Genomic DNA, 144,179 nt, shown 5'->3' with positions numbered 1-144,179 from the left:
GCGGCATTTGATTTTCATGTTAGAGTATAAGCATGGCCAAAACAGACATTCTGTTTGGAGATGGAAACCGTCACTTTCTTTCCTCAATTCCTTCTTCCCTGGACACACTGGAAATCTTGTACCTTCTCTTGCTTGTACCCTTGGTATCTTATTTACTTTTCTTAACCCTATTTATTTAAGTTGTTCTTTGTTGCTTAATTTCCTTAAAGAAAATTATAAAACATGTCCTAGTAGAAAGAAGAGGTTTTACCCCTGTATAAACCTCTACGGACAGTGCACATACAGCTATAGTCATCAATAGCATTAAATAATAAAAAATCTTTTTCCCATTTGAACCCAAAAGCCCATTGGCACTCCAGATCTGTCTATCTGATAGCAAAGAATAACCTAGGCTCAGAACTGGTTTTATATCTTAGCTGTCATACATAATAATTACATTTAAAGCAATCAAGCCTTTTAATAATTAGCTTTGAGGGAACTTCACTCTTGACAAAATTAACTCTGGAGGTTGTTAATGACAACCCACCTGTGCCATATATATATCTACAGAGAATTAGATGCCTAAAAAGGCTGTCGTGAAAGTCTGAACATTCATCTGTTGAACTAAGTAGTGGAATAGGCATAAGACATATCTTAGTCCAGCAGAGCAGACAAACCTTAATGCATTGATATAAATTTTGGAACCTCTTTCTTCTCCCCTCAGTTTAATGGGAAAGAACTCCCCCTTCTAGGCTTATGGTTTCCCAGCATGAAAAATGCGAAGCAGCCGTGGGGCCTCCCAGCACTGAAAAGCTCAGAGGTGACCTCCCTGCCATCATGACAAAACCAAATCTACACCTCCTGCCTCACAGGGATGAGCACGATGACCTCCAGGCACAGCGAGCACTTTCCGTCACCTGTAGAAGCCTCTTAGATGACCAGTTTAGCAGTGGTGCCACCCTCTTACAGAGGGAGATTATATATATCCATACTTGAGATCAGGTGTTTCCGACACTAAGAAGCTAAATTAGCAGGGATTTGGAAATTTATTTTTTTAATTTAGGTGTGTCTTTGCACTTCAGTAATTCTGTGGATCTAGAGCTCACTCCCTTGAGCAAATAGACAAACTTATACTGCTGTTGTATTTTGTTTCAAGTGATGTCTAGATGCAAATATGTTATTTCATAATAAATATATTAGATTAAGTGTCAGTTACTACAAAATCTTATAGAATAAACATCTTCTAAAAATTCTTTATGCTATACCTATATATTCTTGTCCAGCAGGGATACCTGCATAGATTTTCTTTTCCCCCACAGTAAAGTTTAGAATTTCTATAGGTACCTTGGGTTTTTTTTTCCTCCTTCCGTCTTACACCAGTGAAGTTTGTCTGTATACTAATTAATACTATCTGGGAACTTTAATATTATAGAATTGCATTTCATAATAAAGGAAGAGGCTGATTATCTGTTCAACAGCAGTTATCCTTATTAATTAAACACCACTAACACCTTCAGGTAGTAATAAAAAAAATCTGGCACAAGAGAAAGAATCTATGACTAATTGAGGCATTGCATGCCTCTAATGCTTTTTTCTTTGTTTATATAAACTTTTCTTTGTTTTAATGCTTTCTGTAATATATGGAATGTACGAAATAAGAATATGTAATTAAAATAAAAAAAAACTTTAAGGAGAGAGAAAGAGAAAAAAGACTTCATGACCTTTAAAAGATATTTCTGCTTCAGATGCTGAACAACAAAATGTTCTTGCATTCTTATATATTCATAGGGCCTCAGTCAGTTCCAATACAGATCTTTCTGTACTGTGTTCTTTCCTACAAATCAGTAATTGAGGGCTGCTGCAGTGTACAAAGCCTCAGTAATTTAACATTTTCTGTAAATGTCAGCAGAGGTTTATTCTGTTTCTGCAGGTCGTAAAGTCTTCTATATACCATCTAGCCCAAAATGGTGATGATTTAAGAAACCAAGAGAAAAATCAATAGAAAACCTCCTGCTTGTTCTAAAATTGAGGAAAGCTGCTTTGACATGTATTTACATAGCAGTGCTGACAAACATAAATAGCATGAAATTAGCTACTGTTCACTTCATGACACTGGTTAGTGGGTATGACACGAGGAGGATGCATTTGAGGTTGTAGTCACTTACATAACTGCATCACTTGACCATGATTTAAGCTTTATGACTGGTCAGAAGAATAATTAGATGACCCAGAAAATTGTCTTCACCACTTGAATAGAAAATTATCCAAGTTTTCAGAAAAAAAAAAAAAAGGTAAAACATGAAAAGTGAATTGTATGAATTGAGAACGTAAAAGCATTAAAAAAATTAAAAAGTACTATCAACAGCATTAAAACAGAAACAAAGTGGGAAAACAGTATTTACAAGTACAGTTTTTGCAAGAGTGAGTTTTGATAGCCGCTTGTGTGGGAAACAGATGCAGCTAGATGTATGTCATTAAATATTCCACAGGATTTTCTTCAAGATGGAGTTGGGAATAGGTGATGTACAGACCTTTTCACTGCCAGGTGCTGTGGTACATCTTCAGACATTGCCTCATTGCCTGCTATGAGATTCCACTTTTCAAGGCAGTTTTAACTGCAGGAATTTTTAACAATTTAGCTACAGTGAAGCCTGCTCCCAAGCATGATAGACATCTGGTTTCTGAACTGACAAGGGTGATGCTTTCTGGAGTCACACATGGCACGGGAAATTTGTGACTGTAGCTCAGTTCCCAGTCAGCCACTTGTCCCATGTCCTGACTCCATCCTGGGATGCCATACAGGTATGTAACAGCTCCATAGCCCCTGACCCTATAGCCTGGTTTCCATGCCAGGGAAACCTACATATATATTCCAGATGGGACTGCAGCAGCTTTCAGTAGTTTTCTCCTTTCTAGAGTGATGGGGTCAGGACCTGGGAGTTTTCACACATGTTTTCCAAGCAGCAGAATTTAGTAGAGCCTTCAATATCTTAATATTGCTCAGAATAAGGCTGAAGCCCAAAGGTGTGTTCCAGAAGAGGTAACTGTAGCTCCTGGACTGGAATAACCGAGAGTGCACCAGAGGTTTTGCTCCTTTGTCTTTTAATGAAATAGTGATTGCTTAAATATATTCCCAAATAGATTTCAGCCTCAGTTTTAGTGTGTTGAATGTCTGCACGTTAAACATATTAATATCAGTATTGAGGCTCAGCCTCCCTGAAATGTTACATTTCATTTAAAGTCTGATTTCAGTAAGCATATACGTAGCAAGTCTGAAAAAGCTGGCCTTCATTAAACAGGCTGAATTCAGGCTGTCTTTTGTTTAAACATAGATGAAAGCTTAAAAATAGACTCTGAGACAGAGGAACAAGAAGAGGATAGGTATATGCCAATTGACTTTTTCAGATCAGAGACCTGAAAGGATCTGTCAAAGGACAGTGTCGTGAACATGTTTCTCTTTGGGCTTGCACTGCATAATACCTGTTGTCTCAGTCTTCGCTTTCCCTCCAGAAATAGTAACACTTAGATTTAGAAGTTAAATGAAAGAGGGTGCTTATCTTCACACAAGCAGAATGGGGACAGCTTGCGTGGTGCATTTGTCACTTCTTCCCTTGATGTGTTGCATCATTTTCTAATTACCTCTTCAGCCTGCGTTTTTTAATTTCAAAATAGTTAAGAAGTTTAACTGTTTTTGGTAACTGACATGTGCAGACTTGTGCATTTGTCACAGATTCCTGACAAATATTTTCCGTAAGTAGCACTTTCTGTGTTAGGCCCTCTGTATCTCATCAAATTTGAAAAACATCTACTTTTGTGTTTCTCTGTTGATGGATATTTCATCTTGCCAGACATTTTTGATAGCTCAGATGAGCCATAAACGGCTAAAATTGTTGAAGGCTTGATGACATGCAAACCTCAGCAAGCACATTTGTACTTGTTGTCAAAGATCTTGGTCCGTTACCCAGTAGCAGTCTGTAGAGTCTAGGGGAGTCCAATTAGCAGTTTTGGGGATGTGGTAAGACCACCCAATGTTTCATTTCTGGAAAACAAATAATAATTTAAAAAAAAAAAATTGAACCGTCCTGCACATGTCGGTAACACAGTGATTTTCAGTTTGCTCTTCTTTCACTGCCTATATGTATCCAATGGCACTAAAGCTAATGTTTATGCCATTAAATTACATTACTTAAATATTTAAACAGTGATACACGCATTTGTTCTAATAACAAACCTATTCAAATAGTCAGGAGAATACTACAATCTGAGCCAAGCATTATTTGGTTTCTGGCTTTCTTGAGGGAGATTGTGAAAGTAAATGGAAGGAAAATCCATTTCCACTCTGCTGTTTGAACTGAGTGGTATCCTCTACAGGCTAAATCAGTATTTAATGGTATATTTAATTTATTACTATTAACTTTATATAGTTTGTGTGTGTAGCTTACGTATTTCTATCCTCTGCAAAGCTGTTGTTTTCTGTAGTGACAGATCTGGTCTTCAGGCTTACATTTGCTTTTAATACAATGGCAACACACTATTAAAGTGAAAATTACAATTTTAAAAGATGTACACGTAAGAAAAAAATGATATTTTTATCCTAATACTGTTACACAGAAAAAAGATATTGGTGTTCATTGGGATCTCCTGCAACTCTGATTGCTATACATATCTGAACTGTTTACATTTCCATATGCAATATAGTAACTAGGGAAGCATTTTCTTGTAAAATTAAAGGGTAAAACTACTTATAAATGTGCTATACTAGCATACAAACAGACTGCCTCTTTCATGGCTCCTTAAAACTTTAGGTGCCAGAGAGAATGTTCCCTCTTAAAAAGCAGAGGTTGCTTTTAATGCCCTAATATTTCTTTAAATTGCTATTACAGACACTTACAGAGTCAAGATTTGACATTCATGGCAACAACAAAAAATTGGTAGAAAACAAAGTAAAATACAATTTCAGTAAGTGAAAGTACAATCATTTCATAATTCATTCAACTACAGGTCAGCGGTTTAGACAGAGCTCGAATATTCATCAAAAGCCCAAGTTAGATGTTTGGCTGTGTTGTAGTGAGATCACGTAGTTGGCCTGGCACAGTGTTGTACGGGGTTACATGCAACAAAAATAAAGCTGGTGCTCAGCTTGTAAGTGATCTAGCATTTTCCTGCATTTAAACCTCTTTCTCTCTCATTTTGTCTCCCCTGACCCTTGATATGAGAATACATTAAGGCAGAACTGAAATGACATACTGGTCCCACAGTAGAAAGTTACATCCTTGTTCTTGCAACTCTCCCTCATGGGACTATTTCCATTGAAGCTGCGGTATTCCTAAGTGGCAATTTAATCCACAGTTTTGAAGGACATAAAAGTCTATTATCCTTTAGTTTGACCTGTTATACTGCTGCAGAATTATAATCAGTAATTATTTTTTAAATGTTCCCAGTCTCCATTTTGGTATTTGTCCTCTTGTCTGTGTCTATGCAGCCAGTTGCAGGCAGGCTCTGCAAGCTCTCCATACCAGCACAGTTCTATAGCCTCGTTAACCTAGCACATTGCCTGTGCTAATAAACTCAGCGAAGTAGTGGAATATATTATCTGAGGCTTGTTACCACACTGATGTAGTGAAAAGGCTGCTAATTGCATTTTGTGAGCTGAGAACTTGGGTGGTGTGATGAATAATGGCATGCAGTTGAGCTTATAAATATTGCTTCAGTCCTTAATTCATAAATGAGCACAATATTTTCAGAATTTAGATCTTAAGTTACCCCTCTGTGAAATAAATCTAGGCAGCTTAGTATGCAAAATCTGACAGACTCTCAGCTCTAAACTTTCTTTCCTTTAGACATGATGGAGTTATGCAGGACATGCTCAAGAGTGCAATTAGACAATTTCTATAAATGATCATGAATCTTTATGAATAACATTTATTTCCATAGATAGACATGGATATAGAAACTTTCTACAGTCTTACCAATTCCTTTTCTCAGACCCAGGCAGATTAGGAACCTCTGAAATAATCTAAAACTGTTCTCAAAAATGATAAGCCAAGATGATTCTAACTTCTGGAAAGGGAAGCCTGTGTGTTTGGGGGGGGGGGGGGGGGGGGGGGGGGGTTGATAGGTGGGGGGTGGTTGGTTGTTTTTTTGTTTGGTTGGTTTTGGTCTTGGGTTTGGGTTTGGGTTTGGGTTTGGGTTTGGGTTTGGGTTTGGGTTTGTTTCTGGAGGGGGGAAGTTGTGTTTTCTCCTGAAAAAAATTGAACAGGAATTGAACATGAAACATAAACCATGCATTATAAAAATATGCAGATAGGCTCAAAATTAAAGATTTTCACTAAATACAGTCAGTGAAATTTTGGGTTTATTGAAGGCAGTGGCAGAACTTCAATACTTGTTTTGTCCTGGAAGTTGAACTACTGGAGGAGCTGAGACCAGCTAAAGTAATTTTTTTTGCAGATACATTTCAACAAAGATTTTAATGCTCCCACTCTGCGAATAAACCAGCGGTACTAATCTCAGGCATTTCCATAAAACCAAGAGTGTGTGGTACTAGCTTACTGTATTTAATTTATGAGAAAATATGATCCTTTACTTAATAATCTGCTGATTTAATTTACCCTGTAAAGTAGGCAGCGTTTTGCAGAGGACATTTTCCAAACATATTTTCCATGTTAGAAAATATTTACAGGTCTGTGCAGTCTCTAATAGAAAAACAGAAGTATTTCTGAGATAACCTGAGGTTCACTGTACCTGAAAGTACATTGTCTACAAAGCCTGTGTTGGTGTACAGTCCGGAATAAGTATTGCAGCTGTCAGGGTTGTTGCACAAAACACCATTTACACTGCATTTCCTCACGATGTTTTGGGGGATTTCACTGCTTTCTCTAGAGACAGAATCTTTCAGCTGATGATGAAACAGTCAGGTCTTCGCTGTGGTGTTGGCTTTTGCAGCTGAGGTTTTTGTGTTGCTAGCGAGGACTTAATATTTTTTTTCTAGGTTCACCTGCAATGCATTTTTTCTCTCTCATAGCACTAATGCTGAGTGAAAAGTTAAGCACCTCCCTGCTGGGATGTTGGGAGGTGTTAGTAACCTTTTGGCATTCGCAGACCTCAGAGGATCGCGACACAGCATGCACTGTGTGTTAACGGGCTGCTGAATTCCAACCCTGGCATTAAAGAAGGTGTCATCCAGAGGGAACCTCCCTGCGCGGGTTCTCCACCCTCTGATGTGCCATGAAGCTGTGGAAGCAGTGGAGGAGGGCTAGGAAAATCACACGTCAGCTTTGGGGAGCATTTCTCTGTGATTCAAATCCCGCTCTGTGGGGACTGAGTAGGGAAATCCCACTCAGCACCCTGCTTGAGGTTTTCAGACAAGCACCTGAAGGAGCATTTATGCCTGAGGACCTTTCAAAATTAATTCAAAATGTTTCTCAGAGAGGAACAGGGAACATGCAAGTAATTCCTTGTAAGCTTGGCTGTGTAATAGCTCTTGCATTGGGCATGAAGGAAGATAACATCCCCTGAGGTCTATGTACTATTTTGACAGACCCTGTTCAACGTATTTAGTGTCTACTACTGAAAAAGAACATCCTTTGTGTCTGTGTCATGTTTTCTGGAAGAGAGAAAGTCTGCGAACCTATTCAGAGTAATTCAAGTAATTAGTATAAGATAATGTATTTTTGTATAGTAGTTAGTATGTATTATGTGATGCCACCATCAGATTCATATCTAATAATAGCTGTTCTTTCCAAGCCTATAAGTACAGGGTACTACAATTATCATACTAATAGGTAGTTTATGAACTGTGAGCGTTTTAATGTGTACCATTCAAATCAAACCCTTGTTATTTTTGACAGGATAACTACAAAGACCTAATTGTCTAGGAGTTGAAAAATACTGATCAAAAATCTAGAAAAATGTTATTACAAATGCAGGGATACATACAAAGGGTACATTTCTAACACAGCAATAAGCAAGGGAGGAATGAAAGGCAATATTATCCGTTCGTGTGTTTGCTTCATTAGATAGCTTTCCTCAGCATGACCTTGCAAGGCGCTTCAGTTGACTTAAATATATATTTATTAAAGCTCAATTCTGAGGCGCATCTTCATCAAATTAGTCTTTACTAATGACTACTAAAATGTATGGACTATTACTGCAGAGTGAACAAAATCTGCTGTAAGGATCTAAGTTTTAGAACTTTTGCTTTATTCTGAAATCAACTTATCTACTCGACAACTTTTTCAGTTAAGGCAAAATTAGCTACATTCACTTGCCTCTTGGGCACTCACTCTACCTGGCAATCAAGAAGCTTTGTTTGATGAAAATAACATTAACCAAAATAAAATTGTAAGAGTTACTTCTTGTAATAAAGTGTTCTGCTACTCTCCTTATTAACTGTGTTTCATTTTGATGAAATCCCTTCCTTTCCATGTCCTCATCAATAATATATGCAACACAACAAAGTTATGTCAGTCATAAATAAAAAATTGGAGTAATCACCATGTCCTTCACTGACTGAAAAATCTAGGTATGCTGAATTCTTGGATTCAATTGGCACAAAGTTCTATATGAAGATAAATACACTTTGCCTGACACTGTTACCTTTTATAACATCTTCTGTATTACGTGCCTTTTTCCAAGCTGTCCTTAAATATGCCACAAATTTTACTAAAAAAATATTTTTTAATGTAGGCTCAGATATTTTGTTTTGATTAGCCAGAAAGAATTCATTTCTGCTTTTCTTCAGCAGCATGAAAATCACTAAATTATTTCCAATGTACGAATAATATCTGCATTCTTTGTAAGGACAGCAGCTCTGCCTCATGTATATGTACTTAGACATATTTGGAAACAAAGAACCTTTAAGTAAGATGGCTTATTACCTTCATACTTTACTAATAGTTTCCATCTATGAGAAACAATGGTAAAATACTGTCTTTCTGAATAAAAAGTATTGATAGCTTGCTTTGTGGGAAAAACCAGATAGTAGACAATGTACAGTGAAGTTGAAAAACAGTTCCAATATGTGTCTGAAATATTGTATTTTTCTTGGTAGTAAATCTTCCTTTTCTTCTATGACTTGTAGTAAATAAAATATGTAAATGTCCTGAATAAATTTCAGGATAGTTTGAAAGGGAATTCTACATTTTTTTTCTTACAGTATCATACTTGGCATAAATAATATCATAAACCCATGATAGCCTTTATATGAGTTTTAAAAATTTTCCCAGAAATTTATAAACAGTCATTCTCAACCTCTGAGTAACTACGTTAAGACTTTTAAAAGCAGTGGCTATGAGCAAGATCATTTAAGAAACCAAATTAGGAAAAACAATGGTAGTGGAGGGAAGAATGAGAAGTAGTGTCATAAATGAAATGTCTTAATACACTCTTCAGCTATATCCATGTTTTCTAGGTACTTGCCTTACATTTGAGAATAAGCAAGAAAAGATATGTGTGTTTCAACATCTATTTTTAAAATTTTAAAATCAGAACCGGATCACAATCGTGACAATTCTAGAAATCTGTTGGAAACACTATTAAAAAACCCAAACAAACAAGACCTGAAAATTTCAGGAAGAGAAACATGAATGTCTATGTTTAATGTTTTAAGCTACTAAATAGATATATAGAGAGAGACGGATAGGAATGGTTCTGTAATTAACATCTACATGTAAAAGAACAAATGCCAATAAAAGGCACTTGCCAGATTAATTACTTTGCCAGTCTGTTCTGTAATAGGGATGAAAGATGAAATGAAACTGTAAACTGAAAATGTTAGCATTGGATATGACTTGTTTCCTAGTATCACAGCTAATTCTAGTACAGTTGTATTCAACGGGATTGATGTCTGTAACCCACTGCATTTGATTGTGTAAAGTCATGACACTGTTGAATAACTAGCCTAATACTCAAAACTTGTGGTTTATGTTTAGCACAAATCAGTTCTTTTTTTCTTTTTTTCTTTTTTTTTTCTCTTTTTTTTTTTCCAGTAAGACTTCTGTCAGCATACACTATTATTCTTGACTAGCAAAGGCATCTCTGGAAGTGAGGAGGAGGTATTTATTCAAATTGTCATCAGCAAGTAATAAACAATATCAGAGAGATGTGTGTTCATCATCCATTGTAATAAAACTGTTAATTTTGTTATGAGATGGGGAAAAAGCCAGTGGCATTCTGAAGCCCAGAGTCTTATTAAACTGATCATTTTGCATTTGGTGTCTGATGCTTTCTGACTGATTCCCTTTGCAGTTTCTAGAGAGACTTTGTTCAGCTGAGTGTAACTGTAATAATGGTTTGAAGAGTGGAAGGTGTAAAAATACATTTGGCAGCACGAAAGGGACAATACTTAGAAATCTATCGGTTTGTTAATTTTTCATCTCTTAATTGTGTAAAATTATGACTCCATAAGCTTTCAGATAAAGGACCTGAGAAGCAGTTTACTAACCTGTAAAACATTTTTGCTTTTTCCTCCCACTGAGCTCCTTCTTCCAAACTGGTTTTGCTTTCCTAGAAAATAAATGGAAGCACCAAGTACTTTCTATGCTCCTGCTAAAACTGATGGGATGACATTTTACATTATTTAATTTCTAAAAAAGCAATACAGTTTAGGTGGTGCATGTAAGAGTATGTAAACTTCTCCACCCAGTGTTTTTTCAAACATATTGTGCAGATTTCAAATGCATTTGGCATGAAGAAATAATCTCTGAGGTATCAAGTGCTGCATTTCATCCCTGGTTTCAGCAGGGATAGGGTTAATTTTTTTCTTAACAGCTGATGTAGTGCTGTGTTTCAGATTTGGTGTGAGACCAATGCTGATGGTTTTAGTTGTTGTTGGGTAACGTTTACAGTAAGTCAAGGACTTTTTGGTTTCTCAGATCCTGCCAGCGAGGAGGCTGGCGGGGCAGAAGGAGCTGGGAGGGGACACAGCCAAGACAGGTGACCCCAGCTGACCCAAGGGGTATTCCATACTATGGGGCATCATGCTTGGTAAAGAAACTGGAGGGGGCTGGCCAGGGGCTGCCAGTCACTGCTGGGGGACTGGCTAGGCATCAGCGGGTGGTGAGCAGCCGTATCGTGCATCACTTGTTTTCTTTTCTCCCCTCCCTTTGGATTTCATTCCCCTCCCTCCTTTTCATTATAACTGTTATTGTCATTATTATTATTGCTCTTGCATTTTTATTTTATCTCAATTATTAGGTTTTTCTTATCTCAGTCCTTCAGTTTTACATTCCTTTCCGATTCCCCTCCCCATCCCTGTGGGTGATGCGGGTGTGAGAAAGCAGCTACATGGCACTGAATTACTGGCTGGGGTTAAACCACCACAAGTGCCTAAAATGTTGATGTTTATAAGTAGGTGGAATCAGGAAAGAAATACTATGGGTATGTCTTTCCAAGTCAATTAACATTTCCTGGAACTGTTTTACAGCATACAGATCAATTAGCATGAAATAGCCTGTGTTTGCACTCTTAAACATTAGTCAAATGGAGAGTCAGCTCTTGCTTGTGCTAAATTCTGGGCTTTGGTGTTATTTTTGAGATGTTAATTGGTCCAGGACAAAAACAAACCTAAGGAACAGGCTGAGAAATTTCAGTCCTTGGGGATGTCTTTAGTATGGTTGTTTGGTTTGGTTTTTTTCCTTACTGATGCATCTTCTGGTGTCTACAAGGTACCGGAAAATTCAGCCATGAGTCATATAGCCATGAAAAGTCACATTCCTTTTACTTGACCACTAAGGGAACTGTTCTCTTTATTTTTAATTTGAAATTAACTATGTTTCAAATGAGATAATAATAATAATAATAATAATAATTAAGAAAAATCCATTACTTATCTAATTTATGTGTCTAAGACATTACTATGAGGTAACTATGGATACCATGAGGTAACTACAGAGCTTTCTTTAATCATAAGAAAGATGTAAACAGACGAAGCTTGCCTAATTCTTGCACTACATTGTATTCCTTAAATTTAATCTTGAGCTGTGTCTCTCCTTTTATTCCTTATTGCAGTTACTGGGCCAGGCAGACACACAGTCCTTTTGTTTGACGGAGCTACGGCTATAGCATGGGAAAAAAGCAGAGAGGAAAAAGAGGAAGGAAAAGATGAAGGCAACCTAAGAATAATTTTTAGAAAGAATTTAATGTTTTTGGGTCCAAATCTAGAAGGTATATAACAGTACAATAGAGGGAAGCAGTTCGACTATGGTCTACAGAATTCTACAGAATGCCAATGACAGTGTTCAAAAAGAAGACTAGATGAAAAAAAGATGAGCATAAACTGGTGTGACTGATCAGACAATGTGTGCGGTGGAAGAAAGCTCAGAGAAGACAGGCAAGGGCGATGTGCCCATGAAACTCAGGAGAGCTGTCATAAAGGAAGCTGAACTTAACAGGAGGGGGACCTGAGGGTCGCTTTTTTATATAAACGGCTGTGTCTGTTGAATGGGCCAACTGGCTGTGTAAATGTCCTTCCTCACAATAATCAGTAGATAGCATTATCGTCCTAAGCCAGCCAGACCTAGCATGGAGACAGTGTGTATGATAAAAATCAAACAGCCAACAAAATTAACTTTGAAGACAGCATCGAGCATGAGCTAACTTCAACCTATGCATTATGGCAAGTGTAAAGAGACTGGTAAAGGGAATCGCATTTGTGTTGTGGTCCAGGTGTATATTGCAATTGCTACATTGTGCTTGTCTTGTGATTTCAGTGCATTGCTGTATCACTCTGCTAAAGCAAAATCCCACTTAATATCAAATATCGCCAGATGCATACATTTGACATTAAAACTTTCTCATGTAGAATATCTAAAGGAAACTGCTCAGAGAGCATTGGACTCACAACTGGAAGGGAAGATACAGAAGGTGCTTATAAGCAAACAGAAAAAATAACATCTGAGTACTCTGAACAGCAAAAACAGATCAACAGATAAAAATAAATATACGAAAACATAACTTGTCAATCTGAATTTTCATATTATATTTACTTTTTTGTAATTCTATTTTTCTTGTTCTCATATTTCTTTTATAACTATGAACAAATGAAGAGTGAAATTTCACAATAGAAAAGCTCTCATTATTAATTACAAAAGTGGTATAAAGGCAGGTATTCTCCCCCTCCCAAATACCTTATTAGCCTATGCACTATCCTATTAACCTAAACTCAGAAAGGCTCACAAGGTAGTGATCAAACAACAGTATTTTGTCTTTGGGCAATAAACAACATAAACAGATGCATGTTAATATTTTATTATATCTTTTTCAGATAGATATCCTGCATTACCATAAATATTGAGGAAAAGGAAGGGTGGGATATTAGTTCAGTGAAAACATAGTGTTTACAAGATCATAATTTCAGCTAAGTTATTTTTACCCTGTTCTTCTTGTATACTCAGAGAACTCTTTCACTGACTAGGAGCAACTTTACATACATAAATATCAGCTGAATTCTCTCAGTACACCAGCCCTCTCCACTCAGAATCAGAATATGCAGCCAGTAATCTCCCCGGGTCAAAATGTAGATGTATCATTTGTACACATACAAACAGAGGCCTCAGGGTGAAAAATCAGACCATTATTGGCAGCTTCTTTGTCTCTGCAATAGCCAATTATACTGGAACTGTACATGACATTCTGTTTGTAGATCTATTTAGTACAAATTCATGATACAGATTTTAATGACTATAATAACAACTGCAAAGAGAGAGACTATATAACAAGCACCCACAATATAAACAACCTTATTGTTGAGAAAATCAGCAACCTAAATTTCAGCAAGATTCAAATGGGAAGGAAGTGCAGCCCATAAAAAATGAATTAAGTGCTTTATTTTCTTACATGACTGAACAAACATGCCAGCCATTTAGCAAATTCAATACTGCCAATATATAAAGACAATTATAATGCCAGTTCCCTGTTAACAGGAGCTTCTGAATGACCTTAAAAAGCATAAAAATTATATTAATAATACGTATTCCATGTCACATTGTGAATGTTCAAGTTATAGTGATTTTTTTTTTAATTATGGAGTTACATTTTAGGTTAGGATGCGCACACAGGCTTTTAGAATTTGTTCCCATTTCCATTCCTCCTGATGGGACAGACTAATTTAGATGGTCAAGCCAACAGCTGGATCAGAGAAGGAAAGACTCCTCTGTCACCTGGTGAAAAAATAGCCACTTGGATCATCTAGGAAGAAGAGTGGAAACTGAAAGGACAACATAAAATGTGATTCACAAAGAAGTTTAACTCTTTTCATTCAATAGCTGTAGAAGGGAGAGAGACAAAACATTTCATAAGCACACAGACTTCCATCCTGTGCTTCACCACACACCACCTTTAAAACTGGACGAAAATGGTACTCTAGGTGCAGTGACATCAACGTATCATAGAAGATCTGTTTTTTAAAACTTATTAAAAATACTCAGAAACCAACAATAGCTACTTACAGGTTTGGAATAGCAACTACATTTTTCTTTAACAAAGACTCAGTAATTTCCATTTCAGAGAAAGAACTTTCTCACCAATAATGCACTGGAATAGAGTAAAATATATAACATTTGTTTTATTTGTAAAATTCTTTATTGCAATCCTTTAAACCTTGAATTGTTTAAAAATGGGTGATTTTAAGCAAAGTGCCCTTTACTGTGTTTCTATAAAACCTAGCATTCAGGATTCCTAGCCAATTGTTCAGTGAATTCTTAGTATTGCTGATCTTTCTAGTTTAATCTGTTCAGTAAGAAAAAATATTCAGAGGAAACAATTACACAAATGAAAATAACCTAGCTAAATTAAATTATATCTACTTAAGAGTGGTTACAGGAAGACAGTAATGTTCTGCTTTTTTTTTTGTTTTTTGTTTTCATTTTGGTCACTTGTTAATTTTTTGAATAATTGGCTATTTATAAATAATTGACTGAGATGGTTTTTTACCAGGTAAAATTAAATACAGAAATGTTTTATTGTGTGATTACATAAGATATTTAAAAAAAATATGTAGAATATAAAAAACTGGAGTATGGCTATATTGAAATACAGAAGCATAGGTTGTATTTTTTTCACACATATCTTCTCCACCTTCAAGAATGTGTGATGAGGTACTTCTAGAGCCAGGTGTAGATGCAAATTGTTGTGTTTTGTGTCTTCTAATTGATAATTTCCCTATTAATTTGCCGAATAGTTTTCTGAAGACATTAATATATTGGCATCCAAAACCTCCTGTAGCAATGAACTCCTCAATTTAATTATGCATTTTTTAAACTTCTTTTTTGTTTTAAACCATCTGCCTGCTCATTTCATTTCATGCCCCAGCTCCTATGGTATAAGAAAGAATAGCTGTAACTCATTGACCTACCGTGTACCATTCTTCATTTTACTTACCTGTTCCACATTCCATGTCAGTCTTCTTTTTGAGACTGAAAAGACTTCATGTCTTTTATCTTTTTGTATAAGCTCTTCCCAAATTCTGGTATTTTTCCTATCTGCATCCTTTTTGTAGTTTATTGTTTTCTTGTTCAAAAAGGGAAGGAAGAAATAAACTGTGTCCTGTTGTGATACCAGCTATATGAGGCTAATGCAGATTTTCTTGCTGCAGCTCATTTTTCTAGATAGGTGCACTGAAAGTTGTAACTTCCAACATATAAAGTGTTTTACTTGAGAAACATCCTAAGAATGCTGAGTTCAGTTAAGCAAGGGCTTGTCCTTCCTTTGACTTCAGCTAGATCATTCATGTTCTTCAAGTTAAACACATATTCAAAGTTTTTTGTAGGTCATGAAGTACTTGGCATTTGTCAAACGATACAGAGGAAGCATGACATCACTTATAGTTAGATCTTAGAAGAGCTCTCAAAGGTTTTTCAAGGATGTGAGAAGAAAGAAACGAAAACAAAAACAGCTAATTAAAAAAAAAAAAAAAAAGATGGGGGGTGGGTGGGTGGTGTAAGTGTATGACCAAGATAGTGACAGTTGTAACGTCTAGTTGTAATGTCTAGTTAATGAGCCGTGTGAAGCTTGGGACTGCAACTATAGCTAATGTACATCTCAAACTCCCCCCAAAATAAAAATTAAAAAAAAATAATGACCACATTGCAGCCCTCAAATGTATGGGCCTCTTTTATGTGGGTATCTTCTATTAGGGTCAGAGACCTGAAAGGGTGATCTTGAGCAGAAAACAATTACTTATCCTTAGTAAATATAGTGATGACCTGCAACTAACTCGTTAGGTAAAGCAGCAGCATGGTCTCCACCTTCCATGCAGTTTCTCACTAAATCTGTCAAAGTTGTCATCCAGATAGAGACTGATTGATTTCTACTGCACCCTGATATGGGCCAAATCTCCAGCTTGTGGAGTTGTTATCTTCCTCTCTCTGCTTTCTTTCCTAGGGCTTTTTAATCTTATTGTATCAATGCTTCTTTTTATTTGGCTTTCTCAAGTTTTACTTTCTTTTTAACTATTAGAAATTAGTGTCAGCCCAACAGCCTGGCTTTTCTTTGTTCCTGCTTTCTGAACTAGGAAGGCTTCAGGTCCCAAGTGCTTCCTTGGGGACAGACCAAAATTATAGCAACAATATGGCTCCTCATTCAGTTTTTTCCATAAAAATGGGACACGGATCCTGGCTGGGCAGGATTTATCTGGACTCCGGAATTGGGCGCAGGCATCCCCATATGCCCCAGCATGCCGGTTCATTGGGGCAGGATGCAGAGCATCCCCTGCGTGCTGCGGCATGGGGGATGAGGACCCTGCAAGGCACGTCAGAGGGGTACGTACCAGTATGCTGGTAATGTCAGGGTACTGTGTATAAGTGGTTCTGTATCAAGGGCTGGGGAAAGGCTGAAAGATAATCGGACGCATTCCTTTAATCCTACTGAAAGGCTTGAATTCTTTTACAAGATAGGAGTCTAAATCGGGTTATTTTTCTTCACAAAAAACCACCTGGACTTATTAGGTCTATCCCAGAGTGAACACATTGAACCAGCTTTGGGATTAGAGCTGTTTCACTGTCTCAGGAATGATGCAGCTTGGGAGTGCTGTGAGTACCTGGTTTTGAAGCCATGTTCTGAGTCTGTCCTTAGATGTGCGTATGCAAATAAGTTATTCAAACAACACAGACACTGTTTTATGCAAACTGGGAACACTGTGTGTCTTCAAAACTATTTTGCATGAATGCAGTTAGTGCTGCTATTATTTATTTAAATATATGCACATATATTTCTCAGTGTATTTCTGATGCCTAGGTTTGCAGTTTTGCCTAGTGTCTGGTTTAACATCAAAATGAAATAAAATATATCAGAGACAAAATGAAAATGCAAGCAGATTTTTTTGTCTTGCACAAATGGTCTTTTCGTATTCTTTCGTACCCTTCATTCTCAGTTCTAACTTTGAACATCTTTGATTATTGAGGTTAAAGGAGAGCATTTTATGATTTAAATGCAGTTAGTTGAATAATACAATATTAAGTACTTCAAGAGCTTTACAATACAAAAGCTTATCACAGAATAATTGAAAGATTAAGGTGCGGTCACTAATGACAATTCTCTGGTCATATATGAGGTTGTTCGAAGGACGATTCTGAGTTGCTGAGTACTGGGAAGAGGAAACGTCATATATATGTGAGCGTAAAGAAATAATGCTTTTTTGTATTCAACATCTTTAACTTGTTAGATAAATAATACAAATTATTGGCCAATTCTTGGGTTTCTTGTAAAGTTAGTTACATGTTAAGTTTGAAAAAAAAAAATCTTGTAAACATTTCTGCAATTTGTGTTTATTCTGTCATGAGATTTTAGAGCTTCAGAGCAAAACCAGTAGGATTAAAAAATATCTGAAAAAGGCAGAAAATCACTTAGGCTGGTGTATATTGATGAGTGTGCACCCAGCCTCAGAGTGTGGCCATGTTGTTGGAGCAACCTGAGACACAAGAGAGCATGCTGTGCTGCTTGGCATGGTGCAGGCAGGATATTTTGACCACCCAGTGGTGGCACAACCAATTGTCATGACAAGGCATCATTGTGCCTCCAGCTCTTTGAGAGGTAGTGCCTGCAGCCAGCAGCAAGGCAGGGGCAGCCTGGCACTGGGGTAAGGTTAGGGCAGGTGGCCTTACTCACAAGAGAAATAAGTTGTGTAGACACCTTAGAACTGTAGGACAACAAGGCTAGGAGAAAACTCAAAATGTCACCCAGGCCATCTGCAAGTCTGAAGGCAAGAATAACAATTCTTACTTTAAATACAAAGTTAGTTTTTCAAAACTCCAGTGGTGGAAGTTCCCCAGCCTCTCATTCATCCTATTACCATACTTCTCCTATCCCACCTTTTAGGAAATCTGGTTACTCAGAAAATTTAATCATCTGTTTTGGTTTTAACTAACCATTATTACATGGCTAATTTGGTTCAGGTAATAGAAAAAAGTTCACTTGAATTTCTTTTGGGTGTCTATATGAAGACCAAAGGTTAAAACTGTCTACTGAAAGGAAAAAGAAAAACAAACAACATTTAGCAAGTTTCCACATACAGCATTGTCTTCGCTTTTTTGCTACCAAATATTGAATAAAAATATTTTGTGCAAAACAGAAGCACATGGTGTCTGGGTAAAATGGTGATGGTATTATCCTGTGGCTTAACAATGAAAGACACAACAAAGTCAAATCCTGATCAGGCCAAAAGTCTCTTTGTTTCTACTAATCTATGAAAATCCATGAAAAATTTCAGTAATAGTTCCAGTAGGGATTACAGAGCACAGTTACAGTTTTAGTTTTCAGACTTCAAGGGCAATATTTAAATGTCTTTCACAGTTAGTCTTCTAGAATACTGAAGAGACATTTGATATTCACACATATTCTGATACCAGCTCACTAATTTTCTACTTAACCATTTTGAGAGCAGGTTCAAATATACACTTTGACCTTCAAATACACTCATACAGACTATTAACAATACTGCCTTTAAACAAGCTCCATGCAGAAGAAAATATAGCTTCCATTAACTACAATTTGCAGTTTCAGAACTACACTTGTCACATCTAAGCTTAGAAATATATTCTAGCATACAGACCATAGTGAGAACAGTCAAATTATTCTACCTAATTTGTGCACAAAAGACAGAAATGTTCTTATTCGTAGAGTAATAGAGTAGACAGCAGTAACTGGAGACATAATATAGCAGTGCTGTATGCCATGTTCTGCCACTGTTTCTCTGGGTGACCTGAACATTTTTTTTCTTCCTCTGCTTCAGTTTATTTGGCTGCAAAGTCAAGGTTAAGATGTAAAATGCTTTGATTAATCAGATGAAAACCTACATGTCAAAAACTAAAGCAAGCTCCAGTATAAGACATAGGCGCCTACAAGTTAGGACTACAGAGAATGTAATGATCGCCTTCTTCTGACTTTACTGGAGCTTAGGTAGAGCTTAAACAGGGTCAGAAACCTAGCCCTACAATGACATTTTCTGATCAAAGTGTTGAAAAGTTAGGGAGTGGCTGGGAAGGTTTGAGATCACAATTTTAAACAGACATGCCTTATATCCCAGACTTGTGCATTAGGCTTTAATCTGCTCTTTTGGAAATAGTCCTAACTACTATTTATTTATATTTTGGTTCAATGTATTCTGTAAAAGCAGTGTCTTCATTTTCTTAAACTACTTTCTGAATGATGTGATATGATAGCACATGATTATGAATGGCGCTTCATTGGCAATTGTACATTTGTGTCTAGGTTAGAATGTTTAAAAGTTAACTTCTATTCTTGGTCAAATTTTATTATCTCCCGTGAAGAAAGGTAAACATACAGCTGAATCTAAAAACATAATGTAGCTTTGTGAAATAGAAGCCATAAGATACTGAAAAAAAATGTCCCTTTAAATTAGCATTTCACCTAATAAATTCAGCTGCAGGTATTCTTCCTTTCATATTACAGATACTAAATAACAGTTGTGTCACATTAAAGAGCTCTGTATATAAGTAACGAAGCATGATTTTTTTTCAGAAAGAAATCTCCTTCTTCAACGCTTCAATTTATGCAGCAGAATGAGCTAGCAAGATACAGAGCCCATAAAACCAGGAAGAACTTAATATTGTTTTCTCACTGCAACATCAAGCCGTATTTTCATATTCACTGCTGGTATTGAAAACTTATCACTGGTATGAGAAGTCAGACTGCCTTTTTGGGAGGCAGAAATTTCAGGTGTTACAGGTAGAGTACTAAATAAACTAGTTGATAGTCTTTAAAAAATCTGAGGGTGATCCCATATCGATCACATGCTAGTTTAAAGGTCACCTACAATAACAAGAGTTTTCCCAACATACAGCATTTGATTTTTCCCTAGACATACTGCAAGGCATTCAGTATATAATGTATTTCCAGGTCAACCTTATTAAATTTCAGATAACTAACTGTGTAGAACAACAGCAGGTAGAATTAGGGTCAGCATTTGAATTGCTGCATATCTTTAATTACCATCTTACAAAATATTGATCCTTACATCAAAGAAAACTTGCAAGGTTATTCTACTTCACAAAGGTTACCATATATGTGAAAAATTGCTTCCCTCCCAAGCCAGCAGAAACTGGAAAAGTTTCAAGACTGACAAAATTAAAGAAGAGAAACCTGGTGGCCAGAGAGGCAGCTAAGGTGCTGAGCTGGTGCTGCAGCAGAATCCACAGCTTTTGGTGAGTTGCACAGGCCCCTCTATCACATCTGGGGAGAAAGGAGCAAAAAAAAAAAAAATCAGTGTAACAACTAAAGAGACACCCATATTGATAATCTAAAATTACTGAACACAATGGAAGGATTTTGTTCATCTAGGTATCAAAACCAAGCTGCCAAAGCAAAGTCCATGCAAGCATATCCATCCTTTTGAACCCTGTGTTAATTCCTCATCCCTTTGTAATATGGCAGGTTAAGAGGGCAAGTGCTGACAAGGTCACACAATAAGTTTCATCCACATCAAGAAAAACACTCAGCTGGAAAAACCTAAGCAGTATATGAATGCTGCCTAAAAAAATGATCTGAGACAAACGTAAAGTGTTTTCAAGATGGCTTAAATGTTGTTCACGAGAGATTACAATTATCAAAGTATTATACTTAGCACAGTAGAAAATAGGCTTTTAGGAAGGACCTAGCAAGTTGTCACCTTGAGGAAGTTCAGCTCAAGCTTTCTGATTAATAAAGCTGTAATGCAGCCAACACACAGGCCTTTGATAAATCTGATTATTGCTGTATCAAATAAATGGTTCATTTATCAACCTTTGTGTAGCTTGGCTGTGTTCACATGCATGCCCGTGGTAGATAATCACACAGAGCTTGCAACAAAACAAATCGGTTTGTTCTAGCTGTTGTCATAATAAGGAGAAACTAGGGGGAGGGAGATCAAAGGTTCACAGTGTAGGAAGTAGTGAGTGCTCCACAAAGGAAAAACAAAAGTAAAGTTGTCCTGGCTGAAGAGTATTGTTCAAGTTAAATGCTTTCAATAAAGCAAAAATTCAATTCTTGACAAACACTTAGAAAAAGCTTCAATACATATAAGAGTATGACTAATCTTCTGGGTAATTACCAAAAGTAGAAGTAAACATTTGAATTTGTAAGGCAGGCTTTTATAGGCATTTTGTACTGGAGTCCATCATGTAACAATTCTCCCTGTGCAAGACTGTTATATTAGCTGGCATTTTAGTATTTCTGTAAAAAGAAATGCCGTAATATGGCTTTCTCATACATTCTGCATTGTGTTTCCACACTAGATTCTGGTCTTCTTTATCCACGCACTGTAAATAGCTAAGCATTGTAAAAGCTAAATGAAGCATGAAACTTCAGCAAAAGCAAAGTGAGAGAAGAGGAAACAGGACCTCCAGGACACAGCAGCAAAATCAAACATGATGGCAAATGACTGCGGACTGGGCGCTAGTGGCCATCCACCCCAATTTCCAGTTTAAACCTCTTCCTGTGCCTTGATCGAGGCTGGAACCACATTTCCACTACCTACAATAATCTTTTAAAGTTTAAATTTTATTAAACCATCTTTTCTACCAAGAGATTTCTCAGAGTCCATAAGCCACTCCTCCAGTACAATCTTGGTTTTGTAGTACCCAGTCCTCATTCTTGCTTACCTTTCCCTCTAGTGAAGCATTCTGCCAAACTGTGTTCGTTCATCCGGATGGCTCAAATCTCTCTGCCAGTAATCAATTCACTTTGTTATTTATTACTGCACATCTGCAACAGTTACCAGAAAAAAAAAAAAAAAAGAAAAAAAAAAAAAAAAAAAAAAAGATGGAGCTGTATTCGACCATGTGCTTACTTTTGTGTGCTCTCACAATGCAGAGAAACTAATGCTTGTCCAGAAAAGCACCAAGTGGCAAAATGACAGGTTTTACTTCTCCTGTACAGACAGTATTCTCTCCCTCCCCATCACTGAATGCAGATCATCATACTATTGGTGTTCTTCTGAACATTAAAAAAATAATAATTATCCTCTTCATACTCATCATTGATATTTCATTGATTTGTTCTACTGATTTTTGTGACTGATAAACATTGCAATCTACTAACTACTTTTATACACTTATTTTTAAAAAATGATCCATAGAAGGTTTCACAGCTTCTCAACAGGATAACTTCCTGACCAGTGTGACATTTTCCTTCATGGAATCCTCTTCTTGAGTATCTGATTGATATCTTGAACTTCTTCCACCTTCTGTTAATGATTTTCACTGCCTTGCCAGTATTGTGATAAAATATTTCATTATATATAAAGTTTTTATTTTAAAATAAAGTAAGTGGTTTAGGTCTTCTTACTTGTGCACAACATACCTAACTTGTGAATAATCATTAAAATCATGAACACATTTTGGAAATTCAGCAGTTACCAGTAGAGAGCTGGTCTATTTGTCTCTCTTTCTTCAAGTCAAAAAAGGTGGAGATGAACAGAGCCTTGACTGATGCAATTTAAATATCCAGAATGAAAAACCAGAATTTATTCAGCATGGACTGGATGGCCAAACAACTCCTAGTGAAACTGTCAGTAAAATTCCCACCCTAGAGTACCCACTTTTCTCCTTCAGAAAACCACTGGTGGTCCCCAAATCCATATCTTAGAAAGATTCACCTCCCTGCTGGGGCATGACATCACCCAGCCCAGAAGCTGTTATTACAAATATAATTATGAAGTAAAGGAATCCACTACTGAAGTGCCCTGTTCCTTCCTGTTAATGTCAACACTAACAAAAGTGACTTGGCAGTGAAATCCTCTTTGATGTTGATCCAGCAGAAGGGTAGGGCTGAGTGGATCCTTGACTTCTTTTGAGGTTCCTCTGTAAATATTCTCCTTCTCCAGCTTTGGTCAGGTCCCTATTTACTGCTGCCTCATAGTGTCACCTGGACAAGAGAACCATCTACATCGACACACTTGCTCTCCTTGGATCATTCCTTTGTACAATGAGAGGATTAATTAATGTGGTTAATTAACACATTATTTCTCCCCATAGAGACTCAAATCCCATGGTTTTTGTACTTAACAAATGACCAGCACCTTCACAGTAAACCCTGTCCAGCCCTGGGGTGGTGGCTACTTGTGCAGAAAACCCGTAATGCAGAGAGATGAGTGGGATGCTGTAGTCCCTGCCTGTGGCAGCTGGCTTTTTCTTAGACAGAAAGACCCCTCACCACCTTTCAAAGACAGTTTTTATCTGTAGGTTCTCAAGTCTGAGAGGCTACAGGTAAAGCAGGTCTGCTTTGGCTGCAATCTAAGAAGGCAGGTCTTTGTTTTGGGACACTTCTAGTGGGTGAAGAAGAGATACAGCACCCCAAGGTGAGTCAGCACTGTCCTACAACAAAAAGCTCTATGCTGCTCCTCTGATGACTTCTCTTTCCTTCTGTTTCAGTTTCTCCTGCCATCTATTGACTGTAAATTTCTGAAATGTATCCCTCTCTTGCAGAACTGAAAATGAAAGGACTAAAGTCATGAGAGATCCCAGAAATTATCCCCAAATGGAAAAGAAAACCATCCATCAGATTGACAGAAGCTTGCAAAATAAACAGAAAGTCTTACTGTTCCTTAAAGGAAAGTGAACAATGTAGAAAAAAACACGTTTCTTTAGATGCTATGCTAGTACCTTTCTCTATGACAGAAAGGGATTTGGAACAGCCGTCGCCTGTCACTACAGCAAGCGGTAGGCATACACGGAGTTCCATTCAGAAACACCTGTGCACGTCAGTGCTGCATCTCCTGACAGGTGTCTGTTATGCATAAATCAAAAGAAGTGAGATACGATGGCATCAACACAGGCAAGCAGAGCACCAAGTTTATATGATAATGTGATTTTGAAACTTGTGAAACCTAATAGCCAATAAGCAATGTGGCAGAGCTGACAAGTACAAGATTAAAACCAGCTTGTTGTTTTGAATGGAACTGTGTAGAAATAATCTTCTACTGTTTGCCTGAATTTTCTTCTCACTGGCCTACACATTTCTGGAGATCATAGTGTGGTTAAATATTCGACTTTACAGGCACTTTAGCAGTGTTGGAAAATGAAGACAATTTACAAACATTGGCAGCTATTTTGTCCATTCATAGGGCCTGAATGGAGACTGTTTTGGCACTAATTGTATATGCATGAATACTAAACAGCAGCCAGCCCCACTGCACACTAGATGTTCTCTATGCATATTGCCAACATTAAATAAATAACGTATCTGTGGGAGAAGATCTCTTTTAAGCCATATGAATTACCAACGGTGTGTTTGCAGTTACCCAAAACCTCCTGTGCTAATAGGCGTACACAGCATGTTGTCAGGTATGGAATAATAGAGATATAAAACCTACTTTGTTCAGCCTTGATTTGGTGTTTTGTTATTTCTTTTTTGAAACTGCTCTTAAAGGAATCAAGGTATTGTGCTCTGTAATCTGGAAGGCCATATAAGCCAGCATTTTCATTTTTTTTTCTGCAATGTACTGTCTCTTTCTTCCCTGCCTCCTCCAAAAAGCCACAAAGTCCAACTTGTGGACTACCTGGTGCCACAGACTGTCCTGCCTTGCTCCTCCAGGTTAGGATAAGTATAGATCTTTTTTTTTGCTGTTTCTTTTGGAGTTTCTTGTTGGTTGAGTTTTTTTCTGGACAGCATTAAAGGACAAGACAAGAAATACTAATCCTTAAAGTGAGTTCAGTAAGTGTTTGAGCAATCAAAAGTTTATATTTTCCTTCACTTGTCCACAACATACGTGCTGTTTGGGGTTTATTGCCTCTGTGCAAGCTCAAACTGATCAGAAGGTTTATAGACTTTACCAATAACTACCTGTTCTGTTGTGCAACACTGTGACTTTGTTTCATTGCCTCCATATTCCTGCTATGCTGCTAGAATTAAGTGGCAAAATAATGACCTTGTACTTCTGGTGTAGATTTCAGCTGCCAGTTAGCAGGTTTAATTTTTAGGTGTCTATCTATCTATCTATCTATCTATCTATCTATCTATCTATCTATTATTTACTTAATTTGACTCCAGTTTTACAGATTTTCACTGAGGTCTGTAGCTGTTCCCTTCTCAAAAGTATGAACAACTTGGGGAAATTGGGAAGCTCTCTAATGGGACCAGAACGATACAATAGCTCTCCTAACTTACAGTCTGGAGAAACTTGTAGCAATCTATGATGTCTGGAGTGGAGTGTAGGTTTCAGAAGGACAGTTTAGTTGAGTCAGTCAGAATGGAAATGTAGTGGGTTTAAACCCAGCACTAGTTAACATCTGTGCATTCTGCTATCGTAACAAAATACCCATTTCTTTTAAAAACATAGATCACTTTCAGGTTAATACCTGTCAAAATGAACATGAAATATGGTGTTTCACACAATGCTGTACTAGTGACTGTCTCTATTGTATTGTCCATCTTAAATGCTAAAGATAAACATACTTCAGCAATATATTGTAATGAACTAAGTAGATCTGACACAGCAGTCAGCAATGATTTCACAGATTAAATTTCATTTAGATACCAGCTGACGGTTTCTTTTTTGTTTGCTCTTTTTTTTTCCCCCCGGAAGAAAATAATTTTTTAATTATAAAGTTTTTTCTAAGGGAAAATAAACAGTTTCTGCACTATGCACTATAATTCAAAAATAAATGTTTGGAAATGCATTTTTTTCTTCTTCTTTTTCTATTAAAAGCTATGAAGGGATAGCTTTTTGATCTTCAAAGCATCTCACTTCAAAATAACTCTACAAATTATATCTCTTGTTCTTCTAAAATTCAGTTCCATGTAATTATTTTTTTATAGGAACTGTTTGTAGGTCCCTGACACCGAACCGCATGTGATGCATTGCAAAACCGATTTTACATATTCTGATATTTCATAGTTTTCTATCCAGTGGTAATGAATGGGTTCCAAAAGAGTCTAAATAATTACAGAGTGTAAGTGCATGTTCAAAGGTGACAAAGGTTTAGAGCTGTTCATTAAGGGATAAATCCACAAAAGAACTAAGGCAGGCACAGAATGAGGTGTCTAAATATAAGCACCAAAGGTCATTGATCTCTTAATTTTTTTTTTTTTTTTTTTTTTTTCAGCTGCAACTTTACTGTAGTCTCCTTCTGGTAGTGGGCTAGTATGGGACTACCTTTAGTCTTGATGACATAGACCAGATGGCAGACTGGCAGGATTTTAAAGGGCATTTTTGATAAATTATTCACACAAGAACTTTGGGATAGGCAGCATTCACTGGCTGGCAAAATGCCATTCCCATTCTTTTTAAAAGCTTAAATAAAATTGGTTCGGTAGTTAGGATGACAGAGGTTCAGATTTCAGCCTCTGCTCTGCTGGAGCCTGGGGCAGCAGCACAAGTCCAACCTGTTAGAGCTGGTCCAAACTGTGGCATGATTAAATGGTGACAGGAGTTGGGCTGTACATATGCCTTTCTCCGTACTTAGTTTGTAATATCAGCAAGCTACATTTTACTTCTCTCTCACTTCTTTTGCCTTTGGGCTCAATAAAGAGTTGTTGACCCTCAGCTCTCATTTTCTGAGTTTTTTTATAGGTAACTTAAAAACTGGTTGCAAGCTAAAACCCCACTAAGATCAGGATTCTCACCAGCAGGTCTGTCAACAAGTTACATTATGATTTGCCAGCCCAGACCCACCTGCTTTCCCCCAGAGCTGAGATCCTTGATGCTGTTGTAATGCAGACACACCATGAATAAGCATGAAAGAAAGAGCAGAAAATGTACTGTACAATACTTACTGAAGTTACGATTACTTGCTTAACTTGCTTTTTGAAAAGTAAACTGAATTCTGTTTTCATCCCTGAGGCTGACAACAATGTTATTTAAGCATCTATATAACAGTTTGCTATCTATATTCTTTCTGTAGCAGAAGGTATTGATTTTATAACAGTATTGTCCTTATATCTAGATCTTTCTGAGACAACTTTTTAGTTTCTTAATCAGACAGAATCAATATTAGTTCCAGCATGTTCAAAAAGAGTTAATCTTTGACATTTTCTGGAAAAGGCTGTCATTATAATAGCATATATTAGTCAAAGGGTGATAATAAGATTCTGGACAACTGTTTATATAAATAATTTATCTACTTAGACTACAATTGTGAAAATATCTGTATGTCTTAGCAAAGTTTTTGTTATGTGGACATGAATAGGAGTATCTGTTTGAAGAAATAACTCTGAAAGATTTGTGCCAACCAAAATCCATCCATAGACCGAACAGGAAGGGCAAAGCACTGAGTGACAGAGACTTTTAATGAGCATTTAATAATGATTAAAATGAGCATTTTAACCCATTTTTATTCTTTGTCTATTCTCCAAATTAAAAATGACAGAGCTCTGTTTCTCTTTTGCACCCTGTTCATAGCTTACCCAGGTAGTCCCACTGCAGTTCTTAAAGAAAATGACGCTGACTTTCCAAGGAGGAAAGGCCAAATGTCCACTAAACTGTTTTCAGATACTTACACATCACAGGAAGTGGTAGAAAATCAAATTAGCCTTAAACAAAATTGTTCTCCACCTTCAAATAAAATAATGTTGAGTGGTATCACTATGGAGCACAAACTGTGCAAGAAGTCTGTGCAAGGGCAAAAGCAAAGACACTTTGCAGACACCTTCTTGCAATGGTTTATTCCCATCAATTCAGTAAATTAGTCCTGATTTGTGGAATGAGAGGTGTCTTAATCCTAATAGCCTCTTCCCTTGCAAGTAAAGAAGAAGCTGATTCCCATTTCTTAGGGAAAATCACAACTTCTTCCATTAGGTAGATGTTTTTGTCATACCTGATTACATCCAAACAGGACTTCTATATAGATACTTTGCAGGTTACCCGTTAGGTACCAATCTATTTCTTGAGAGCAGCAAAAGTGACTCTTTTCCCATTGAATCACCCCATTATTAAAAGGTATGTCTTTTTTAAGAAGAATGGGGAGTTTGTATAAATTGGTTAGATGATTGTATGTAAAACTCACCCAAAACTACTAATAACTCCCAGGTCTGGGAAGGTATGAATTACAGGACCAAACCTTTTATACTTCTTTAATTTGTATTAGGACAACATAAATTTGTTATTCTACATTTGCAAAGGACTTTGAAATTGAAAACAAGTTTGTCTCCCATTTGGAGGAAAAAAACAAGCGCACACTTTGGATCATCTTGTGCATACTTGAGGTTTCCTTGTACTAGTATCTAAATGTTTGCGTGGCATCTTGAAAGCGGAATACATTCTAGAAATACATTAAATATCATCAGTTGCATTGAGGATTCACTTTGTTCCTCATTTTTTCCAAGCAGTCAGTTGTTACTTGTAAACTTTTAGCACCCAGCTGTATGCAGGAAATTTTTAGACAGACATGATTTTGTCAAAATGTTCTCTTTGTAGCTGTTGTTAAATGTACTGCAGACCATAACAGTAACTGCTGCTGAAGGATGAGCCTTTTCTTTTGAGAAACATTGCACCTGAAACAGTATTAGGCTTAATGTTAGTAGTTAACAATCCTGACCTTAAATAATACATGTTTGAATACCTGCAGGTACTTGTACCTCTTGATATTTTTGCCCCTACCTTAAAATTTCACTGACTGTAGTTGCCAAACTGTGAGGGCCACTTAAGAAGCCACTTTTAAACATCAAACCTTGAATATTTACTGCAACTTCAGAAAAATATTAATTATAGTCTAAAATTACTAAAATCAGGGAAAGACCTAGGGAATACTCTCAGGAATATCTTGAACTTTTTCTATGTAGCTCCAAATACAAATGTAATTATTGGAAGGTCTTAGCTTCATTCTTTTCCCACATGAAAATTATTCTATGTATTCTTCATTATTTTTCTACATAATCAGTGAATTATCACTGTAATGAAAGCCTGGCTAGAAATAAATAAGGGTGTTAAGCAAATAATTACTGTGAGCAAACCTCCAGCCAGGCAGGTTCACAGTTAGGATACGACACAGAAAGCTTTGAACTTGCATTACCAAGTGTGCCTTCTTGTACCACTGTCTGTGTTACCTTTGGCAGGCATTACAAAGAATTCGCTTACTACCTTCTCCCACTGGTTAGGAAGGACTGCTCAGAGGAAACGTTCATATTTAAGGGACTTTGCAGGTGGAAAAACATCTTTTCATGAGATTCCCTCCAAACTACCAGAGGCTGTTGCTAATCTAATCATTCATTCCCATGGGTTGTACTGTACTACTTCTCTGCCTCCACAATCATATCTTCTCTATTTAATTGTGGGTTGCTTGAGGGTTTTTTTTTTAACCGTATTTTGCCATGAACTGGCTGCTGAATGTCATTGTCAGCTTGCCCCCACACCCTTCAAAAGAAGATAGGGATGCCTGACTTAACCTTGCAACACTTTGAATCACCTCCTTCACTTGTATCTTTCATTTCTTTCAATTATCTTAGCATACAAGTAGGCCTAAGAATAAAAGGGAAGAGAAAAAGCACTACAAAAAGGCATAAGCAGAAACAATCCTTGCACTTATCCTGCTTATGCAGCTCCCCAGTGTATTCTGACTTCTTGGTCACTGAAGCAACTACTCACCCCTATGGCCTTGTAGCCCAGAAAATAGGGCATTGCTATTGCTTGCACAACACTCTGCTTTGAAGTGACCAGGGAACTTTTCTAGGCTGGTTTTGTTTGGCTTTACAAGCAATTGTGTAACCCTTACTACTAGGCTTAGTCTCAACATGTGGAAGACTGTTGAAGGGTAAACACATGGAGTACAGGCATGGAAAAACAGGAGAGGACTTGAAGGTGCAGGCACATAATACTGAATGTCCCAAGGGTATAAAAAGCTAATCAGTCGTCAACCGGTGGTCAGCAGAGGAATGCAGCCTTGAGAGTTGGGAAAACAGAAAAAGCAAAGAGGATGCAGAACACTTACTCAATGTATAGAAATACTCAACTCACTTTATATAGAAAACCAGTATGTAACATGGGACTGCAGACCTGTGATGAAAAAGAAATGTGTAAAGCATGCTGGAAAACACACCAAAATGCATCTGGAAAGGGTGACGATGACTCTTCATAACCTCCCAGCAGGTAAAGACCATCTGCCAGAGGTCCCAGAGGTAAGTAGAGCACCAGAAGAGAAGTGGTAGACACCAGAACATTTTGATGTGTATCATTTCATCAGGCTCTAATCAGAATTATGGAAGTGTTACTGTCATTTTGACTAGACTAATAATGGATCAGACTGTAAGGCTCCGGTAAGACTAACAATGAATTCTTGGCTCTGAATGCACCATGCGTTGCTTTTGCCCATAAAAAAAAAGACTGTGAATGCGACAGACTGGTGGGAATTCAAGCAGTCCATTTTGTTACTTGTGTGCTACAAACTGGTAAGATCTCTTGATGGTAGCTTTGGCAATCAGGCTGTAAATGGGTTTATTGGTATGACAAGGGCAATATTTTACCTGTAACTCACTGCAGGCACAGGTGACAGTAGCCAGTCCTCAAAGTGGGAAAGAGTTTTAGACAATTGATCATCCAGACATTATCTCTTTGCCCTACCAAGTAGCTATGTCTTTCTTTTTGTGTTGACAGTCACATTTTTTTTTCTCTCCTGGAAGGGTGGATTCAGTAAGAAAGACTAAAAGACAAACTGTATAACTACATGCTCTTTCAAAAATGTTATACAGCTGACAGAGAAAAAGGATTGTATCCTTAATTGCAAGTTTAGTTAAGTATTATTAGAGAAATCAAGAGGACATAACCATATAACTGTTCTTTTACTGGCAGTGTAATTAATATTCTAGCCCTTGAAAATTATGTCTGATTACAGATTGCTTGCATATCAATGTCATTACTTTTGCCTTTCTAGCTAGCACAGGGAAACTTCAGATTAAGAACAACCATTTGTTTTGCCACAGGTTTAATCTTTGATGAAGAATCTCATGCACCTCAGCTAATTATTCATTTCCTTTATCAGTTTATGGGTTAAACTCCTCCAAGCAGGGCCTTATCTGTAAGGCAACTTTGCCTTCTAAAGCATGTGATGCTACTGGAGGGGTCTAATCACCTGCACATTGGGGCTGTGAATGCTCACTGGCAGTGGGATTTCGGTATTAAAGAGCAGCAGCTGACAGTGACTGAGAGAAAAAGCAACACCAACCTTCATCAGTCTTTTCTTAGTAATGGCAGAGCACCGTAATTGTTATTTCAAATGAAAGTGCTGCAGTAAGTGGTCATATTGGGGGAAGAAAAGCAATATAATCCAATCATAGTATTACCAAATTGTCTTTCCACTCTTTTGCAAGGAACTTATTGGAACATTTGACTTCTGTACTTTAGAAAAATGTTAAGGACATCCTAATTACTTTTTCTGTGTTAAATCCCTTGAACTCAAGAAGAGTTCTTTACAATGAAAGGTTTTTTTGAAGTGTTTTCTTATTTACATTTGTCCTTGTAAATTAAAAACTAAGAAAAAGAGTCAGTCTTTCATGGAGTAGGACACAGATTACACTACTGTTTTTCTTAAAAAAAAAAAAATAAATAAATAAAACAAAAATCCTTTTTGAGAAAGAAGGCCTAGAGAGAAAACCAGAAAGCCATAGATGTGTGATTTGCTCAAGATTTTGCTATCAGATTTTGCTATGCTTAAAACATAATTGCAACAAATGAATGCCTCCCACATACCCGTATTTACCAATTCCTTAAAGTGCAGAAAATCCTTCAGATCTTTTAGAATAACGTTCCTTTCAGCTTCAGAATACTCATATGAGCTATCATTTATTTGGAGAATATTAACTTAATAATCCAAGAGTTATGATTTTACAAGACAAAGCCCCAATACACTATTTTCATTAGAAGAACAAAATATAAGGATCACCAAAAATAATAATAAAAAAGTTTTAATATTAAGTGTATATAAATGTGATGGCATATAATGAACTAAGATCCCCACATTAACGTTTTGAGAACATTAATGCATACTTATGAATGCCTACATATGTACATGGTAAAAATGTTTAGTAGGTAACTACTTTTATCTTTTTCTGGTGGTGGTGTGCTAACATTGAAATTTTTGCTTCTAAGAAGACATTTTCTTTTCCAGCATAAATAACATTTGAGTTAACAGAAAACATTTCTATTTTAATTAAATTATAGCTTAATTAAATAATGATTAGAAATAATTTTAAAATGTAAAATGGGTCTAGATTATTCTCTTTTCATTTTTTAAAATTTTTGGAAATTTTTAAATGAAAATAAAAATTTCCATAAAACCTTTCATTTTTGACAGATCAGTAGGCTTAGTGAGGAACTTTTTATCAAGAAAATTTTTTAATTCGGTGTCCCCTGTGTATGTACGCATTGTGCAGATATATCTCCCTAAACATCAAGCAGATCCATAGAAGGACTTTGGTTCTCTTTTAAAAGCTTCGTTCTGCAGTGTTGAAGTTGATAGCAGCTTTGTCATCTACCGCTGTCAGCAAAGACTGAACTTTTTAAATGCCGCTACTCCCTTTCCAGTTCCATGTGGTTGGCTTTTGCTGTCATTTTTACAAACTGTACAGCTTTTTGCTTTAGCATTTCTACGTTAAGGAAATGACTAATGTGAACCTGACTGGAGCTGTTCCTTAGCACTTTCACATTTGACCCCTATTGATTTCCGTGGATTTGGGCACAACTGTTGGGACCGTGTGCTGAACGCAGGATTGCTACTGTTGTGCTCACCCAGACTAACTATTAAATGCTTCCTCTAACTCCCTGCCCAGTTTCAACATGACATCTGAACAATGTAATTTAGAGTTACTGGTCTCTGGCCATGTACAAGTAACTCAGACTGTAAAGCTCTAAAACAATGTTAGCAAACAAAACCAAAAGCAAAACAAACAAACAAACAAAAAAAAAACCCAGAGGAAAAATATTCTACAAAACAGAATTATGTTCCATATAACCATGTTTTAACAACTTTTTCCTCTTCCGGCTGAAGTGATACTTATGTGTCTTCTGATAATTGTAGACTCTCATGATTCCAAATCCCAGATTTTCTCTGAATTTGACTTGCTTATTTTGAATGAATCCAGGACATTATAAATACTTCTTTTTAATATACTGACAAGGCTTATCTTCCTACTATATTAATCACAAGACAAATACAAAGTGTCAGTCATCAGAACAGTAATATATTTCAATTGTCAATGTAGTAAACAAAAGCTTATTTTATGACAGTGGACAGCATCAGTTCTATGGTGACAGTATTCAAATTTTAGCTAGACTCGATTAGATAGAACACAAATATGTAATTAAATTTAACCTGTGGTTCTTTTACACAGGGCTTGCATAACTAACAAAAGCTGAATCTGAAACTCTTTCTTACTGTAATTGACTTCAACTGATTATAAAACTTCAACTCTGAACAGCATTTTTGTTTTTTATTCATATGTACATTCCACATTGTCTGCTCCATATATTTCCATACTTCGAAATATGAATATTCTCCCTGTACCCATCCTAATTAGGAAGTATGCTGGAGCTAATGTCTCCACGGGTTTGAGTTCATTGTATATTTCAAAACTGATTTCAAATGTGACATAAATATCTATCCATACACCTTGAAAAGAATAACGTGCTTATAATGTGTAGGAAAAACAGGGAGATGTCTTCTTGTATGTCTCACTTGTAGCATGGCTTGGTAGTTCTTCAGGTCCATATTTCACTTATGCTCTATATTAATGTGTCCCATCGAGATAGAGCAGTGAAGAAATGGAACAAAGTGCTTCTTACAAAGATCCAGTAGTCATACCTCCAGTGAAAAGGCATGAAAGAACCTGAAGGGCTCTTTAATAAAAACGCGTAGAAGGTGATGAACCTGAAGTAACAGTACATGCAGGCATTGTCTCGGCACCAGCCTCTACTCACTAACTTGCCTTTTAAAAGAGATAGTTCCTGTTCAGTTCCTGGCTCAGAAATAAGTGTATTTAAAAACGGGGTCCAGCAGGGGGTAGAAAGATATAATTTGTATAACTAACAGTACACTTAATTTTAACAATTGAAGCAGAAGTGACATGGAAGAAATAAGAATCTCCAAGGCAAATCCACAGTAAGCAGCTCAGCAAGGAAATGGTATTTTACCATTACCATATTCAAGTACTGTCAAGTCCTTGAAAGATGTCACAAATGCAGGACCCTCTGCAAACTTTAACTACTTAATCCTTACCAACCAATTATTGTAATAGCTTTCTCTTATAAGTAAAATGTAGCAGTTTCTGAGTCAAATTTTTGAAAGGATTTGCTGAAATATACAGAAAAAGGTAATATTTTACTGCTAGTTCAGTGTTATTAATATAATTTCCATTTTGCTTTCACACCACTGTAATAATTTTTATATAACTGGAAAAGGCAACCTGAGGTTAGAAAATTTGGAATAAAGTTACAGAGTTGCTGTTATGATAAGAAGTGGTAAATCCATCTCGGCCTCAACAAGTAATGCTGGAAATAAATTTCCAAGGCTAATTTTTGACATACTGATATTTTTGCATAGCTGTGTCTTTTCTACTCATGTTTCTGATGTTGATTAATATGAAATTGTACAGGCCTATAATATCATTTGATAGTCCTTTTATGTGGGGTCTTTGTTTTGATAAGGTGTTGCCAAATAAGATAGAATAAGTACATAAAATAGATAATTTTACTCATCTGTATATTCCTTATCAGAACCGAGTTGTATACCCCGATTCATAGTAATCTTCAATTTTCTTTTGGTCTGATAAACATTAATTCTCCGAAGTGTCATATATTGAATAGTAAAACAAACAAACAAACAAACAAAACAAAACCAACAACAACAAAAAACCCACACCAAAACTCCAGAGCTGATTTTGAGAATTAAATAAAGTGGAAATACAGATGCCTTTGCTCAGAATTGATGTGTTTATTTCAGTGAGAATCTCCAGCTCCTTACTGAAATGTGGGCGGATATGACCCTCACGCATTAAGTCTACCTTCCCTTATTGCCATGAAAATACGTTCAGATTTGGCTAAATGAGTTTTCAGAAATCATATGATCAATAAAGACTTTTTACTTTTGACAAATGCATGTATCTGCTACATGTTTTTTAAGGTACTCCAGAGGAATGGCGTTCATCTTTTTCCAGCCATCCTTTTAATCTATTCAGTGGCAATTCTCTACTTGCAATTTATAAATAGAGTGTTTCTTCTAATCGTATGACCCTCTCTCCTTGTTTTAAAGGATGTCACATGCTATAATACCTGCAGTATACTCTACCAGTCTAGTTTTCATTAAATATCAATACAGCGACATGTGGTTTGCCAAGACAATGTTTTCTTTTTATTGACAATAAGCAGTTCTAGTGAAACACAGATTAATCTTTCTCCTGTTTAGTTTTCATGTCACTCTGAAGGAGGTAAATACATAACATAACGAAAACAAAAAATAATTTTTGAAAGAGGAAAACTGTATTTTGAGTAACTTTTAAAGTGATGGAAGATACAGTTTCCAAGTTTTATAAGAATATACGACTTGGTGCATGCAGTATGCAGTAGTGTAAAAAAAAAAAAAAAAAAAAAAAAAATGTCCCTAATTTGTTTCCCATTGAGATACTGGTACAAGAATCTGACATTGTGTTAATGTTGACCCAAAACTAAATTATACTAAACAAAATATCTCATTTTTAGTGTCTGTTTTCCAACTATATCATATTTATTTTGGGGCCTTCAGAATCCCGGAGGATAGTTTTAATTGCTCCCACAGAAGTGATACCAAATCCTTTTCTTCGGATACCAGCTGAATCAGAACAGCACTGTTAAGCTTTTCTGCTGAATCATGGCAAACTAAATCTTGACCAACTTCAGGGGTTATGGTAGCAAAGAATTACCCGTTGACTTGGATGGACTTGTGTGTTTTCATCTGAATTTAGCCTTCTAGGGCTACTTTATGCCTTGTAGAACAAAAAAATTGCTAGTAGACTGTACCTGCTCCCGAGTTCATAACTCTCTGAAAGTATGTGGTACATTTTGGGGTTTTACAACTGTGTATAATATGAACAATAATTTAGATAGCTTTCTGTGTGTTCAAAAAATTGCTATAATTAGAAATACTTACATGCTAGATTTTTATTTGGAATTTTTCTTGAACTTTTATGTGTGGGAAAAATTGCTGAAGAAGAACTGTTTCTCCTTGGAAGTAATTGCTTACCAAAGGAGGAATTACTAGCTATAGAATTAAGTTTAAAAGGGACAGCCTGCAATCAAGAGACCACTGGCATTAGCAGGTTTGCATTTATAATTAAGTTGAAATGATTTACTATTTTAAGCTAATTATATACATTATAAGTCAACATTATTACTTAGAAAATGTGAGTTTTCTCATAAACATTTGAATCATTGTAAACCAATCAAAGCACTGAAAAGATAGTATGTATGCCCAGCAGGGTAGAAAAAAATTAAATCCAGCATACAGACTACGTTTGAGACCCAGGATGTAAACCAGTCTTACTTAGGGAAAGGTCTGTGTCATGTATAACAGAAGAAAGCCTTGGCTTTTCTTAGATTTAATAATTGCTGGTAAAGAAGTGGTTATACAATGTAAGAATCATAATCTGGTGTTTAACAGATGAAGATTTCAACAGAAACAGCTAAACTTGTTTCTTACAGATAACAGATCTTCAGAAGATGAATTAATTTAAAAGAAATGGATGCAGAAATTTTCCTCATTTTAAGAATCGACGGATACAGCTTTAAAATGAGTGATGATGCTCACCATGGATAAAGAAGGCCTTGCTCAATCAAAATCATATCACAACCATAATTTGGTGTTGTTTGTCTCCTTGACTGTGGCTCTGAGAATGCAAACTGCCAAGTGACACCTGAAGCAGTCACTGCTGGTGTTAGTTAAGACATCTTGAACTTCTGTACTGTAGCTGTCCACAGCCTAGCTTGCCAGCCTAAGCGAAGAACGATTGACGGGTTTGATTTATCCAGCACATTTTAGAAAGCAACATGAGGATGAAATCTAACATGCCTTAAAAGTGGCTTTTTCACCCTAAGGGTCATGAAAAGAATGTAGATAGATATCTACAGTGGAGATGCCTACATTTAACCATATGAATCCCATCAGGTTTGTTAAAAGACCATACTCAAAAGCTATTGAAGAGAGTTTTTGCAGTTCAAAGGACAAATATTGAATGATGGCAACACTTACTTAGGTATATTATTTCAGTGTGACAGTTTGGGTTTTTTGGCTTGTGGTTTTTTGGTTTTTTTGGTTTTTTTTGGTTTTTTTTTTTTTTTTTTTTTATAGGCATTCTTTTGTAAACAAGTTATAAGAATACATTTCACTGTTATGAAATACTATTGCCCAATTCTGTAGCTCAAAATAACTTCTGAGATAATTTCAGGTCAGTTCCAGAACCTGAAATGGAAGGGTAAGTTTCTATCAGAAAATGAGGACTAAACTGTATATTTAATCGGGCTATCTACCAGACAAGCAAGAAACATTGTCTGATGTGAGATAAACTGTGATCACTTGCATGAATAAAAATAATCGGTATGCATGCTTATTGTCCCTGAATCCAAAGAATGATCCTTTACAGATAAGGTCTGTTGAATAGCCATGCATTTATTAAAGCTCTTGTGCTTTTGTGAGGATTTGTGCAGCAAAATACTTATCTGGACATTTTTTTAGCAATTCTCAGAGGAGTGAGTGTGTTTATGTGCTGTCAGAATTATTGGCTCTCAGTCATTATTTTCCTACGGGCTACCTTTTCACTCTGTTCGCCATGCTCGATGATCAGGGAGATTTCTCACTTACTGACAGTTTAGCCTCTGACTTTCCTAGGCTACTCAAGTTTCTATAAAGTTTCTGTCAAGTAAAAATCCTTCTAAATTGCCTGTACGATGGCTTAATATTATTATCATCTTACACAGAACATTGGTTAAGAGCTTCACAACATTGGTGATGGTATTCTTTCATTATCATGGTCTCTATAATTTTATTTTTCCTCTATTGACTTACCTCGTACTGGACTCTAAATGAAAGCTATTATTAATTCTATCTTCCCTCCCCCATCCCCTCACCCCTCGAAAAAAAAAAAAAATTATCTATAATAGGATGTTTAAAAAAAAATCCAAGAAATAGTCAGACTTTTACTTTTTACTAGTTTAAGAAATGTCAAATGTAGCACTACTTCCTACAATATAAATCTCATAGAGCTCTTTCTCTAATAACTATTTAAATGCAAAGACAAAATGTTGAATTATGAAGTCTGTTTTGATCAGCTGCAATTCTTCTGGCCTGTGCTGCAAAAGCCTAACAAAAAAACCCAGGAAGATAGATCACATCTGGACAAATATGCAATTTTTGGTTGTTAACGTCTTTTAATTCAAAAGAATAAGGAGAATTGTTTATCTTCAGTACAATGTTGCAATAGAGAACAGCTTACCTTTAATATTAGGTAAGAATTGTGCATCCTTTAATTGGTTAAGGAAAGAATTTACCAAGAAATAGTAGTCAAATTACTGTAATATTTTTAATTCAGAGCACCATTTTTTCCAATTTCTAACCTCTGACTTGACTTCATAGTTCTGAACATATTCTCAAGTTGCTGTATTAATAACATGGGAATCAGAAAAAAAACCCAAAAAACAAACCCACACAAAAACCAAAACAGCTGTCTCATATTTGGCCTTAGGAAACAATCAAAACACAAACCAACAAAGAAGATTTATACCTACTGGTTTTCATAGATGTTAAACTCACTGAAAACTATGAAAAATCACAGCTCTGAAAATTATACCATTTATTCTGGAGTCCAAGGTGGATTTAGGAGTCATATCAAAGGGCTTAGGATTCAAATTAATTTTAATTCTTTTAAATTCTTTTTATATCAGACATTAGACACAGAATCACATGATGATTCAGGTTGGAAGGGACCTCTGGAGATCACCCAGTCCAACCCCTGCTGAAGCAGGTCACCTACAGCAGGTTGCACAGGATCGCATCCAGGCAGGTTGGAATGTCCCCAGAGAAGGAGCCTGCACGGCCTCTCTGGGCAGCCTGTGCCAGCGCTCTGCCACCGCCAAGGCAAAGAAGTTCTTCCTCGTATTCAGGTGGAACTGCCTGGGCTGCAGTTTGTGTCCGTTGACCCTTGTCCTGTCACTGGGCACCACTGAAAAGAACCTGGCCCTGTCCTTTTGTGATATTTGTAGGCATTGCTCCGATCCTCTCTCACTCTTCTCCAGGCTATAAAGGCCCAACTTTCTCAGCCTGTCCTCATCGTGGAGATGCTCCAGTCCCCTCATCTTCTCCATAGCCTTTGCGGGAGCCTCTCCAGCAGTTTCCTCTCTCTCTGGAACTGGGCAGCCCAGCACCAGACACAGCACTCCAGATGCGGCCTCACCAGGGTAGAGCAGAGGGGGAGCATCACCTCCCTCAGCCTGCTGGCCCTCATGCCCCCCAGGATCCCACTGGCCACCTTGGCCACACGGGCACACTGCTGGCTCATGGGCAACTTGCTGCCCACCAGCACTCCCGGGTCCTGCTCTGCAGAGCTGCCCCCCAGCAGGTCACCCCCAGCCTGTGCTGGTGCACGGGGCTGTCCCTCCCCAGGAGCAGGACCCTACACTTGCCCCTGTTGAACATCATGAGGTTCCTCCCCACCCAACTCTCCAGCCCACCCAGGTCTCACTGAACGGCAGCGCAGGCTCCTGGTGTGTCAGCTGCTCCTCCAGTTCTGTGTCATCACTGCTCAAGGCTTGGCTTCTGCAAACATTAAGCATACGTGTTGCTTTACTTTTAGAATTCAAAATAAGATTATTTCTATGAATAAAACTCAATGTGTAAGTGCTTTCAGGATCATGAAATAAACCCCAAAGACCTGTACACATGTTAACATTTGGAATTTTAATCATTGTCTCTTAAACTTCAATACATATATAATCATAAATGTCTTTGTATAACTCAGACCTTTATTTACCGGCATTTCTTAGGACAAATACAATCTTGAAAACCAAATTACATACTGAAGTACTTCATAGTACCTTAGTAAGCTGTCCAGATTTGAGGGGCAGAGTTCCTGTTGTTGTTTTATGATGACACTGAAAATGATTGATTTGTCTGATTTATGAAATCTAATTCCATCAGTCCGTTAACAGCATTCAATCCCACTAATTTGTTCTGTTGCCTTCCCTGTATAGATTCAGGTATACATTATACTGAGACACATTAATATATCTTAAATATAATGTTTAGCACATGTTCTCCTTGCATGCTACACCTGTTTTTAGAAACCACCATTAATAAAATCTGATTTTTTGGTAAAGGCAGAGTTATAGTTTATTTTCCTATTTTTAGAGATTTCAAAATTCCCTGTCATTTCACAACAGGAAAAACATGGACTGTTTTTTCTTTAATATATGTAATTTTCCATTTCAATATTTGTGTGGGAGAAGAAACATGCAGCTATACATTTCTCCTCTCAGAACCCCACTAATTTTTATCTACCAAGTTGTCAGGTTCTTATACTGACACATATACACAAGTATTTGAAACTTGTTAAACCCCAATCTAAAATTTCTTTTTCAAAGAAATAGATCCCCATGATTCTAATAAGCTTAAAATTAGGTTTTAATTGTAAAAGAGGAATAGAATAACTTTGAGCAGACCAGAGATTTTGAAGCTAATAGGAATATGCTAAGAAGAAGCATAAAATAAAAGAAAGAAAATTTTAGGCTGTTCATGAGAAAACGTCTCATCAAAGAACTCTTCTCAGATGTTTCCCAAAGGGATATTTGAAAACTGTAGTACTTGATTAATTTACATTAGAGTGAGCAAAGGATCTTGAATATATAGACAGAATAATTTTGTTGTGATGGAAATTTGGACAATCCTGTCTAGTAGAATTAATTTTGCATTCATAAGGCTTTTTTAATAATTTCTAAAAATTACAAGTGTTTTGTTTTCTTTGTTTTTTTTTTTCTGCATGGCTTTGATGTGAGTACACAGTAAGTTATGTAAGGACCTTCTTTACATGCACTCAGTAGCTTTCAAGATTAATGTAAAAAGCATGGAATAATATACCTATTGCGTGGAAAGGTCTTTAAATAAATAAAAAAAAAAAACAACAAACCACCAGATTCAGTTGGAAGATAAGTTAATAGACTAATTCTGGTGTTTAAGTAAATGCAGTTCAATTTAACATACAAAGAAGACCTATACAATACAAGTCTCTAAAGGATTTAGTTACTTGAGTTTTACGTTTATAGATTGATAGTGAAAACTACTTCTGCATTATATGTATTTTTCTTTTCTTCTGCTAAATAAAAGATGTTTGGAATCTTTTGTGGGTTTTTTTGGCCAAAAGTTTTAAACTGATATTGTACATATGTAAGGTTGGCAAGTTGAAATTAAGGAGGAAAATAATTCACAAAAAAGAAAACAAAAATGAAAATGTCTTTCCTTATCACTAATAATGAAGAGTGCATAATCCATTTCTGCAGTATCTCATGACATTTTAAACTTCTTTTAATGGTTGGGAGAAAATTTTTTTTTAGGTGAAAGAGGAGCTGGGAGAACCATATCTAACAGCTTCTAATTTATCTTTCCTGTAAGCTCAGATGTTCTTTGTCAACACGGATTTCAAAATTACCTGAGTACCTCCTTGAATTAGGACCCCGGGTTACTAGATACAATACAGATTTTAATAACAAAGACTGCTTCTGTTGACCTTTGTTTTCTAAGTGTCCTGTGTTTTTCCCCTTTTTTGATTCATGATGGTTTTGAATAAATCACATTTTTGGCATTTCTCCGCTTCACTTTCTATTCTGTTTTCCAACCTTTACTCTGTCCACCATTAATTTTACTATATAAGTTAAAATAAAAGAAACATATAAGTAAAAAATATAGCAATTAAACTGATAAATTAGATGTGCAAGGGCATTAAGGTATCAAATTGTTCTTCACAGGTCCTGTGTTTACAGTAACCTTGCAATATGATTGCATTTTTTAGAGTAAGCCCTTCAGCCTGATGCCTTCTGGTAAAATTCATGTCCTGATTTGGGCATTTGGTTTTGCAGGAAATGTGTGGGATAGCTGGCAATGAAGAATGTGGTCCACAAAAGTAAACTGATTAAGCAGTTACCTACTCATTTAGTTGCCAGTTCTAATTCTGCTTTGATTTCCCTAGGTGTTTTCTTGGAACATTTGGTTGAAAAACAGTTTTATTCACTCAGGCTAAGATAGGCTGAGCCTAGCAAATCAGGCAAAGCTGCTCACCAGCAGTAAAGGCAACCTGATGAGAGTCGCTTACCCAAACAACATGGCTAGGTTGTATCTCCAGTTCTATCCCACCCCCTCTAGTTTGTTATCCCCTAGCAATCAAAAAGATCCTGGAATACAGCAGAAAATGTGCAGCAGTTAGAATTGGGTTCCCATTAATATTAAAATTTTAAAAAAGGTTAAAATAATATCTTATATTTCAGGTCCTCCATCCCAACAGTACAGCAGAGCCTCGTCAGAAATAGCATAGAAGAAAGTTACTGTGGAAAGGACTAAGGTAGAAGAGACAATAGTCCATGCCTTCTTTATTAGAAAAAAAACAATTTGCCATTGTACCTACATATATGAAAACTTATGTATAAGTGTATATAATTGCGTAACTCAAAGACTTTACCTTGGAAATGAAGCTGCTCATAATATTAATATATTTAGAAAATTCACTGTATTGCCCATCTATATCTTCTATGTAGGAAATAAAAGAAAAGGTGAACAGGGAATGATTAGTATAAATTAGTTTATTTTTCAGATGGAATTATTTGGGGGGAACAGATGTTATAGAAACAAATAATGTATTATGTGTGAATAAATACTATGCATATACTCTAGGATTACAAAATAATATATTCATTATAACATGACTAGTATACATCTCCTTTCAGCTCTGCAAATTAGCCTGCCATCTATCTATTAGAAAAATTTTCCTTCTTAAATTACTTAGATAGTGGTAATGGGAAATAGTTACTTAAATTTAGCAATGATTGCTAAAATAAAAGTGATTGTGCATCAATGGAAATCTGTATAAGAGCTGATTACTTTGAAGCAATAGGCAATCTGACAGTTTAAAAAAAGGTTTTCTCTCAAACTGGAAGGTAAACTGGAAATGTTCCATTCTCTTTTCTTGAATATTTGTATTGAGAAATGCATAACATACATAAATATATATATTTTTTTTTTCCACTAATGAAGAAAAGATTCATATGATTCCTCATATACATGACATGGCTTTGCTGGAAATAGCAGTTAAAGGGACTCTTGAAATGGCCAAGTTCCATACCTTTATTTGAAAACTGATGAAGTGTTACTACCCATGTGGGAAAAAGATATTATGCAAATAAGAATCTGTCAGCAAAATTTGTAAGTTCTATCTTGTAGAACACTGGTTTGAATAGGCTTCCATTACCTATTCAAAACCTGCAGAATGCAGTAATCAGTCCACATGCAGCTGCACTGTTACCTACCTGATTATGAAAGGGGTCATGATTGCAAACAATGCACGTCAGCACTTAGATGGTTAACCTGCAGGAACATTGCTATGAAGGTGTGACCAAGGCAAGGCCTTTTTAGATCCTTTGCTTAGACCAGTCATAAAACCCCAGACATCAACACCAACCAGCCAACCAACCAACCAAAAACAATTGGGGTGGAGGGGAGGAGGGAAGACAAAAGCCAAGACTCTTTTTTTGTGTAGCTTTATATTGGTATTTATTATTTACATTACTGGTACCTAGGAACACTAACCGTAGAGTAGAATCTAGCACTGTGCTAGGTACTATACAGATATAGATCAATAGGGTTGCACTTGACCCAGAGAAATGAAATCTAGCAAAGCTTGACATCTTGCAATATGAAGATGGAAAAGCATAAAATTTCTGAAGGTGCTGGAAAGATTATTGAAGAAAGAAATCAGTAACTAGATGCTTAAAATAATACCCTTAAGACTGTTTCCTCCTTTCTGAATTTTCTAAAGTAACGGTGAAACTAATTAAGTGTAAACTTCAAGTCTCATTCAGATGTGTTGCGTTTCTTCTAAATTTTCATTTTTATCTTGCCTACAAACAAATATTTGGTCAGGGAAGTCACACCAGTATAGACATACCCTTTTTTCTTTTTGCCCTAAGTCTGCCTTTCATCACAGGATTTCACGTTCTACTTGTTTAATATAATGATATCAGCAAAATGTTTGAGTTACAGCAGGTGGGAGTAAAGGAAGGTGATCTGGGCTAGTGTTTCTTAAAACATTTCTTTGAAGACAATTTAAGACCATACTGAGGTAGATGAAAGACAAAGTTTTCTAGGACACATAAATGACAATTTTTTTCTATGTCTTATCTGAGCTCCTCACTGTGTTTAGACTGTTATTCTTTTGAGACTTCTAGCTGTTTTCATGTTCTCTGTCTCCTTACAAAGAAACTTTGGGACATATAAGCCTCAAGTCCATTTCTCGCACAAAAATAATGTTTCATGTTGCAATTGAGTTGAACATCCATGGTGTAACCAACTATTCAACATGGAGAAAGTAGCCTAACTTCATATGTTGAAGTCAGACACCTGAACTCCTTCACTTTTTGACTAAAAAAGCAAGAAGAGGACAAGTGATACTGTTCACATATCTATATTTATAGTATAAGCTTATATTTACATAAATAAGTATGTAGTTTTAAAAGTAAGAAACAGTGAGAAACAGACAGAAATCTATCTTTTTCTAGCAAATGAGTCCATAAACAGATATTTCAGAGGCTCTGTTCTTATTAAGAGGCGTAATATTCTAGATTTAGTCCTGACAGTCTTAAAAAAAAAGAAAAAAGTGTCTCATTCATTCTCTTCACATTCCTGGTGTGAAGCTCAGGGATTGACCCCTCAATTCAAGATAGGTTTCCCCCTTCAGAAACTACCACTCTGTTTGAAACGGGCCACTTTCATGGAGCAACTGCAGAGCAGCCTGATTAGTCACCTGTACGTACCAACTGGGTATTATACATCTTCACTTCCAAAACCTTATTCTGCTGAAGCACTGATAATTTGAATATCAGTAATACGATAAGATGATCTCCAGTTAGAGGTCAGCTGTGATGTTAGGTTTGCTCTGGCTGTATTTCTGGCCATATTTTCAACTTCCTCAGATCTCATCAACCCAAGTTAGTAAAGGAAATGAATTAGCTGCTCACTTCTGCTGAAGTCAGGATTTAATGCAATGACAGAAATGTAAAGTCTGTGTCACTGTTCATTTAGACCAACAGGTCCCAGTTTTATCATGTCACTGCAAATGCACAAATACAGAGGTTGTGGTTTAACTGCAGCCAGCAACTAAGAACCAAGCAGCTGCTGGCTCCGTCCCTCCCTCCCTCCCTCCCTCTGCACCAGGGGGATAGGGAGGAGAACTAGAAAAAGGTAAAACCCTTGGGCTGAGATAAGAACAGTTTAATAATTCAAATAAAGTAATAACAATAATAGCAACAATAATAATTGTAATGAAGAGGAAAGGGAGAGAGAGGAATAAAATCCAAGGGGGGAAAACCCCCCAACAAAACTGAGTGATGCACACTACAGTTGCTCACCATCCACTGACCAATGCCCAGCCAGTCCCCCAGCAGCGATCAGCAGGCCTTGGCCAAGTCCCCCCGTTTCTATACTGAGCATGGCGTTCTACGATGTGGAATGTCCCTTTGGCCATTTGGGGTCACCTGTCCTGGCTGTGTTCCCTCCCAGCTCGCAGAGCACGGGAAACTGAGAAAGTCCCTGGCTCAGAGTGAGCACAGCTCAGCAACAGCTAAACCATCGGTGTGTTATCAGCACTGTTCTCATGCTGAATCCAAAGCGCATCACTGCACCAGCTACTAGGAAGAAAACTAACTCTATCCCAGCTGAAACCCGCACAGTAGAATGTATTATCATATGGATTCATATCTACATCTCTTCGTTACAAGGACACGAAAGTTTGACATTTTTTTACTTCAATTCAGCAAGTTCGTGCCTCAATACAGGTATAGAATTAATCTTTCACAACAAAACTTCTTTTTTCTTCAGCATAGTCAGTTGTCATGGTAAACACTGCCTCCATAAAACCTCAGTGAAAGCATACTGAGGCAGGCAGGGATAGCACTGACCAGGAGATAAAAAAAATGAACATTTTCTGTTCCTGAGAAAAATTCTAGAAACAGCCAGATTAATAAAGAAAATTTGAGTTCAGATATGCATATGGCTATCATTACAGTTAGCAGTTTGAAGAATTAGATGCAGACCACATACAGCTTAATTATTCAGTAACAGGTAGGGTTTATAACTCATTCCAATTAATAACGTTTGTAAAGATTATATAGACGGTATAAAACATAAATTTTGGAAATTAAAGTTCAACTTCCGAAGGAACTCCTTCAGAAGCTTCCAAAAGCTGCCAGTTAAAAGTCCAGAGATTCTAAATTACACTTGAAATAAACTTAGTAGACATTTTGATCTGAAATACTACTTCAGAGTATGCACAATCGTTGCCTGAGACTCTCAACCATTGTCTGATTATTTTATGCAAATATATGCAGATTATGCTATAATGTCAAGACAAAACAATGTCATTGCAAGTCTATAGAGATGGAATTATGAATAATAAGCTGAAATAAAATGAAATCAATTCCAGAGTGTGCCTATTGAAGTGATGCTACAGTGTCAAAATTATATTGGTAGATTTCCCTGCTGACCAAATTGTGATGTCCGGCCTTAAATAACAAATTGTAAGGCAATTAGAAATTCTCTTTTAGTGGTATTTTATGAAAAAAAAAAAAAAAAAAAAAAAAGGCAACACTGAGCAAGCTTATGGCATCCATCAGCTTTTCATGCTGTAAATTCTAAATCATACCTTCTCCTTCCTTAGTAAATAGAAACCAAAATTGGGAAATTTAGATGTGAACTGAAGGCAAAATCCACTTTACTACTTCAGTTGTAATCAGAAAAGAAAAGGATGTATAGTCAGCTATAGGTTTTGCATAAAATGTCCTTGCATTGCACTCAAGAAGCAGATCATTGCCCTGTTTCTAAAGTGTGTGGCTGGGATCTGGTCGGTGACTCTCAGAGCAGGATTTGACAGCTAGCTGCAGGAGCCTGGAGTAAAGGAAGGTGGAGTGTAATGTCTTAGGAAATGAGCCAAGATAGCAACTGTTCATTTTATATAGCCTGTCTTGCAGTATCTAACCTCTGCCAGCAGCCACATTTGCCCAGCTTTTCTAAGAAATGGGGTGCAATGGTGGGAAGCAGGTAGCAATGTACCAAAGTCTAACCAAGGTTCACATGTTAATCTGTTCTAGGAAATAAGATGGACAATGATACCCTCCATCTGGACTAGGAGGCGCTTAGGTTCCTCTTAAACCCATAATTCACTGTGGTGCAGAGAGGTTTCTAAACTGACCACAAAACTTTTCACCTTGGAGCATTTTCATTTGGACATAATGGAGAGGAGGAGGCACCAATGCAGGATACAGTTGTAATTAACTACCTATTGAAGTATAAACCAGTGCATAGGCTTACTAAATTCCAGTTATGCCATGGTAATTCTCCAAATTTCTGCTCTAGACAAGAGAAATAAAAATTATGTCAATCTCTTGTAAAAAGTGAGATCATTCTGCATTTAGAAAGGAGTTAAGACTGGCATGCAGTTACCACGGGGCAGCTGCTGCACTATGAATTCATATGCCCAAAACAACATAAGACCACACCACAGATGCAGACTCAGACTACTTCAGCTATTACTTGTCTAGTCTTCCTTATAGAAGTCTGAAGTGTTCAGGAAGAGGTAGTAACTCTTTTAAAAGAATGAAGCAGGATTTGGATAAAGGGAAAATTCTGCAGAATGGCCTCCCACTTCTTTGTTTTTTGCAAGTGGTGTGCACAAACTTCTTGAAGATTAAATTTCTTCAGGCATCTGCAGAGTTCAGCTTCTGCCAGTTCCTGTAACAGCCCCAGGATCTACCTTCGGCATAGTGTGAAGGATCACCTAGGAAGGACCTTGATCCAGTAGAGCTGCAGACAACTCTGGCAGTACAGTCAAACATAGTATGATGGAAATACATATCGTACTGAAGCAGTAGAGGATATTTAGTTTTAATACTAGTCATGAAAATAATTGTTTTCACACTCCAGTACAAAGATAAGAAAATACCATGAAGATGTATGGGGGGGTTTGTGGTTTTTTTGTGGTTATTTTTTTTTCATCACTGCTAATGTTGAAAGCTTCATTTTCTATTCTGACTCAGTATGCAACCCACAGATTTGGCAAGTTCTAGATGATTTCCAAGCACTTTGGTCTAGATCCAGTGATGAAGAGTCAGAATTGTGAAATAAAAAAACCAAGGAAAGCTGGTGACATGCTGCCCCTGCACTGTCATTGCCTGGGCAGGCAGAAACAGGGAGGTAGCATAGCCAGGCTGAAGCAGATGACAATCTCATTACTGGCTTCTCAATGGTTTTGATTAACTAGTAAAGTAGTCCCTAAATTGTCATGAAATACATGAACACTGAAAATAAAGTCGTAACAGTTTAGAATACCCAAATAGCATAATTAAAGGTGTGAAACACGTATTTTACTTAGTGAGTTTCCATCCTAAAGTATTTTGAGCCTGATTAAGCCATTTTTGTGTTTTTACATTTCTGGTTATGCATGCTTAAATATTGAAAAATGACACCTAAATTATGCAGATAATATTAAAGTCTAATTATGACTTACTCTTCGTGCTAAGGAAAAAGTTACATGTACACCTCTTTGGTGGCAAGTGAATTAATAAGAAGGAAGTAATTGCTTTAGCTTACTAGAGTAAGAACATTAGAAGCAGTCATTCAGTAAGCATAATGATTAATTTTAATTGAAATCCATAGGATGTAAAGGGTTAATAGATTTCACAAAGTCCATCATGATTTTACGTTAGGCATTTCCTTGAATTGTAGACGTACTCTTAAATTCTTCGTAGCTTAGACAACATTCAGATTTTGCAGCATATATCTTTCACATGTTCACATACACCCTTTTCTGTGTATTAATATGATGACTTCCAAGCTCCATGTAGGCCTCCCAGACACTTTTCTAAATTTTCACTATTTTGTGAAAGTTTTACCTGCTAATTTAATGTCCCTAATTTACAAGCCAATTTACATGCTAATTTGAGAGATAGTAATTAGCAATGAAAAATCTGTGTTTTCATCATATAGTTGCATTCTTTGAAATACTGTCCTACCTAAAAAAAAAACAACACCAAATCTACAATGATATGGACTTCCTATAATACCATGATGACACTGCAGTTGAGATACCAAAGCCAGACCTGGAATTAGTTAACCATTATCCTACTTCATTTCCTTGTCCTCCTGAACCCTTTCTCTTTTGTGTTTGACAAATCATCAGTAGAACAGTGTAGCTGTGTGGCTGCCAAATACATTCTTCTGTTGAAAGGAAATGAAGCAAAGAAGATATATTTCCAACCACATAAAAACAGTATCTCTTAAAATTGCAGACATGAATTTCAGATTGTTTGCTGCTCTTTGCTGATCTTTTTTCCTCAGAATAGAAAAAAGCATATGTGGAAAAAGAGCGTGTCTAGCCTGCAGGTTTGTCAGATGATGAAAATAAGTGATTGTATAGTATCTTCTGTTATATCAAAGGATTCTAAACTTCTGTTAAGTTAATACAAGTTCATATTAGAACACTGTGGGACAAAATTGTCTGGAGCCTTATTTCACCAGTTTTAATGGAGAAACTTCACAGATGAGTTTGTTGTGTGTAAAGCTTTTCTGTATAAGGTAATCATGTTGTCTGGATTGACTAGTAGGAATGCTACAATAACAGTACAGAACTATAAAATCAACATGACATCTAGGAATAGCAACACCAACACTATAGATCTTGGTCTTCTTATTAGTCCTGTCTCCTTCAGGTTCCTCAAAATGCATGTCCTTAGACAGCTGATGAATCTGGTGTATGCAAAAAAAATCAGAAAGTTCCACGGACTTGCTGATATAGTAGAAAAATTTAAAGCACTCAAAAAATTATCTCTGCTCTCAAAAAACAAACAAACAAACAAAGATCAAGGTCTTTGTGGTTTGTTGTAGAGTTAGGTACAGAGAAAAAAGAATTTCATTCCACAGTCACACAACTATTAGGCAAACTTTATTCAAAAATCTGCACATATTCACATTTATTGTGTTTCAGACCTACAAATTTTATGTTGGGAAAAGAAGAAAACTATGGCTCCTTGAAGAAAACCCAACAAAAGAAAACCAAAAAATTCCACAACACCAACAAGAATAAAAAATCCTAGCCAGAAGTCTTTAGGCAGAAATTATTGCCAGCATTCAAGGCTGACGTTTATGTTATATACTGATTTCAGATGTATGCCAAGTAGTATTCCAGGAACTTTAACTTCATTATCATAATTAGTATGCAATTGCCCACTGAAACTAGAAATAGGTATTTTTCCAAGTAAACATTAGGAAATTATTACATGTCATTATAAGTTCTAACCCAGGCTGTATAAAAAAAAAACAAATCAAACATATATAGAACTGAAGATAGTATTGTTCTGTAGCACCATTTACGATGCTCTGATAATCTTCATGAAAAATAAATATCTCAGGGAAAATGTTCTGCACTAACCATGCATCTTTGAAGATAGTATGTTTCTTCCTGATATATGATTTTGGACAATCCATTGATTTCAGAGTTTTGTTTAAGATTATTTCAGAATGACTATTAATTCAGAATAATATCCTGGTCTACTTATGCATAATTAGCGGGTTATGTTTTCCACATATGTACACATAGTTTTGATGGAAGTGGTTTGAAAACTGCTTGAATTACATTAAAAAAACCAACCTGGTCATAATTTCTTCAGTAAAATAAATATAGAAAACTGCCAAATTATTTTCCTATTTATGAATATTTTTAAGCTTTTACTTGTGTAAAAAGTTCTAAGCATTAAAGTTTTTTTCAAGTAATTTTTACAGGGATATTTTTTACTGATCACATATAGTCTTGCTATTATAGACCTGCTTTTTATTCTTTTTTACAGGGATATTTTTTACTGATCACATATAGTCTTGCTATTATAGACCTGCTTTTTATTCTTTAAATTGTTTAAAGTTGTTTAAAAATCTTGACAAATCTAAAAGGTTTTACAGTGTACCTGTACCAAATTTCTGGCCAGATAAGTATTCACCACCTGCACCTGCACCTGGTTAAAGGAAAATATCTTCACTATTTTTGTGAAAATCTTTTAATTAAAATTAATGCACAGTAAACCAGGAATATGGTGAGTACTATCCTCGAAATATTTATTTTTGCAAATGTACCTCATTTGTCAATTTGCATTATTTGTCTTCACTTTTGTATGATCTACAAAGAACATGTGTTTCAGCTTTGAAACCCAGTCTGCTAGTGGAACCTGTAGATACTTCTTGGACTTCCAAAATATTTCTTACATCAGTCCGCAGCAGCAGGCAAGATGGTGACCATCATTCAAACATCCCCCAAGACTAGTTTTTAAAGCATAGGGTCTATGTGATGGAGTTTGGTAACAGAATCACAGCACAATCCAATTAGAATATCAATTTCTGAAAGGGAAATGGCGGAGGGGGTAGGGGGGGTGGGGGGGCGGAGCAGGACAGAGAAGAGTGTGGAGACATAAATAAAATCCTACACTTTTTTTGACTGGCCTTCCTAGTACTATTTATTTTTATATACGTCTAGTGCCAGTTCACAGTTACAGAAATATTACTCATGGCATACTTGCACTATTCCCTGCTCCAACCATTCAATACTCTCTCCTCGCTTTCTGTCACCTCCAGATTTTTTTTTACTGTGTTTTTCTCCATTCTTCTCAGCCACTTGATACCACAATAACTGCTGTGTCTTTCCTGCTATTTTTATTTAACCTATGCATACCACTCAGGTAACCCATCAATTAACAAACAAACAAACAAACAAACAAAAATACCCTGGGGGAATAGTGGTGTTTGTAATCTTATTGACTGAAATTCTGCCACCGTTAAAATCTATGGGAGTTCTGCAATTGATTTCAACTGAGCCAAGATTTCATTCCCAGTGTATTGGTAACATCAGCAGCACACAGAGCGAGCTAAATTTGAAAACACAAGGTTTTCTAATTAAAAGCTCCCTTTCAGGTAATTGACTTAAGCACAAACAATCTGCAAAATTAATTCAAGTGACACGGAGACTGTTTTTCAATTGTCTGTCTATCACTTGATGGCAGAGGATGGCACCCAATTCACAGCATGATTCAAGATGTCATAGCTTTCTTTAGTAGGAAGTGCACAACCACTAACCTGTGTTTATACCTAATGCACCATAAATAAAAAGAACATTCCTGATATTAAAGACACCCTACCTGATGGACAAAATATCATGTGATTCCACAAACAAAGAAACATTCATTTACAACTTGCATTTGGTGACAGTCAAAACCCCCTGTCAATCACGGTCTTTTCTTGCTTTATATTAAAATCACCTTTTTTCCAAACGCAAGAATTTTCTTGCAGTAAGCAAGGACAGGGTGACTTATTAACTGCTGTAAGGGTGCTAAGCATTTTTCACATTGCTGTTCTGAGACAAGAGCGAAAACCATAAAAAGCCAAGAGAATCATCTCATAGAGGTTGTCAGTGGTGTAGCATACATCATTTTATAGAAGGAAATCACTTCCTTTAATCTGGATGTATATTTACCATAAATTCTCTGGCACAATTTTGCAATATCACAGACAGGTGTGGGTGTTACTGTGAGCAACCCGAGTTACATTCCAGTTTGGTGCATATAGTATGTAATAAAATAGAATCAACTCCCTTTCTTAATATCCCATGTCATGTTTCATGTTGCTGTGTCTTTTAAGACTGTCTCTTTCTGGGAGATTCAGAATAACAGTAAAATGAAAATCCCAGCTCAGACAAAGGTCATTTATTTGGGTGATGTCTGGAAACAATATAACATCATTGGTTTTATTAGTACTGTTCTTGTCTACTGATTTTTCTTTTTTGTTTTTTATGTTTACATTTTCCTCAAACATATTATCATGCTGGGTTACACACTGACTCTTTTTTTCTCTCTAGGAAAAGTCCTTTTTTCTTTATTTTTTCTCCCCATCTGAGTCCCCCTACACCAACCCCATTGCCCCAAGAAATTTCATTTTAATAGTCTTCCTCAAATCTTGTTATTTCCTTGTTGATTTTTAGTTTTAAGCCTAGGACACCGGAGCTGTTCTTGGAACTGTTACTTAGCTTTAAGGCAAGATCAGGAGCAGATGCATTTTTGAAAGGACTGATCAGACCATGGAAGAAAAAAAAATAATAATGAAGAAGTGTAAACCATGGAATGAAATGCTCAATAAAATAAAGAAAGCTGAAGCATAGCTGTCAACCTGGTCTTACACAAACACAGAGCACTGAAGCTGGCAGGCTCAGACTGCCGCTTCACAAGATCCCATCTCCTTTGTGCTGAGCACAACTACAAGGGGGACACACTCTAAGGTCACGATGAGGGCAACTTGGGTTTGACTTCTCCATTCCACAAAGCTGGAAAAAAAAAAAAAAAGAATCGTGTGGTCAGCATATTCCTCTGAACAACTCATGTTTGTTAATTAAAATTTGTTTTCTCATCTTTTTTCTTTCAGCCTAATATCTTTCTGTCGAGTCAAAACTGCTGATCTGATCATTCCCTTCAAAGTGACTGGCCTCATTGAAGTCACAGGAAAAACTCCTTTTAGCTCCAATGAGAGAAGGATGTCTCCCTGAGTCCTCAGAGTGCACATCCCACCTAGGCAGTGAAGCAAACAAACAAAAAACCTGCGTATAAATCTGCACAGCTATGTTTGACCTCTGTTTTGAACTAATGAGTTATTTCATGCTATAGTTATCCTATATTATCTTGTTGTTGTTACAATTCATGTCACTTTTTAAAAAATTACATTAAGCCTAAGGGTGTTTTAGAGGTATGAGATAAATTGTTTACCTGTAACTAAGTAGATGTGTAGCAATCCCTCTTTTGGGGCACTTTTTCTATTTTTCTCACAGTGGCACACTAGTACTTGCTAGCTCCATGAGCCTGTCTGAGCCCTCCTGCCTCCCCTCTCGCTTCAGATTTGCAGTACTTATCTTTTCATATATTCCTGATTACTCACCGCCCTGCTTAATTTTTAAGGTCTTTATTGTTACTGTCTTCCAAACTTAACATCCTTTTGAACAGCTCATCTAACAAAAATCTGTAAATGGTTACAAATACATAAAAGTAGCTACAGGTAAAACTCAAGCTGTTGGTGCATGAACAGAACAGATTACACCTCTGATGAAGGACTTCTCAGAATAAGAATGGGATTTTTCAAGAGATTTCATGTCAGTGTGAGCAGCTGGGCTATATGATCAGTGATACTGAGTTTCTAAAGCTTTTTAAAAGAAAAGAAGATGTTGCAGAAATAGCTATGGCATTACAAATACTTCAATACTTCTGAGCACCATGGAGAAATAAACTGTTTTTCTCAGAAAGCTGGTCTGACAAGGAGCTAAATGTTGTTTGAAATGATCTAATACTTTCAGTGGATTTTCAGCTTTCCACAGATTTAAGTCTGTTCAATCTGTTAAGTCAGATTTTTTGTGTTCACACCACTCAGCTTGATATAGTTATTGCTGTTCATTAGGACATCATTGCAAATACCTTCGCCTTTAGGATGCTGAGACTTATCCAGATGATCAAAATGTCTTCTCTATCATATATAAAACTTCGGAGGACTTGTAAAGAAATCACTGGCTGAATGCCATTTTTGTACATCATGCAATATATACTTTAAGTCAGGGTTCCATTTAAGATTTGTCTTGCATTAACACCCTCCCAGACACACCAAAAATCAAACCCAAAAACCCAACAAAAACCCAAAGTAAGGATTTGATGCACCCCGACCCTGTGCCCGTGAACAATTATGCTATTTCAAAATATTCAGTCAATTTCCTTATTTCCTTCCCAATTACCTAACAGATTTACTGCTTTTATCCTCTGAGTTTATGTAAAGAACAGATAACATTGATCATAAGAGTAAAAAATTTTGCAGTACTTCAAAGACTGAAGGGTTTAAAAATGTGGTTGTTATCTGAATAGCTTTTTCATCTCCCACGCGCACATGTATAGAATTTCCATTTTAAAGATATTGAGGTTGCATAATTAAATAAATATATTCTTTTTTTTTAAGCTATGAATGACAGGACTTGGAATACTTCCAATGGTGGTAGGGAATAACAAGGCAAGAATTTAGCTTCTCTAAAAATTTGTATTTCTTTTTTCCCCCATGAAAACGAAATTACTGAATTAGAAAGAACCTCTACAAATTCTGCAGTCCATTCTTTTGTATCATGTTAACACCAGTGGTACACAAGTGACTTCTAAGAAATGTTTGTTTGACCTGTCATTAAAAACATCCTATTGTGGAGATCTGCTGTCCTCCTTAACCACTTTTCACCCATTGTCTTTATGATTATTTTAAATTTTCCTGATGTTTAACCTAAACCTTCTTACATCTGTTGCATATCCTTTTGCTTTGCAGGTGTATTTTCAATATTTGTGGGCCTGCACCGTGTTGCCCCTTCATTTTCATTTGCCCAGACTAAACAGGGCTTTTTTATTTTTAGTGTTGTTTTTTTCTGTTTTCTTTAGTCTTCCCTTATGTATTCTTATCTTTTTTTTTTTTTTACCTGAAAAAAAAAGGTCTTGCAAACATTCCAGTAGTTAATTCTCGTCCTTTCTGTGGACATCTTATTTCTGATAAGAATACAACTCTTCATTTGTCTTTTGAGTTTTGTTCTTTCATTAGATTATTTTCCAATTAATGAAGATCACTTTAAACCTTAACCTTATCTTCCAAACTGTTGCTGATTTGGTACCATTTGCAAGTACAACATAAAAGCTCCCTTCTGCTAGAATGCTTAACTCAATAATCAAGAAAATACCAGGTAATACCTTGGTCAGACTAGATCTCATCTGAAAAGTCTTTCTGGTATGACAGCAAAGCAGTCAAAATTACTATGAAAATAGAATTCTACAAAAAGATTTATACCCCAAATATGGGTGTTTCAATAGATTATATTTTCCTAATTTGCTTGTAAAATGTCACATGAGAAAGTCAAAAGTGTTAATGATGTCAAAAAAAGAGGCAGTCACTGTTCCACCTTTATTTGTAAGGTCATTAGGTCTGTCATAGATATAAAGATGAGAATAAGAACCAGTGTGACATGATTGGTTCCTGACAAGTCCATGGTGACTGGCATATATTTTGCTACCTCCTAAGTGCAAATAACTCGCAGTTTGTGCTGCATTTCTAAGTCTGGTATTTCTGTATTTACTAGGTTGTAACATTTCCTAGAATTGAAGACCAAGAACCCCTCTTAAAAGTGGAGAAGTAGAAGAAAATAACTTGTTTCTTTGAACATTTTTCCCTGTTAATGGAATAATATCTCTTGTTATGAAGTTATGGTAGGACTTAGAAGTTGCTGTGGCAACATCTTGCTTTATCAGAGTGAATATCACACCATTTGCCGGTGTCCTTCCTCCATCATCTTACCACACTTTGAAAGCTGTCCTCATATGAAAACAAAGAAAAATTAAGAGATTTGTAAAGACTCATGGGAGTTTAACTGGACAGTATCCCAAATTCTGCTGCTTTCTGACAGAAACATCATGTCTTGTGTAATACAGGAATTACAGCAATGCTTTTGGGGGGGTGTGGCATTAGTAATCATTTTTCACCCCATGCTTCTCTACCACTTCTGAAGACATTCAAGGAAACAGTAAAGGCAACAAAAAGTAGACATGGTGAATGTTGTTGCTGATCATTTTGTTAATAAGCAAAATCTGCCACAGTTTTCAAGCACTGACACAGCTAGATTTTCCCGTTGGAGATCTCAGGGGCTTCCAGGATGTGAAAAGTTAAGGGCAGACACTTGTGTAATTCCTTGGTGTCAAAGCAAGGTGATGTTAAATTTCCAGGGAAAGAAGAGCTGAGCTTCTGTTGCCTTGGATCTCACACTGTTTCCAGGATTTCTGAACAGATATAATCACCCACAAATATCAACATGTTCTGATTTACGTGGAGTAAGTGACTACATCAGCGGACAGTGACTACAATGGTGGACAAGGGAAGAGCTACAGATGTCATCTATCTGGATATCTCTAAGGTCTTTGACACAGTCCCCCACAACATTTGAACAGATACGGATTTGATGGATGGACTGCTCAGTGAATGAGGAATTTGTTGGATGGTTGTGTCCAGAGCGTAGCGGTCAACAACTCAATGTCCAGATGGAGATAAATGACAAGTGGTGTCTGTCATGGTCTACACTGGGACCAGTAATGTTCAATATCTTTACCAGTGACACAGACAGCGGCATTGAGTGCAGCCTCAGCAAGTGTGCAGATGACTCCAAGCTGTGTGGTCTGGTTGCTGGAGGGACAGGATGCCATTCAGAGGGACCTGGACAAGCTTGAGAAGTGGGCCCATGTGAACCTCATGAGGTTCAACAGGGCCATGTGCAAGGCCCTCTGCCTGGATTGGGGAAACTCCCAGTATCAAGACAGGTTGTGGGCTGAGGGGATGGAGAGCTGCTCTGCAGAGAAGGACTTGTGGGTACTGGTGGATGAACAATTGGACACGAGCCAGCAGTGCACACTTGCAGCCCTGAAAGCCAGCTGTGTCCTGGGCTGCATCTAAAGAAGCTTGGCCAGCAGGGCTTGAGGGAGGTGGTTCTGCCCCTTTACTCTGCTCTGGTGAGACCCCGCCTGGAGTATTGCATCCAGCTCTGGAGACCTCAGTACATGAAAGACATGGACCTGTTGGAGCAAGTCCAGAGGAGGGCCACAAAAATGACCAGAATACCTCTCCTATGCAGAAAGACTGAGACAGTTGGGTTTGTTCAGCCTGGAGAAGAGAAGGTTCCAGGGAGACTCTATGGCTGCCTTTCAATACCTGAACTGGGTTTATCAGAAATATGGGGACAGACGTTTTAGTAGGGCCTGTACTGACAGGACAAGTGGTAGTGGCTTTAAACTAAAAAGGGGTAGATTTAGACCAAATATAAGGAAGATATTTTTTTATGATGAGGGTGTCGAAACACTGGAGATTGTCCAGCAAGGTGGTAGATGTCCCATCCCTGGAAACACTCAAGGTCAGGCTGGACAGTGCTCTGAGCAACCTGCTCTGGTTAAAAGATGTCCATGCTCATTGCAGGAGGGTTGGACTAGATGACCTTCAAAGGTCTCTTCAAACCCAAACCATTCTATGATTCTACAATTCTATGATAACAAAGAAAGGGTTTTCTGACAGAAAATAGCTGACAAAGTATTCAAATTAGACAATATGTAGAAAAATTGGCATAGAACATGCAGATGGACAAATGATCAAGCAGTACTTTCAGTGTGCCGAAAGATATCAAAATTTCAATTTTAAAGTGAGTAGTCGTTTATAAACATGAAGATACTTATCTGAAGAGCTATGTAGTACATTAAGGTATGCACAGAGAGCAAGAATATGTCTCTTCTGCCAGACAAATTGAGTCCTGCAACTCCAAGTATCATAGACTTCACCACTGGACCTCATCCTCATCTGGTGCAGATTGTCTTCATCTTCACTACACTTTTGGAATTTTTCTCTTTTTTTTTTTTTTTATTTTCTGTGGTTTCTCTGTGATTAAAGACAAACTTATAATTTGTTTGGGATGTCCCCCCTTTAGGACCTGAGTTACAGTCAAATGGTCAGAAGTAGGATGACGTTATGGGAACTGCAGCAAGACACTGAGTGTGCAGCTTCCTAAGATGGAGGGAACCAGAACTGGTGGGAGCTTGTCCATCCCACCTTTAAGTAAGTAAATAACTATAAATACTTGTAGTGGATTGACCTTGGCTAGCTACCAAGTACCCACCCAGCTGCTCTATCAGTCCCACCTTCTCAACAGATGGGAGGAGAGAAAAAATTATTAAAAGCACAGGGGTTGAAATAAGGACAAAGAGTTCCTTACCAATTACCATCTTCCCGGATTCAGCTTCAATCCTAATTTCTCTGCCTCTTCCCCCTGAAGTGGCACAGAGGGACAGGGAGTGGGGGTTGCAGTCAGTTCATCACACTCTGTCTCTGCCACCCTTCCTTCCTTCCACACGCTCTTCCCCTGCTCCAGCATGGGGCTCCTCTCAGGGGAGACAGTCCTTCCATGAACTGCTTGAACACGGCTCCTTTCCACAGGGTGCGGTACTTCAGGAATGAACTGTTCCGGCATAGGTCCTACACGGGGCTGCAGGTCCCGCCAGGAGTCTGCTCCAGTGCAGGCTCTCCATGGCCTGCATCTTCCCTTAAGGCACATCCATCTGCTCCAGCATGGGGTCCTCCATGGGCTGCAGGGGGACAGCCAACTTCACTAGAGTCTTCCCTATGGGCAGCAGGAGAATCTGCCTGGAATACCTCCTCCCCACCTTCTGCACTGACCTTGGTGTTAGAAGAGATGTTTCTCTCACGTATCCTCACTCATCTCTTCCAGCTACTGTTAGGCAGTGTTTTTTACCCTTCCTTAAGTATGTTATTATGGAGATGCAAACTGTTGCTGATGAGCCCAGCTTTGGCCAGGGGTGGGTCCATCTTGGATCTGACTGGCATTGGTTCTATCGGACATAGTGGAAGCTTCTGGCATCTTCTCACAGAAGCCACTCCTGCAGCTCCCCTGCTACCAAAGCTTTCCCGTGTAAACCCAACACGATACAATTTCTTGTATTGCATCCCAGGTAGAAGATTCCTGTACCCCTGCTTGTACCAGGTGGTCATATTGTGTTTTATTCCAGACATAAACCTACTGATTACACTATGTTATTTACATTTGCATCTTTTGCTAAGACAGAATAGTCATTAGACCAAAAAACAGTAGAATTACTGAAATCTTAGGTCACTTAGCTTCTTTTAAAGTAGCAATTGCAGTATCATAATTACTCAAATTTAAATGTCCATATTGACTCCAAATTAGTTCAATGACTTAGCAATGTGGCTTCTTTTTCACATCATGACTGCCCTTATCTTTTTAATCTGCATGTTCTGTTACACCCTGCAAGAGTTTACCAACTTCAGTTCATGTGCTTAATGGTAGCTTTCTCTGCCGTAGTTTATGATGAATAATACTTGTTAAAATAAGGACTACTGTGCATACAGCTAACTGTGGTTACTTACTAAGTGGTTACTTAGACTGTTTCCAAACAAGCTTATGCTATGCTTAGTGAATGTCTATGCAGTTTCATTGTTGTGAATGTTTCCACATGTATAAACTGTAAAAAAGTTTAGCAAAAACAAAGCGAAAGCATTACATCTTACTGGAAATAGAATTTGAAAAATATTAAAAGATTTAGAAAGCTCTAGTGACAATTAGGGTGTTAAGCATAATTAGTTTAGACGTGATCATACTTGATAAAATATCTTGTTTGTGAAATGCTGTGGTTTGTATTTATGTTTTGAATTGAATGTCATCAAGAAAGGTACCTATTTTTTGATTAAAGGTTTAATACCTCATGTCCCTAGTTCTGCATTCTATATTGGAATATAAAGTCATATAATGCTTTGAAATCTACTGTGTGAATACTGTAGTACTGCATATGTTGTGCATGCAATTATTATACTAATCATTATCTGTAAAACCAGCTATTGAGTATGCACTGAAATCACTGCAGTTTGTATCAACTGACTTGAGCAAAATAAGAGCTGTTTGAATATCTGCCTCTATGCTTGAATTAACAAGATATGTAGCATATATACTGCATGCACTTATTATCAGATTTCTGCATGACATGGGGTGAGTACTGCCTGAGTGATGACAGCAGAATCAAACTTTCACAGAAAATAATACACTCACAAGGTAACGTATAGGTACCAAATAACTCTGGTGTCAGTAAAAGGTGGTCATGAGACATGAGTCACAGAGAGCAGCATATTCTCTTAATACTTCTTTTCCTAACATGCTTCTTAACACTATCCCTCACACAAATAGTGCCTTGAAGTGAGAAATGGTAAGCATCAGGGTAAAAATTTTCCCTGGTAGGGGGGACACCATAATCAGGCTGATGGTGTTCCGTGGGCAAGGCTCATCCCCTGCACTCCAGATGTGCTAACCCCTGAGATTTCCCCAAATGTGGGAAACTCAACTGTATATTGGGGATACTGTGGTATTGGGGGACCGCGTTCATGCTCTCCCCTCAACTATTTACGTTATATATACATATATACATATATACATATAACCTGGCCGGTTAGCACAGTTGCTTAGAGCATAGTACTTAGTTCTGGTTGGGGTTAAACCATGACAAGCTGTTACAATAAATTCAGCTGATCATGCTTCAGCTGTACTATAAAGCCCATTTGCTAGAGCAAAGGGCTTCAGACAGTCTTGCAAATGCTTAAAGTAAAATTTCATCCCACATGTTTAGTTCTTTGGTATCTTGGCTATTGTTTCAAAGCCAGGACCACAACATTTTAAACTGACTTACAAACTCATTGTTACCCATTTTGCTAAATGGTAAGAGTTCAACCTGTATCAAGCCAATGAGTGGTCTTTAACAGTAGACTGAAAGCAAAAATAACCACAAAAAAAAAAAAATGATCTGCTTCTGAGTTATAAGATTTTAATGTCTTCTTATTGGAAGCATGAATAAAGCATCATTCAAGTCCAGAAGAACTTGGAGTACTTAACGTTGGCAGCTGATGTTGGAGGGAGTCAAATAGGAACAACATTTCTGAACAGGCACATACATGCACATACACATATGTATACACAAATAAATTACTTTCCTTCTTGACTCTTCTTTCCCTTCTTTGTACAATATAAGATATTTTTTATTGTTTTCATTATACTACACTACTGTCAGAAAATGATATTTTAAATATTTTCTTTTTTTTTTGGGGGGGGGGGTGGTAAGTGTGGGTCAACTATGTGTTTGGTTCATCCCTTAGTATTTGCAAGGAGAGATAAAGGAGTTATCTAAACCATTTATCATCCTTCAAATGTCTAGCAGTGAACCCAGTCCAGATAGTCATAATGAAATTAAAGAAAAAACAAGGGAATCTGATGACTGGATTGTAAATGGGTGTGCAGCATAGCAGACAATTAACTCATTGTGTCCTTACCATACTAACTGGTTTCTAATTTGGCCAGTTGCCTTGATGAAAGCTTTGATGGCATAAGAGATGGCCTCAACTCTCTGTGTGCTGTTAAACAGCAGTGAAGCTTGACAGCTATTTTTCTCATACACCTCTTCACCCAAGTTTTTCCTACTTTACTTTCCTCTCCCAGAAACTCAAAGTAGCTAAAAAGCTCTTTCTTTTTCTCATCCCTGAATCTTGCTGCCTGTCTTTCTGAAGCAAACCTCACAGGGAAATTATGTACTCATCAGTCTGTTGACTTGTCCATGTTCTTTTATAGGTGAACTATCTTTACGGAGTGGAGACATGAATTTGGAGACTGCCATTTATAGGCCTGCTGGAAAGATTTGTGTCGTCAGATGTGTAGGATGGCTTAAAAGTTTCAGTCACCCAGGTGTACAAGCCCCAGTACTGACCTCCTAACCAACTTTTTCCTCCTCTTCATCCTTCACTTATAGTGTAACCTCCTCTCTCACATCTTTTTTGTTGTTGTTGTTGCTTCTTTGTTTAGAAAGGTCATAGTTACTATCTGTAAACTGATCTGGCGGAATATATCAGTCCCTAAAATTTGCCTTTAGCTTTAGGAAAATGCTTGCCTCATTCCATACTAATTCTTACAGCTTCTTCTGTAACTGTTTTCAACTGCATTTGAGTTATTTGAAATGGATGAGGACACAATAGCTCTCACTGAGATAAGAGGAAAATGAGAGATTTCCTATTCTTCCTCTATTTTTGCACAGTATGCATAAGAGCAAAAATGATCTGTCCCAAAACGCTGAAAGTTACTTCATACCTGCAGCTCATGGAGGGTTACCCAAAGCAGATGATTACCACAGGGACATTTATATAGGATATGGATGCCAGAGAGTCTCAGTTCTGAAGCAGGTACAGCCAAACTCATATCAGGCAGTAATACAGAACAATTAATTTAATCTTCCATAGTCACCAGCAATGTGAGGTCTTGCATATTCACACCACAGCTATGTTACAGGTCCTTGTGCCAGCTATGCATAAAAAGACATATATAACCAAACCATTGGTTTTTATAGCTCTTTTATTTGGTACCCTCACAACTATGAGCATCCCAGTTATGATATTAAACATAACACAATATGTCCATAGTTGGTCATTTCTGAGGTTCAAAATGCCATGATAAACTTTTGGTTTTGCCACATACTTGTACTGGACCAACACGGACTCTTGCTTTCATGGCCTGAACCTTCAGAGCATCAGCATATACCAAACTTTCTGGTGATCACAATGGGATTTAGTGATGGACCTGTTTTTAAAATAAATCTAAATTAAACTTTAGGGAGTGGGAGACATAAGAGAAGCATGTCAGTTGTGAGTGTGAATTGCAGAATCACAGAATTGCAGAGAAGCACCTCCGGGGATCACCCAGTCCAACCCCTGCTGAAGCAGGTCACCTACAGCAGGTTGCACAGGATCGCATCCAGGCAGGTTGGAATGTCCCCAGAGAAGGAGCCTGCACGGCCTCTCTGGGCAGCCTGTGCCAGCGCTCTGCCACCACCCAGGCAAAGAAGTTCTTCCTCGTATTCAGGTGGAACTTCCTGGGCTGCAGTTTGTGCCCATTGCCCCTTGCCCTGTCACTGGGCACCACTGAAAAGAGCCTGGCCCCGTCCTCTAGGCACTCACACGCCCTTAAGATATTGGTACACGTCGCTAGGATCCCCTCTCAGCCTCCTCTTCCCCAGGATAAACAGGCCCAGCTCCCTCAGCCTGTCCTCATCAGGGAGATGCTCCAGTCCCCTCATCAGCTTCGTAGCACTAAGTGATGTGTGGTATAAAATTGCAAACTAACAAATCTTTGAACACAAAACACTATAAGAGGAACAAGAGGATATACAGTAGTGGATTTCAGTACTTAAGTTCTGCCTTTTAACCAATCATGTTTATTAGATGAATGTTTTCCACTATAACTGTGCAAAAAAGATCTGTCTAAGCCAGTGCTGAGATCTGGATTATGGGGCATCTGATATGGTACGAGTCCTTCTCCAAAGTTCAGCTTCTTGTGTGAACAACCTTTCTAAGTGCAGTCACTGGACTACATGGAGGCACTGCTAAGAGCCTTTACACTCCAGCAACAGCATTGTAATTTCTCATTGTTCTGAAGCAATTTTATTTTATGCATTGCTTGCTGTGGTTAAAAGGCCCCACACTCCACCTGTCTGACAATAAAACCAAGAAACTTTCCTTGCTGATCCAAAGCTGAATCCTAGGTGCTCCGCCAAGACATTCACCCCTCATTGAACAGGATATTCTTTTGAGAGTGATAAATGCTTCTTTTTTCTCCATCAGCATGCCATACTTGGAGGGAAAAAAAAAAAAAAAAAAAAACAACCACAAACCAAAAACCAACAACAAACCAACCCAAACCCAAAAAACAAACCAGGGTTTTTTCCAAGAAATTTAATGTTTCCATCCATCAGCCTTGAAGGTGAGGCTTTTAAGGCTATATTAGTCTCTTCTAAAGCTCCTGCGAAAGGACAAAAGCCAAGCAATAAAATCACCAAAGCCTATGTGTCCTAGTATCTGCTAAGCACCTATAGGTCTAAAGATCTTATATATGTCTTATTCTAACATGCTAAAGTAGGCAAAACATATCAACTGCACCACACATCGTTCATTACTAAAGATATTATTTGAGATTAACCTTTTCTTTTGTAGTTTACCTACAATGCTTGTGGTTTAGCTGGCCCTTGCCTCTGAAGCAATTTAAAATTGTTCAGTGCCATATATTTTTTTCTTGTTTTATTATAAAATAGCACTTAATTGGAATTTGATTCTAAGCTGTAAACAAAAGATTATTTGAAAGTAGATGTTTTATTCACTGAGGACCATGCAGATTTTTTTAATGATCTATTTTGATATGATAACATCTATCTGTTTTGTCTGAGTTTCTGGGAAGGTGGATTATTTATCTGTGTCTCAAGAAAGCAAAACCTAAGAATGGGCCTGCATCATTTCTCTGGTACTTGGAATAACTGAAATGATATATGGGTGCACCCTCCTTTTTTGGATATTTCTGTGATTTATAATACAGAAACAGGTGTTCTGTGAGGAAAGTTTCAGACTTTTAAAATTAAAATGTTTTTATTTCATCCTAAGAATAAATCCAGATTCCTATTTACTGCAAGCCCAAGTCTCTGATGATGGCAAGTCAGCATCCTGCAATATTGTCATCACAGAAAATGATTGCTTTGCCATCAGCCGTCAATATTCATTCCATTTTTAAAATTTCTTTCTGGCTTTGTGTTCCTCTGAACTGATTATTGAAACAAAGTAAAATGCTAGGAGGTCAATTTCAGCAAAAAAATTGCAGTTAGTACAGATCATTGAACAAAATAGTCTTCTGCTGGCTATTCTAATTCCAGCCAGGCAAAAAATCTACATCAAAATATGGACATTGCCATCATGAAAGCTCAATCTCCTCTCTTTCTTACCCCCTCCCCCTAAATATCTATATGACGATAACCAAAACAATTGCATGAACTGGCAATACCTTCTTTCCCCAGGTAAAAAGAAGTATTTGAAATAAAATAATCCTGATTTTCATTTCACTATTTAAACAGCAACAAAAGCCTGGTTTCAGTTATTGATTTTCTTATATTTTGGCATGTTCTGGAGTTTGGGTTACAGTGTTCTTAAGTTACTATGCACAGTTTTAAAAAGATAGGGATGAGCAGGAAGCTACCATCTGTGGGAATAATAGTTCATTTCTGCTTTCATTTGACATAAATACAAAAAAATCCAAACAAAACCAAAAGAATAAAAGAAGAAAACAATAAAGACAATGCTCGTGAAGAAAGCTGTAAAAAAAATACTGAACAGGTCTGTAACTGAGTACCATACTATTTTATGTAGGTTAGTATGTGTCTTTTTACTCCATAATATCAAGCAAAATCATCCTCGATAATAAAAAAAAAAAAAATCCTGCAGTTCTGCTATTGCAAGATTTTTCCTCATCCTATTTTCCACAACTAAATTTTTCTGCAGAGCAGTTTTGGTTGGTGTTTCAGATGGTAACCAAAGAACACATGAGATATCTAACGTGGAATTAGCTAGTTTCCCACCATGGAGAAGGGTCAGTTAGTAAAATCTAATTCTACTCTCAAGACTGATAATAGTCCTATTAACAGAGGTGCCTGCCCACACACATACATACACACACACAGAGTCAGACTGCGCTTAATGTATAAATTAGCCTGCAATATGTGAATCGGGTTTTAGGCAGAGCTTTGGGCTTTTACGGTTGGGCATGGATTTTGTGGTTTGGGTTTCTTTTGGTTTTGGTGTGAGGGTTTTGGTGGTTTTGTTTGTGTGTTTGGTTTTGGGTTTTTTTGTTTTCCTGGGTTTTTTTTTGTTTGTTTGTTTTGGGGTTTTTTTGGTAGTAGTAGTGTGTATTTTTATTCCTCAGTGGAGTTACATTCATCATCTCTTTGGCTTCTTTTTGCCTACTTTTCTTGTAGGACTAGTAGTTAAATCAAACCAAGTCATAAACACCTAAAAATTCAGAGTTGAAAAATTACCGTAGGCCTTGCAACAGATCCAGGAACTAGCCTCTCTCCTCAGGGATGCAGCACATCTCCACTCCTACTCATCCATACATCTGGGGTTGGGTGATGTGCTGACGATCAGTTCATGATGCACTCTGGAGGTGAGGCACAGCTCCTCAACATCTGCCACACACACAGTCCATGAAAACAGGAGGGATTACTTCACTATTATCATCATCATCATCATCATCATTGACATTATTAAACCATTACTTTTTGCTGCTGCTCTGCTGGCAGCACTAGAAATGGACATCCCCAGCTTGCCAGGGTCTCTGGCTCCTCTTTCTACTCCCACACTAATTTTTCTGTACTTTTCCATACGGCAGGAACTTGGCCCTAGCCAGACCAGAGTCCTAGCCTTGGGACAAGAAAATTCAATTTTGCATGCACTGTTGAAAATCTGCAAGTTCACTCTGGATGAGTACATTTGGGAATTAGATGCAGATATTATTTTGGCACAGGGACAAAGCAGAAACCCTGTCAGGAATTCCACTGATGCAAAACTCAGCAAGGCTTTTCCACTGTTGACATCAAATTAACTCGTCACCATCCTTGCAAATGAACACCAAAAGAAAATGAGTCATGTAGCAGTGCTTCATTCAGTTCCAAGACTTTAAAGACTACTTTTCAATGGTTACTAGTACAGAATGAAAGAACAAAGCCAGATTGCTTGAAACTTTTATGTTCAGAAAACCAAACTTCAGTTAATAAGAATGTAAATCAGATACTAGTTTACTTGCTTGATATACACTTTGAGTCATTATGTAACAAGGAATAATATCAATGTCATCAGAACAATACTGTGCTCTAGAAAAACACAAAAGAGAGATGAAAGTATATGATATAAAGTCTAATCTTAATTATAAAATGTAGTCAGGCTTTCATTCAGTGACATCTGCAGTCACAGCAGTACCTTATTTACTGTTATTTGTTATTCATATTAGAGATTTAGCTGTTGAACTATAAGAACTAAGAACTCTCTGAATTAAATAGTTTTCAAAACTGCTGATTGTCTTGAGGGGCTTGTGCAATATTTTTATACATACATACATAGACACCCGTATAGTGATAAAATATATGATCACACGGAATCAGAATAATGGTGCTCTATAAAGCATCTTTCAGAGGCAAGAGACGAGTCAGAGCAGTGAATGGAAAAGCTGGGTGTCAAATCAAATAACAGCTTTGGAGGGGAGCTCTGTGGTGGAATATTCCAAATTTAATGTCACCATTTAAGCTTCTGGTTTTATCTGGTAAATTAACACTGGCTGTTATTTAGTGAGAGAATTTAGTGTGTATCCTTATGTCAGATAGAGATGTAGGCAATAATGGAACTGACATCTCTGTTTCATTGTTTATTTTAAACAATCAAATCTCTTTCACCTTTTATTATAGAAGGGCTGGTGGAATGCGATAGGCGTATTGTTTTTACAAAACTGTTTTGGGGAACCCATGTCGATTTATGAGTCACACTCAATTTACATCAGAGAAGTCTAGCAGCATGAAGACTGAAATTATGTCTTACAAAAGTGTATTTCAGATGCAATCTAATTTATCCTCAATATTATACATCTATTTACTGTTCACAGCATGAATATCTCTAAGGCTTCGGAATCTGAAAACTAAGTGCAAGGTGACAGAAGTATTCAAGATAAAAAAGACAGACTAGAACTTCAGAGAAGCAGCAGGCCACACAGGGTGAAATGACAAAGAGAAACTCATTGACCATCAGATGTGCTCAACAGGCTGGACTGCTGGGCTATCACAGAGAGATGTTCAGCCTCCTGGCTACATTTAGATGGTGAAGTCCATGCAATTGCACTACCTCTGGGACTGGGATTGTGTTCATCAAGGACAGCTTTGACTCTAAGCCCTCTCTGCAGGGCTACGTATATATATGTGTGTACATCTATATTGCATTTATGTAATAGAACATATGAAAGCAAGGCAGAATTTTTGTTTAATCTTTGGCCAGTACTTCTCTACCAAAGGAAATGTCCACAAACCCAATGACTTGGGAGGAATGTGAGATCTCTTTCTAGACAACTCACAGCAAATGACTACTGAGGCCTTAGAGACAAGCCTGGTGACAATTTGACAACCTTGAATTGTAAATAATGCACCAGTAAAGCTGGTTATTCTGCAAGGTCAGTTTGTCTTGCAATACACTCCATATTCATTCATATTATAAGGCATGTGAGCTGCAAAGCCCGATTGTTCGGTGCTTCTTTGTCATTTCAATTAAGAAAAGTGCAATATATCTAATTTAAGACAACACATTTACATCACAGGAAACAAAAGTTCTAATTTTCACCTCATTTAATCTGAGATAAAACATTAATTCCAGTGAAAGAACTGAGGGTACACTTCTGCAACAACAGTGTCCAGGAGAAACATCAGTGGAAGCTTTTATTATTCCTTTAACCACTTTGTTCTCACCATGCAAGAAACAGTTTCTAGGATGTTTTATTATATGTAAATTTCCCTTCAGTTCAAGGCTCTTCACTTCGTAAACAATGCAGTAGCAGGTAGCCTGGTTACAATAAAAGGATATTGCCAAAATTGCATTGCATTATTCTTCTACCTCAATTTTACAGTAGAAAAGACTGGTTAATGATGTAAAATATAAGTGTTGTAATTCAACATTAGTACAGCTATTCTTGCAATCATTGTTAATAAATTCATTGCAAAACAGTTAACATTTTTTTTCTCTGTAAAATTACAGCATGTATGTGCTAAATGACTATAAGAAAGTAATACTGATTTTAACTGGAAATTGTAGGTAATAATATGTTATGTCAATATGTCCATAAACAGTTTAATTACAGGCAGAAGTTTAAATGATAATTTTGTGCTACTGTTACAAAGATCATAAAACATTTTAAGAATTAATAATTTGAATCTAATATTTAAAGTTGCAGATGCAGAAGCATTGGTCCCCTTTCTGGAATACACAGTGATTTCAGTGGGCTCTGTGCACATAGTGCTTTTATCTAGACTTAATTCTGGTTTTGAGTGGAAAGTTTTTTTTTTTTCTAGCATGGCAAGAAACAATTGGTGACTACATAGTGACATATATATTCATGTTGTTCCCAGTCTAAATCAACAGTTGGAGTAATTTTCTTAAATAAACTGATAAAGAGTAATTTTCAAAATTATACTGAATTTTGAGGCAAATGTAGAGATTGACTAAGGTTTAGAAGAACAGCAGAAAGAAGGTGTCAGGCAGAGGTGCAAAAGGTAAACCACAGTGCCAATTAGCAGTATTTTCATATTTTGATATGGTTTACATGAGCATTTGGGATACGATGCCTTGTATAAATTTGTTTTAGCTGATAGCGCATCATGAACAGAAATTACAAAATTACTTCCCCCCCTGCCAAATAGCATGGTGCTTAAGGACTGGAATTGGAGGGCTACTTGCCCATGGATGTGTCCTTTCTCCCCTACAGCTATTTTCCATTCATGCCACAAATAATGTCCCCTCTCTCAATTCTTTTATGAAATCCCCACTCATCACGGACAGTTAGTGTTTCAGTGTGTTGGTAGCTGCAGGTGTGGTGACCACCATGCCTACGCACACAGCTTGGCCAGTTGTGTCTTGCTGTAAAGTCTTCTTACCCCCATACCTCCTCTTCCCTGAGAACTTTTAGCAACATCATCTACGAGACTACACCCATCTGTCATACCACTGGAGGGGAAACAGGGGAATGAAAAGCGCGGTCACACACAGCACAATACTACAGATTCCTATTCCAAAAAAGTCCCCTTCCTCAGAAAAACCCGTCATGATTCTCTACTCTCACCACAAACTTTGCAAGGTTGTTATGACAAAACTAGTTGTGTTAATGAAATCTTTAGGACTGTACCTGACCAGTAAAACCCTCATTCAGAACAAAGTTTGAAGAGTTTAAAACTTAAATAACTACTATAACCCATAGATTTGACTTCAGCTTCTGCACTGCAAATTAAACTACAGACTAGAGTGACAATTATCTCCACTAAATTTTTAGCAGAGGTAGCTATCAGTGTCAGTCCTATTCTCCTTCACTGTGCTTCAGTGATTCCTAATGAAGGTTTAGGAGAAAAAATTAAATGGAAGTTTTCACACATTATGTCAGCTTTGGGCTGAGAGGCTGTAGATGCAGACTCAGTGGCCCACTTGGATTTCAGACAGCTTCATGTGCCCATGATCCCCTGGCTGCTGAGAAAGCAACAGCAGTGACCTTGCAAGAGCAACCAAGTCACCTGTTAGAAATTGGTTCAACGTTCATTTTGTATTTTCATTCCTGAGCATTCACAGGTGACAGATTTATACCTGAATATAAGAATTTCCCTAAACTCTATCAGTTTCTTGATGATTTATTAAAAAAAAAGCACAAAACACCTTTATGACAAGGGTATGAGGATGTGCTTTGTAAAGTTTCTTCCATTTGTTATAAAAGTTCTGGCAATATTACATTTTATAGATTAAAGGGGAAGTAACTCTAAAGGTTATTATTCTGAAGGATATTGACTTAGAATAAGTCATTCTCCTCGACTCATGCAATTCTGATAGTAATAATACATTTCATTCTCCAAACCTCATATTCCGAAGCCAGTGATGATGGCAAAAAAAAGTGGTCGTGTCTCTAGTCTTGTTCTGAATACAGACCTAACACTCTTCTCAAACCAGTATGGATGCCCCAGAGTTTAAAGAAAAGGCCCAAATGTCAGTTTTATGAAAGACAGTGTACTTCCTCCTAGTAGTCATCAGAGTTAGTGTAAGAGAAAATCCGATTTCAAATATAACTTCTGCTTTCCGTTATTTTTTCCTTGACTCCAAGTATCTTAAACGAGACTTTGAGTTAACGCAAAAATAAGATTTATCTCCTGCATTGCCTTTAGCTCTGAGAAAGGAAGTTTTGTCTTATGGCTGCATACCAACAGAATGAAGGACAAACATTAAAAAAACAATAGCAGGACAACACCGGTAAATTGCACATGGTTTATGATTTGAAATCTTGCGAAGCTCTTCACACTTACTTCTATTTTGAACAAGTTCTCCTTAGATTTGGTCACATCAAGTCATAGGAGCATATTGACTTTGATAATTACACGTAACAAGGCTACATAATATAACACAGGTAATGAGATTTTAATTCACCAATCCATCTTGTGAATGAGTACAAGAGGTAGCAGTCAGTCTCCACACTATGTTACACAGTTTTAGTGCTTAGTGCTAGTTATATTCTGCATGTGTGTTAGCCCACCTGCAGTGCCATTATTTATGCAATCCCATTAGGAAAACAGTTTTTGCTCTCATTTCAGAGACCTATTACAAAATTCATTCAGACAAAGATGAGTTATATCTTTTTAATAGTTTGCCTGTCTAAAGAACAGCACTAGGAGATATAGTCATCTTGCCATGCCCTTCCCTAGTGCTGGGAGTGGGGAGAGAGGAAGAGGGGCAATGCACAACAAAGTATGGTTTGCATTACTGATACACACTGTAGAATAAAACAAGAAGCTGCTTTACAAAACCGTGAATCTGACTGTGTAAAAGACGCCAAAGAAATTGCATCGTCTCTTGGCTCCATTAGTGACATAAAGTCACAGGCTGTAGAAAAAGAGTAGGTTTGTAGCTACAAGTAATATGGAAATGTTAAAGGCGTAACAGGATCCAGACCATCTATCTAGGCATCTAACGCCCATTTACTTTTATGTATGGAACGAAGCAGGTTGTGTGAAATAAGTGTTTGTGTTTCTGTGCAGTTAATGGGGAGAGGAGGAGCCGTTCATGATCTTTGCAGAGAGGAAAGCTGTCAGACCTGGATAATATTGCCGTTCAAAAGGTTTCACTGCCACAAACACTTTCATACCTAGCTGGACTCGTCATGCACTTCCCTTGCTAAGTCTGCTTCCTTCAGGCTCAGAAAATTTACATACAGAATATTTGCATAAGTTAAGCAGAACATGTCCCATCCGTAGCATCTTGGATTGTCTACGGCCATGTTGTTTAACAGATCATACACTTGACACACAAACCCAATGATAGGCAACTATTTATTTTTTTACAGCTAACTCCCTGGGCCTGCCAAGCGGCACTGTGCTTATGCAAGAAGTGTGGCTTTGCAGAAAAGTCCAAAATGTCAATATTTTTTTTTTCATTCAAAAATATAAATATTCAATGAGGAAACCATGTGTGTCAGAAACTGGATTTGGATGTGTTTCCCAGATACAGATAAAAATGCTATGCTAAAAACATTAAAAACATCCCAAACCAATATATTTCCAAACAAATAAAAAGGAAAATCAGGTTCCTAGAAGCTGTAACACAACGTTTTGACAGTTGCAGTGTGTGTTATTTTGATTTGATTTTATAAATGAAAATTTCTCAGTTTCCTGATTAAAAAAAATATTTTTTGATGAAAACACACTTTCCAACTGAAAAATTCAACCTGATATACCTTGTGATATTTTTCAATGCAGGTATAAATAAGCTGATGAGAGTAGTCTTTAACATCTCCAAAAAAGGAGTTTATACAATGCACAGAATTTTCCAGGGTTCAAGATTTGAAAGTAGCATGTTTTCTAAACTTCAGAACATTGGTTTTTACTTAAATAAAGCAATAACTGTCATGTTATTAGGTACAAAGCTTATTTTTGAGATTATTCAATAGGTCTTTTAGACCTTTTTTTTCTGGAGGTTTATAAGCTTTTGCATTTTAACTATTTGAGCTGAAAATTTACTTCACTTTATATTTGTCATGGGAATGTCACATGTGCTCTTTCTTCAGCTGCAGAAGATCGGGACGACTCACAATCACTTTGTGCTAGAGTTTAAATCCCTTGGATTCAGAGTGTTACGTCTGATTAGAAAAAATCTTTTGTTTCAAAGATTTGTCTTTTGCTGAGCCTCTCATTATTCAAATGTGTTTCGTCAGCTCAGTAACACCTTGGGAAAATAAAATAAAAAATATATATCTTGTACAAGCTCAGCACAGACTCAGTAGTGTTTAGCAGCTAGATTTTTTTGAAGTCTTTCTTAAGTGAGCTTGCTTTATTACTATTGCTATACATCTGTTTTTGCCATCAAAAGTCTGAGTATATTGAATCCTCTGAAAATGCCTTCCTGCAATGAAAGCAAATGTGGCTAAAAAAGATCATATAAGAAAGTCACAGGATAAATTCCAAGAAACAGAAAGGTTTAACCACAGGCAGGGAAGAGACAGACCTATGATGGGGAAAAAACCCCAATGAGTTAGGGATGGACCAAGCACCAAAAAGAAAATTGGGGTTGATGACGGGAAAAATCAGAGAAATAAAAAAATGCGCCAGACCTTGTATATATTGGTTATTGTCTTTTTTTTTTTTTTTTTTTCCCTCAGATTGCTTTTTTTTCCTACCTTTCCTTTCTCCTGTTCTCCAGGCTGAAAGGTGCTTGCCAAGTGGTTGTCAAATAAACACCTACCAAGTTGTCTCAGCTGGGAACTAGTGCTATCCATTTCGCACTTGCCTTGAAGAAAACCTTCTGCACAACCATTTAATTGTGATTCCAGAATGTGGAAGTCATTCTGCATAATTAAATATCACAGTTTAAAAGATGGTAATGGAACACCTTGCTGTGTTGGCTGGAAAGCCCTCCAAGCACTGCAGGGAGCCTGTATGATTTCAAACCATGGGCAGGAGAACAAGGATCGATGCCCAGAGAAGTCACCTGCAAGGCTGGTGGAGGCACACGGTGCACCCTGCAGATTCCCAGCCTGCAGGTGAAGGTTATTCACAGGCTTTCCTGAAACTCTCACCTGGAACCACCTGAAAAACCACTGTCAACCTCCAGGAAATGGGACTTCTTTTGTCTTACTTTTTAAATGTTTTGGGTAAGAAAACTACTTTATGTCTGTTTAGTGTCATCTTCTTAAATATTTTGATGTTAATAGGTATGTCCTTTATAAGTATGAATTTAAAGCTATACATTAGCCAGAAGCATAGTGAATTAAGAGCCTAATCCAGTTATCAAACTGTTACATTACTGCAAGCCCATGTTCTCATTTTCAGCATTCTTCCTAAAAAGATATATATTATTTAAAAATAAAATCTTGCTATTTTTGTAATTCATTACAGGAACAGTAAAAATGCAGAAACTACTCAAAGAATAAGTATGCAATCCTGTAAACTATATTTTAGCAAAAAATGTCTTATTTACAGTTGGTGTTTGTTATCCATGATTCTGCTTATTTTCAACCTATGACTTTTCTGGTGGACAGCACTGCCTAATGAACTTGAAACAGCGGACAACATTTACTTGTATTGTGAATTGAGATGCACCTTTTTCAAAGGTTTGACAAGGTGAATACCATTTAGAGCATCAGGGGACAAATAAATTGTGACATATCACACTATATTGAATGTATATTAATTTCCAGTAAAGTATGTAAAGAAGTGAGGCAAAGAACATAATATAATCATTCTGGAAATCTAAGTGGCAGTCACCCTTTTTCAGAGCTGTAGAGTAACAAATATTGGAGATTACCTAGTTCATTCTAAGTTGTTCCAAAGGCTTCAAATCAGAAAACATGGAACCTTCAAAGTTACAAGTACGACAAACACATTTCACAACATGTAAATAGTATTGTCTTCATTTCCAACTTGATCTTTTATGTTTCATTCTCCTGTTTTTTTCTAATATTACCTTTAAAATATGAATAGAAAAAGATTCACTAAACCTTTCAATATAGAAATATTTTGTTTATTGACAAACATCCCAAGAACAGATACCTAGTAAAATATTAGTGACACCCCTGAGTTAATCTATCCTTGAATTCCTCTGTAAATAAGTTAAACCACTCTGTGAGCTCCAAATTCCCTTCCTTAACAGGCATGAGCCTGAGGAAAAAGCTAAAAGAAGTAGTCCAATACAGAAAAATCAGGAAAACAAATATTTTTGGAGGAATGAAGAACCATCAGAGAGATAAGAAAAGAACAGCTCAGAGATTCATGAAGAAGTTGAGACTTCAATAATACGGGTCTGTGGGTCAATGGTATTTGGAAGCACATGCATTAGATGGAGTAAAATATTACAAGCGTGGAAAAACATGAGTTGTTTCAGTGGTCTATGATTTCAATTTCTTTCTCATGTTTTTTATGGAGACTACGGGAAAGCCTGCATATAACTCTAAGGAAGAATGCCAGAATAAAGAGCCCGGATATTTAGAAGGTTAGCAGCCACTGCTTTACTAAATATTGTTTATCTGCTAATACTGGAACAATAGACTACAACACTAAGACCAAAAGCACTAAATTTAGGGGGCAGAATAAAAATAAAAAAACTAAAACAAAATAAAAAGCTTTGCTGTTTTCCCCTAATATACAGTATATGCTTTCTTCCTAATTTTATCCCATTAATTCTCTTATTTAAGCAATTGATGAACTCCCTTAATGAACTACTCTTCACAAAAACACAAATTCTTTCCTGATATTCTTAGTTGCTTTCTGCCAAGTGTACATATTTTGAATTGTTAGTTCTAGCTTGAGTCTCAGCCTTCCTTACTGAAGCAGGGAAGAAGGGTCAGGAACTTAAACCAGGCAGAAAGAAGCAAAGAGGAAGAAGAAAAAAAGGATTTCTGATTCACATTGTAATAGCTAGATGAACAGTATACAATGTTCCTGTGCTTTCTTCCCCCCAAGAAAAGGGTTGCAGAATTTATAAACCTTAAAAGAGAGTCCTCAGTCTTTACTGGCTCCTGATTGCTGATCCTTCCCTCTATTTCTGAAAATTCTGTGTGAAGTTTATTATTGAGACATGAGCACAACCGAAAGGGGAAAAAAAGAATCTTTTTCCCAATTTCATGGCTTGATGCCATTGCCAATGTGGATCACGCATACACTCCAATGTCTTTTCCTCGGTCATAACTGGTGTCACAGACTGAATGTGCACAGGTATTTTTAAAGGCTCAGTCACTTCTTGACCAGCAAAGAGAGAATTTAGTGTTTCCAGAGTTCAATGCTCAGATGGGGAACTAAAAATGAACTTTCAGTTCCCTTCTATTCTCCCTTTTCCGGCCTCAATACAACGTCAGAAGAATAAGAACCAAAATTTCAGAGTGGTGTTGGAAGGGGTAGAGAACAGGAGTTTCTTTTCTTGAAGTCTGCTGCTGGACTGCTTCCTGAAGCCTGAAAACTTTCCTTGGCAACTTGGAGGAAATTAAATAATAGCTGGATGTGCAGTATTTCTTCTCTGCAGCAGTTAAGGATAATAGTAATTCATGACTTTTTGTTAAGGTCAGACACCTGAAGCGCTGGGTGGTCACAGCCGGTATGGCTCTGAGGTTTCAGGAGAAGCGGCAAACAGTTGAGATGAGTTACCACTCGTAAATAAGAAATGCAGTCTGATTCTGCAGAGTGGCTGGTAAACATCTTCATGTAAGGACCTATTTGCATCTTGATTTTCTGTCAAATCATAAACCATTGCTCTAAATTTGCTTCAGTTGTGTAATGATAAAAAAGTAATAGAAAACCATATTGATTTAGTTAAATTCTGTGCAATGATGGAGGAGCAAGAAATCTGCTGAAATTACAATGAAAGCTCTAGCAAGCATTCACTTGGTTACTTATGCAGAATTACTTCTGAACTACTTGCATCCCAAACTACAGCAATTTTTTACAGTCTTTTGCAAAAGGGTAAACCTTTTAAACTGAGATTTCATCTTCAAAAAAGACCCCATAGCTAATCTTCCTAATCGTCCAATATTTTATTCACTCATAGGCAATTTGGAAAGAAACAGATTTTTCCTGGGCCAAATATGTTCTGAAATAACTGAATACTTAAATACTTTTCTAAATAAATGGGTATTCCACTTCTGAGTAATGAACCTTCATTACAAACTTTACAGAAGGTTGATAAACAGGTCTCTGCAATGTTTGGAAACTTGGATCCTCAGGGACTTGTGCTCTTACTGGTGTGGAAGATTTGAGGCTGCAGATTGAGGGCTGAGCATTAGTGAGGTTCACTCAGGATTATGCTCCTCATCTTGAGTCTGCCAGTGACACAAAGTCAAACTTAACTCCATAAAAAGTTTCAAGGAGATGAAGGGAATTGCTCCAAGAGTTCAGGGTTGCTCGGAATGTATAAATGGCAGGGTATATACTTGTAAGAGGTGATAATTTATAGAGGCAATGAAAGTTTCCCCTTCATACTTAGAATGTGCATGAGTAATCAAAAAGGATAGACAGACTATATAAATCTCCCAATATATACTACCATCTTATCTTCTCTTCATGTCTCATTAAAGGTGTTACCTACAAACGACTGTCTGGATTTCTTTCTCTCAGTTACTAATGAAGGCAGAATGCAGTGGCATCTTAGAAGCTTTCCAGTATGGCTTCTTGCACTCTACCAAGATGTCCCACATCAAAATTCAGTTTGTTTTTATCCTCCCCAAGTTGTGATCTGATCTAGAGAGTGTTACTTGCACTCTGCTTGATTTATTATCCCTTTCACTTCTGCTCGTTATCACTGGGAACCTAATTTACCACTGAGTTCAGCTATCCTCTTCATGCTGATTAAAAAATATCTCTCTACTTGATGCAGACCTCTTTCCTTGTGGCTGAAACAAAGTGGTGATCCTCTCTTTGTCACTTCTTTTTGTTTGGATGAATAACTGTCTCTTGCTGCAGAATTTCCATATTTTCCCTTACCTTTGTCTTTTTTTATTATTCACTGGGAAGCATGTATCAAAGTTGACCAGTTCTGTGGTTTAATTTGGCAGGAAGATAAACACCATGCAGCTGTTTGCTCACTCCCCCACAGTGGAACGGGGGAGGGATTTGGAAAAAAGGTAAAAATCACAGTTTGAGGTAAAGAAATAATGATAACAAAATATACAAAGCAAGTCATGCACTGGATTTATTTTTCAGCATGACAACCCATGGCATGGAATATCCCTTTGCCCAGCTGTGTCCCTTCCCAGCTTCTTGTGCCCCCAGCCTCCTCGCTGGCAGGGCAGCATGAGAAGCTGAAAAGTCTTTGACTTACTGTAACCACTACACAACAACTAAGACATCCCTGAGGTATCAACATTATCCTTATCCTGAATCCAAAACAAAGCATTGTACCAGCCACTAGAAATGAAATTAACAAATATGACTCTATCCCAGATGAAACCGGGACATAGTACATGCCAGTTCAAAATATTGCTCTATAATTCATTGTTTACTATAAAGAGCAGGATAAAGGGATGAGTTCTGCAGCAATATTTTACTGACACTTGCTACCTTTTCCTATTTTCAAACAGCCCATCTCATAAACTGCCAGATCTGAGTCACTACAAGTACACCGAGAAGTTCCTTCAAATAGCTAATTCCAGTCAAATATCCTTACAATATTTTCGTGCATGACACTTGGAATTACTCCCAAGAAACACGGGAGAAGGGGAAGAAAAATGGTCTTTGCCATAATTCCCACAGAACTGTTGTGGAATCCTGCTATTGCAATTACTGCCTATCATCAAAGCAGCCAGTGTTGCCTTGTTGCGTCTAAGCTCCTCTTCTGTTACCATTCACAAAATGTTTTCTACAGTGCCTCACGTCCTCCTATTTTGGGACTAGGATCTAGCCTTTTATTTGGGGACTGAAAATTTGAACTACAATGCAAATTACGATGATCTTGAGGTGAAATTATAACCAGTCCCATGCAAAACAACTCTGTTGCCCCCCATTTCCTAACTGATTTTTTTCCTTTATGCCTGTCTGAAAATAGAAGAGGCTTCTGCTTTCTTTCCAGTGTTCCTGCACTGTGAACTCCTATTTATTTTGCTATATATCACCCACTGGTCTCTCCCACATTTTTAATACATCTATCTAGTCAGGATGACATTGTATCATGCAATTCTCTCTATTGTAATCCATCATTTTATGTATGTCACTGTCTTTAAAAAGTAAAAGCAGGCACCTTATTATTCTCTTAAATTCTCTAGTGTCAAGTAACACATGCATCAGTGTCTATAAGTACAAAGTTTCCTATGATACTTTTTTTGCTCCTTGTGCACCTGTTGTGTACCTTTCCATGGCTCAAGGTCATGATCATACCAGTTTATCCTCTGCAAATAGGAAAAAAAAGAATGAGTACTTGTTATTCCAAGGGCTTAAGGAAAGCTTGTGATCGGAATAGCTGCCCTTCAGACAAAACTTCCTTAATAATCAGTAACTAGAAAATAAAGTAGATGTCATAGTAATATAAAAAGATATGCATAAGTGAGCTGATTGTTGTTGCTTAATGTTAACAAGTTGTCAGCTCACCTTATTTTTGATATATCAACACTTTTTAAAAATTGAATCTGAAGGAACAGCCAATTTCTTAGTCATATGACATATGTAGCGAACCATTTCTGATACTTGCTAAAGAATGCATGTAGAAAGCAGAAGTCTTTTACCTGTTATCACCTAATAAAGAAATGTACAGAATTTATCCTAATTTTACTTTTTTATTATCAACTCATTAATGAATAGGTCCAAAATTCTTCCAGTCTGTTACAGCCCCACTGATACAAGAAGCTGTTCTTACACAACATTCCATTAAAATAATACACCAAAATGCCCACCTCAGCTGTAAGCTGTTACTCTGTAAATAAACCAGTAACACAGCAGTATACCTGTGCTTAAGTGCTTCTTTGTTTTAGGGTCATCATCATAAGTATAAATACAATCAGCTGCAAAGCTTAGAATACTCTTCCACAAGGATGGTGAACCACAGTGTTATTGTCTTCAGGAAACCTTATTTCTGATAATCTACTTGTAGTATTTTTTTTTTTTTTAAAATGAGCAAATATGTGCAAGCAAACACATAAGGAAACATAGACATTAATAAGATAACAAAAAGAAAAATAAAAGGTTTCTTAAGAGTTTCAACATTTTGTTAAAGCTGGGACCAATTGCTGTTATGACCCTACCAACAACTGTAGTGACCACAGAAAATTTGCAAAATATTTAGTGGACACTTAAAAGAAATTGATGAACAATGGAAAATGCTTAGGCATAATAAGTTTCACATGATAGCCTGCAATATCTGTACCGTTTCAGAGCTAATTCAAGTTACAGGCTGTTAGTAAGTCTTGATGGGATTCTGTTTTCACTTGGAAGTTGCTGTCATTGTGTTGCTGTTCCTCATGACTACAGGCTAGGCACGAGCCAGAAGGGTAGGAACAAGCCTGTTTCATCCTTCACTCATCTGACTTGGCTGTAGACGATTTACTGTAGTATTTCCAGCAGGCTGTTGTGCACATATGATGCAGAAGGGCTGAGTTTATTTGCTATACATCTACACCTTTAAATAATAAATAGTTGTTTGTAAAGTATTTTGTCTTCAGGGGAAGCTATATTTTACATGTTGTTTTAGAGTCACTGCTTCATTGACAATATTGTTTATAGTAGAAGTAACTGCAGGTGATTATCTCATCAAGTGGTGGGAAACTGAAAAAGGCTCTGGAAATGCTGTTTGTGATTCCCACTTCAGAATGCTGTGTATAACCACCTGCACCAGTATAGCCACAATGATTTAAAACAATAGAACAAGACAAGGTAATATCTTTTGTTAGATCAACTGGTAACACTGGGAAGAGGCAGACAAATTTCTCAGGAATGTAAGCTCTTCCATAGGTTGGAAACACTAGAAGCAGACTGTTCTCAGAGTATACTTGCTAAAACTTTGAGGCTGAGATCTCTCAACCGCCATTTCACTCTTCTCAATTCATACAAATAAAACAGAAGAATATTTCAATGACAGGAGGTGGCATTATTGTGCAGGTTACATAAGTATATACATACACACACACATATATATAAAAATATAAATATATAAATATAAAAAAGACAAACATTGGCACAATATGCCTGGCTTGGAAGCTTCCATTCTGGCATTGCGAGTCTGATCCAGCAAGTGGCTTTAAGGAAATTCAGCCCACACTGAGAATGACCTATGTGCCTCTACCAACAACAACCGTCAAGCCCATCTACAGCTTTGAAACAGTGCAGAAGTGCAACGGACACATCTTTTTCTAACAAAGTCCCTCATATCAAATGGTACAGATCCTGTCAGCTGAACTGAGCTACTGGGAAATTACTTTGCCTCAGTAGTTAAGCAGAAAGCCAATACAGAAGTGGACTTTGAAATGTCCCCATGAAATAGCATCTGGCTGCACTGTTAAGCAAAACACAAAGCTGTTGGGTTTTTTTGGTTTTTTTTTTGTTGGGTTTTTTGGGTTTTTTTTTCAATGAAAACAACCCAAACCAGGAAATGTAATAGTTAAATAACATGGAATGTAACTTAAGAATGCATAAAATGCAATATTTTGCAATAAGAAAAATTGTCTGCACGGCTACAGAAGTTACACTGATCAAAATTAATGGAGGTTTATACTGACACCATAGACAAGAATTAACTTCAAAGAAAGATGTTTAGAAAGCTGGGAAGCAGTGCTTTGTAATGTTAGACCTCAATCAGCATGACTAGTTTTAAATTATTATATGCATTTAATCATATCACTTCAATGAATATTTAGTCTTTTCAAATTTATTTTTCATTTGCTAAACAGACACAAATTTCCATTACTAGTTATGGTAAAAAAAGAAAGAAAAGAAAAGCCTTTACTGAATTCCAGATTATGACTCACTTGATCTCTCAAGTTGGCTAAGTCTTAGTGATAAAAAACATAAAAGCATTTTTTCATTTTGAAGTAGTTATACAGAATTGTTGAGTTTCCAAAGTAATTACAGAGAAAAAATTAAAACTACATGAACCCAGAGTAAAGGACCTGTATACATTCCTTACTTCAATGAAGTGTAACATTTGGGAGCAAATCTCTTCAATGTTCATAAAACACATGGCAGATGAAGCAATTGCTTATTAGGAGTTTAAGAAGGAAATGGAAAAAAAAAAAACATTCAAGAACATTCAGCAATTATAAAACCACCTCCCAAGGGACGGATGTGAAATTTTGTAAATAACTGCATAAATAAACAGCACCCAGCATCTAATGGAGGTTTGGCCGATACCTTGTGCCTTTTTTCTGTAGCAAAACTGAGCTTCTCTCTTTACAGTTTTTAGATCCTTACCCAGATGCTGCCACTCCTTCCTTCTTTTGCACAACCAGTAAGTGGAGCATGTTGCTACACAATTTTTTCTAGCCCTGGAAAGACCAGGTATAACTTGACAATCAAGATGAGCCTTCATAGTACTGGATTCCTTCAGCAAAGTGATTTTTCAGGTTTGGAAATGAAAGCAGCATACATTCTCAAAGCTGGCTAAGATATTTTGAGGACAGTTTCAACCATCTAAAAATGGAAATTGCTTAAGCACTTTTTCTTCACATCATCTTTTCCAATTAAACATTCACTTTCAGCTTCTGATGGACTGAGTCTCTCTTTTTCACTTCAAAATTACTTTCATTATTTGTATCGTTTTATTTCAGATCATTAGGTAGATCATAGCAAAAGAAAATAAGTTGTGACAATCCCAGTTATTTCAAGAATTCTTTTAAAAATAAAGTGTGTGTTTTCTCAAGAAATTAGTATTTTTCACATTATTCTACTGGCCTTTTCATAATAGAAAATAGTATTATGATACGTGGCCAGCAGTATTTAAATGATTTACCCAAGGATAAATTCTGGACCCTATACCAAGTTTCAATAAGTAGGTTGCCATGAGGAAGCAGGTTCAGATTCAGGGGCCAGCTTGTTAACAAAGCTTCACAATCTTTTGTAAATTTTTTTGTTGGAGATTCTATTTAATTGTAGAAGAGGCTCCATTGATTTTGAGCCTAGGGAGCACAGAGGCCTGAAGTTTCTCATTTGCTTGGTTTTGTACCTTCTGCACATCCCCCTGGCATCCTGAAGTGATTGACATCTTGAAGCATCTTGAAGACAGTGAAGACCCCTGCATCAACTCCATCTGAACACAATAGAAGTATGTCATAGAGTTAATTAAATTGCTTAATATTACAAAAACAGGTTTCCTTGGAGGGGAAAAAAAAATGAATCTCTGGCCAATAAACACATGCCAAAAATGACATCATTTAGTTCATCCTTTTAAAGAAATTGATTTATGCTATGTGTTCTTTTTTTCTATTGTATTTTGCCAGTAAACTCCCATGAATAAAGGCATATATATGGTTTTCAGAAGGTAGTCACTTCCCATTGAATAGCAGCATTAACTTACAGCTGTCTGGCTGCTTTATATAAAATTTTAGAATGATTGGCCCACAGGATAAAGCTTACAACTCCTGTACAGAGCTTGTCACTTCAGGCTCTCTGTGCAAGGGAAAAATCAAAATTTGGACCTTAGGGAATGTCATAAGTAATACAGCTTTGGGGTTTTGGTTTTGGTCCATCCCGTCCTGTCCGTCCCCCCGTTCCCCCGTCCCCTGTCCCCGTCCCCCCCCCCCCCCCCCCATTTATATTTCTGTGTGAAAAGTAGATATTTTAAAACTAGAGGTCAGCAGACATATAAATGTGTATTCACATTTGAGTCTCAAGTGCAAAACTGCAAAATTGCGAGCACATCAGGAAAACGAGAAAAGCCCCAAGTCCTACTCTGTCTTTGTAATTTTGAAGGGTTGCACACAGAAGAATAGAAGACAGGTTTAGCAATCATTAAAGCCAAGCAATCAGGCTGAAACAGAAAGATTTCCCGAGTCAGAGGCCCCTCCCGTTAACACTCTGTCAGCAAACCTCTAGTTTTAAATCAACACCATAGAACTGTAAAGCAATCCTTCAACAATTACTTGTACTGTCATATACGGCCCCTGCTGTCCCAGACAAACAGAAAATGCCATTGCTTATTCCAGCTTTCTCGAAACCATCACATTTCATCAGTTCAGAATCTTTGTTTCTTAATTTGTCATTGTTTTGCAGTTTATTATTTTGGAAATGCAGCAGTTTGTTATTTTGGAAATATTTTATCTCTTCACTATAAAAACTGTGATATATGGAATATGTGCTGTCAGAACACCTCATCAGATTTACAGTAAAATAGTAGGAATCTGTCTTCCCCCTTTAGCTCATAACCAATTAACCTCTTATTAAAAAAAAACAAACACCAAAACAACAACTGTGGTGTCTGGAAAATAAAGGGTCCTGTATTTCAACTGTAAATGTTAAAAAGACATTGTAAAATTACAGCAATAAAACTTTTGACTATAAACCTGAAACTGGAATAGATTAATTTGTTTCTGTTATACATTTTATCAAAAAAAAACCCCAAACAACAGTATAAAAGCAAAATACATTAATTTGACCGACTATCCATAGTTAAGGATGGTTACCATTTTTCACTACAAAGTTTTGTTTTCAGCTGATTAAAAATATTCCATGGTGAACTTTTTTTTTTTTTCTTTTTCTTTTTGGTGTTGTTGTTGGTGTGTGTGTGTTGGTTTGTTTGTGGGTTCTTTCGGTCTCAGAATTTTGGCAAATATTTAAAAAGTCTGATTCAATGAAGGTTCAGACCTTACTTGAAAGAAGTTACCATAATCTGAGTAATTTTGTCAGTTTTAGTTTTCTTTGCATTCTCAAATACTGAATCAAAAACTTGACATTTGACAGAAGTCAATTTTAACGAAAGATGGGCTTCTTTTGCTATAAAAATGCCACAAAATGAGACACTGCTTAACATCTGCAAGTTTCTCCTAAGAGGTTTTGGAAACTCATTTTCACAAAGTCTGCTCATAAAACCTTTGTGCATTGTCTGTGTTTAAAATCTGGTTTGCAGATTATTTTTTAATTTTTTTTTACATGCCAAATACATTTCATGTGATCATCAATATCAGTCAAATTTTGAAATTGCCAACCCAAGTGCTTTTCGCTGACTGGTGGAGGAAGTTAACCCACCCAGGCTGCTCGCTGCAAGTGACTCCGTGGGACTTTCTGCCCAAAGTGCATCTCTTCAGTGCAAAAAGTTCAAGAACATAGTTAACTTTATTTGAATTGTTAGTTAGGTATAGTTAGAACTTAAACACAATACTCAAGAGGAAGCCTGAACATGCGGATGAGCAGTGAGGAGCAGCTGCAGACAAAGCACAGCACAAACTTGCAGCCTTGCTGAAAAGTTTGGAGATGCATTCAAATAGCACTGAGGAGCCTACTGTCTTTTGCAGATAGTTTAAAAAAGAATTAGTAATATGAATATTGGATTCATGTGACTACACCAGAGAAAAATAATGTGACGGAGTGTGTGGGCAAAGTACCATTTACCAGGGAAAATATAAATGTTGGTATCCAGGCTGAGTACCTGCTTTTCTTTATGAGGAAACAAAGAAACAGAGGGACAATTCCATATCCTTAGATGCTGAGTTTATTTTCACTGAAATTAACTTCTATTCAGTCAGCTCTGGTGAGAAAAAAATTTAAATCCTTGGGGTTGGATAAAGGTGCCCATAATTTTGCTAATTATGTGATGAACAACAACATGGAAAGAGGGAATGGCCTCAGGTTGGATATTAGGAAAAATGTCTTCACTGAAAGGGTCATCAAACACTGGAACTTGCTGCCTAGGGAAGGGGTTGAGTCACCATCCCTGGAGGAATTTAAAAGGTATGTAATGTGGTACTTAGGGACATGGTTTAGTTGTGGACTTGGCAGTGCTGGGTTAATGGCTGGACTCAATGGTCTTAAAGGTCTTCTCCAATCTAAATGATTGTATGATTCTATGAAAAAAAAAAAAATGTACCTGTTGTATAATACAGTTTAGATTAATAGCATTTTCCTTATTGAAATCAGGGATTTTTGACTTTCCCCTTCACCATCCATTTTTCACTAAGGTTAGACTCTAAACCAGAATCTCAGCGAATTTCCCTTGGCAACCCTTGCCTTACCTGAATATCATATAGGAAAGCCCATCCTTCTCCTCCAGTGCTGGCTGATCACAATGTCATCTTGCCCTCAGAGGTGTGGGCAGCTGAAATGACCCAAAGCATCTGGGAATCAGCTATATAATAACCCATCTGTGATCAGAGGGCACCTGAATATTTGTGTTTTGGTGCCCTATAAGATTCTCCTAGCAGGGAGATCATCACCTTTGGTGTATGTTTAGCTGCTGTGGTGGTGCACTCCTCCCCATTTCCAGGCTGTTCTAAGACCTCAGGAGCTGCCTCTGTGCCTTGAGTAATGAGTTGGGCAGCTGAGCACCCCTTGACCATACCAGTGACTCCTACTCGACTGAGGCAGAGAATGGCGCTGCCTGTGATGGAGCTCACATTGACTGGTCAAAGCAGGGAATGAGAATTGTTCCTGGAATTTTTGAGAAAATTACTAACTCACATTGTGGTTGGGATGGAAATCTGCTGATGACTAAAGCAAATCATCTCACAGCCTTACAAACAGCGGTCCTAAAGTGAGACCCTTTGAGCTGTCCTGGACAGCAGCAGGCTGTGATCAGCATCCCCCTAGAGTGAGACCCCACTCAGAGCTTGCAAACCACCAAGCCTGTGACACCAGGGTGACTGTTGCGGTAAGTCGACAGGGGACCTGGGCAGATACCCCTGCTCTTCAAGGCTCAACAGTTTGCCCGCTGAGAAATGGAAAGGTGTAAGATGTATTTCACCGAACTCGAGGGCAGATTTTTAGTAGGTTTATACCTTTGCAGTAATACATATATTGAAAGCTTGAGGTAGCTATGTTAATTATGTAATTTTATGATTTAAAACAAATTGATAGGCTGCTAAAACATTATGAACTGTGAACAAACTTTCTCTTTCTTTCTCCCTCTATCCTTCAGATCTAACCTGTTGTCTGAGACTAGGAATAGATCCAGCCACACCTAGACTCTGTGAGAGTTTAAACAGCAAGGAGGTCTGCTCTGAGCCTCGTGACCCAGCAGAAGGGTGTTCCTCATTCTTCACCCCACTTTCTATATCTTTCCCTTTTAGACATAAACCTTTAACCAAGTCTGAGACTAAGTTTGGATCTGGCCGCACCTAAACTCTGTGAGAGTTTAGAAAGCAACAGGCTCTAGTCTAACCCCCATGACTCAATGGGAGGATCTCCTTTACCCTTTTATACCTTTAATCTTCATAAACTGTTTCCAACTCTATTCTGACTTTACCTTGATTTTTCTCTGAGCATTTGCTCCATGTAATAAGTAATAGAGTGAGCCTTGCCATTGAATCTTGTGCAGTCACATTTCCACAAATTCATAACAAACCTATTTCACTAAAAGTTTTTGGTGGTAGTTCTTTAAGTGACCTGACCTAACCACTCCTGTTATGACAGCTGCTATGACTAAATGAATATAAGTCCACTGTGCTTACCCCACTGTTTGCTCTGTGTTGCTCTTAAAACATCTCTTTGCACACACAGAGGATTTCTGTTCAGAACGTTTTAAGGATTTTTAGCAAATCATAGCAATCTCAAGGTTAATTCCTTTATGTGCTACTGCATATTTTATAGTAATTATAGAAATTAAATACGAATAACAATGATAATTATCTCATTGGGGTTTTTTATCCTACAGGAATAAAAAAGATATTTTTCATCTATAAAAGAAGTATTAAAATATTTCATGTTTTGACCCTATGCTTCCATTTGTGGAAAGGATTAAAAAATTGTTGTGGCGGTTCATAAGTTCTAAGAGTAAAACACTCTGCTGAATAAGACATCAGCATTGACCTAAGGACTCTGGAATACAAAAGCAGCAGCAATTTAAGTTGCATTTTCCCCTGAAGTAGAAATAAAAATAGCTATGTCAAGCCTAGAGACAGACAGAGGAAGAAAATTTAGAAGTATAGTAACAATATATGTGCAGTTCTCTGATTTCAAATGGTTTAGTAGGCGTTTTTAGTGTGTACATCTGGGTCCTCCTGTCTGGAGTCGAGACAAGTCTAAGGTGTGGGATTTGTTTCTAGTTATCAAGGTACTGCATGTCTTCTGCAAATTCTTAACATAAAACTCCTGAAAGTCTCTGAGTTGCTCAGTGAATACACCTGGATCTAGTATTATGTATTGATTTCGTTGGGCAAATCTACCATGCCTGCCAATAATCAGCAACAAAATGAAATGTGTAGCATTATGGAGTGAGATAAGGAAAAAGAGAACTGCAAACTTTCCAACACCCATCGAGCATTTCAGACCAGTGGAAAAATAACAGATATTTCCAGCACTTCATTGGAAACTAGGTTCAAATACTGAGAGGTGAACTTAATTTCATATAAGTTTTCATTTAATCTTTGGAGTCAAGCAATAATCAGACTGATCAACTTAAATTTGAATCTCCAGACCATCTGAGTGGAAATAATTCATCAGGGAAGAGAGTTTCATAGTAGACGAATGTCTCCAACCTTTCTAAAGGTTGCAAAAACTGAACAGCTAACAGGTAACAATTTTTATATGCTCACAGTGAATGAATGATACAGTCTATTCTGCTGAATCAGGTAGCTATTTGTAAAGGATATTTTGGTGCTTTTCTTCTTTTTTTATATACCAATAATGCAATCAATAGTTATGTAGACAAATAAAATAATAATTAAAATTCTGTTTCGAGTTACATTTTTTGTTATCGCTTACTTTATGACATCATTAAAATAACCTAACCATGGCATTTTTGTTGTGGCAAGGGCTTGCTGGCTCTGAGAAGAAATGAATCATGGGAAAACTATGGCATATGTTCAGCAAAAAGAAGATGAAATTAGGATAATCTTACAAAATATTTTTTTTTGTGGGGAATACTTCATCACTCCGAACACTCACAGACATACAATGCAGTATGTTCTAAATAAATCCATGCCTACCGGGATGCATGTTCTCCTGGAAAGGGAAACAGGTCTTGCATCTTACCCCTCAAAACACACAACTGGTCTATGCACTGCAATCGATCATAGCCTTGCAGAAGGCGCATCCTTCACACATCCATAGCATGGGCATACGTTGTACCACTCTTGATTAATCATAGGGTTAGTTTACTGGGCATCTGCACACTTCTGTCTGTTATTGGTTTTAAAGTTTCTGAAAGGTAAGATGGAGATTGTGAATTCTCCGTGCAATTTCCCTGGACAGTTACAGTTAAAAGCGACTTTACCAGTAGAGGGCTGAAAGCTAGGCTTGCTCAGTTAAGGTAAAAAAGGAAGTTTAACAGACCTTTCACAACTAGAAGAAAAGGCTATACAACAGTAAAGGGAAGCATATATATGCTTCATTCGGTAATTTGAGACATTTAAAAGTGACTTCAATCAGAAGAGAAGCCAGCTCCAGTCAAAAGTTGTGTTTCTGAATCAGATGGAAATTCTTGATAAAATATTGTGCGCTTTTTTCCCTTCTAGATTCTCCTGAATGCTTTTCTTCTAACTTTTAGAACAAAATAATAAAGTGGACTTCATGCTCTCTTTTTAACCTTCCTGAAGCCCGATTGTGCTTTAGTAGAGGTTTTCAGTTTTGAAATTTGAAATCATGTTGTTCCAAAGGTTATGGGTTTGATTCAGATGAGCATGATGTTTCAATATGATTATGTTTAAGATTTCTTTAAATATAAAAAGAAGGTATGCTAGGAACAAGATTTCCTTGACATTTTTTATTGCTGAGGTTAACCAACCCCAGAAGGAAGAGCACATCTGCTAGGTTATGGATTGAAATATATGATACAAAATGAAATAACACAAACCTAAAAGGCATTAGAAAGGCAAGGCAAGGAAAAGAGAGGAAAAGAAAAAGGAAAGGAAAAAGGAAAGAGAAGAAAAGAGAAGAAAGAAGAGAAAAAAGAAAAGAAAAGAAAAGAAAAGAAAAGAAAAGAAAAGAAAAGAAAAGAAAAGAAAAGAAAAGAAAAGAAAAGAAAGAAAAGAAAAGAAAAGAAAAAAGAAAAAAAGAAAAGAAAAGAAAAGAAAAGAAAAGAAAAGAAAAGAAAAGAAAAGAAAAGAAAAGAAAAGAAAAGAAAAGAAAAGAAAAGAAAAGAAAAGAGAGAATAATAATAATAATAAAAAAGCACCACCTCACCCACCCCCCCTTTATTAAATAACACAGAATTTCCAGTAAGTTTTATATGAACTGGTTTAATTTATGGCTAATTACTTTTCTGTGATCTCCATTGATCTCAGCCATACAATCCTCACATTTCCCTGAGCCTTTTATTGCTGAAAACGGAATTTCTCTCAAAATGAATGGAAAATGGCATTAATCTTCTTTTTCAGAATGTTATGATGGAATTTATTCTGTCCACTGAATGGTGCGGTTGGGGGGTGGGTGGGGAGCGATCAAGCTAAAATGTTTCTCAGTGGTTTGACTAGAAGATATACTACAGGGAGATGGTATTGTATGTTCTCTGGCCTGGTAACCCCTGGAATCTGTGGATGAGATAGGCTACCTGGCTCTGTTGGAGCTTGGACAAGATATATGGATAAATGAATTCTGCCAAGAAACTTCTGCATATTCTCTGACTGTATATCACACACTGACCAATTATTTCTGTGATGAAATATTCAGTGGCTCAAAGCTCAGCAATGTAAGACCAGAATGTTTCTCCCAAGCCCAGGAGCAAACGAGTCCTGGAGGAACTCTCTTGTAAGACAAGCGAGAACAAAGAGAGCAGGTTTATGCTAGACCACTACAGATGGGACAAAAACGCAGGTGCGTTTGACAAACATGCTACTGGACTTATCAACAGGGCATTGTCACTTGCATTTTACTGAATGTGGCTACCAAACCCAACATGGATTTTACACATGTTCTTTCAAGGGGATCAAGGAGACTAAACTGGTAAATTTTTCCCCATTCAATAAACATTTCAAAAAAGCAGGGGCCTCCGCCTCTTCCCTAAAAATTCACATACAAGGTGACATTTCCAAGCAAAACTGAGTTTCTATGGGTAATTAGTATACTAGAACAAATAAATATTTGTTAAGAAAGTAAGAAATCAGTTGCTCCTTCCAGCTATTCAGCCTCAAGAAGAGCTGGCACAAGAGAACAAAATAATGCCTTGGAGTGTAATTGCATGGCATTTGTACCCTGTCTTGAGAACCATGTTAGCTGTAATTGGAGAAACTATTGATTTTGTAAAGCCATATTGCTGCATTATATTTGAAGAGTTAAAGTGCTCTGACCATTAAAACAGCTGGGGCTACCCCAAATTATTTTGCAGACTGAAATCTGCATTGATTCTAACAACATTTTGTTACCCAGCAGGCTGTGTACTTAACGAATGATGTTTGTGTAATCTCTTTTGAGGGAAAGAATTGTACCATATGCTAATAATTTTTTGGTCTTACATTGAGGTACATGGCAGCTTCAGCCTTCCACTAGAGTATTTTTGCATTACATATTCCATATTCAACTTGCATACATTCAAGGCTATCTGGATTAGACATACAGACTTATTTTACCATACATATAATGGAGCCTCCTTTTTCCTCCTGTGGCAGAATGTTTTTTTTCCTCTAGAGGAAATTCAAACAACTTGTGTGTGTAATGTGTTTCGACAACAAAGATCTTACTGTGACAAATTCTTTTGTCTCAAAAACACACATAAAACACTGATTTTATAAGTAAGTATCTCTTTCAGTATTTGATACTGCAATATTCACTAGAGAAAGTGATTACTGAGCCCAAATACAGAAAGACAGTTTTTCATTTACAAAAACTTTTTTCCTAATACATAGTATTATATTTTTTAATAACAAAATCACACTGGAAAAATAATAATTCAAGAACTGCCTCAAATCAGCCTGCAGCAAGAAATGCAAGCAAATAAAGCCATACATGTTAAAATTTAATTAAAATAAAAATGATATAAAATGTTATACTACTGCTCAATTTTAAAAGAATGCTTGCTTTCCAAAAACACAAACATGAAAACCTTGTCTCATAAATTAGTTTCAACTCATGGCAATGAATCTTATTTCCTATTTCATATAATGGATAGTCAATGCTACCATTTGGGGATGTAGTTTAAATGTAAACAGCAGCTTCTCCATTATAAAAATGTGAGGTTTATACAAAATATTACTTCTTCAGTATAATTCAATGTACCTCTATTAAAAGATTGTGAAGCTAAAACCTTACTTTCTTTTCCATTTTTATCTTGTAACTTAGAGAGTTTCTCAGTCTACAGAAAGATCAACTGAATTTAATGAAAGAGTAAATATAAAAAAGTAAATCAAAAATTGATCCCTAAATATTTTTGAAAATATTGCCAGATATTTTTAGTTTTCTCCCAGATTTCCAAGTTATATCTTTTTCAAACAGCTATTGGATTGGAAGATAAGGACGTTTTGAGGTGCAATTTTACCAACATATCTTACATTACAAAGCTGTAGCATAGGGAAGAAAAAGAAAAAAAAGTTAAAACTCCATGACCTGCATTCTTCCATAGGAAACCACATTATGATTTGGTACTCCATTTTCAAGTACTGAAACAGAGCACAGGATATAAATTGTATTCTACATCCTATCCCGCGCTGTAGGTGAGGTGATGAGAAATGATGTTGGCAGAGAGAAACAAGATAGGCCAAGTTTGATCATGCAGTTGCACTCCTAAGTGGGCAAATAAATAAACAGACCTGAGTTCGAGGAGAATACCATGCCAAGTATGAAATGTTTTGTCAGTACAAAAGACTGGCACACTGTTACCACACGAATTTAACAAAGATTTAAAAAACCACTGACAGTCTTTTGGGATCTAATTAACAATTCACCTCTGAAATGATACCTGCAGGTACTGCAGGTGGCTAAATGTTGCAAGTAGCAGAACCTATGTATGGAATTTGGTTATAAACTGGGAAATTGTACTTATTTATCATATATCCAACAGGGAACATGAGAGGGAACAGGATATTGATGCTGTAGCAGCCTGGGCTTTGATCTGGACTAATACAGCTGTTCATACAGCCTTTAGTGCACAAAGGGGAAGCCATCGCAATGGGCATAGAACCTCCGTGCAATTTAGGACTTAAAGTCCAAATCATCAGTGACTTTCATTCTTTTAAATCCTTCTGGGTTGATTTTTTTTTTTAAATACCCTTTAATTTTTTCTTCTTTGTAGTTGGCACTAGCTTTGATTATCCATGATTTGTTTAAGGTTGTTGGCAGCAGGTATGCATGACGTTTTCTCTCCATTTATTTCCCTTGAAAGAGGCATTTGGATCAATATATTGGTTTTTTTCTTTCAGCTTTGAACTGGAAAAACATTAAAGAATGCATTTGATTTGCAAAAGTGCCCTCAAAACCTTAGCTACTTGGTTTTTGACAGTTATTGTAGTACACTAGAACATTGGTGCACTTAGCTTTTTAAGACATACTGGAAAATCCTTTTCACAGTAACCTAAAAAATGAATAATAAAAGTGACCCTCTTCCCACTCGTATCTATTATTTATTCTGTCTCCTATGCTAGTTACACAGTATTTAAAATTCAGTATTTTAATGGAGAAGACAAACAAAACCAACCATATATTCCATGTAAGATTTGGGTCCAGAGACGGGCAACGGAGCTGGGGAAGGGTCCAGAGCACGAGTCTGATGAAGAGTGGCTGGGGTAACTGGGGTGGTTTATCCTGGAGAAGAGGACACTCAGGGGGGACCTTATCACTCTCTATAACCACCTCAAAGGGGGATTTAGGCAGGTGGCAGTTGGTGTCTTCTCTGAGATAAAAAAGGACGTGACAAGAGGAAACAGCCCCAAGTTGTGCAAAGGAAGGTTTAGGTTGGATATTAGGAAAAATGTCTTCACTGGAAGGGTGTTGAAGCACTGGAACAGGCTGCCCAGGGAGGTGGTGGAATCACCATCCCTGGAGGTGGCTATAAATTGTATAGACACAGTGCTTACGGACATGGTTTAGTGGTGGACTTGGCAGTGCTAGGTTAATGGTTGGACCTGATGATCTTAAATGTCTTTTTCAACCTAAATGATTCTGTGATTCTGTGATTAAACTGACCTTAGATGGCCATGATTGAAAAAGAAAAGCAAAACAGTAAACCAAAATGTACACATCCATCTTAATGTCTGCTGTAGTTAAAACACAAATAAGTGTCATTGTTTCTTTGGTGACAACAGTTAAGTACAGGTACAAAAGAAAGCCGAACTTCCAGAATCTTACTGCAAAGCAGGGGAAGAAACACTATCAAGTAGAGATGGAGATGCTTAGTAGATTTGAGACAAGACAAGCAGATATAAGTTGCACCAAAGACAGGAAAAATCTGTGGGCCATTTTTTTGTGAGAACCTGCTCACCCAATATTTAATACTTGGAAAAGATGGGAATTAACTTAGGTATCAAGGATTTATAAAGAAAATACCTGAATGGGGTTCTGGTTTCCTTTCTTGTATCTGGATTTTGTAATGTTTCTAACGGTTCACAAAATGTATGGAAATTGTTATAGGGATGAGCTCTGCTAGTCTTCACTTTTTCTTTGAGAACATACTCCTTCTGTAGTTCAGAGAAATTCAATACAGCTATTTAGCAATCAAATAATACTCAGCATGAGTCAATGTGAGAGGTTCTGGCTCAAGAAGAAAACAAGCTATAAATCATGGCAGATGATGTCATTAGAAAACACACTAACTGCTGTCTAACAGAATGATTACCAAAGCAAGATAAAATAAAGATCACAAAAGATGCTGAAAAGGAGTTTTTCAAAAAGAGTAAACAAAAACAGGTGACTCACAAATCAGCACGCTGCTTTTGTAGCATATACCTGTAAGAATTTGCCTAGCAGTGATTTTGAAAGAGGGCCTATATTTTGCTTATTATATGCTTCTAAGAACTTGTCACTATGCCTTTAAGTACCTTTTTTTTAAATATATATATATATATACTGCCTGTATTTATTGAAGTTATTTTCATGTCCTGATCACCAAGACAGGCATGATCACTGAAGCTAGTTTTGCAGGTCAGGATTAGTCACTGGAAAATTACATATTTTCCCCAGAATAGCTTACTCTATATCAGGATGTATGCTCCCAAAAGCTAGGGTACTGTGACATATAATCGTCTAGAAGGAGGCAAGCCATTATAAAAAATAGTAGTGCATAAAGGACAACAGCTGTCAACAAAGGTGCATTTACTGATAAATTAGCCAGCCTATTTTCAGAGATATACCAAAACATTATAAAGTGATTTAGGCAGTCAGTGAACTGCACTAAGTGCTGGAACAAATTATTTAACATCTCAAGGCTCCATAAAACCTTTGGATTTGATTCTGAGTGAAAAAAAACCCAAAACCAAAACAAACCACCAACAACCCCCCAAAAAAATTTGATAGTCTGAGTGAAACCCTGTTAAATTAAATAGGAGGCTTTCAACTCATTTCAGGGAACTTGGGTCCAGATATGAAATAACCTGTTTTGGTGTTTTGTTTTTGGTTGTGGTTTTGTTGTTTTGTTTTGTTTTTTTTTTTTATTTCCCTTTTCACACCACCACCCCTCTAAGAATTGAAAGTATCCCTCTTAAGAATAATCTGTCCTCATTAACAAGGTAAGCCTGGACTGCCTTAAAAATACACCGAGACACAGCTGATACCGTCACGTGAGCCTAGTGACTGCCTGTGGGTTCAACTTCATTTACAGCTGTCTCTGCCAGGACCAGGCACAGAAACAGTAAACGTTTCATGTACCTTGCAGTAACTTGTTAAGGCCATGGTAGTCTGATAACACCTCAAAATTCTTTGGGAGAAAAACACTTCAGATGGCGTTGTGGGGAATTTTCCCATGGAGAGAAACAGGACTTTTTTAGCTGTAATATTTGGAGGTATACAGTTGGGTTCTCCAGTCTTTTTCCATGTGTGGCAGAGACCGCTTCATTTCTTTATAAAGTTACAAGAAACTTAACCTTTAAAATCCCTCTTACCCCCACCCCAACACCCCCCCCAAAAAAAACCAACAACAACCCCCACAAAAAAAAAAAAAAAAAAAAAAAAACCAAAAAAAAAACAAACCACAACCAGAGTGATAAAGTGAGTAAGCAAGAAACACTAAATTATTTCCAAGATGCAAACTTGCTGTCATTGAAAAATGCATTTTCAGTAATACCGTTCCCAAGGAAGTCACCCTTCCGGACGCCTACGTGGAATTATTTAGCAGACATCCTGTGGGAATTTACCTTCGCTGTGTGCCTGTGACCGTGACTTTAGCTGTATAAATTTTCCCCAGAACCAAGACTGTCATAGTTTCTGAGACATAGGTTCTGATCTTACCCAAAGACAGCATACTAATGGAAGTCCAGGTTTATGCTACACACCACAGCCTGGCTTAACAAGTCCAAGGGTAATTCATCCTTGTTTTTCTACTGATTTTGAAATGCCTTGCAGTTAAGAAACATTTGATCTGTGCTTTATGGGATTCTTCAGCTCCTGAACCCCATGCTGGGCAGAGGACTTGTGTTGCTTTCGTTTCTTTTTTTTTTTTTTTTTTTTTTTTTTTTTGTCCTGCTGAGACAGTATCAAAATAATATTGAAACACAAACAGGAATTTCAGATCAGATGTACATTTTAACAGATAGCCTTGCAAAAGTGCACTAAGGATAACAGCTTTTGCTGTTTGCCTCAGCGCTGCTCAGAGGCACATCATAAATCCTTGACTTCTGCCAAGCACAGAGAATTTTCCAGCAGCAGCTCAAAAGAAATATGCCAAGGCCAGGGGCATTGCAGTACAAGGAAAATGAACATTTTAATAAAGAATAGGTTAGCCAATACTTCCACTGGTAACTATAGTAAAATATGAGGAGTCATTTTGCTGGTAGGACTGCTGAATGAAAGTTCAATTTACTTTGTCTACTGTGTAAAAGCACTAAGGCAATGACACAGAACTATAATTTTTTTAAATGGCTACTTTCTCATCCCTCGTAAACCGTGAATGTATCTTAAAAGGAAAGTACACATTCCTGTTCTGAGGGGCAGCCTATTCAGATCACAGCAGAAGTGTTCATTAATACTTCCAAAATATATTTTTAGTGATTTCAGTATGACAGATAATGGCAAATACCTAAAAAATTCTACACATCAATTCATGTAACTTAAAAAGCATCCACTTACCCTGAAATTTCACCACTTCAGGGTTAGGAAAATGCTTCCTGGATTTTTATATGTTTTTTGCTTCTCAGCAATGAATACTTACTGAACTACTTTACGATCTTCCATCAAAGCTTTACAAACAATTCATCCTCACTGGTAACAGTGTAAATGTAAAGACTATAGACAATAGAAATGTAAAGACTGTATTTTCCTCATTCTATAAATTTGGGAAGGAGTCAGAGAAATACTAACTGGCCTGACAGAATTTAACAGGCCAGGTCATGCCCAGACTATTTGCAAGGTGGAAGCAGAGTACAGGGACAGCGTTTCAGCCCTTCTGAAAACGAAGAAACATTTCACTTTTTCTGGGTCCTGAAGTGACAAACTGCACTGGAGGAAAACAGCCTTTTCTTCTTCTGTTCTTGGTTTTTTGAGGGGTTTGGTTTTGGGGTTTTTTTTGGGGGGAGGGTTTGTCTCCTTGGCTGTGCCCATGGTAATTGTTGCCATCTTTAAACAGCCTTTACACCTGGGGAAAAATTAGACCGCAGAGCAACAGCAAACAAACATATCTTGTCTTTTATCAAGTGTCTATTTCTGAAACTCTTGTTTGCTCTCTGCACTGTTTGCTTAGGTAAGCGATCCTTTTAAGCACAACATAAAACTGCAAAGTGGGCTGTAAATTAACTAGCCATCATGGCAAACCTGTAGCACACCTTATAGGATAAAGTAAGAGCTGTTTAATTGTATGCAATAAATACAGCCACATCAATAATTTATAGTAAGAATTTAACTTGATAGACTTTATCTTTTATGCTCATGAGGTGTATCATATTGAGGTTCACGGTGAGTTTTCTTCTTGCTGGATCTCACTGCATTGGTGTTAGCAGTGGGAATGGGTTTATGCAAATAAATGATGACTAGCACTGAAACATCCAGACGTGCTTTTTTTCTTTCTTTCTTCACTTTTATCTCAGCTGGTCATCTAAACAGCATGGCTTCTTGGTAGGGTAAGCACACTCATAAAGCAATCGGGAAAAAAAAAAACCTCCAACAGCACTTCACTGTAGCTTTACATCTCCATGTGAGAGATATCTTTTTAGGAAATTAAAGCTGAACCCACTGGGTAATACATTAGAAATCTTGCATTTTCAGAGTCATTTTATCTCAGTCTCTGTGGAAATGCTTCAAGATTATTTTCACAGGAACAGTATCAGGCCGTTGGACAGAGATTGTTCAGAGCATCGGTGCACGCTGAGCTTTCTCAGGGCCATTGCACAGGGAGCCACATCAAACACTGTGATGGAGAACAATAGTTTGATTTAATCTTCATTTCACATGGCATAAGTTGCTGATGTAGATGTTGGTTTCTTGGTATCCAGGCCGCTGTGCTAGACATTACCTCAATGACTGGGGTAGGAGTACCCCTGTGAACAATAACTTAATTGCTGCAAATTGGGCATTTCTTTTTAGATGGGTGTTATTTTGACTGTATGTATCCTTTTGTAAATTCAATTCATTTAGGTTTTAATACACAATTAAACACTAACAATACTGCAAACGGGCTTTTGATCTCCAAGTGTGAGCTTTTTTGTGGTTGATTTGGGATGCTGACACTACATCAAGAGACACGCTACGCTAAAAGTTATGAACCAGATGTCTCCTTGCTGGTAACAGGGAAGTCAGATGCCTCTAATGTGATATACCCTGCAATATGGCTCGGTGTCGATGCCAACACAATACTGTCAACGGGGGAACAATTTTAGAGACTTCCTTTCTATGAAATAATGCAAAAATGTCGTTTCTCTAAAACGAGTAAATGCAACAACCTTCAATTTACAGAGCAGGGTTTCCAGACACAGCAGAAATCTCTGCTACTGGATTAACAAGAAGACTGGTAGGAAAAATTACCCATCTTAAATGGCATTTTCTCTTCCTGTGCATGTGATAGATCCAAAAAGGACCCATAAAGCAAAAATTACGAATATCTTAGTACCTTTAACAAATGTTGTGTTCTACTGGTAAAGATGAGATGTCAAGTAAAAATGATTATGCTTTAACCCAGCAGGAAGGTATTTCTTACATTAAAGAAAGCAATAATGCCTTTCAAGTTTGATTCCTTCTTTCCTACTTTATTATGGGGCCTGTGCCTGGAAAATTCAGGTTTTCAGCCTTCTGCACTTTTTAGTATAGATTTAAAGAAATGACGAATATATCCTATGACATCTGAGTACAGGTTTTCATTTAATAAACAAAATGAGAACAAATGTTCCTCACTAGCTCTGCAGAGAAAGAGACACTGGCAGCTTTCAATAGAATGATACTCAGAAAACCTCAGCCAAAACGACGTGCATCTGGTTACTATGCAATGTTGCAAGGATCTTCCTACGAATGTAATTCTTCTTCACCTTCACTAATCCTCTGTCTTCTTTTCAGCAGAACTTGTTTAATATAACCCCAAATTAGGTGGTATTTGGGAGCATATACCATAGTTTTAGATGGAATGTGAAGTACCTTCTCGGTATCTTTGGAGAAATGTTTCCTTTGTTTTCCAAACTGTTGAATGGGGAATGGCAATAAAAATGAAATAATTAAATAAAAAAACCAAATCAAAACAAACAAACAAACAAACCTCAAAACAAACTAACAAAAAAAACCCAACCCAACCCAAACCAAAACTTTGATTTACCATATTTTTTCCGTCAGAATCAGACAGGATTGAAGGAAACTTATTTCAACAAAGACACGTGTTTTTAATCAGTTCAGCTGTCAAATGCTTACTTTGATACTTAGGTATATTGTTCCAATAAAGCTATATACTTAAATAACCAATGTTAATTATCCCTTACTTATTCCACCACTCTATACCAAAAGCTAATATTATTTATGTAGCTCTGATAAGCATGGTTATTAATGGCCTAAAATGATTTCCCTATTTTAGATGTTAATTTTAGCAGACCCTTGATAAATTATAGTATATAGCACATTTACTTAGAATGAGGCCTTGGCCATAAGAATCTTCAAGCTAATTATAGGCATCTATAAAATCCATAGCTGGAGTAAAACACAGGTTCATAGTGCAACAGCACTGAGTCTGTTAAAGACTGAAATTAGACCAGCTACTGCATAAATCAGTGTAATTCCCTGAGCTAAATGAAAATAGGCCAGTTTACTTGAGCTGAGAATGTGGCTTAAGAGCCCCAAGAAATTTTAAAAATTTCTCTTAAAAACAAACTGACCAAAAACCCCAAAAAACCCCAACCAAAAATAATAAAAGACAAACAACCCCCAAAACCCAGGCAGCTTAAATAGAAATATACTGCTGTAACTGACCCAGAGGATGCTTCTGTCTCTAAAACAGCTTTTATAAATCTTATAGCTAGGAGGCAGTGGTTTTATTGACCAGGGATAGCAGTTCCATATCATGAAAAAGGCATTTGCAAGAATACAAGTGAAAGGAATGGGATATTCTTTTCCTTAGGGATATAAATGGAATTTATAACATAACAGGGAAACATGATAAAAAAGACTAAATGTGTGGGGGAAGGTAGAGTGAAAGGGAAAAATGAATTAACACAAATTAATCAGAAATAATAATTAAAAAATTCACCAGGAATTGGAACTGGAACATCAAATAGCCATCAGATCAGGAGATACCCAGGAGTGAACACAGGGAGAGATGTACTACGAACTGTGACTGAAGGTTTTAGCCACTGTGTTTTGTGCAGACTGGAAAAACAAACAAACAAACAAACAAAACCAGAAAATGTAGGTATATATATATGATATCCTTTCTGAATAAGGATTATAGGGGTACCAGAAGTGAATACAGATCACTCTGCATATATCAGTATTGCAGGCAGAATTTCATATAGTCTGGTAAGCAACACCTGCAATTAATCAGATAACAGTCTGCTGTCCTACATGTTTACACAACAGGTGAGAAAACAGAAGAAAAAGCTCACTAAAACAGTGCCAGGGTCCATTGTGCATGTGTTTGGGATTTAAGACACAAGTAATATATAAGGAAAAAAAAACATGGAGTGAAGTAGAGTGCAGAGGAGAGGAGAGGGAAAGGGAAAGTATTCCAGAAAGTTTTCTAGTGGTAACTTATGAACATAGCATAAAAAGCTTGGTTTTTCTACTCTGCATTAAAGAATAGCCCCTGCATAGGCCTGGGGATACTTGCAGTCACTTAGCTTATTTTCTATTTAACAGAACATGAGGTTTTTATAACCTCTTAAAGAGCAGCCCATATATATTGTGCAAAAGTGTATCTCAGGGAGAAATACAATGCAAAATCAATTTGTGTATTTTTCTATCTTTATCCTCTTTCAGTAATAAACCCTGCTAAACGAAATTGTAGTTCAGTCAAAATTAAAATTTCAGCATGCCACCCCAAATGCTGACTTACACATAGATGTTCTATATAGTGTAATTATCTCACACTCTGTATCCCTGCAGTATCCCCACTACGCATTGACTGGCAGAATAAAAGCCAAGTAGAAGTCTTGATCTCATAAGCTGTCTTCACTATATATCTGTGCCATTTATCTGTCCCTAATCCATGAGGGCCCTCCCCTGTAGATATGGCTCTTTCGATCTGACATGCTAAACTACCTGGCATAAATAATCCTCCACTGTTTTAAGATGTCACCTACCTTAGAATTTTCCATATATTCTGACACTTACTGTTGGGTACAAGGGTGAGCTGTTCAGACAGGTGAAAAATAGATCTGTAAAAGTGCTTATAAATTCTTTATACTAAAAAAAATAATAATAAGGAAAAAAAAGGAAATGTAAGTGCATAACTACAGTAATAACAGATCACGAAGGATCAGGAATATAAAGAAAATGTCGGTACTAAATTAATTCATTGACCATGAATACACACTGCAATACAAAAAATTTTACATACAAAATAGGTAATTGTGAAGTTAAAATAAAAAATAGCATTTATTGAAGCTGCATCTATTGGGATACTGTGCAGAACAATGCCAGAGACATCATCCTTGCTTATTTGAAGGAAAAAGCAAATTTGCCAAAGATATTAAAGTAAGACATGCCTGAAAGAGCAGTTATGATGGGTCAGCTCATGTAACAGACCTAGAAGAATAAGACATTGTGCAAGAACAGACTATCAAACTTCTAGACAACATTGTGTAACTCAATGTATTACAGAATTTTTTAAAACACAAAACCGAACAGCAATCCAAAGCCCTTTGTTTGGTGGGAAAGGCTAAGCTAAGGATAAAGAGTAAAAAGCCTGGAAAAGACCTTGCATTGCTGATGCTTTAACATTTGTTTTTACTGTATGTTCTAAAATAAAAGGTCTGCATGTTTTCCAGTCAGCAAGTTCACCTGACTAGCTACACCAAATGCTGAAGAAGCTCTGGATTTAATTACCTCTGTTCCCATAACTGCCATAACCATGCTACAGGCAAATGCCATCACACAGCAATGAGGCTAAAGAAATGCTCTGAAGAAGGACCGCTTGTCCCAGGAATGCATACCTTGTAATGCACATGCACATGCAAGATCCTCATTTATTAAACAAAAAGAATGAACATGAGGAAAAAGTTCTATTGTACACTAAAAGGAAGACTTGTCAATGGGTAGAGAAAAAAAAAAAAAAAAGACAACTTGTAAATTTAATTTAAAATTTCAGCTACAGATATCTACAATAAATGTTAAGTTGAATTAATTGTTATTTCTCCTCCTTGTCCGAAAAACTTTCAAAGCAAGTTTAAGGTGGTATATAAATCATACTTCTCATGGCAGGTTACAAAGATATTTTGCCAGTTAGAAGCTACACACATCATACAAAAGCTAAGGGTGATCTCTACTCAGAGCACCTTTCAAACTGGTACACTTTGCAGGAATAAAAGCAGCATACAATAATGTGTTTATTTTCTGAGTTTGTGTAATCTTCTTGTTAATAAAGTTTTGTTGTAGTCTCATTAACAATAAGGTTGTTTTGTTTTTCTTTTTGTCAAAATTCACTAGATTCTGAAACGTCAATGAGCTGATGTTCTAAAACCTTGTGACCACATTTTTTTTCTTGTTCTTCCCTTATTAGACAATGCAGAAAATTTTGCGAAACTGAATTAGATATTGTTAAAGTCAACCTTTTCAAAGAAAGTGGAAGGAGGCATCACAGCTGCAAAAAGCCCAAGGTGTGTAGAAACAGAACCCTAAATATTTTATCTGTTTTAAGGAATCTGAATGGCTCCACCAGATAAGATAATTTGAGCCCAGAGAAGATACCTGTCACAGCAGTGTTCCTACAAAGCTGTCAGCCATTTCTGTGTGTTCTGTTGTGGATTTCTGAATAATTGAAAGTAGCAACTGCATGGTTCAGCTCTTAGCCTTTACGTTGCCTGAATTGACATAATGAAATATCCCTGTGGAGAGACTTGAGGGAGTTAGAAAAGCATACTGCTCCCCATGCCTGCTTGCGATTTTTCTATCTCAAGGGCTTTGCACAGGTGATTTACAGTACATTATGTATACATTGTGTCAGGACTGTGAAATTCCAAATGATATTACGCTTCATAAGCTGCATTGCAACAAGCAATCAAAGCTGTTAAGTCATCCATTTTAGAGCAGATTTATAGAGAAATACCAAAGTTCTAGAATTAAGTTCCTTACACTACAATTTGAGGGTAACAAGCAAATAAAGAAAATACACAGGAATCATGTAGATGGGACAAAACCATTACTGACATTTCAAGTCCGGCATGTGATTGTCTGCTAGTGATATGGAGAGACCTGTAGTCCAACAGTGGTCCAGTGGACACGGAGAGGATTGCTCATGAACACCCAGCAGCTCGAGTTTTCCTGTTCCCCTTGATAAAGTGACCTGGACGATTCTCCCGGTGGTGTTAACCTGGTCAGCAGGAACAGAGGTTGATGTTACATAAATCTGAACCATTTTATTTCGTGAACATCCTCTCTGTGTGAGCACTGCCTTTGGCCACAGCATCCACAGTGTGTTTTGTCACATAGACAGTCTTTAGAGCACAACTCCTACGACACCCTGCCTGCCCGTTGCTTGCATGGCGTCAGCTTCAGTGCAGCCCAAAAGTATTGAAAATCAAATTACAAGCAGTGACCAAATACTGGGGAAAATTTATTAGTGTTACCAGTTACAATTATAGTTTTTATTAAAGTTTACCCGTTCAGGCAGGTAAAATCAGCTCCTAATAAGGAAAATGAAGACATGGTTCAGGAATTAGAGTTTACACATGAACGAAAAATAATATCTAAGCAAAGACCATGTCACAGATAAGCAAAAGACACCCCTTACTGCAAGCTGCCGCTACCTGGATTTTAAAACTTAAACCTTAGACTCATTTAGACAGGCTTTAATAAGCAGACACCCTGGAAGCAATCCAACTGCATAATGTAGGTGTTTGGTGTTATTCTAGATTTTCCAGGTGCAACGCATTTATGCAGGGGTAGCGGAACATTCCTGCAACCTCAGGGCTGCACTACACTGCCTAAAACAGGACTTCATACCTGTATCTAAAGATATGAATCTTGCTTGCAACTGTGCAAACAGGACTTGAAAAAAAAAATTCTTAAAATCTTTCCCAGTAAGTTATGTTATCTATTTATTTATTTATTAACTTCATGATGAACATGAATGTGAGAAGAGGCTGAAATACAGGGTTAAGAATTATAATCAGATAACTTGGCACACTGCATTTAAATAATAACTTCTAATATGGCATAAGAAAAGAAAAGAATTGGAGCAACTAATTTTATTGTGGAAATAACTGAAGGTTGAAGAAGATACTTTTTTGTTTTTTTTTTTTTTAAGCACTGGGTATGAATAATGTAGTTTTGCTGCAATTATGAATCTCAATTCACATGTCATTTTCAGTTGACACAATTTTTTCCATAATTCAGATGTTCCAGTTTCTTCAAAGTGACATTAATTTGACTCAGTTTTGTTCAAGAAATTCAAGTTTGTGATGATAGCCTGCGTGTACTCCACCATGATGGTAGTAGAGAAACCACAGGTTAGATTTTAAAAAAAATACATAGAATCCTAGATGGCCAAAACATCAATGGAAGATATGTACCTGGACACCCTCGAGAAGCTGAGCCTTAGTGTCTGAGACCAAGCATCACCAAACAGCAGGAAAGAAGATTAAGATAACACACACTGCACATGCTTTTAATGCAAACACATATTGATTTTTTTCAGTGGAATACCCACAAATAATAAATTTATCCATACATATCCATATGTCTATGTATAAGCATATGTGGATGCATATTTATTCATGCACGCATTCATGCATACATATATATAGTCCCCTCATTTGTTATTTATTATTCGTATTTTACACATACGTATATGTATACTTACAGATGTATGTAGGCTCGCATCCACAGGTATATGGGATTGAGATTCTCTGTGGTCCATGAAAAAAGAAATCTAGTTACAAATCTGACCATATTTTACCCTCAGAATAGCTGGCTGAACGAACATTGCTACCTGCTTTGGTGGTGCCACCCCATTTCCCGTCCCACAAGACGTGCTCCTGCACTCACAGCTTCATGCTCCTAATGTTCACATTAACTTTAAGACCTCTGCTGATACCCTGAAATGGTATTTGTAAATAAGTGTATCACTCTTGGTATTACAACTACACAGACTAAATTCTAGATCCAGAAGCCATGAGCAGAAAGCTGGAATTTTTATCAGAGGGCAGACTGACCCGGAGGTGTAGGATCTTGTCAGAAAGTGACATGATCCGGTCATTTTTCATTACATCTGTCTGGTACACAAAAATATGAAAATAAGGTAAGTCACTGAAAGGCTGGTTCTGACAAGCAGAATTTGTGTTGGCAGCATGTTACTGTGCTTCAAATTCCATGAAGCTAAATTCGTTGCTTTAGGCAAGTTGTTAATGTGAACTCTTTGTTTCATAAAGCCAAATCTTGTTTTAACAACTGCCACCCTAATTAGTGTCATTGTAGACCCCAAATCATGCTCTCCCAGATATTGTAACCTTAAGAGGTTTACACTGTGGCCTCTGTGGAAATGTGAAAGGACTTATACGTAAGTATAATTATGGTAGCATAGTTTAAAAGAATCTCAGTGTGAATTTCAATCAGATCTATAATTTATATATACATGCACATGATTTAGTCTTTCTTTCTCTGCTTATATTTGCTATTTAGTCCATGAGTTCTGTTTGTTTTTAACTCATCATGCAAATGCAATGCACTCAGAAAGCCAGTGACAGATTTTTCTAAAGGATGTTGGGCATGGCAAAATGATGGTTTCCATGGCAAAAGACTGGGAAAGAGTAGTCCAAAGTAAGATTTGAGACTTGTATATTTGTGTTGCTTAGGGGAAAGTGCAAACTATGTTAGCGTTATTGATGGATTTTATTTTATTCCTTTCCTCACCCTCCTTGATATTTTTTTCACAAGCTTTATTTTGACAGCAATAGATTCTGACAGATATTTTTTTGTATGTATAAGCATTGAAGGACTGTCAATCCTTTCTCACTCAACAATATCTCAGAGGGAATTGCTGTGTGATAGGTAAAACCCCACCCGAACATTGAGCATCTCTTCTCCCTTCAAACTGTGGAATCAAAAGAATGTGATTGATTTGATATCTTTTTTTTTTTTGCTTTTGCCAATATGTAAGAAAGCTACTTCGGCAGTGCTCCTCAAGGTTCCTGTGGCTGCATATTTGTTTTGTCCAAAGATCACACATTTGGTATATTTTTGGCTTTGTAAATTCTCATCACGTTGTCTCTGTCCTGTTTACATTATTCTAGCCACATTCCCCTTTTAACTACCAGCACAAATACTGCATTCATTTTCCCCTCGGTGTTGCCTGTTCCTGCTTACTAACATCTGAATACTTCTTCTCATTTAGAAGAAAAAACTTTTTTTTTTTTTCTTATTTCACCTCTGACTTTCCCAAGGCCTGTCTCTATCTAGCAACCCATGTTATCTTAGAATTGTTTCTTAAGGTCTATTGCAGCAACTGATTTTCCTTGGAGCTTTAACATCCATACAGTAACTTAGGCAGCCATTTCCTTTGATTTGATTTCTTTACGTAAAGACTTTCATATATATATATATATATATATATATATATATATTTCCTTTCTCTTAATTTAATAAGGTAGTTTAATTCTGTTAAATACTTCACGGAATAGCTTACCACCTCTGACCAGTTTTCTGTTCAGGACCACATCAAATGGAAATATGCTGGGCAAATACAGTGGATTAATTCAATTAATAAAAAATAAAATTAATATTTAAAAGTGCTTGTCCTCTTTTTAGACACATTTTTTAGGATGATTTGGTTTGCATACATCAGCAGGTCTCACCATCACGACTTTGGTCCTCTGAGAGGATAAAAACCTTCCACGTAAGTTAATTTCAGTAGAGAATGTAGGAACTTAATATCTCAGCAGCGGCACTTAGCTTCACAGATGTATAAACTAATTACCACTAAATCATGTGATAAGGAGTTAAGTGACAAAAGTTTCTATATAACTGAAGGCAACAGTGAACACTTTACTGTCTTTGAAACCTTTCCATTTGTTTCTTATTGTGTGCTCCCTGAATACATGCAACTCCCACTGCAAATACCTAAATCATAACAATACAAATGGAAATGGAAACTGATGCGTATTACAAAGGAAAAATTCAAATAAACACAAATTTCTCACAGAACTCAGTAAAACATAATACAATCTGAAGCGGAATTAGCCAGCAAAAAGCATCAGGTAACAGAATAGTGTTAAAATAACTCTGACCTTTGCTGTCCATTTCTGGTTGTTTGTGGCAAACTGGGGAAAAGCAATCATAACTGCTTTGCAACAATTACACATCATAACCACGTACAATTTTCATAAACTGTTATTTTTTTCTTTGAAAAGTTACCAGAAGTCACTGCTTTTCCCACCCCCAACACCTCTAAATTAGTAACTTTCAGAAGCTGCTACAGGACCTCATTTACCCTTGCAAGAGTGTGTCTAGTTCTGGGACCAACAGGCTATTTTTATTCATTTCTTCTTGGGCTGGCAACATGCTTTTGCTTAAAAAGATGTCCTCCATGTCTAATCACTCTAGAAACCATTTTCTCTCCTTAGTTCCAAAGAAACTGACAGGAAATTTCACTGTTGTTTTGCACAAATTGGTTATCTTTTTCTGTTGGAAATGGTTTTTATGCATCTGAGAATCCATTTCAATTTTAAGAATAATTTCACGTTATCGGCTCTCTCTTGCCAGTTAAAATGTATGGATGTTTTTCTTCCTCCCTTATTTACACCTGATGTACATACATTTTATAAAATAAAACTTATACTTCCTTTATTTTACATTTCCAATTCAATTTGGGTGGATGAGAAATATAATTTTTCCAAAGGCAAATTCTGAATATTTTGGATAGAAAGGGGAGTGGCTTATTCTTTTCACTGAGTTTATGGGTTTTTTTGGTCAAATTTAGTACAAGTCTTTAAAAAAGGCTTTTAAGTTGGGTTTGTGTTTTATTTTAGGTTGTTGTTTGTTTTTGGTTTTGGTTTTTGTTTTGTTCTAAGAAAACGCCCAGTACATAGGCTAATCTGCAATGTGCTTGTAGCAATCTCACCTGTTTAAATGCCTCTCCTTGTGCACAGAATAATATTAAAACATTCCTTGAACAAGATCACAGTCACAGTTTTTCTCTCTGTCTTCCACCTTAAGAATATCTAAATATTATTAAGTGATACAGCCTTGATGTGAACTGAGAAAGACACACCTAAATCAAGCTTATAACCTGGAACTAAAGCATACTCTTGAGACATGGGAGTTTTTTGTTCTGTGACAAATGGTTTTCAATAGCACTGCTTTGTGAATCTGGTTAAAATTATTTTCTTCTTTATATTTGAGTTAAATTTTTACATACTTCGAGGTTAAATGAAACTCCAGGATGAAACCGTATGATGAGTGAACCACATTCATAAAACACCAATGTTCTATCATTAGAAAAAATTATTAATGTATAGTCCTTTTCTTTAGTCAATATACTTTCAGTCTTTGTAATATTTTCCCGTAGATAAAACATCACCTTTCAAAATTCAGATTTACAGTTACAAAGAAACACCAAGGTGAGGATTTTCGTTTGCTAGTTAACTTACCTAGCTAACTGTGTATTTTAAAAAAAGTCATTCCTGGAGGGATTTCTGCAGTGGAGTCTCAGGGAATACATAACCCATTGCTTCCAGTAGATTTAGTGTCCTTTTCGTCAAATAGTGCAGGAAGTGTGAAATCCCATGATAATTCCTCTAAAAGTCAAGAAAGAATACTCTGGAAAAGAAATTGCCTAACAGGAAAGACATCTTTTCTGTTGCCTAAGAAAGGAGAGGCAATCAGGATTCCTCGGCCGATTTGATTTCAGAGCTTGACAGGCTGAAGAAGTCATGAATATGTTATGTCCTAAACTACACACACATCAATTTGCATATATCCATGGCCTGTCAGATGTGGTGCTCCAGTTGATTCCAATATAAACACTGTTAATTTACTGTGAAATGGTTTTCCTGAAGAAGCATAAACATTTAGTCTTTTCATTAGAATAGTAAGTTGTAAATTACCATGTTTAAAATGCAATAGAAGCCTATATTAATAAAATTAGGTGAACCTGAACCTATAAAATTGATTAAAAGGTTGACATTGAAAGTTCTTGACTTCATCAGTTAACTAATCGATGTTAGACCAATGAGGCATTTTTAGTCTAGAAGCCCAGCTTCTACTTTAAAATATTTTTTTAAAATTTAATATGGGTAATGCTGTATATCATTCTTTGTGTCATTGTCAGACAACAAAGACACTTTTCCCTAAAGTGAAGAGAGGCATAAAACTACAATTTCATTTGCATCCCTGACACCCAGTTATCAATTTTGGCATATAGCTTCTTTCCACAAACTGTATTTCATTTGAATTGAAGGCAAGACATCCCATATTGCTAAAAAATATGGATGAATATACCTGATTTCCATGATATCATAGTTAGTTAAACCCTAAAAACATATAATTTTGGTGACCATGAGAAGTGATGGAAGAAAATAGGGGTGGAGAGGAAGTTTTTTCCCGAACTTTATTTCTGTTGCCAGGGCAACCACCTACTCAATATCTCTATAGATTATGCTCAGTGTAGCTGTTTCATTTAAAGTATGATGGACTGATGTAACAATAGGCTCAAACATATAATGTAACATATAAGGTCTGGATTTAAATTGGCACTTCATTTATTTTCTAAAAAGAAACATTTTTTTTTTTTTTCTGAAAGGCAATGAAAAGAAATGAAAAAAATTGTTTGCAGGGCAGAGAATATTGAAAGTCAAAGTCAAAACAAAATTGTGATGGCATGGGACATAATTTTAGCTGTGTGATATCCATGGCATGTCCATTTCTTAGGAAAAGAATGTCTTGGAAATTCACACATTACTTACTGCACTTCCTGAATGCACCATACATAATACATAAGGTAATGGGGCTACTGATGCTGGAGAAGTGCTGCAGAATTAATGTTTTCAGAGGAAAAGTATCACTTTACATTAGTAGTATGTGTGTCCAAGTCTACGAGTAGGACCAATTTATTGTATTTTTACCTTCATATTACACTGAACAATGTTATCAAAGAGATAAAAATGAATATGCTAAAGCGTTGTGAAAATTGACAAAGAAAGGAAACATGTAGTTTGTGGGTAAAAATGTCCTCAAAACTAGTAATTTAATTTTCTTTCTTTACTTTAAAGAAAGAAGAATAACGGCTTGGACAGGAATTTCCAAGCTGCAGAAGCAACAGATTTGGCATATCACATTTCAATAGTACAAGGAAAAGAACCAAGTTAAAAACTCTGTGGGAATACACTTGCTAGTTCTTTAAATGAAAAGTCATAAAAGCCTCTGTCTTTTACTAGTCATGTGGGCTGTGGTATAAAATATAGCTGTGATATATTGGGAGTACAGTACATAGTAAAGAAGTTATTTGCTAAAATTAAGCTAAAATGTCACCTAGAAGAAAAAGCTGTTATTAACTACAATAAGGCGTTGTTAATCATTCAGGCTAAATTTCCAGTACTCACACTGATTTCTTTCCATCTTGCAGGACACAACTTTCCAAGAGTTACAATTCATTTCAGTACCAGCTAAATAAACCCTTGCTATCCCAAAAACCTGGAAAACTACAAGTTGTTCCCAAATTCTGAGTGATGGAGCAAAGCACGGTTTGGACTACTTCAAAATGTGGTCTGTCTGATGTCAGGAGGCCTCATATAAGTTATGGATTATATGGAAAAGCACTGATAAGGAAAATGATTGGACTGATGATTACATAGGGCAAGTATAAATTATGGCATTGCATCTTACAAAAGGCACCACAGAAGGAACCGGTCTGAGAAAAAAAGGCATCGGATTTTCATCTAAATAGGTAAAGAGGAATTTTTCATTAAGCTGTCATGAGATCTTTTCGGGCAGTGTCTATATTAAAGAGGAAGGAACACCATGATTAATGAGGAAACTTTCTGGCAGTATTAATAGATAGCAGTAGAATAAAGTCCAGGCAGCAGAAAGTCCTCTTGCTTGCAACCTTTTGTCATGTCTGTCTGAAGAATGCATATTCGCTCAGTAAGTATTAATCTCAGTAAAGATTTAGAAATATGCTTAGCGACATTAGTTATATTGTGAAATACTTCCAAGTGTTACCATTTAAATACTTTTAAGAGCAGATTTTATATATATTTAGAATATATTCTTTAATTTACTGTTTCCTGTCATAGCAAGAGAAAGCTTTGCTTCAGGTTTTCTCCTGTGATGTTTTGTTGACTTCCTGGCTCTTTTACCAACATCAGCTTTACAATATGCTTATTCAAAAGGTATTCCAATATGTAATATATGTTCTATATTTATGCTATACTGTATTTTTGTACATTTCATACTTACATAAGGTTCTGCAAATGAACAATTTCCCGCTTGCTCACCTGATTGTATCATAGACTAGAAGACCACCCACTATTAAAGTTTTAAAAGTGTTGCATATGAATAGATACAAAATATAAACAGACAACGTAGTATAAGAAAAGGAGCAGTTAGTACATCAATATGTATAGACAAGTTCCCTACCGAATGAGTGGGAAGTGCAGGTACCACCTAATCACCAGTCTTAAGTCAGATTGAGTTTGAATTTTAACTTTTCATTTTTTTTCCATTACACTCAGATCATGCCTTTATTTTCACGTCATGTTTGCAGACAGAAAGACTGGAAACTGTGCTGGGGAGGGGCATACTGACCTTCCCTGCTCTGTCAGGGCTTCTGTGACTAAGGAGCATGCCCCGACTGACTCACCTGTCTTGAAAAATGACGCTTCAGGTTTCATAATGGTAATAACAAAAACCAGAGTCTGACTTCAAAGCAGAGGGTACATGTTGAAAAATCATTATTTATTACGATTTTAAGAATGGTTAAGTCTGAGACAGGCATGCATTTCCTCCTTCCATCACGTGGAAGAACTGCAGAGTAGAGCTGAGGGGAGCAGGGAAATACTTCTCTGAAACCCTGAGTAGCAGCAGGAGACCTCTAAGTTTCAGGTCTGCTGAAAAAACAGTAAATAATGGACTTAGATAAATGCTCTCCTCCTCAGACTGGCAGAATGTAATAAGTAACCACAAGTTACAGGATTAAAAAAGGGGAAGAAAATCACAAAGGCAGTCAACCACTAAACTATTCCTGCCTTTGGAAATTTCAACGCACATGTCTGAGCTCCAGAAACATCGCAGTAGATTGACTGAACCACAGATCATTTTTTTCTGCATCACTGATGAATGAAAAACCGAACCTTCAAACCCAAAACATATGATAAGAGAATTTCAGGGAGCAATTATTTTAAAGTCAATGCATCCAAGTAGAAACTTTAATCTAGGAAGCTTTTAAGGGCCTTTTAATATAAAATAAACATTTCTGAACTATGCACTTATTGTCTCAGCACCTGACGTCAGGCTACTAAAAGGCCATCATAAGTATGCAAGTACTTAGCCCTGGCAAAGCATATTTTATTTTTGTACATATTCATTATTCACCAAGTGATTTATGCAACATTCACCAATAACTTCTTGTACACTCTGATAAATTTCATCACTTGACTGTTTTGTGTACAGCAAATGGAGCCTTTAATTTAGGTTTCTTTGAGCACATACTGATTATTCTTCCCATTCATCGAGCTTGAATACTTTTATTTGTAAGGCTGACAGGAAGTAAGTTACAAAATATTTGAGTAAAAAGAATCCTAGAAGTGCCACCAACTAAATACAGAAATTGATTATGTTTGAGTGTGGAACTGAGACAGATGCCTATACGTGGTCTGCTTTGCTGCTCACTTGCACCTAGGCAATCGGTTACACCCACACAGAAAGGAGTGTAAAATGCTACCAGCTACTTAAGATTTTAGATTCATTATGGATTTCCCTGAAAAAGTAAAATTAGTGACTCATTCTGTATAGGTATGAATGCAAAGCAGGAAAAATTTTCTATGATTCAAAATTGACAGTAAATTTAGAAATTTACAAGAAAAAAACTGCAAATGTCGTGGTAATTCTGTCTTCACAAAACCCATGGAAACACAAAATATAAAGATTATAGGGCTCCAAAGGTACGACGCTCACATGTACACACAGCCCTACAGTGGCACAGGGGGCCTGGCTCAGTGGACATCAAATGATGTATGCAGAGACAGTCGTAAATGGGGCTCAAGCAGAATTGTCAAGCGTTCTCAAGACGATGAAAGTTTTGCTAATGGAAGTACTGGTAAGGAAACCGTGAAGTCTGAAGCTGAGTTTTCTGTATAGAGTGGGCTACAATGAGGACGTGCACATTAAATATGAGGGGTTTGCCATGGACTTTAACAGAAAGGTGTATTTGCCACTTTTTATTAGAGGCTAATTTTACATTATACCAATTGCAAACAACGCTACAGGAGAGGAAATTAAGATAATGCATTTCTGAGTATAGGTTGCATACCTAGAAATATAGAAAAAATTAGCAATTTATAAAAGGCTGTGCTGCTGTTAAGTACAGTATACCTCTTCCTTTACACAGAAGCTTCTAAATATATCAGGTAGATACATTTTGTTCTCCACCATCTGTGCCCCATTCTTTGTTCCTTTTAGTCCCTACTCATGCAATCATTACTTTTGCACTCATCTACAGATTATCTCATTTGACTGGATTCAACTGCACATAAGACTTCAGATGTCTTATTTCAATTGCTTGCACATTATAGCTGAAAGGAAACTTTAGGGGCATACAGTTGTGCTACCTTGATGAATCTCAACTGAAGTTGCACAAGCTATAATGAATTTTGAATGAATTAATGACTGCTCAGTTGAAAGGAAACACTGCAAAGTTTTGCTAGTGCTGTAACACTGTCTGTAGTAAGTATTCAGCCATGCTGTAATTAATGTAATTACTAATCTGGACTTGAAATTTGGGTAGGTGCATACTAGTACATTGAAAAGGAGAAACAAAACAGAACAAAACAAAAACAGAAAAATTATTTCTTTCAAACTTAGAGCTATAAACATACCACTGTCAATCTCAAAAGAAGCTATCTCGTATTTCATAAGCAGAGAGCTATTCATGAGGCAAGACAGAGTATCTGTTGCATACACTTATTGTTATCAGGAGTTATCACTGTTAATGAATTGTCCAATGTCACCTGACTGTTCTAGTTAGTACTATGAAATCATAACCACTACAAAATGTCTGTGAACTTGATTGGACATGACAAATTCATCCACTCAGTTACATGACTTAAAAAGCATATGGAAAAAAATCCTTTGTGACTAGAGAAGAGCTTTTTCTTAAAAGAGAATATATCCAGGCTTATACAGGTAAAACATTAGGCTGGCATCTGAAAGGACACATAGAAGATACTTTGCCAAAGCTGAAGTACATTGTTATAAATTTTTAAATTATATGTGAAGTTAGGTGTGGTGTTTTGGTTTTGATTGGGTTTTTTTGTTGTTGGGTTTTGTTTTTTTTTTTTCTTCCTTTCTTTCTTTCTTTGTTTAAACTGGCTTATTTCTAGACAGATGAACTGTTTCTTCTCCATTTAGGGGGTGGATCCTTGAGACTTTTTTTGTTCTTTAATCCAATGGTGGGTATGTGTGTGGAGGGGTCCTATGCAAGTGAGAGAACTAGAGGAGGCCTTTTTCTTAAAAGAAAGGATATCCAGGCTTATGTAATTAAAACATTGAAGTCTGGCATCTGAAAGGACACGGAACACCAAAAAAGACTTTGCCAAAGCTAAACAGTATAATTAATTCACTAATCTTGCAGGCTGCACTATACCTCATATATGACAATTGCCTTTTTTGCAATTGTACAATTTTGCTAGATCATACTCAGCTGGCCATAGACTATATAATCTCAGATCTTTTTTTCTTCTAGTAAAATATCTATTGAATTTTGTCTAGTTGTAATCCATTTTGAAATTCAGTCTCTAGGGTCCTTTTAAGCCATCTCAGATTGATTAAACTACTAATTTAAAAGTGAACATTGTTCCTTCTATTGCCCCTGTAATTAATTAAAATATTGCTGATCTTCGCACAATCTTGCTTGATATATAACTTCTTGCTGAAAATAAAGCATTTAGGATTATAAGTATGATTTTCTAATCATTTTTACATCCTTTCGGTAACACTGTACTTCTATAATTATGTGACTATTTTTTTAACATGAAAATATGTTTCAAACTGAGTAAAAAGTCTTGCTATATGAAAAGATATATCAGCTATTCCCTATTTTGTTGCATGAGATTTGAATTGCTTGTCATGAGCCTGCCTTTCCAAAATCCCGTTCACTGCTACCTTCCTTTGGAAAATAACTAGCTTTTCAAAATAGCTTCTTGCCAGGATTTTTCACTGCAGGCTGATTACCTATTACCTCATTACTTGTACTAATTGTATTAGCCCTATTATTAGGTGATTTTGTTAATGAAAACTGTAGCTTAATCAGAGGTTTCTTGCAGCCTCAAATTCATAGTAGACTAAAAAAGGTACAATTCACACTCACTGGGCTTGAAACTAGAGGTAACCTTAGTGAAATAGTGTAATTGTGGCGGTATATAAGTAATCTGTAAAACCACAACACTTCTGAAGCATGCGCTAGCAGCAGCAAGCATTTTGTAAACCAGCTAAGCGTAAATGCATAAATAGTATTTAAGTGTAAATGGGCAAAAGGAGAGGTGCTATAGCTGCTCAAAGGAAGTGCCAGAAAGGATGTTTAAGTGCTAAATTCTGCACGAACAAAGTTTGTAGAGCAAGTGGGAAAAATGCGTAGTGAAACCAGAAAAAATCCTGGTCCTCAGTTTAAGGTTAACTATGTTGAGAGCAAATGTGGCTATCATTCGATTTTGTGAAGGGGGCTGAAGAGCAGGAAAGAGGAGAGCAGGGGAGAAGGAGGTTGCCCGTTCCAGTCCAAGCTGCATCACCTGGCTTTTGGCTATTAAGACAATCAGGGGTTTTCACCACCAGCACTCACTATATGCATCAGCTCCATGTCACTCTATACACAGTACTAGTTTATCATAAGCTTCTTAAGGTCTATTTGTTTGCATAAGCAATGAGACTGTCTGACAATAATTAAGAGCTAACCATTGTCACTATGTGTTATTAATGTGTATCAATCCTGTGGAGTGTTGCTCTGAAGTTCAAAACAGAGCTGATTTGTCAATTTTCTAAATGCTTCCCTCACTGTGATAACTTTCCTAATCTATATAAATTGCACACATATTATATAGATATACTTGTATTTATAATGTAAATATGCATGTGTATATATAGAGAAATAAAACATACATGTGTAAGCTGTTGCAACAAAACCAGTACTCAAAGGATGCCAAAACTTCAGCCTTAGGGTTGTCTGTGAACAGCTGTTGTTCTTTGTTGACTGTCAGACTTCAGTCTTGCTCAAGCTACTCATATACTCTAAGAATGACATCCTCTTGTTTCTTATGTCCTCTTCCAGCTGTAACTTACCCTCTGATGAGGTTCTGCTGATTTTGCCCTTCCATTTGTGGCTGGTACATCTGCTAAATCTTCATCTAATGGCGGATGAACTAGGCATAAAGTCAGCCCATACTCTGTGGTGTTAGTAAAGATCCAGACCTACAGCAAAAAAGTAATTAATTGAAATGTTTAAAAAATCTAGACTAACAAATATAATCTGTGTTTATACTCTTAATGTAAGTAATATGTTAGATTTCATTATCTTATCAGCTATTTGACCTCAGGCTACTCAAACATTGTTACAAACTTTTAAAATTACATGCAAAGTTAGGTGTGGTGTTTTGGTTTTTGTTTTGTTTTTGTTTTTAACTGGCTTATTTCTCGACTTGTTGAGCTGCTTCTTCTCAGCTTAGGGGTTGGACTGTTCAGATTATTTTTGTTATTTAATTTGTTAGGTGGGTATGAGTGTGGAGGGATCCTATGCATGTGAAAGAACTAAGGTAGTAATGAAATAAACGACATCTTTTTTTCTTTGAGAATCCCTTTTACAGGGTTTTCTGGTAGGGGATTAACTATAATTAGCTATGCACTTTTTCAAAGGATATACGGAGTCTTTTAAATAACAAATTATTTATTCTGTAACCACAAAACATGACCACAATTTTAAGTAGGGTTTTCCCTTTTTCTAATTTGCATGTTTTCGTATTGCCTACAGCCTCACCATATGATTATAAAAATGTTTTCTGTCAATTTATGATGGGCTGCTGCATAGGAGGAAAAAAATAAATTTCAGGTTATTGAAGTTAACATGAAAATAAGTTTATCTAGGAACATGGTGATATATACCAAGAAGGAATATTCCTGTCTGATGTAAATTGAATTACATTGATATGACAATCCAATATTTCAAAGCAGACACCTCCTAGATATTTTGCTTATACTTGCCGATGTGTCTTGATCAATACTAATATCGAATTTCCCTGTGTCATAATCATGAATGTATATTCTCATCTATCTGGCAAACCTCTTTAATTTGTATCCCCAGTATACTTACGTTAATTCCAAGCATGTTATTCTAGTGTCTGTACATCCAGTCTGGAGTGTACTGCAAGTTTTGCAAAACAGCCTTTTGTGAATTGATCATAACCCTGCACGAAAAAAGTCTAACAGATCAGAAGTTTCCAACTGAGGATCTAGACTCTAGCAAGCTGTCCACAGGCAAATTAATTTTCCAAACTGAGCCGTTTTATATAAGCTTCAAGCTGCCAAAACAAGCAACAAAGGAAAAGACACAGTTAAACGTATATATGTATAAATATATGAACAACTATAAAGATCAGAGAAAAAGTGATAATTATTCATTAATGTGTGAAGAAGCATTAGTGCATAATGTCTTATGGAAAATGGATGCAATGGTGAATGTGTTCTAAATCATCAGGATTTCAACCTGTTTGACAGTGGCAGAAGAAACTTGAATGCAAATAAACAAAAAATAAGAGCAGAGGAGTGTACCATTCCTAAATTTGTACAAAAATAACTTCTGGCTATGCACAACAGTCAAGAGCCAACATCTTTTTCAACTCTCTGCACACTGACACCACTACTACTTAAAAAGACGCATCAGCACTTCACCACAAAACATCACAGCTGATGAGATTTACAGAGTGAATAGATTATTCAAGAATACACTGACCAATTCCTTGTTAAAATCAAGATGAGCATCTCTCTGTGGTGAATGCTTGTATAGACAAATATTTAAGAATTTCAAGTTTGACCTGTAATAAACTGAGCCTTGTTGATTTAAAGACCACCAGCATGGGATCACGAAGGGCAAATTGTGCCTGACCAGCCTTGTGGACTTCTACAGTGAAGTGACTATGTCAGTGGAAAAAAGAAGAGCTGCAGACTGCAGATATCACCTACGTAGACTTCTGTGAGGCCTTTGATATGGTCCACCACAGCATTCCAGCCACCCCCACAACATTCTTGCCTCTAAACTGGACAGGTAAGAGCATGATGGATAGACTGGTAGATGGATAAGGAATTGGCTTAATGGCCACATCCAAGCAGTTACAGTCAGTGGTTCAATATCCTAGTGGAAATCAGAAACAAGTCACATCCCTCAAGGGTCTACATCGGTCCTATACTAGGATCAGTACAAATTAATGTCTTTATCAATAACATAGTTAGTGAGAATGAGTGCACATTCAGAAAGTTTGCAAATGGCACCAAGCTGAGTGGTGCAGCTGATGTGCTAGAGGGAAGGATGTCATCTAGAGGGACCTTGCCAAACTGGAGGAATTGGGTCCATAAGAACCTGTTGAAGTATCAACAAGGTCAAGTGCAAAGTCCTGCACCTGGTTCGGGGCAATCCCTAACGTCAGCACAAACTGGGGAATACATGGATTGAGAGCAGCCCTGGATAGAAGGACTTAGGGATACCAGTGGATGAAAAATTGGATGTAAGCCAGAAATGTGCATTGCAGCCCCAAAAACCAACCATATCCTGGGCTTCATCAAAAGAAACATGACCCGCAAGTCAAGGGAAGAATACTCCCCCTCTACCCTGCTCTCGTGAGACCCCACCTGAAGTGCCGTGTCTAGCTCTCGGGTGCCCAGTACACAAAAGACACGGATCTGTTACAGTAGGTCCAGAGATGGCTCATGAGAATGATCAGAGGGCTGGAATACCTCTCCTTTGAAGAAAGGCTGAGAGAGTTGGGGTTGTTCAGCCTGGAGAAGAGAATACTCTGAGGAGAGCTTATTGTGGCCTTTCAATACACAAAAGGGCCTTATGTGAAAGATGGAGAGATGCTTCTAGCAAGGCCTGTAGTGACAGGACAAGAGACAATGGTTTTAAACTGAAAGTGGGTAGATTTAGATTGGACATATGAGATATTTTTTTTTATAATGAAGTTGGTGAGACGCTGGCACAAGTTGCCCAGAGAAGCTGTGAATGTCCCATCACTGGAAGTGTTCAGGGTGAGGCTGGATGGGGCTTGGAGCAACTTGGTCTAGTAGGTGTCCCTGCCCATGGAAGAAGAATTGCACTAGATGACCTTTAATGATCTCTTCTGATTCAAATTATTTTATAATTCTGTGATTCTATGACTTTGGTTCGGTGATATTGGGTAGCTGAAATGAAATGCAAATCATGTAATATTTACCTTTTCAAAAAGCAGCTCTGCCTGTGAACAACCAGTGATAATTGTGTGTGCCAATGGGATTACAGTTGACCTGTAGATATCTACAAGAACATTTTCTTTTTGCAAGCATTTTTGATGCAAAACCAGGGGAGCTGCATGTAAGACTGATCTTAAGTCAGTCCTGGAATTCTTATTCATTCCATAGCAAAGTTTTCACAATGACATTTTACAAGTCAACCCTGTTAGTGAAACTCCTGTACAGCTTCTGTTTTGTTTTATATTTATGGTGAATTTTATTCTCCATGCTCTTGAGTACATAGAGTAGGATCCATCTCATCTAATTTAAAAAGATACAGCTGTCTAGTCAAAATAGTTTGATAGTTAAAGGAATAAGATCAGCTATTGTATTTAGGTACTACAATATGAAGACTACAAAGAAAATAGTGATGCTGGAATAACAGTACTTGAAGACAAACATATTTCTTATGCAGAAGCCCTTAAAAAAATAGGAAATTAACACATTTTCACAAAATGGTATCATAAGTCAATGTAGCTATATCGTCACAAGATCTGCTTAGACATGTGTCATTATCAGTCTTATAAAGTGAGTATGAGTAAAGTGAGCCAATTGAGTGATTGTGGAAATTAATCCTTAAGCAGAGTTTACCTAAGAACACCAAAGTCTCTGTCTCATGGATCAGCTTCATGTGCATTCATCTTCAAATTCTTTGGAAAGGAGTTTCTTTGACATAGATGAGGAGAGTTTTGTTTGGTTAAAGTCAATATCAATGGCTGAAACACAGATTCTGATTCCAGATATACTACAGGTCCATTGTGGACACAACATGGAAGATTTAAAGTGGGGCAGGACATCTCAAGTAATGACATGGGAAGGAAATTACTTTAATGGCTCCCAGGAAGGGAAAAAATTAGTCTTCCTGATTGTTTACCATTGTTGAAATATTGGGTCTCCTATACTATTAAATGATCATTTTATAGCATACTTGTGTTGTGAGCACTTTGATAGATGACAGAAGTCAGCTCAACTTTTCTATAATCTAGCAGTATAAATTAATATTTTCTCTCATTCTGGAAAACACACAATAAATGCAGGTGACTCTCGTACCCAATGTAAAAATTGACATTAAGAATGAAACTGAAATCCTAGAAGCTTGTGATTATTTTTCAGTATTCTGGGACGAAGAAAAAGTGTTGAAAAAATTGATGGAAAAAAAATTCAGACCTGCAAGCATTAGAGAAAAAAATGCAGTAAGGTAGTTATAAACATTTCTTTATGGCTTTCTGTAACAGTAAAGCCATAGCTAAAGTGTTTCTTCAGTGCATAGGCCTTGTGTTTTCTTATTGTATATAGTACTACTCTGATGCTTTCGAGTCTCTCCTTATGTGCAGAGGGCCATTCAACATCACTGTGAGTCAGCTGTGAGGACAGACCCCAAAATCACATTTTGGAGGTGGTCCAGAATAGAAAGGATCTACTCCTGTAGCCCTCCAAAAGACACACAGCAGGTCAGCAGTCTGTGGAGGCTAGAGTTAATGTGGCCTGCAAAAAAGCCACCAGCCACCTACCTCTGATGTTGAGATTCTAGACCCACATTAAAAGCTGTCATGTAAAGGCCATTTCATCAGTGCGTGTGGTGAAGTCTGAGATCCATATATTCTTACGGGACAAAAATGGATGGTTCTTAAAATATTCAGAGATCCAAACCTCATAAGGTTCTCAAAATATCTATTTTTTTTCAAATCCGTTCTTGAAGAATAACCGTTGGAAATGTTCTTATACCAAAGATCCAGTCATCCTTGGATTAAACAGTTTATGAAGAAACAAAAGCTGGCTGCCATAATTGTAGCTCTGTTTTCAGTTTTGGTCAGATTAAGAAGTGAAATGGTGGGGTTTTTATATATATATATATATATATATGTGTGTGTGTGTATATATATATATATATATATGCATGTATGTATGTATATATATATAACCTTTTTAAAAGAGATTATCTAGCTTTTAAAAATATTTGGCTGCAATCTGCAAAGACTTTTGGAAGAAAGAACTATCTTGATTTGATTTGAAATAGTTCATCTATGAAAGCATAAAAATGATCACATTGATCCAGAGGGACAGTAAGTGCACTGTAATTGATAAATCATATTCATTTTGAACCCAGATTTAATTGTATCAAATAAATTTTGAAGGAAAAGATATTGCACAAAGATATGTATTATAGCTAGGATCTGAAACACAATTGTTAAAATCATTTATATTCACAGTACTGTCAAGCTGTGTATGAGAATACGTTAACAAAAGGCAAAGCAACAGACTCTAATTAGTCTGCTTTTAACAAGTGAATATTGCATAGAGGGTTTTTATGAACACATAGGGGAAATTACAGTGATAGGCCAAGAGTGGTTTGCCAGGACATTGGGGCAGTCTGTCCTGCAGCACTAGCAAACTTTCGCACACTGATAAGGAGGGCTATACAGCAATTTCATTACCTACTTATTGAACCGGAGTGCCCTGTTTGTCCTTGGAGGATCATTACAGATGTTTGTAATTTAAAAGAACATTCCTAAACCCATTAATCCAGGGTCCGCTTCCAAAGCATGACTTGATCAATGGCATTAAGTAGTTGGTTTCCTTGTTTCAATCTCCAATCTAGAAAAAAAAAAAAAAAAAGAAAGAAAAAAGAAACAAACAAGCAAACAAAATAAAACAACAGAAACAAAAAAAAAATGCTCAGCACATTTCAAAGACAGTTTATTTTTCATGTCTTATACAAGGAAATAGTTTGGCCTTTTCATTTTTGGCATATTCAGGTCTTAATAATTTTTTAATCTAGCATGTATTAACTAGGTATATCTTAAGACATGGTGTAGCTATTCTACATAAAAGATAATGGTCAGCATTTGAAAGCCTGAAAAAAACTAATTTCTAAAGAGTGACTGTAAATAAAATAAGTAACTTTTACGTTATTTTGATATATTACCTTAAGTGTTAGCTAAACTGAATGCACACTTCCACACCAAAGACTGGTGTTTTATAGTTAAGCAGGTACTTCTTCTGAAGCACGGAGTACACCTCACAGCAGAATGCATACTTAGCAGTTAGCATAATTATTGTCAAATTCCTCCTAAGGAATGTAATTTTGGTTTCTCAGACATCATAAAAATGGCATTGATATTAATATAAATGTGGATTTTAGCTCAGCATCTTACATGCATTAATATGATATTATAGTTAATATCTGAAGTCACAACAGAATATTTCTTATAACACTTTCTTTTCACATATGCACAACTGCCTAATATCATTATGTATATTTAATTATATACAGAAATAGATATACTATATATAAAAACTATTGTTGTTGTTGTTGTTCAGGTTTATTTTTGTTTATCTTGCAAAAAAGAATCAAGAAGAATTAAAGCAGCCGTTGGATTATTCTGCATGTTCTAATGTGGCTGCCTTTTTCTTTAAGGGAATTTGTGAGCAGGTACAAAGAGCATTTGTTATTCAGAGCAGAATATTTGAATAGAACCACAAGATTTTAATAACAATTTTAAAGCCTTTCTTTACTACATTATGAGATTTATGGTTCAAGGTTAAAACTACCAAGCATATCATCTCCTTGTTTCATAAATGTAGTACTACAATATAAAAGAGAGCATTCAGAAGAACATGGTCTAGCCATATTTAAAGATATACACTGGTCTAAGAGAAAATACTATTACACATACTGGAAAGCTTTTTCTGAAAGTTTCTACTAGATAAGGAAAAACCTGTTATATATTCTTCCTGTGGAAAACCCAGAGTATACTTTCGCATAAACAACATCCCCAACCCCTCTGTGGTTGCTGCACAACCCTCCAACATAGCACAGAGGTCACTTCTTGGAGCAAAATCTCTTTCTGTTCTGTACTTGCAAGATGGAAGCCTTTCATTGCAAATTTAAACCTTCGATTACATTTCAAGTAGCAGCCTGCCTCTTAATGGTTATAAATTTATGAGCTCCTGTTAATTTTTAAAGAGGGAAACAGCAAAAGTAGCAGCACATATTGCTTCAAATTCATGTTTTAACATCAGTTGCTTCATAAAAGTAGATCAGAAAGGTTATAGAGCCAATACTTGCATAGTCAGCGTTCATTAAACGAGTGGCTTTGGCTTCTCTGAAGCTTGCACAGCCTGGCATGTGTATGTCACAAGGCTTTGCTGAACACTAGGGAGAAAGAAAAAGAAATCAGGGACTTTTCATCCAGCTTGTGCTGAGATAAAAATTGCCTCCTCAGCACGCCATGAATGAGTGGCTTTCCCTGAAGCTTCTTAGTTTGACATAGGCATTAGACCATGCATCTTGACTGAACTCAGGTGAAGAAAAAAACCCCAGGAAGTTTAGTGATGCTGCAGAGCAAAGTTGCTATCCTGTCACACTGGGAATTAATAGTGTTTCTTATTTCCCTGTATATTTGAGAGAGGTGGGGATAAGCCATTATTCTGAGGGGGCTCAGTTTCTGCATTTCCTGGAATACTCTTGCCTATGCTCATTGGGCTTTTCTTTTTGTCAAACTTACCTTGATAACTGTGTGTCCTTGTTAACAGCCTCCCCTTTTAACTGTGGTTCCAGGAGTATGATCTGTGTTGAGCTACGCAAGGGTTTCTAGGTCTACTGCTTAAAGAAGAGATTCAGCTGCAGCTCGAAATCTGAATGGTGAATTCTGAACCCAGACCTGACATTATTTTTCTACAGGAACAAGAACCCCTGCAATTAATTCCTGCAGCCTGATGCAAATAACACCTGTCCAAGCACTGGAAAAAAATAACTACATCTGTTGGTTCTTGCACAGTTATATTTAATCTAGGCTGAGATTTGTTATTCTGTATAGTTTTCTCATTGACATTATTTCATTGGAATTCAGTATTTTATTAATATCTATATCTGTGGAGCCTGAATGCCCTATCAAAACTGGTGGTCTGCCGTGCTGGGTTCCTAATAAACAGGCAAAGTATAATGCTCAGGTTCAAAATGAACAGGTTTACTTGTTCAGCAATTATTTTATTACATTATCATCAGGCTATCTAAAGTACTTTTTTCCCATTGAAGGGAACTGTGAAACAGACATTTGCCTGAACTGCTGCCGACGCTTAGTGCACTGGCCTTTTCTGACATACCTTTAATATTCTGACTAAGGGCGATATATTTAAAGCTTTTATTAACAGTTCTGCAGAACTTTCTATAGCAGATTGAAACTAAAATATATTTTGATTTTCTTACAAAGTCATAAGTACCTCAGCTACATAGAGACAGGCAGTCCATGAATGATTGACACTGATACTACTCACTCCTGAAAGGAAGATATGAATAAACTGGCCTGCCTCTTGTGTTGGAAAGCTCTGGTTTTTACACCTGAATTATCACAATATAAATATTTGACTATAAACTAAAACTTCAGTATAGAAGTTTTCAATATAGGACACTAAGTTTAAGTGTCTAAAGCTTGACTTGTTTATGTATAGTGGAATGATATATTAGATAACATCTATATCTCATAACATGTCATAGATTTCATATAGTTATAAAGGAAAGCTGTATATGAGCACAAAAATATAAATCTAGATGCTCACCTTCTGGTAAGTAGGCTTAAAAATTTGGCGAAAGATTTTCTCAACAAGAGGGTAACTGAACTGTTGCATTAAGTGGTTTCACCTTCCACAGCTTTAGATTGTGTCCTTCATCACATTTCCACAGATTTAATGATTAATTGACTTCTCAAACCATTAAATTGTTATGCTTGTATTGCTAGTATGATTTTAAACCAGCTCAATATTTTTCCTGGTATTTTGAAATGATCTTTAAAATACTGTCATTAGAAGGACAGTGCTTTTCTTTTTAGGATCAAAATGCCGTTGTTCAAGAATGGTTTCAGCAGTTTTGTGTTTAGAAGACATATAGGCTGACTGTTGTAAGATCATCTCCTTCAACAACCTGGTAGATAAACCTTCATAAATGGACTTGTTGGTTAGGCTAGAGATATTACCCAGAGTTCAGCCATACAGCTCGCACCAAGTGAACTCACCTTACTCTCCTCATAAGCAGCTGAAAGCATGACTGGCCAGCTGGACCATGAACAGATACCTAAAACAGAAGGCAAGCCTGAAGGGTACATAAAGCTGTTTATTAAATACATATACTGTGGTTTTACAGTTCAGCTTAATTTCTTAAAGGAAAAACTCTTTTTCATATGTACCACTTACACTGCTTTTTCTGTGTTGCATCTGCCCATTTAAAAGAAGTTCAGATATTCTGCAAATTACCAGGAGCTTGTGGGCACTTGAGACACATACAAATCCCTGTTTTGATTCAGCATAGAACAAATTGACAGAAAGGCAACAGCACTGCAATGTGCATGCCTTTTTACTGGATGTTAACTTGATTTTTCACATTGTCATTGCTTCTGGACCTCACCATGTGCATTTTCCTGATAAGCTTGCTCCCTCCTTTCAGAAGTCCATACTGCTGACTTTGCATTCATTTGGAATAGAAAGACCGGTGCTGGCTGCAGTAGATTAATACGAGCTCTGATCATGTTGGTTTTGATTAGGGTGCTGAGGTTAGAGAAATGTAATTTGTACCCCACAAGGTACCGTACCATGAACAGTGAAAGCAATTAATCCTTTGTGTACTGATGGCTAGGATAAAATACCTGTTGCTGCCTCTAATAGTTTTATTTGTGTTCCAGAGAGGAAAATATACCTGTCCCATGAAAGAAAAAATTACACTTTCCATGTGTCTGAAAGTTTTCAGTCTTTGAACTATATATTTGTTCTTAGAAAGCCGATCTATTGCTTTAAATAGTACTTCTGAGATCTTTATTTACCATTGACGTGCGGAAAGCAGACTCCACAATCTGTAAGATTGTAAAGTAGGTATGTTTATTCAGCGCTGGGCAGCACGGGGGAGTAGTCCCGCCAAAACCGTGTGCGCCTGATACGAAAACTTGCTCTGTTTTTATAAGACAACTCATTACATATTCATAATATGATGTAATATGCCTATACATATGCATTACCTATCCCCGCTTTGTATTAAAATTAGTTCTGCAAGTCATTTCCATATCTCTCTCCCGACTGAGTTTGCGCAGTGTCCCCTGGTGGTGGTCGTCAGGGGTCCTGAGGATGAAGGCAGGTGAGTCTTCCTCGTGACCCCCACATCTGGCGCAGGCTCAGTAACGTCCTGCTCTTTGTCCAAACCGCAGAACCAGCTTTGGCTTGTTCTTGCAAGGTTGTAATCTTTCTTTGGACTTATATGGTCATAAAGCTGGACTTATATGGTCATGAAGCCCTTTACTCCCGTACACCTTATCACAGTACCCAAGCAAACCATGTAAGATTTGGAAAACAGCTTAAATTTTGCAATTTTTACCCTAAACAGCTAAACAGACTATTACAATTGTTAAACTCTACCCTATCTCTTACCCCCCCCCCCTCTCTCAGTCCCCCCTTTTCAAAGAAATTAGTAAATTCTTTTACTCAGACTCGAAGTACTGATTAGATTCTAATTTTTGTCGCAGTTGATTTCTCTTCCATTCGCTATAGGAATTTCCAGTTCCCTTAAAACACCAAAATCCACAACGGACAGCTATACTAATAATTAAAAATAGAAAGACAATTACAATGATCATTACAAATAATTGTTTTAACCATGTTAGATTGGGCAACCAGGATGTCAATTTCTCCCATAATTCAAAAAAACTCCAAGAAGTGTTGTCTTGTGTCACTTTATGTAGAATATTTACTTGTTTCCTTATTTCTTGGAGGTCCTCGGTGATTCGCCCGCTCTGATCTGCATACATGCAACAATCTACATTGATCACAGTGCATACCCCTCCTTGAAAGGCTAATAGCAAATCTAAGGCCATACGATTCTGTGATACTATTTTCGATAAATCAGTAACTTCCTCCTGGAGTGCCAGGAGGGCATCAACTGTTCTATTTTCCACTGTTTCTATTACAGCTGAGATGTTTATTATTGCCTTTTCCAACTCACTAACCCCTAAAAACGGAATGAACCATCGCGCAAAACTGTGGAAACTCGTTGGTCTGTTTATGAGGGGGTTATTTACAACGTTTCGTTTTTTCCTTATGGGGGGTTGTATTAACCTGTCAATGATAGTAATATTGGGGACCAGACCTCCCAGAGTGCATGCTCCTCGCCATCCTATGGGCAAGACTTTATGAGCCGTTGTGCCACACAACCAATACCACCCTGTCCCTTGTGGGGTCGGGAGACCGGTATAGTTCAATTTCAAAAATCCCAAATCTCTACCTGTCATATTTAATGTACGACTTCTGTTACAATTTAGGTGTTCTCCCATAAACAGCCCTTTTCCCGAACTTACCAGGCAGTTATCCCCTAATATGCTGGTCTCTTCAACAGTTATTTTTAGTCCCTGTCTCCACTTAACCTGAGGGTCTGTGCTCCAGATTGTATTTCCCCAAAAGGAGCCGTCTTGGCGGTTCATTAGGGAAACTGGCAGTGGGATGCCTATTAACGGTATCTCATAACCAGCATGTCTTGGTATTTGGGTACAGATCCAGCAATCTGTTTTATTTAAAATTTTGGTGATGTTTTGAATCGCCTGTACATACCAGTTCTCTCGCCAGGCCGCTGTGTCTATCACCTGTAAAATTATCAGAATCATGTTAAATTTAACCCACATACTATCTTTTTAGCTTGAGCTTTAATGGCCCTTGAATTTCTGATGTCCAAAGCTTTTGTGGCGACTTCTTCACACGGGTATGATGAATCCAGGAATTCTGTTCTTTAATTTTGATTGCTGTGAAGGAGGTGAGGAGTACTTGGTATGGTCCTTCCCACTGTGGTTTCAAGGTTTTTTCTGCAAGAGACTTTACATATACATAATCTCCAGGTTGAATATCATGTACAGGCCCATCCAGACCCCTTCCTCGGGTCCCAATTACATGTTTTCCAATTTTATTGAGCTGTTTGCTCAATGCCACCATATAGGAAGTCATAATTTCGTCCCCAATTTGCATTGATGTCCCCTTTTGTATTCCATAGGGGCGTCCATACAGAATTTCAAAAGGGCTCAGTCCTTCCCTTGCCCTCGGTCTTGTCCGTATACGCAAAAGGGCTAAAGGGAGAGACTGAGGCCATGGCGAGTTTGCTTCTTGTCCCAATTTTACAATTTGCTGTTTGATTAAGTGGTTCATTTTCTCCACTTGGCCACTCGACTGAGGGCGATATGGGGTGTGAAGTTGCCAATCTATACCTAAATGGTGGCTGGTTTGTTGCACTATTTTTGAAACAAAGTGTGGTCCTCTGTCAGAGGATATGGTTGCTGGAACCCCAAAACGCGGTATTATTTCTTGTATTAGTATTTTAGTTACCTCCCGAGCCTTGGCAGTTCTGGTTGGGAACGCTTCTGGCCAACTTGAAAAGGTATCAGTTAATACCAGCAAATATCGGTACCCCCCTTTTCTTGGAAGTTCTGTGAAATCAACCTGCCATTGTTGTCCAGGCCCATTACCCTTTCCAGTCTGGCCCATTTCTAGTTTGGGAGTATTCTTTGGATTAGTCTGGAGGCAAAGGTCACACTGTTGAGTCACCTGTCTCACTGTGGTATATAAGTTTCTAGCTACAATATCTTTTATCAGATGCTTATACAGAGCCTCCATTCCCCAATGTCTCTTCCTATGTTCTTCCCGTATTAAATGCCACAGTAAATATGAGGGAACAATTAACTTTCCCTGTGGGGTATAAGCCCATCCCTCTTCATTATACGACCCTGCTAAGTCTGAAATGAGTTTCTGATCTTCCTTAGTATATTTTGGTTTATCTTGTAGGGAAATATGCCTATCGGGAATTAAAGCCCCTGCCACTCTTATTTTCATTTTGGCCACTTGTTTTGCCTCTCTATCCGTCAGTTCATTCCCTTTTTCCAAATCTGAGCTCACTCTCTGGTGTGCCTTAATATGCACAATTGCCACTTTCTCAGGGAGTTGAACAGCTTCTAGTAACTTCAGAATTTCTTCTGCATGTTTGATATTTTTCCCTTGGGAGTTCAATAAACCTCTTTCTTTCCAAATTGCTCCATGTGCGTGTACAACTCCAAAAGCATATTTTGAGTCTGTGTAAATGTTTACAGTTTTGCCCTGAGCCAACTTCAGAGCTCGAGTTAGGGCAATTATTTCTGCCTTTTGTGCGGAGGTGTTCATGGGCAAAGGTCCTGACTCTATTACCTCTTGACTGGTGGTGATGGCGTATCCAGCGTGTTGATTGCCATTCAGGACATAGCTGCTCCCGTCTGTGAACCAGTTTTCTCCATTTTCTATGGGGCTATCCTTTAAGTCTGGGCGACTTGCGTATGTCGCTTCAATAGTTTCTAGGCAGTCATGATGCACTGGCTCTCCTGTGTTTCCACTGAGAAAAGAAGCTGGGTTGACAATGTTAGTAACCACGATTTCCACATCATCCTGTTCCACTATTACAGCTTGATATCGCAGGAATCTTTGTGGAGATAGCCAGTGTCCACCCTTTGCTTCCAATACTGCCGACACTGCATGGGACACAAAAACAGTCATTTTCTGGCCCAGGGTGAATTTTGGAGCTTCCTGTATATTTAGTATCACAGCCGCAACTGCCCTTAGGCATCCAGGCCAGCCCTTTGCAGTTGCGTCTAACTGTTTAGAGAGGTAGCCAACTGCCTGACGATACGGACCTAGCTCCTGTGCCAATATTCCTAGGGCAATGCCCTGTTTCTCATGAGAGAAAAGGAGAAACGGCTTACCCACATCCGGGAGTCCTAAGGCCGGGGCTGACATCAGAGCCTTCTTTAGTTGTTCAAAAGCTTGTTCGGCCTCTTTATTCCATTCGAGGTGTTTCTGCTCAGTCGCTGTCAGCGCATATAATGGTTTAACAAGCAGTCCATAATTGTAGATCCACAATCGACACCACCCTGTCATTCCCAGAAAGGTTCGCAATTCCTTTACCGTCTGGGGTTTTTTAGTTTGGCATATCACCTCTTTGCGGGCCTGCCCCAAAGTTCTCTGTCCCGCACTGATTTCATAGCCCAAATAATTCACTTTACGCTGCATTACCTGAGCCTTCTTCCTAGACACCCTGTATCCTTGAAGCCCTAAGAAATTCAACAGACTCACCGTCCATGCCATACAATCTTCCTCTGTGTTGGTAGCGATCAGAATGTCATCCACATACTGTAACAATTTTCCTTTCTCGGACGGGGCTTCCCAGGATTCCAGGTCTCTCGCAAGCTGATTGCCGAAAATGGTAGGACTATTCTTAAACCCTTGCGGCAACACCGTCCAAGTGAGCTGGGTCCTTCGACCACTTTTAGGATTTTCCCACTCAAATGCAAACAACTTTTGACTGGCTTCGTGGAGAGGGAGGCAAAAGAAAGCATCCTTTAAATCTAGAACAGTAAACCAGATTAATTCAGGTGCCAATGCAGTCAGTAGGGTATACGGGTTTGCCACGACTGGGTAGAGATCCTCAGTAATCCTGTTCACTGCGCGCAAGTCTTGAACCACCCTATATGACCCATCGGACTTCCGAATAGGTAATATAGGAGTATTGAATTCAGACTCACATTCCTTTAATAGTCCTAGCTGCAAAAATTTTTCTATCACCGGCCGGATTCCTTCCCTGTCCTCTTTCTTTAGAGGATATTGTTTAATTCTTACCGGTCGTTGACCTTCCTTTATCTTAACTTCAACAGGTGGAGCATTTTTCGCTCTTCCAGGCACATCAGTAGCCCAGACTCCTGGATACACTTGGTTCAGAATTTCCTCATCGATTTTCCCTTCTGAGGGGAGACTAGTTAGGACTAGACTTAATGCCTGTGTATATTGTTGATCCTTTACCTCCAAAGTAATTTCCCCTTTTTCAAACGTGATCTTTGCTCCTAATTGTTCCAACAAATCTCTCCCCAAAAGTGCCTTTGGAGAGTTGGGCATATATAAGAACTTGTGGATACCCCATTGCTTTCCCAATTTATACTTTAAAGGTTTGCAAAAATACGCCTTTTCACTTTGGCCAGTTGCTCCCTGTACTACAACGTAATCATCTCCTAAAGGAATTAAGGCTTGATTTAAAACCGAATATGTTGCTCCTGTATCTATCAAAAACTTCACTTGCTGCTGCTTTTCCCCTAGCTTAATTGTAACCAGTGGATCCGCTAGGGTAGATTCCCCAGGTTCCCGTCAGTCTTCTATTACATTGGCTATCTTCACATTCGCTGAGGTTTTCCGACCCCCTTCCCTGTTTCTAGGACATTCCCTTTTCCAATGACCAAAGCCCCTGCATATAGCGCACTGATCCCTTTCCAATCGAGACGAATCTCGCCTACCACCTCTCCGTTCCCCTTTTTCTTGAATGGCAGCTATCAATTTCTTTTGTCCCCGCCGATATTCTTCTTCTCTATTACTAAACACCCTCCACGCTTCATCCAACAATATCTCTAAGTTTCTACCTTCTGTAGAACGCAGCTTTTGAAGTTTTCGCCTTATGTCCCCTGCAGATTGACCCAGGAATAAAGAAACTAATTGCTGGATCCCTACCTCAGACCCAGGGTCCAGCGGCGTGTTACGACGCATCACATCCCTCAGCCGATCCAGGAACTCAGACGGGGACTCAGAAGGAGTTTGCTTAACTGCATATAAAGCTGACCAGTTTATAGTTTTGGGAATTGCTCTCTCCATTCCCTTCGAAACCCATTCCTGATATTCCTGTAATCTTTGCATATGTGCCGATCTATTAGCATCCCACTTTGGGTCTTGGAGGGGGAAATGTTCCTTAACATCCCCTCCTGTAATTTTATAATGATCTTCGGCCAAATTTCCTGCTGTTTTCAGAACTAGCTGTTTTTCAGTTTCAGTCAAATAGTCCAATAATAATTGTATATCATTCCAATCGGGATTGTGTTGTTTTACGATAAATTGGAAATGCCTGGCTACACTTATCGGGTCACTTCTATAATCCTTTGCAATCTTTCTCCACTCTCCCAAATCAGCAGTGGAGAAAGGCACTTTAATTAGCATTGTTCCACCATCTGGCCCCACCGCCTCTCGGAGGGGTGCTTGTAAAGTAGTCAGGGCAGACTTCTGCCGAGTGTGGGAAGATACAGGGCTATCAGGAGGATTAAAAGCTCCTTCTGAATCCACATCCTTGTCCCGTGCCCGGGGGGGAGGTTTAAACAAGTCATCTAAGTCTTGTTCTGGGGCTTGGTGAACTTTGTCTGCCTTTGTACACCTCTGCCCAATGCTGCAGGAAGAACAGCATCTTTTTAATTTACTTCTACCCCCTTTATTTTCTCGCTCCAATGCGAGTACCATAGGGTCCTGTGGGGGTATTATCCCACAGTCCCTTTGCCACTCCGGATGGTTTCGCAGAGTGAAAAACATATCTGCATATGATACTTCATCCCATTTCCCTTCTCTTCTCAAGAACAGCATAAGCTGTAACAAAGTATTATAATCCAATGTTCCATTAAATGGCCACTTAACTTCGCCCTCTAACTTATACAATGGCCACCACTGATTACAATATTTAATGAGGGTCTTTTTACTTTCTGTGCTTCCCTTCCCTACAATATCCTTCCAATGGGCGAGTATACAACCCAGAGGACTTTTTTTCAGTATCCCTCCTTGGGTGTTACCCATTTTCAATATACTCTTAAGGGATTTAAACTGACTTTTAAATTCTCTTTTCACGCCTGTCTGCCACACTCTCACTTATTCTCACTCAATTCCACTCTCACAGACGTCCATGCACTCAGAGAAAATCACACACACATCACTTCACACAAACACTATGGTTCGACAAATTCAAATCGGTAGTCTATTCCAAATGCCTTATTGCCATAACCAAAATCAATACCAAAAGAAAGCTAATATAGCATCGCTCCAGTTAACAACCTTCTAGCAGCTGCAAATATCTTGTAAATTACAAGAGGCCCGCTTACCCTTCTCCTGCTTCTCATATACCGGTCATTAGCAGGTCCATCCTGGCTCCCAACAACGGGATACAGCGGTTACCTCAAACTCAGTCGATCTATCCCCGAGATCGCTACCGGCCGCTCTATCGGCCAGCGAGTTTCCCAATTGCAGTCCCAAACCCTACAGGTACCCAACCCACGGGCACTATGCTGCACGCCAGACGTCTCTGCGCGATTTATCAGCAGCCCCGAATGTGCGTACGCTTAAATCCCTTCGTTAAACATACCGTTAAATCCGCAGCTTCAAGAGGCTGTTGTCCACTCCCGCGGTGATCGGCCAGCAGCGGAGACTCCTCCGAGTAAAATGCTCAGGGCGCGCCTAGGAGCGTCCGCTCCACAGTCGGTCCCGCAGCCGAGTGGAGATCCTCCTGCCTGGCTCGCCAAAACTGACGTGCGGAAAGCAGACTCCACAATCTGTAAGATTGTAAAGTAGGTATGTTTATTCAGCGCTGGGCAGCACGGGGGAGTAGTCCCGCCAAAACCGTGTGCGCCTGATACGAAAACTTGCTCTGTTTTTATAAGACAACTCATTACATATTCATAATATGATGTAATACGCCTATACATATGCATTACCTATCCCCGCTTTGTATTAAAATTAGTTCTGCAAGTCATTTCCATATCTCTCTCCCGACTGAGTTTGCGCAGTGTCCCCTGGTGGTGATCGTCAGGGGTCCTGAGGATGAAGGCAGGTGAGTCTTCCTCGTGACCCCCACATCTGGCGCAGGCTCAGTAACGTCCTGCTCTTTGTCCAAACCGCAGAACCAGCTTTGGCTTGTTCTTGCAAGGTTGTAATCTTTCTTTGGACTTATATGGTCATAAAGCTGGACTTATATGGTCATGAAGCCCTTTACTCCCGTACACCTTATCACAGTACCCAAGCAAACCGTGTAAGATTTGGCAAACAGCTTAAATTTTGCAATTTTTACCCTAAACAGCTAAACAGACTATTACAATTGTTAAACTCTACCCTATCTCTTACCCCCCCCCCCCCCTCACCATAATAAAGAAAAATTTGATTTCTCATGAAAATTAAGAAAACTGGGGGATATAAGATTTATTTGAAAAATCCATTAATAAGAGAAAGAAAAATACAGTGTTGTTAAAGGGGAAAAAGAGGTTAACTTTGAGACTGTTTTTCATGTGATTAGAAAAAAATCTTTAAAAGTCTAATGATTGACTCAAATCTTGATAAAACCTAATCATGTGGTTTCTCTCACAAGACAGAGAAACGTCGATCATCTTCTCCAATGTTTGCAGCAGTATTTACATTTGTTATTCATACATAATATTGTGTAGATTTTCATCTATATTTTTAGAGCATCATAGCAATATTGGAAAAAACAGGCAATTATTGCATATGTCTTATGATGTCTCAAGAGAAATAATGTATTAGGCTTCTCTCAGTATGAATTTACATATAAAATTGCTCTCCATTTCCTTCTTCCTTTTATAAATAAAAATTGCTAGCACACTAAAGCACCTCACCACTAGATGTGTCTATACCACATCTTCACTTTACCAACACCAAAGTAGCTTGTCAGCAACTTATCAGAAGCCACGTTGAAGCCACATCTTCAAAATGGGATATGGGAACACATGAAACTGTGTAGCCTTCACCTAATCCACTTTCCCTTTTTGTAGAAGTGAGTAAGAAACGCACAGATTTAGGTCTCCTGGAGGTACCTTCCAGTATGATGCTGCCTTCCACAAACCCTCCCAGATCTACATCAATGTGAATGCAGCCTAAGCTTAAGCTGCCTGCAGCAATAATACAGAAAAACACAACTAGGTGGTGGGAATCATAATGCACTTAAGGAACTTTAAGTGCACTTTGAAAATGCAATGTAGATGAGACATTGAAAGCACTTTTCATGCATTTATGAATATTTGTGGAAATAATTTAGTCAATTGAATTTAGAGCAGTGGCTTCTAAAGCAATTGTAACAGCTGACATCGAATTAAGAAAAAAACAGAAGCTGAGTGAATAATTCACAGCATATAAAGCAACATTTTATATGCCATAGGCCATCATTTTTATTTCATCCAACTTTAACTGGGTAGTGCAAAGAGAAAAGACACTCTAGAAAAGGAATGTTGACATTTTGAACTGCTCTATGAGTGGACTAACAGCTTTAACTCTTTACTTTGAATTTAAGTTGTATTTTTATATGTATTATAGCATAAAAAATAATAACTTGGGCAAAAGTCTACTTGAATAATCAGGCTCTCAGGCTAGTGGTTGTCTACAAACAACTTAAAGGTGAGTGCCTAGAGGATGGGGCCAGGCTCTTTTCAGTGGTGCCCAGTGACAGGACAAGGGTCAATGGGCACAAACTGCAGCCCAGGCAGTTCCACCTGAATACGAGGAAGAACTTCTTTGCCTTGGCGGTGGCAGAGCGCTGGCACAGGCTGCCCAGAGAGGCCATGCAGGCTCCTTCTCTGGGGACATTCCAACCTGGATGCGATCCTGTGCAACCTGCTGTAGGTGACCTGCTTCAGCAGGGGTTGGACTGGGTGATCTCCAGAGGTCCCTTCCAACCCCAAGCACTCTGTGATTCTGTGTGGTTAAGGTGTCACACTCTGCCTGGAAACTGATAAGAGGACGAATACATCTGCATCAATGATCTGGAAGAGGTGAGAGAATCATCTATTCCATTATGTCCGCAGGTGACATCAAACGTGAGGTACGGTGGATGCCCTGGGCAGCAGTGTTGCCACTCAGAGAAGCCAAGACAAGCTGGCAGATAAAGAACCAGTGGGAGTCACATCAAAATCAACAGAAAAAAATGGAAAGTCCTGCCCTGGGCAGGGAGAGCCCCTGCAAGGGGACAGGTGTTTAGTTTTGGAACCCTGAGTTCAGGAAAGACCTGAATAAACTGGGATGAGATCAGGGGAGACTACCATGCTGGTTAGGGCTTGAGCACCTGTCCTGCAAGCAGAGGCTGGGAACAGGACGGGTTCCTCCAAGAAAGGGGACATCTTCAGGGACACAACAGCAGTGCCGGTGCCTGCAAAGAGGGGGATTTAGGAGATGGAGTTAGACCTTTCACAGGTAAGTGCATGGCAGTGTGACGATAGATAATGAGAGGGTTGGAATGGACACAAGGAAAGACTTTCTCCCCGTGAGGATACCAGGCAGTGGGACAGGTAACCCAGGGACACTGTGCCTTGGAGCTTTTCAAGGTGGGGCTGGGAAAAGTCCTGAGCATCTCCATCTGATCTCCAAGCTGGCCCTGCTTTGAGTAGAAGGTCAAACACGAGGCCTCCTGAGGTCCCTTCCAACATGAATTCTGTAATTCTCTAATTCTGTTCTGTGGTTCTATGATAATGAATGTTCTTCCACATAAAACATGAATACTGTTACAGTTTCTTGTGGCCTTTGTGAAGGTTCCCTGCTTATAAGGAGGGAGAGATGTGATAGGAAGATGCATTATGGGGAGGATCATTAAAGACTGTTGAATAGTTTTTCTTCCATTTAGGGAGGGGTTAGATTTAGGTGGTAGATTCTTGTACAGGTGACCTTTTTTATTTTATAACTGGCCTGTTTTTGCCTACTGTACATTTTCTATGATTAAAAATTATGTCTTTACCACTGTAGGTTACAAAGTCATCAGGAACCCTTGTAAATAGATAATACATCTCCAGCTAAACAACCTTGTTATCCATCTACTACACTGTCTAAAACTTTAAATAACTTAGTATTAGAGCTAAATATACTTTCTTTATGGCCTTGAATTAATAGGCTAGATTCAGATAGTCCCCATCGCATGAGCAGGCATTGACGTATGGTTGACATCAGTGCCAAAAGTGATAAATCCAGCACTGAAATTGCAGAGTTAGAACCTTTGACTGGCTGATGCTGCAAATTCTTCTGTCCCAAAAGCATCATATCCCAGTTTAGTATCACAAAGTCATTACAGAGAGTGATGAATTAAAACCATTTTGAATCCCTTTCTTGATGTTTTATAATTGAGTTAAGACAGATTTCTATCAATAATTTTGGCAAAAACTAAACATTAGCTACTCAAATATGAAGGTATGCATGTATTTGATTATTATCCTTAACAGGAAGAAAATTACGTACCTTAAAACCTATGGCAGTTTTTCTGCTACTCAATCCTGATTTTGGTTTGGGTTTTGGTTTGGTTTTTTGTTTTCTTTTCTTCCCCCGCCCCACCCCCCACCCCCAGCCTTTCCATTAACTCTTTCAAGTTCTTAGAAAAGGGTTGATTAACAGTAGGATATACTTTTTTGCCTTAACTCTCCACTGCCACTTTTCCTCAATAATAGATTGCCTTTTCATTAATTATAATGTAAATCTATTATGGTGATTTAAGTTAGCTGGTGTTAATTTCCTTTTATATCTTACAAAAGGTACACACAGAAGCAGGTTCCACACTGGAAAATATGTGAAAAGTATAAAATCTGGATTAGACCTCCTTCAATGGACAGTTTACAGCATTAGATTTTGCTGGTTAGATCATCTTCTTACAAATATCACTGTGAATGAATATAGGTAAGCAGGAGAAATACAAAAGTACAGATTGAAATGTTTTTGCGTGATAGTGTATTTGACAAACCAAAAAAGACTTCCCAAGTTAAAAAAAAAAGTGACCTTTATACAGTCTGACAGAACTCAAACTCAATTAATAACTATCATTGTAATGTATAAATACAGTCCAGTAAGAATACTTTCTGTTTAATTACAACTTTTGTCAGGAATCCAATGCATTCACTTTGACTGATTAACCTAGAAACAAGAAGTATAAATCCAAACATCAGTTTTCTCTCTCCTTGAAGAAAAGGGCATGCACAGCTGAGCGTGACAGCTTGTGCAACTTTACCAAAAGTGGACTAAGTTATTTCAGGGATCAGCCATCTTAAAAACATCCATTTCAGAGTACACTCCTCAAAAAAATTAATGCACTAGATTTTGTGAAGGACTTTTACAGACAGTCAGCTACCCACTTTACTGCTCATTGCATTGTCACTATAGCCTTTATAGCACTTTATCATTTACAGTGCTCTGTTTTTTATTTATGTACCTTAAGTGTTCATGCTGAAAATATTTGAAAAGACAGTTTTGTTCAGGGCAAAACTCTGTTTGCTGTCAAAGTGATAAATCCTTGGAAACACTTCAGAAATCTGAATGCAGATTTTTGGATACAGGTGTTTACTTGCAGTTTGGAGCCAGCAAGATACACTGTATAAAAACAACTTGATGAAAAAGAGTAAACAAAATAATTTAAATAGGTATGTGTACCTTTATTCTGCACTGTGAATGACAGAACAATACATACAGCTGTTGCGTGTATCGTTTTTGCATTTGGAGAGCAATAATTTGACTTCAAGTACCTTATGGAAATTTTTTGCAGATCTTGTCACTTCCGTTGTCTTTCACTGATGCCTTAAGAAAATATACTTCTTACATGCAGTAATAAATAATTCGAATATCTTAAAATGCCTTGGAAAGCAGTAATCACAAACTACACTTCCAGATCCAGATGCTAGTAACAGTTATTCTTTCTTTAGTTATTACCATATAGATTTTAATAGAGCTTCTTAAAAAAGGACTAATTCCTATGGCCCTGGAAAAAAGAAAAGTGTGCAAACAGAAGGCAACAAAGAAATGATGCTACAATGATTTTGTGGATTATTCATAAATTACTTTGTGCAAAATTCAGCAAATTACTTATGCCCACTTTGTACTGGGTTTATGTAGTTATCATTATCCAAGGCCAAGATTTCCCATTTGTTTTAAGTGGGTGCAGGTTTTTTAATTGCACTCACTTGCACAACTAGAGTATTAAATTACACAACAGAATCATGTGATTGTTAATATGCACGAGTGACATAGCTGAATCCAGCTTGAAATCTTCCAGATGAACAACTAAAATTTTCAGAATCAGTCCAAGTTAGCTGGATGAGTTCCTGTCCTTGTGCACTCCCACTTAAGTACCTTACACTTGACCCTCAAAACCTCTTTGTACTGGTTCTCTTCTTCCATAAGCTGATCCTGTAATGAAATACCAAAATTGCTCACGGTGACCTCTATGGATTTTATCCCACTTCATGCTCTTGGTTTTTAACTAGCTTTTCCAGGCCAGAACTCATGTGAATTTCATCTTCAACATTCTTGAGCTCGAGTGTATCTACAAAACTGCTGACTGATTATTAGGAACATGAGTGTCTTGGATGTGTTCAAGTACAGCCAGAGTAAAGAAAGCATGGGATGTTCATATCTTCAGGCACAAGACATTTAAAAAAAGAATAAAGGTGAGAATTTTATTTTTGCCTCACCTTGAATGAACAGATCAGTATTAATGAGTAGTATCAACAGACTCACTCCACAACTTCTACTTCTAGGAGTCCGTTCCACTCTTTCCTCATTCCATATAGTTGTCCATACTACATATGACAAAGTGAATTATTTCTGGCCATAACTGTTAGATTTTGGTAAGAGTAATATTTCTGCTACTTTTACTTTATGTCGTGATCTAAGAAGTATTTGAGAAAACTACTGTTTCTCCGTGGGAGGGTATGAATGAGGAAGTTTGTCTGCTGATTTTGAGTTGTCAGATACAACAGCAATTACAAGAGCCATTGTGATACTACATCACCTAAAGAAGACCTTAAGATAATTTTGGCAGTCAGTCACAGAACTGAAGCATACTGTTTCTCTGTATGAGACTTGCACGTGGCTCTTGAGATGCTGGGGAGTGCTAATTAGAGCCATGGTGGAGGTTTTTTTGTCAGACTTAGCCATTTTTCTATCGTGTACTAAGAAAATAAAAAAAGTCTCAGAGAGTTGACTGCTGGAAACAAACTTTTAAGATTACAAACAGACAGATGACATGTTTTCAATACCAACAATAAAAATGCTCTAAGTGCAAGACAGAAGCCTACTGGAGCTGTTTTAATGACAGTTCAGAAGTTGTAGTTATGGCAATTTCCTTTGTTTTATTTATAAAAAAAAAAAGAAAAAAAAAAAAGAAAAAAAAAGAAAAAAAAAAGGAAAACAGTCAGTTTAAATACAGTTACAGGAGACAGTAGCCTGTTTATCAAATATAAATAACATTAGTTGGAGAATTTCGCAATCATGGTCCTGAATGTTTTTAAATATTTAATGAGTTTTCTATGGGGCCTTTAAATTCTGAGACTAGTTAGTTTTCCTACCTGACATTCTTCTTTCTCTTCAAACTCTGTTCTCCCAAACTTCCATCAGTGGAAAACACAGCCTTTTGCATACTTTTTGTGCTTTTTTATTTTCTTTTCCAGAAGTAGGTCAATCTTTTACACAAGTTTCTTAAGGGTAACCCAATTGCAGGGTAAAGAGAAAAAGAATGACAACATTAAACTTGCACAGCAAGCCTCAGATCTCTTTTACTCAGGATGACTTTGCAGCTGTCAGGTTGAGGAGCAGTATGTGAATGTTCTTAAAAACGTGCTGCACATGAGCCCATGTGGCTCTCACAAAGGAACCAGGAGCAATATCCAGGGACTGGATTAGCACAGCAAGACTGGTTCATTTACTGATTACAGCTGACCTTGCTCCTCAATGTGACAAAGGCCAAGAGAAAGAAGCCACATAAGGGGAACCACCAGTTTGGGTGCCATTAAGTCATTCAGCATTATGGAATTAGGAGAGATACGATAGGGATATAAAAACTTGTTGCTTGAAAAAAATAATAAATGTCAAAAAAGGTTGTTATTATCAGTTTAATAAGGAGGGTTTCCATCATACTTAGAAATCTCTTTTGCAAAAGAAGAAAGGTCAGAGACACCAAAGAAAACTAATTTACCCATGTGTCTTCCTATATCTTTTTGCTTGTATATAAAGAAAATTGTTTATTGTACCCATCCCAAACCAGAAGGAATGAGTGAGTGGCTGCCTGGGTCTGAGTTGCTGGCCAGGTTTAAACCACAACGATGATGTCCACCCAATCTAGGCAAAGGATCATGTAAACTTTAAGCAACAACCAAGTAACCCAAGCAGAGGTCACATTTAAGACCATAAACAAATATGTGTTGGCTGCCAAAAAACCCAAATGATTGTTAAAAAGGGGTTGGACGACAGTTTAAGATAAATGTAATACAATATAGAAATACAGGGTCTAAATGCTCTGTTATTCTTCCTAAAGACCCATACTAATGAGGCCACCATGTCCTTTGAGGATATATTTGTGCATTGGTGATAAAATACAGGCTCTGCTTTGGTAGGTTGGAGCAAGTTTTGAACACGCGCAAATTTAAGCAAGCAGCTTTTGAGAGTGTGACTTGTGTAGCAGACCATCCTCTCCTGCTTTCCTATACCTCCAGTTGTTGTCTCAACCATTTGTTTTAGATTTCACAACAACATTACACCAGGGGAGGTGAATTAGGGATGAACCTTTCTGTTGGATGTAGACACAATTTCCTTGGTACCTACTGGTTTTAGATTAAGAGTTTGCAGAGCAGCTCTCATTCTAGGTCTGCATGCTATTGCTGTAGATTGTATATTTTTCTTTCCTTCTCTGCAAAACACACAAGAGTTGAGCCAAAACGGCATGAGGTTAAAAAAAAAAAAAAAAAGTATTAAAAAAATCCTTAGCTTTCTCTAGGGAAATTAACAATTCATACAAGCTGTGGTCATGAGATGCTGGAGAAAATAAAGCAGGTAGATAGAATATCATATTACCAGTAACATTTTTATCTTATTTTACTATTGACACTTACTAAGTTCTGAAGAATATTTTTCCCATGTGTTTAAAACTTGTTTTGTATATTTTCATAAAATAAATCTT

This window comes from Falco punctatus (genome assembly GCF_963210335.1).
Source record: "Falco punctatus genome assembly, chromosome: Z".
Classification (NCBI taxonomy): Eukaryota; Metazoa; Chordata; class Aves; order Falconiformes; family Falconidae; genus Falco; species Falco punctatus.
The sequence above is the reverse complement of the archived record's forward strand: the minus strand, read 5'-3'. Positions refer to the sequence as shown.